The 121896-nt window shown below is 42.1% G+C and overlaps 2 protein-coding genes and 1 pseudogene across 2 annotated transcripts; 1 reads left to right on the top strand and 2 right to left on the bottom strand.

Annotated features, from left to right (window-relative positions):
• Positions 1-206: 206 nt before the first annotated feature.
• LOC124595204 (eukaryotic translation initiation factor 4E-binding protein) lies at positions 207-28468 on the bottom strand. The gene is made up of 3 exons (XM_047133842.1): positions 27998-28468; positions 9665-9805; positions 207-899 (listed from the first exon to the last, which is right to left on the bottom strand). Exons 1-3 carry the CDS (start codon positions 28137-28139, stop codon positions 847-849), a joined length of 336 nt encoding a protein of 111 aa, XP_046989798.1. The 5' UTR covers positions 28140-28468; the 3' UTR covers positions 207-846.
• On the top strand, positions 24018-50810 carry LOC124595203. Its single transcript, XM_047133841.1, has 2 exons — positions 24018-24346; positions 50225-50810. The coding sequence occupies exons 1-2, from the start codon at positions 24182-24184 to the stop codon at positions 50642-50644; spliced, it is 585 nt and encodes a 194-aa protein (XP_046989797.1). The 5' UTR covers positions 24018-24181; the 3' UTR covers positions 50645-50810.
• Positions 50811-112892: 62082 nt separating this feature from the next.
• On the bottom strand, positions 112893-113010 carry LOC124597486 (annotated as a pseudogene).
• Positions 113011-121896: the final 8886 nt, after the last annotated feature.

Genomic DNA, 121896 nt, shown 5'->3' with positions numbered 1-121896 from the left:
GAAATAGTATACAGGAATGTTCCTCATGCAATGTTGATAACATTTCTTGTTCTCTTTTCTTTGTTTTTTGCATCTTACATCACCTGAACAATTTGCACACATTTTGGGATATAAAATGAAATGAGGGTCTAGATGGGCAGGGCAAGAAGAACATGTACAATTCTAATGAGATTTAGGTAATAATAATTCAATAAGGCATTTACATGTTCTGTTAAAAATTGCTTTATTGAGATCTGGCTGAGCCTACAATCTCAATTATCACACAATTTGTATTTAAATGCACCCAGTGCACCAAATATTTTACAACCTCCAAATTTGAAGGGCAAGATGGAACATGTGCACACACTTAGGGACTAGTTCCCAGGATGGAGAAAGATTGCAGTCTTACAATAGTGACATTCTCCAACTGGCAGTTCATATCATAACATGGCACTCACATATAACTGCAATACAAACATCCATTATCCAGATAATTCCTGCTACCAAACAAGCTTCACAATTAATATACCTATTTTGCACTTATATCATTTTTATGTTTTTTCTTGGTGCTTTCTTTAAAGTAGACGTAAAAGTAAGTAAACAGATTAAACAGTAAGGTATTACAAAATTCTGTAATAAAAAGCCACACACTGTAACCCAACTATAAACTGACTTAAGCAGGGCACTCCACATGAACAATACTTTCCATCAGAATACCAGTACCAATCCCTGATCGTGAAAGTTGATTGCAAAGTAGCAAGTTGACAGTGCTATAGACAGACAGGGAGAAAACTGTTTCAGTGCAAATAGCATATGGCACTTGGCAGGATGTTGCCTGTCATGTTCTTCCACTATGTCCACAGAGCACTACAACTCAATGGCAAACTGGTCCTGGGGTTCCTCCAGAATGGGTTCCACCTCTGAAACAATATAACAAAAATTCCAAGTTCACATATTTGTAATTACGCTCATTGTTAATACTGAAAGCACTTGTGAGGAATATTATAAACATGAGAATGACCAAATATGGAATGAATAAATTTACATTTAAGTATTATTTCAATTAGTAGTGACAGGAAAATATTGCAAAAATAATAAAGCAAAAAATACAGGTTTTTTAGTGAAATAACATGAAACTGGCAAATTTTTTAATATAATTTTTCAAAAATCTGTTACTTTCCCAATAAAAATCTTATACTGAGGATGGCAGTTGTTTAATATTTGTAAACAGTAGTTAATGAATGCTGAAATGGTTTCTAATCGCAAGGATGATGTTCATCTTAAAAAAATAGTTCTTTTCATATGTAAAGAACTTTGACATGATGATGAAAATATCACCAAATTTGGCCAAAAATTCAGCACCAAATTTAGCCAAAAAACAACACATATTTTGGCAAGACACCAATACCAAATTCAGAAAAAAAACTAACAACAAATTAGACACCAACCATGGAATGTGGGGGGAGGGAGGGGCTCAAACGCAATTTTGGGGGGGGGGGGGGGGGGGGCAATCCAGCACAAAATCTGACAAAAGCCAACATCTGATTACATGCTTTTGTGCAATGAATAAGCTTTCTCTTAATGATAAATTACTCCAAAATAATATTTAATATGAAAGCAGTGAACAAAAATAGGCATAGTAGGCTAATTTACTGATATATGTTTACCACCAAAATTTGCAATAACCCTAATAGCATATGTAGCCGAAGTCAAATGTTTCAGCAGGTCATCAATATGTTTCTTCCAGTTCGGTTACTCATCAAAGCACACACCCAGATATCTTGAATATTCTGCCTTAGTAACAGACTTCTGTTCAAAGGCTATATTTATCAAAGGTGTTATGCCATATACTCTTGTTTTCTCAAAAGTTAGTGAGAAACCATTTGCAGAGAACCTCTTGAAATTTACTGAAAGACTTTATTTACAATTTCCTCAGCTAATTCTTGATTGTTGGATGTGATTACTATACTTATATCATCATCAGAAAAAACAACTAGCTTTGTATCTTCATGAAGATAAGAGTGGCAAGTCATTAACATACAGGGTGATTCAAAAAGGATACCACAACTTCGAAAATCTGTATTTAATCAAAGAAACATGATGGAACCATGGACAATTAATCGTTGTGCAGACATTCGAGTGACATCAACCTGATACTCAATCTCGTTACACACTCTCTGGTAGCATTTCCGGAGTAACAGCTCGGATAGCTGCAGTTACTCTTTCATTTAAGTGGGTATTACACGACGGTCTGCTGTGAACAGCACTGGTCTAGCGCGACGGCCATCTAGTGGTAGAACAGGTGAAACTACGAAAATTAGCAAACACATTATCTGTGCACCAGAACAGACAGCAGTTCTAAACTGCCATCAATCCGCGTATGCACACCAGGTAGTGATAACTCGCACATGCACAGAAGGGAGTATGGTAGTGCTTTCTGCTTGTTGTTGGCTTATTTTTAGGTGGCTAGTGGCTAATTTCAGATTTTCGGGTTGGGGATTTTCCGCATTTTTTCAGTAATTAGATTTTCATAAATGCAGAATTTTTTTTTCTTTTTTTTTTTATTTTTTTTCAACAGCAGACTTTTTTTATACTGGCTGTTTATAATGATAAATGGTGATTTTTGATTTGTATTGTACTGCCTTAGCTTATGAAGGTTCATGTTTGATTTGATTTCATCTGTTGCTTTATTTTAGCATGCTGGAAAGAGAAACTGGCAGTGATACGTGAGAAAGTCTGTGCAGTTACGCCCAGTGCGGCTGATAAGAACTGCAAAATTCTGAGTAGCACATACACAATTTCCAAACCCTGAAAAATAACACAAGTGCACCTTTAAGTACTGAGCATTTAAAGTTTTGCAAATTGCATGGCATACATCAACAACAACTTTTGAACTGGTGGACTGTGCTATTCTGTGGCTAAAAGCCAAACACTTAAAAGATTCCCCAGTCACCAGGAAACATAATGTTATAACCAGTCTGCAACATAACAGGGTGTGTACCGGTATTTTATTGGTGTGGTCACAAAACATATAAACATATGATTTAATTCCCACTTTCGAGAAGGTGAGAGAGCCTCCCTCATGAATGTGCCACACTTGCTAATTCCATCTTCTATTATAGACAGCAGATTCCCGAAACAGGCCATGTCCATCCTCACAGAATTCCAAAATTCTTGCGGATCTTCGGGCTTCAGTTCTTTTACAAGCAGTGAATACATTCTCCTGTCTTCATTCCTTCTTTCCAGCCAGGGTCGAACCCAGCAATGTCTGGCTTTTCGTTTTTGTCGTCGTCCTGCCCTAATCCGAAGATTTACTGTCACTGTCTGGGTAAAATCTCCAAAAACAAGTGGGTCCTCCATGTGCAAAATGTTGTATAAATGAAAATTTAGATACACATATACCTGTGTAACCAAGTACCGTAATATAAAATTAACTGCTGAGTCTGTAATTCAGAATAGTAATAACTCAAATAAGAGAATAACAATTACTTAATAAATGATGATAAAAGACAATTTCTTATTAAATAGGAACATTGAGCTCACAGAAATAATTTGAAGGAATGATGTTCCAATACATCATACGGTCCCCCTAGATTTTCGCATGGTAGAACGAACAACTTTATAAGAGATCAGACAGTTCTGTTTGCATTTCGCATGTTATTACTGTCTACTGCGCATGTGCGCCAGGTATATCCCAAGTGGATGGTGTGATGGGTCTAAGTGAGCCAGTATGTAGTTACAGATATGCCCACTTGGGGCGCTGGTGCAGAAGTGTGCGGTTTTGGCGCATCGTGTAACACGGGCATTAGTTCTTCCATGTTAGCTGGTAGAGGTGGTCGAAACACCATATCTTTAACATGGGGGGGGGGGAAGAAACACCACACAGGACACAGGTCAGGGCTTCTTGGAGATCAGTAGTGAAGTATTCTGTCATGAGCTGCCTGGTGGCAAAGCCACTGCTGTGGGTACCTTTCATTCAGATAGGCACGGACAGATAAGTGCCAATGGGTTGGTGCCTCATCCTGTCGCAATATGAATTGGCATGCTTCTTCAAGTTGAGGGAAAAGCCAATTCTGCAACATTCCCAAACAGGTACCTTCAAAGGAAAAGGGACCAAAAACTTTACTGGCTGAAATGGTGCAGAAAACATTCACCTTAGGTGAATGACATTCATGCTGGCTTCTTTCCCATGGGCTGTCAGTGCCTCATGTACAGACACTGTGCCAACTGACTTTCCCTGACGTGTGAAATGTTGTTTCACCATTAAGCACAAGCTTTGAAATGAACTGGTCATCTGTTTCCATTTGCTCAAGGACAAACTCACAGAACTCTATTCTTTCCACCTTATCAGCTTTGGAAAAGGCTTGAACCAATTGTAGACAATAAGGTTTCATTAATAATCTTTTCCTTAGGACCCTCCGAATGGTTGGTTGCAGAATTTTCAGTTCTCTGCTAGCTCAGTGGGTTGATTTTCCTGGACTGCAAGCAAATGCTTTCTGAATACAGCCAACATTTTCTTCACTCATGCATGGCTGTCCAGAACTTTTCCCTTTGCACAAACACCCTTTCTTTGTGAATTGTTTAGACCAACATACAATGCAGTACCTATCAGGAGGTTGAACACCATACTTGGTTCACTATGCATGCTGAACAAATGTAATTGATTCACTTCTGCCATACTGAATAACACAAAAAGCTTTTTGTTGAGCAGTTGCCATCCTTGCACTAACGACATAAATGAAGGTTATGTGGCTAACAGTGCTCCTAGTGAGCAAATGAGCAACCAAATGAAACTTCAGAGCCTCCCTCAATTGACAACAGAAAGCGTGCAGCTCCCCTTTTCTTCTTCGCAGAGTTTTCGATTTTCAAAGTTGCGGTGTTCCTTTTGAATCACCCTGTGTATTAAGAATACAGGACACCATTCTTGATACCTTCCCAGTTAGAGGACTCTGCCCATTTTTACATGTTACATGTACTGTTAATTTCAACCTTCTGCATTCTTTCAGTTAAATATGATCGGAACATTTATGCACGGTCCCACTCATACAATATTTAAGCTTATCCAAAAGAATTTCATGATCCACACAGACAAAAACCTCTGAGAGATCACTAAAAATCCCAATGGGTGATGTTCAGTTATTAACAACATTTAATATTTGATCAGTGAAACCATATATAGCATTTTCTGTTGAAAAGCCTATCTGAAAACCAAATTGACATTTTGTTAGTAATTAATTTTTACAAATATGGAAGCTACTCTTGAATATGTTACTATTTCAAGAATTTTGAATAAAGCTGTCAGAAGTAAGATTGGGGAAGTAGTTTTTAGCATCAGACTTACCTCGCTTTCTGTGCAATGGTTGAACAGTCTATCCGGAAAAGTGTCCTGTTTCAGTGAACTGCTACATACAGGGTCCCAATTACTGAACTATATGAAATAAAATTGTCGTAAGTTGTGAACGGTTTGCGTTAGGACATTCCAAAATGGGCAGTTGGTCATGGGGCACAATGGGAATTAGTATGCTTACAGTTGTTTGGTTTTGTGATCAAGCCCACTTTCATTTGGATGGGTTCGTCAATAAGCAAAATTGGTGCATTTGGGGGATTAAGAAACCGCATTTCGCAATCGAGAAGTCTCCTCACCCTCAACTGGCGACTGTGTGGTGTGCAATATCCAGTCAAGGAATAAAATGATTTCATTCCCACTTTCCAAAATGACTCTTGATTTCGACAACATGTGGTTCACGCAAAACGGAGCTCTACCCCATGAAAGCAGCTGAATGTTTGGTATTCTGGAGGAGCACTTTAGGGACCGCATTCTGGCTCTGGGGTACCCATAGGCCACTGGCATGGGCCTCAATTGACCACCATATTCTCCAGATCTGAACACATGCGACTCCTTTTTGTGGGCTACATTAAATACAAGGTATACAGCAATAACCCCAAAAGAGCTGAAAACAGCCATTCAGATGGTTATCGACAGCATCAATGTTCAGACACTTCAGCAGGTCATGCAGAATTTCACTATTCGTCTGCGCCACATCATCGCCAATGATGCCAGGCATATCGAACATGTCATAACCTGAATCAGAATATCTGTAGTCACATTTACATATTGAATGAAGGGTAAGCGCAGTGTAGTTTGTAACTAATTTATGTTTTTTTTTTTTTTTTTTTCATATAGTTCAATAATTGTCACCCTGTATGTGGCTGAGAATCGTACTTATCTGTTGGGAACAAACTTTTAGTACTCTGTTGGAAATGCAATCAATTCCACACGAGCTGAAACAACTACTCCACCCAAAGCAGAATGTAGGTCACAAAGCAAAAAGGTGAAAAACTGACATGCTCTACATCATTACAAAATGTCATAGTCATGAACTATGGAACAAGTATTAATGTAATGTAATGTACTCTATCTGAATGTGGCTTCTTATCAAAACAGATTTCGCATGAACAATATTTGTGAAGAGAAGAGACTATCGCCATTCTGAAATGTTCTGGCCAGCCGACTAGCCGATTCTTACCCGCAGCTGTAGGGGCGAGTTCAAATGGCTCTGACACGCGCGCGCGCGCACACACACACACTATCAATATATGCATACATGGAAACAGAGGTGGAATAGGTTCAAGAAAGACAAATTTAAACATACGATTGATCTTTCAGTTTCCACGAAAAGAAAAATGTAAAAGGCTATGTCGTGCATAATATGGAATGGGAAAAGACATTTAAACACTGTATCAGGAAACAGAGAAACGTGTAGTTCCAAATTTTTGTGGAGTGGTAGGAGAGAATGTCATAAGCAACATACTAAAAATCCTGTCCAGTGGGATGTGAGCATGCATGTGGGAGGTTGTTTGAAGGTAATTTTTTATCATTTTCTTTAATATTTCAAAAACCACTGATTGTAACAAAAATGTTTCCCAATAGAAAATTTAACTGCATTAACTATCTTAGAAAAAAAGGTCCTCTTTATTTTTTCTCAAGTAGGAACTACAGGGTGTTTCACAAAGTTATACTGATCCTCCGCAGCGAACCTTGATCCTCTGCAGCGGGCCTTAGGAATTACTGGCAACATATTGTGCAGACATGCCCTGGGGGTATTTATTTTACACAAAATGCATTAACACTAAATGGAACACAGATACTAATGCATAAGGACAGACTCTTTGTATATTTATGCACACTGTTGTACACTGCTGTAGAGGAAACTGATTCTTAGTTATCCAGTGCGGCAGCTGTAGCAACTTCCCCCAACACAAGTGCTGCTGACCGTTTGTTTTGCACACAGACTATACCTCTCCAAAATTTACTGTGCAGATCTTTCAGCTGATTGGATAAAAATAACTTCACTAAGCTTGTGTTTGTATAGTGGAGTTACTTTCAGTTTATTAGTACTTATTTGCCGTTGTTAAATGAGCTGTTATGTAAAAAAGGACAATAGCTGGAGCTGTCAACTGTCTACCATACTGAAGAGCCTGTCACAAGTGTAACGTGCTGTTGGTTTCATTGTCTCCAGTAACACTGGCTGGAATACTTTCACAGCACTCCCTGACATCTGAAGAGGCCCAGAGGCTTAAATTGTCTCCCTCTTCAGCAGATATAGGTCACCTAGATGTTATCGAACTTCAGCTATATCATTGTAAGTCATGGCAATGCTTTACAGCAGTTTATTGTTCTAGACGCGAACATAATCAGTCCCATTCCACCAGACATACTCACACCCATCTTGGAAGATATACTGTGGATGTGTAATAAGTGACTCCACTCATTGCAGCCATATTTAAAGTGCAAACAACTACTGAATGGAAGAGATTTATACAGTCTACCAGTAACACAATTAATGGTGAGAGAAGTGCAGTATCTTCCTGATCAAACATTAATTCACTATCAAGCAACAAAAACATTAGATGACTTCACAAAATGCTCTCAATGATAGACAGCAGTGAGGTGCTACAATTACCAATCCAATCCTTTCCCACCAACACAACATGATCCTCACAAATTACACACACCTCTCAGCCATTGTTTACAGGAACACATTTTGCATAAAAGCTGACTTACCAGCTGCAAATAAGTATTTATTTAATAGACTGAAAATAACTCCACTAGATTAACAGTAGCTCAGTGGTGTTATTTTATCTACTCACATAATAGAACTGGACAGGAAATGCTTGATAGTTAAGAGTGTCTGCAAAATGAAAAGCAAGCAGCACTTACGGCAAGAGAAGTTGCTTTCCTGAAAGAAAGCTACAGTTGTTGTATGGGATGACTATGAATCGATTTCCCCTCTAGCAGTGTAGAACAGTGTTTATTGATTCTGTCCATCATATGTGTGTTTTGTGTTAGTATCTGTATACCATGTAGTCCTAATGCATTTTTTTGGAAAGTAAACATCCCCAGGTATGTCTGCGTACTGCATTGCCAGTGATTTGTAAGGCACACAATGGAGGATCGGTATAACTCTGTTAAGCAGCCTGTAGTTGCTTCTTGTGACATAGTGGGGTACATAAGAGTAGGAAATCATGTGCTTGCTCTTCCAGTTGCACACCTATGAGGAGGCAAGTACACCAAATGACCACAATCAAGTGGCCTATCTTCCTCCACACTTCTATCCTCCAAAAAATTATGAAACTGACCTATAAAACACCCCCCCCCCCCCCCCCCCCCGGAAGAAACGTTCACATCCCACTGGCCAGGATTTCTCCCTACACCTATTCAAAAACCTGCGACTACGCCAATTTTTCACTAATTTTCTTTCATTGACTGGACTACTACACTAACAGCTCCAGAGTGGAAGAAGCATGAAAATAAATAAGAAAGAGGAAAAACAGGAGTTGTCATTATGAAGGCTTTCCCAGCATAATAATTGATAATATTCTTCTATGGTGTGCAGTCAGATCATAACGTCACCTTGACACAATATTTCAACGGTCCACCTGGCCGCCATCTTTAGGTGAGAGTGCTGGTACACGATCTCACCGGAGGATTCATACAGTTCGGGCGAGATTGTGTACCAGCACTCTCACCTGAAGATGGCAGCCAGGTGGACCGCTGAAATATTGTGTCAAGGTGATGTTATGATCTGGCTGCACACCCTAGAAGAATATTATCAAAAACAAGAGTTGTTTATAAGACATTACCTTGGAATAATACTCAGAGTGGGTAGTGGGGGCAAAGGAAGGGAATTTATAGCAGTTAGCATTAACAATGGATCTCAAATGTGCCTGGGTCAAGGTATCTCACACAATGATATGTTTAACTCCTGTGAATTTACTAGGAAAATTCCGAAAATCTGAAAAGACAATCACTGACAAAGAACTACTGTAATATTAATTTCATTAGAAAAAAATATTTACAGGCTTACAAGAAATCGTTTGCAGTGAGAAATCTTGTGCTATACTGAAGTGTCCTTCATACAGTTCATGCACAATTCATTGGGATAAAACTATGAGTTACAGCCCACAGAGGGCTATATAAGTGGAAATTGTGACCATACTGTAGATGTGATATGAACTGAAAGAACCGTTGGCAGTATACTTCAGTATAGTTTTCCATGCGTTCCACAACACTATGCAACTTAAATCTATAGATGAAAATGTTTAAACACTTCTTACATGAAAGCATAATTCAACCATTCATGCTACACACTCATACGCACATAAATCTGAGATTATCACGAACCTGATTTGATGTCATCCTTAGGGACATTAGCTCCCTTGATGAGGTCACTTGGAATACTTGAGAGGTTCTTTGGTGGTGTGCGTGCCAATGGGGAGTTCCTCAGCTGCATCAGGAATGCCCTGTCATACACAATTCTTGTGCCTGAAACAAACAGCAGATATAATAGATATGATTTTCTTTTACTCTGCACTTTCAAACTATATGAAGGGCATCATGAACTACGCGATTATCAGATGCTTTAAGAGTATTATGGCTAAAATGTGATTTAAAGGTAGGTTGGCTATTCTGGGTGAAGTAGTTTCATGTATGTGCAAAGGTGACTAAATGTATCACACAGCATGTCTCCAAAGACTTTCCCTAGATTACAAACACAATACACTTCTAAAACTTTACTGAATCTAGAATTTCTGAAAGTAGGAACATTCAGAAGTAATCTAGTTTTAGTAAGCGACTTACTTTCCAAAATTAACGTTCTTTGAAAATTGTTGTATTGCCTGTTGGCTTCTGTCTCTGTTTCTTCAGCTGACATCTGTTTAACAATTTTTGTGGGGTTTCATCAGCAAAAGTGACTGGCATTGTTAAAGGTTAATCCTCCATTGCTGGTGGCAGACTTTGGCACACACGTAGTGGTGAAATATGAGGAAAATAGTTGAACAAACCTTGGTCTCAGAACCTAAGACAGAAACCTACAGGCAATATGTCAGCAACTATGCATGACATCTTCAATTCGTAAAGTGTTATTTTAAGATCCGGACAATTCAACATTACGTTAGCCAAATTAAGATGGTGTGGTACATCTTTGATGGAATTTACCATTTTAGCAGTTTTGAGAACAATTCAATCTGCATCCTACAAAACAATATTTCATTAAAATCAAATGACACTGCAAGTGTAATGGTGAGTACATCGATGGAAGTGAACTCAAACGTGTATTACCATTTGCATTTAATATTTAAGTATTGAAGAATGCTCAGGGCTTTGTTCACTGCTGTCCTGGTTGTGAGGAAATTGTGTACAATGTTCATCCATGATTAAAATGCAAGCACAAAAAAATGGTGCAAATGGCTCTGAGCACTATTGGACTTAGCTTCTAAGGTCATCAGTCCCCTATAACTTAGAACTACTTAAACCTAACTAACCTAAGGACATCACACACATCCATGTCCGAGGCAGGATTCGAACCTGCGACCGTAGCGGTCGCGCGGTTCCAGACTGTAGCGCCTAGAACCGCTCGGCCACTCCGGCCGGCAAAATGCAAGCACATACTGCCCACATATACATATTCATCATCAGATTGTGTCACAGAGCACAAATAACCCATGAAAATCATCTGGGTTCACTGGCTATGTGTCAAAATGAATCTGTGGTGTAGTGACATTTTTTACAACCAACATGAATGTTTGATGTGATACAATGTTCGGAATTTTCTGCTGTGGGTATTTGCTCCGCTATTAAGCCAGAATCACTTCAGGTAAAGAAATTGATGTTGATGACTGTCCTCGACCTAGTTTCTAAAAACCTGTGGCAAAATAAATGCAAATCACTTTGGTTATGAGGAATGTACTCTATTGTTTCACAAAAAATGTTGTGTACAAGTACAGTCCACATGGACTACAGAAGCTGTTATGATTCTTGAGCCAAGTGATTCTATTGGTTTTGTTAAGATAATTGCTTTAACACCAAAATGTGCAAACGTAGCATCCTTCCCATGAGTTCACACATCTATTCTGTAAAAATCAAATCCACTTTTCAAAAGCATGATGGAAACAGGACATATGTTGCAAGATGGCGGCGTATATGAATGTAGTGGCAAATCGCTCCGTGAATATCGGTAGATTACCGTCAGTGAATTGTATGCTATGTGCAAAAAAGTGATAAAAGGTGTTAAAATATGTGTAGTGGCGCATAAATGGTATCATTCTTGTTGTTTCGTGGAAGCAAATCTCGGTCAACATAGGCCTACATGTGACTGTGGAACTGAGTGCAACGGTCTTGAAACTGCATTTGAAATGTGCAACGCTGGACTCGAAATAATGTGAGGGAAGAACTGCAAAGTGACTTAAGTAAAGCTAGACAATATGCAGAAATGCTGAAAAGTTTGATCGACTATATGGACCTTCCCACAGATACGCAAACAGGCAAACGAGAGTGTGTATATATTAGGCCTAAGAAAATCTCTCGACCTGTCTTAAATACCAATGTTTTTCGTGTTCCACTAATGAACAAATACGATGTTCTAAGTGCAGACAGCTCAGAATCACGGACAAATAATCTCAGTGTAACAGGTAACTGCTCGGAAAGATCTGTTGAACAAAAAAGTGCCAGCAGAAACACGTTACCATCAAATACTATTAAACGAAAAAATCGCGTGAGAGCAACTTGTAATAAAACTGAACACGAGACAAAAAAGGAAACAGAGAAGAAGAAGGAAGAAATATACATATTATCGACGAGTCATGGCAAGGGACTGGCTACAATCATGTCTGATATGCAGTCCGAATATAAAGTGATTGGAATTTCGAAACCTGGTGCTCCTCTACGAGAAGTGCTGAAAAACTGTGAAAGTTCCGTGAAAAGCGACGTCAACTGTGTCATAATCGGAGGGGGAAACGATGTCTATAAAAATGAAAGCAGCCTTGCTGTAAGAACACTGAAAGAATCGCTAGGAAAAATTTCACAGGCGAAGGTATTTGTTGTACACATTCCCTACAGACACGACTTAAGGGAAGACTCGTGTGTAAACAAAGAAATCATCGCGACAAATCGGAAATTCAGGAAGATTTGTAGCGGTTTTGTGCACACAACTTTCATTGAAGCAACGAGTTCAGTAAGAGAGCATTTTACAAGACATGGACTGCACAGAAACAACCTAGGCAAGAAAGTGCTGGCGAAAGAAATTCTCCAGGTGATAAAGACAGCAGGAGTGGGTGCCTATGTAAAAATAGCACTACCTGCAACAGGTTTTCTGCCAATGACAACAGAAAAGAAAAGTGCACCAACAGCATATGAGGAAGAAACATCTGCAGATACACCCTATGATGAAAAAATTACAACTGTGCAAACATATAAAGCGTCACAGTCACCAGTGGCATTATCAGTAGCAGCAGTGGAAAAGGAAGTAACAGTAGCATCAACAGCAGAAGTTTCACCAGCAACAGTAACTATAGTGCCTCTAAAAGGAGAAATGAGAATTGCAGCAGGAGAAGCAGCATCAAGTGTTACGTGTAGACGGAAAACAGCACCTCCTGTCCGTCTAAATGATTTTTTAGTGGAAGGCAGCAGGATGAAGCAGCCCAGGAGATAAGTAGTGTAACAAATTTCACAACACCTCACCAAAACGTTCAATCTAAAATAAACAACAATTATGATCTTAAAATTTGCTATCTGAGTGAACATTGGGTTACTGAGAGTGTACTTACAGTTGTCAAACTTGATAACTATAATGTAGCAAATAGTTACTGTAGAAAACTGCATATAAGAGGTGGTGTGGCAATATATATTAATCAGTCATTCAGCTGCTCCATTGTTAAGTTGGACCTAGATTATTTATGTGAGGAACAGAACTTTGAAGCCACTGGTATAGTTATGGACAGTCTTAAGTTAGTAATAGTATCCCTTTACAGGTCACCTAAGGGTATCATCAATGTATTTCTAGAAAAATTGGACATGCTGTTAGATGTACTAAGAGGGACCAGATGGTTGCATTATGACATAGTAATTGGTGGAGATCTGAATGCAGATTTTGATATAACAACACATAAACGTACTGTGACTGAATTGAAAAACCTTTTAAGACAGTGCAATTTGCACTCAATCAATAACAGGCCCACAAGAGATAAAGCATGTCTTGACAATATTTTTGTCAACTTTAAAACTACAGAAGAATCATGTGCTGTTACAGCGTTTCCATTTTCAGATCATGACTCTGTATCTTTAAACTATACAAGTAGGTTCTGTATTGATAATAGTAATATTCCTAACCCTGTCCCAAAAGTTATAATCACCAGGCCTGTCACAGATGACAAAATTGTTCAGCTCTGTAAGTCCCTTGCTGAGAGAGACTGGTTCAACCAATGTCGCGGTGACACAAGTTATAGTCTTAGTGCTGATTTGTCAGGGAAACTATTATTTGAGAGATTTTTTAAAACATTTCTGACACAATTTAATGACAATATCCCCATAAAGAAATGCAAATTAACTGACAAAGGCTTTACAAACAGGGCTACAAACAGACAAAATTCATGGTTAACTAAACAATTATCAAGTATGAAAAACCAAGTTATGGTGTTGCACAATATATGTAGCAATCAGAAAACAGAACATGCCAGATTAGCCTATATAAAATGCAGGAATGAGTATAAAAAAGCCATCGTGGAAGCCAAAAAAGCACATAATTTCAATACCATTGATAATTCTACAAATAAGTGCAAAGCTGCATGGAAATTAATAAATGGTGTTGCTAAAGATGTAAGAAGCAAAAAAATTAATATAAGTCCCCAAAAATTCAATGATTTCTTTATTAAATCTGTTGAAAATGTAGGAAATACTATAATCAAACCTGATATCAATTCATCAGAGTTACTTTCTAAAAATGTTTGCAGAACACCAACAGACACAGGTACGTTTATGTTCTCCGAGGTCTCACCTAGTCATGTCCTAAGCATTGTAAAACGGATGAAATCTTCAGACAGTGTAGATATATACGACATATCCTGTAATTTACTAAAGAAAGTAATAGACTATATTGTGTACCCCTTAACATTCTGTATAAATAAATGCATATCTGAAGGATATTTTCCCGAAGAACTCAAAGTGGCTAGGGTAATTCCAATATATAAAAAGGGAGATATGAACTCACCTTGCAGTTACAGACCAATCTCCATAGTCCCAGCTTTTTCTAAAATACTGGAATGTGTAATTTACCAACAGCTATCTGTTTATTTTGAAAAATTAGGAATAATTAGTGAATCTCAGTATGGTTTTAGGAAAAAGTTGTCTACTGTGGATGCTATAGACTTTGTAGTCAAATACTTATATCAAGTGTTTGAGGATAAGGGCTATGCTCAACTCACATTTTGTGATCTAAGCAAAGCTTTTGACTGTGTAAAGCATAAGCCACTCCTAGAAAAACTGGAATTCTATGGCATTAGACATAACAGCCTTAAATTAATAAAATCATATCTTCAGAATCGTAAGCAAGTTGTTTGTGTAGGGAGGGAATTGTCGAGTATAGAGCAAGTCAAGGTAGGTGTTCCGCAGGGATCTGTGCTGGGCCCCTTTTTGTTCCTGATAATGATAAATGATCTGCCGTCATTTATCAAGTCCACCACTGTGTTGTATGCAGATGATACAACATTTCTTCATGCTAGTGAGGATTTCAATAGCCTTAAAACTTGTGCAGCAAAGACAATTGACCAAGCATCCTATTGGTTCAAGGCAAATGGATTCCTGCTGAATGAAAACAAAACACAGCAGATGGTCTGTAGTCTTAGAGACAAGCTTCTGTCAGACGATCCAAGTTATGTCAAATTTTTGGGGGTATACATTGATAAATTATCTTGGGGTCAACATGTACAATATATTAGTGGTAAATTGTCTAGAGTTATTTACCTGTTAAGGCGACTTATGGATTGTGTTCCTGAAAAATATGTTAGAACATCCTATTTTTCATTCTTTCAGAGTATAATAACATATGGAATTATTTTGTGGGGGAACTCTAGCTGTGTACATGACATATTAATACTGCAGAAAAAAAGCTATTAGGATAATTACTGGTTCTGCATATAAGGCACACTGTAAACCATTGTTCTGTGAACAGAAAATCATGACTGTTATAAACTTGTACATATACTATGTTCTAATTTATACGAAGAAGAAATTACCAGAAACAAAAACCAGAGAAAATGTACACAGCCACAATACAAGAAGGAATAGGTGCCTCTATATTCCTTACCACAGGTTGTCAAAGTCACTCAACAGCTACGAAATCATGGGGTACAAATTATTTAATAAACTTCCTCAATCTGTTCAAGAATTACCTGAACAATTATTCAAACAAACAATTCATGACTGGCTAGTCCTCCACCCATTCTATGACATAAGAGAATTTATCAACTGTAATATAATACTATAATGTTAACAAGAAACCTGTGGTTTCTTTCAAACTATTAATTGTATTTTAGTATGTATATGACATTGTCTATTGCTGTAATGGCAGAATGACAATAAAATTATTATTATTATTATTATTATTATTATCATAGGAAAGAGAAAAAAATTACAATGGAAAAGGGCTTCTAAACAGCTAGAGCACTCATTACACTGCTATTGTGCCATGGATATGAAAGGTCCGCAGCTGTGTTGAATGTCACACACCAACTGTAGAATGTGATTTCCTATTCTATCCTGCTTATATACGTCGTTATAACCACAGGGAAGCATTACTGTGAGAGCTGAATATTTTATTTAAAAATTAATAATACCGTAGGTGTTGTTAATTTGTATTTATAAACAAGTGACTGATTTTGCTAATCTACACAGCTTAAGTTTTTCCACAGCGTTTATTACCTGCTGTTATAATTTAGCGCAAGTGTGAAAACTTTATTGCACATATGCGGGATAATTTAGCGCAAGTGTGAAAATTTTATTGCACCTATGTGGGTAAATGAGTTAAAGTAATACGAAGTCAAATAAATGCAGTGAAAATTTACACATGGTTTACCTCCGGCAAAGACCTCCCCAAACTCTCTGTAGCCTAAAGTATGAGAAATTTTCTCCTACAGTTACATCATCAGTTTTCTACCACTTCAGTCTGCACATTCGAAAACAGCCTCCACGTGTATAATGCACTGCCTTACGAAAGGAAAGAAGTCGAAAACATATTTCGCATACAATAAGGTGAAGTGTACTTACGCTACTACAAGTTACGCAGAATAATTTCCAAACTATTTTTTTCTATTTAGAGTCCCAGAATGACAAAAAGCACATTAAATTATTATTGTCGTAAAGCAACATAAGGCAACGATCAATACGAATTTATATTCTAGCTTGAGCGCTTCGGTTCGGGCCACGTGGTCGAAGCTACACCTCGAATCGCGCCATGTTTGCTCCGTTTCGTTTATCTCTCTCTCTCTCTCTCTCTGCAAGTTTTATTTCTGTCTCCGCGTTTGTTTACCGCTCCTACCAAAAAAGAACATTCGAGTAATCCCAAGGTCGTTGTTTGTGTTGGTTTGCTAACTGTTCGCAGTTTACTGCTCGCCACTACGCGAAGGTCAAAGGCAGAAAGCAGGAGCAAACGTACTTAAGAGTATCCTGTTTATCAAGGATTTTGCAGTCGTCCACTTAACTGAGTACCGTTTAGCACGGTATAATGTTCGCTGCATTCAGAGTATTACTACAAAGGTTTCGGTTCACAAGAAAGTACTGTAGGCTTATAGAGGAGACCGAACGATAGCTTGAGCCGCGAAATATTAATTTTGATTACGGTACTGAAGACTTTCGTGACTTGGAATACTAATGTGCAATAGCGTTCACTTCGCAAAAGTTTTTCCAATATCTTACGCCCTGTGACGAGGTAACTATTCTAGTCGCTACAAATAAGGATTCTGAGATTGATCTTATATTTACTTAGATATTATATTTCACGCGGTCGGTACAGTGTATGTAACTCAACATAAATAAACTATACCGAAGAATTCCATCAATCGTATGCGATCGACAGCATTGACATACGGGTTCGGCATTTAGCATCAGGTTTGTTTTTCTCCTGCTGTAGTAATACAGAATGTTCCAATCAGTGAATAGTTTTTAATGTGCGATGTTTTTGCTTTAGTTTGTATCATATGTAGTGACGAATAACTCAACAAGGCAAACTTAAAAAGCAAAAATAACCCTTTCTTTGTTTTTAAACGAAGGAAGGTAAAAGATATAACATCTTTTGGTAGCCTTTAACTAAGATGATCTATGAAGAAATTTCCTCTTTTACGTTTAAGTTTCAGTAAGCTCACCTACGTTTGCGCCGTCAAACTTCCTTTAGCGAAGTGTATATGATGCTCTTAAAATTTCTTAAAATCAGTATAAATATACTTACTGACTGATGAGCAAAAGCTGAAATTTTCACCACAGTCTAGTACATCCCATCCGAAAAGGGAAAACACGTGCTGCCTGTGAGATCTCAACGTCTCGTGCGTGCCGTTACTCTTGCTGAAACAGCAGCACTTCAGCGACATTTACCCAAGGTCGAGTGTAGCCTCGATTGGGCACGATTCCGTAGAATCGCACCGTATCCGCACTGTCACACGTGTCTACGGTTTTACTACTGTCCCGTCGCTGACGGTAATAATGGAAACATGGATTACCAATTAGTATTTGCGTTATCGTAAGCACAACAGTGACATAAATGAAATTTTCCTCCATGTCGAGTGGAAAATTCATGGCGTGTTATATGAGGAACGTATTCAATTACACCCTTCGAATAAGCACTTAGACGGTTGACAAAAGTGTCGACGCGAAACAAGTACACGACACATTGTGACTATCGATGAGCAAAACGCCGCTACCACGTAATGCAACGATTGTTTCAAACGTTGTACGAACTGATTTTATTAGAAACAGTATATATCTGTAATTTTATTTTGGAAAACTTGTAACTGAATCAGTGATGATTCAAATACAGTAATAAGTTACTGCACAAGTTATATGTTTCGAGCTTAGCACGATGTGTTTCAGAAATTATTCCCATTTTCGAGTGCTGCGCGAGTTGTAATTTTCTGGTGTTAATATCAGCGAGCACGTTCTTTGCGCGAAAAAGGAGACAAGTATCTGTATATCTAGACACACATGAACTTCTCAAACGCGTTGTAGCCTACTACCCAGGAAGCTAAGTATCTGGTGCTGTAATTTACTATTTAAGGCATAACATTTCCATAATTCTATTTCTTCATATTTTACTTGCAGCTGGTTAAAGATGGCATACCGAATAAATTTTTTCAATTCAGTTTTATTTAGTACTACCAGTGAGACAGATTCTTGACGATTTCTTGACCATAATAATGCTGTCATTGTTTTAAGCTGATTAGGAACAAGAGCGCTGGTCTTCTGTTTGTGTGCTTTCAGGCTGTTTATGGATAACAGTGGCATGGTAAACACCAGTCTTCATGTAAAACTACCGCCCACCAGTGGGCGTTCTAGCTTTTATGATGGATGATGGGCAGTTAAAGATATTTTCATTAGGGTTTCATTACATACTGACGAAGTACTTGGTACGGTAAGTAATAATAATAATAATAATAATAATAATTATTATTATTATTATTTGCTTTACTTGCTGCAACTATACTTTATAAATTTTGTAACACAAAGTTACTTTCTTACTTTATAAGTCATCATTGCTGTAGAACTGATGGGCAGTTAAAAATTTTACTGCTAACAAAGATACAAAAGTGGGCGGTAGGCAAAAAAGGGTGACTACACCCGATGTACACGTTTAGGTGCGTGCACATTGCTCGTGTGCTTGTGAGACTCGCGAGTAGAGCCGTGCATCGCGCCACATTTAAGGTGGATTTCCACTTGTCGGAACGTCACCGTCACGTAATGGTCAAGGCTCAGAGGAATTCCTGAGCATTCATACTTCACGGCACGTCAACGTCGTAGTTCATGGTAGCCCGTAATAAAATGTCGAAATTTAGTTTAAAGCAGCTCGCAATGATTGCTATTGCACTCTATGATGAGGAACAGGAGCAACGAGCAATAAGAGTGTGATTAAAAAAAATGTTAAAAAATCGAGACTGTGAAGGGGAATTCCACACTTTTCACAAGGGGCTGGACGATTAGGAGTCATCGTTCTATAAATATTTCAGAACGTATAAACAACGGTTTTTTACCTATTAAGCAAGATACAAAAAAAAAAAAAATTACGAAGAGAAGTGGAAGATTTAGGTGTTCAATATCATCATGGCAGAAGCTGATGATATGCCTAAGGTATGTCTACATGGACCGTTTTGCTGAACTAAACAAAACAAATATGGGAGTGTCACTTCCCGGCAGCAACTGAGAAATATATCACGTGACTCCGTGAATGGCTCGTCGAAACATTCTTCCCGAGAAACGTTGACGTTACGTGTGGTGGTGGTGGTGGTGGTGGTTAGTGTTTAACGTCCCGTCGACAACGAGGTCATTAGAGACGGAGCGCAAGCTCGGGTTAGGGAAGGATTGGGAAGGAAATCGGCCGTGCCCTTTCAAAGGAACCATCCCGGCATTTGCCTGAAACGATTTAGGGAAATCACGGAAAACCTAAATCTGGATGGCCGGAGACGGGATTGAACCGTCGTCCTCCCGAATGCGAGTCCAGTGTGCTAACCACTGCGCCACCTCGCTCGGTGACGTTACGTGTCAATGACGTTCCGTTGACGGCGTGTGTGAATGCCGTAATTTGAATTACATATGAGAATCTTGCGAAGTGACGGTGACGTTCCATCAAGTGTGAATCCACCTTTACTCGCCAGAGACCTCCTGGGGCCCACCGCTCCATTCTGCTGCCCGCACCGGGGGGGGAGTCGAGCTCAGTTGTACCGGGAGCAGACAGCTGGAGCGAGCCCCAATGAGCTTTCGAGACCCACGGCTCTTTCGGGTACCCGGCCAAGGTCGAGTGTCGAAGGGGTCGGTGCAACAAGGAAACGAACAGCAGAAACAAAGCGGGAATGACAGGCCACACTCGAGCGTTAACAGCTTTGTGAATCGCCTGCACTCCTCTGGGAATCGTGAAGGTTCGATATGCTAGAAAGAGGCTGTTCTTGAGCCTCTGTAAAGAAAAGATAACGCGTAATGTAAAATAAGAGGTGTATCACCGTAATAAGTAATACAATAATGAACTTAGTACATGGAACTCTTCATTGGTTTATACAATTCGTCCTTTTTTCTGCTCCTTTCTAAAGCCTTTACCTTTCTGAGCTCTTTTATGAAACTTGATCTCAAATTTTGTAGTTAAGTTTTCATTACACTTTGCTCAACAGTTTTATATCGTCTAGGAATGTTTCAACACCCTCTTCGTACACCCTAATTTTTATATTCTTCGTCGTGTACAGTTCCTGGGTGATTTTTCACAAAAAGATCTTTTGTGGTACAATTTTATAAGTTTTCGGTGTGGTCTACTCCTTCACGATACTGAAAGCAACTAGACCTTGTTGTGATGTGCAGGAAAACTCGTGGACTGTTGCGACACTTGAATAACTGCAAAGCTTCTCCTAGTTAGTCAGAATAATAGTAGTGGCAACCTTCCGGCGTCTTGGAGAAGGGTGTAAAATGAGCACAAAAGATCTGTGGCCATTCATCTAAGGGGCAGGAGAATGCTTTCTAGATCTTGCACACACTGCCACAAATAGAAGCGCAGTAACCCACTCCAAGTGCAAGAGATGTGCTTCTTCACCTCACCAACAATTTCTCGCTATGAAAAAGAAACAGCAGACGAACACCGTGTGGCCGTGGTACCCCACATGCTGCAGGATATGGAGGATGGTGCGAGCGTATGTACAACTTGAACATAAGCGTAAGATAAAGGGCGTTATTTTACTCTTATAAAGCACTGAATACCATCAGAGTTGCTGTGCTAAAATCGGGTCCTGCTTGATGTCGAGTCCCTGTTGTTGGAGAAAAGTGCTACAAATGTACGGGACGAAAGTAACTAACATGAGCAGGTTAGGGATATTTACAAGCCACCTCTTGAACGTTACGTTCGTTACCGATATGGTGGCAAATGTGAAAAAGTCCGAATAGAACTGTTGTCTCCATACAACAACCACTCCTTCAACACTGTTCTATGCCACACCCTCGAGGAAAAATGGTTGCAGGAATATTGTCGTAATGTTCACCCATCGTTGGAATCAACGAAACTTATTTGAAAAGGAATGAACACGTGCAGGACTCACGGTTGCTGTCTACCGCGAAGCAGCACGTTGAGACTCGCTGGAATGCTTCGTGTTTCACGCAAAAATCCGTCTTTATGCATCATGAACAAACTGCTGAAGTTTTACGTGAATTCGGAAAATGGGAATTGACGATTTATTTTCTCGAAGCATTTCAAGGGGATACCAAGGTTGTGGAAGCTGACAGTTCCTTGTGCCATGGGTGTACCAGCTACAGGACTACTGTGTTGAGAACAGTAAGGTAAGCACTCGCAAATATGCAAAACGACGCGTCTATAAATGAAATTTATATTTTGGTTACATATTTTAAACACTGGATAAAGATCGTGTTTAAAGATGACGATGTGCCTCAATATGTCAAACATATGCCGCGAAGCAGCAGTACTGAAAGCAGGAGCCTGAAACCTCCTAAGCGAAAAAATGGAAATAAGGTGAATGAATTTGTTTGCATTATTTCTGGTACTACAGGTGCGTCATCTAAAGCAACTATTGTTAACTGAGAGAGGGGAAGTTTATGCCTCTGCACGTTCCACATGAGCTGACCTACGAGGTAACTGCGATGGTAAGTAAATATTTTATCAGTACTGACGCCCTGATCATGTATTTGTGAAAAGACGGAAATTTATGTGAACAATGCACCAAATTTATTAACCCTAAGCGATATAACATATTTGTCCTCCATGCTGATATGATGTAATATGTGCAAAACATCGTACAGAGAACGAAGCCTCACCATCGGCGCCTTCAAATCGTGTTAAGTGTGTGCAATGTGAGAACAGTACTGCCGTTAATATATCCTTTTAACTTCAGTGTGTGCCTACAAAAACTTTGAAATACTTGCCATTTCCTCATACAGTATTCCACAAATTCAGTAACTGGTAGGGGGACCTTTAACCCTTAACTACTATAGATTGTCTCTCAGACCGCTAGTTTTTTGTCTTGTGATACTTCACGCACCGCCGGCAAGCTACACGTGCCAGAAATCTGGCAGCGTTGTTGCAATTTGTTTTCTTATTTTTGGGCCTTGAGAGGTCTCATAGACGTACCATAGTGTTTGTGCACCGTGTTTTTGTTGAACGTTATCGTTTCTTCGTGGTGAGGAAAGCTAGAGCTTCTATGCAACGTTTTCCATGCGAGACTGATGTGGGTGTCCAAGAAAGCCTTAGTGAATTCTCATAGTAAGACTTTGACGACAGTGATAATGAACCTGATTTCGATTATTTAGTGATCACGATGCTAATTAGTAGAAGGAAACGGATAGTGATGAAGATGTGACATCTGATGACGATAGAGAAGCGTACTTCTTCTGTAAGAACATAAGTATGTTTTCCATGGAGAAAACAGAAGCAGGTAACTAACGTAAGAATAAAGCAACCCAGTATCGTCTTTACCTGCCTGGGCTGCTGCACATTCCGAAAGGTCTCTGACAAAACTTGCTGTTCTGCAGATAAGAGTCTCAAATACAGAAACAAGTTTTTGAAAAACGAAAAACATGAGCCTTTTGTTGTCCTTGTACGAAGTGGAAAACAAGATATCCGTGTCAACAGTGTGGTGTTTCGATTTGGCTGGAGAGTTGTAAGAGAGTCTCCGAGAAATGCATGCAGACTGAAAGCAATTAAAATTTTATTCAGGGCCTCAGAAGTAAACATAAGGCAATTACATTCGTCTTCATTTTCGAAATAAATTTTTGACAAAATTTCTTCCTTGATGGAATAATCGCCCGAGGCTGAAACGATGAGTAGTAAACTCAAAGCAGATTCCAAATACAATTTGCCACAACTGAAATTTGTTCTTCCATACAGTTACGTTGCGAATATGCAGTAACATCTTCCTGACGGTAATCTAAGAGCGACTAGAGAGGTAACTATGTCCTGTCTTTTAGTAGTGCATAAAATAAACTGCAAATTTCGCTGTGTTTTAGTTTTAAAAGTGTTTTAAATTCTGCATTGTTTAAAAAATGCAAATCTCCATAAAGTCTGTTTCCAAGAAGTGTAACGAACAACAGGAAATCATGGTAACGTATATACAGCAAAACAGTGGTTTTATACATAAAAAAATTAAAAAGCGGTCAGAGAGAAAACGCTCCGTAGTAATTGTGTTCCTGTCAACATCCATAGTAGCCAAGGGTTAATAAAATTCACTGCATCGTAAAGGTGCGTCCAACTACTACTGTGGCTCGTGTACTTGAGAGGCTTGCGAGCCTTACGAGTAATATGGACGGAGGTAGGCTCTTAGGGCTCGCCGCGAAACAGGCTTACGATCCGCCCGAGCATATGGCTTGCCTGTTGTCGGTACATCAAAGGGATGCGCGAAGAGCTGCGCGAGTGGTGTGGACGACAACTTGCATTGACCAGTTGGCTCTCTGCACTCGTGCAGCTTGGTCTTGGAATTATTCATTTTCTATGTTGTGGACATTGGTTTTTCTTTTAAAATGGATTGGACCGACGATTTCACTATTAAATTTATAAATATTTATTAACAACATCCTGTGTTGTGGGATGCCACAAACTCCCATTACAAAATAAAATCCAAAAAATGTGAAGCGTGGGATTCCATCGCGACAGAACTTTGCGTAGATGTGGCCGAATTAAAACGGAAAATGACCAGCTTATTAGCCACTTACAGGAAAGTCCGTCAGAAGAAAAATGAGCCTGGGAAGTCTGGCGCTGTGGTCGAAGAAGCGAGCGCTCCAAATTGGTTCGCTTTCAAAGCGTTCGAATTTCTGCACTGCAAATATCAGCCGCGGAAGACAATCAACACAGACGTAAGTAAAAAATAGTTGTTTTGGGAAAAGAATAAAAAAAATTATTCACAAACTTAATGGGGTTCGGTACCTATTAGTTTGTCTTCCACAGCTACGTTACTTTTTTGTCTTCCTCAGCTTACATTTTGGACCCTAATCATTTGTTATTTTTAATTTTTTTGTTTTATTCCCTGATATATTATTAACTTACATTTAGAAACTCCGAGCTGCCAGGAAGAGATACACAAACTTCCGGAACAAAATTTCATTATTACTTGCTTGGAGACTAAATAAAATGCTGAGGCTAGAGTAGAATCGCCAGTTCCTAAATATCTGAGCGCTAAGTGCCAACCGCTCAGTAATCGGTATAGGTTTCCAAAATTTGCTGTCAGCCTTCGCTATCTTCGTTCCAGCCAAATTTATCAAATATTGAATATCATAATAAATGAAAAGCACCAGTTTGCTTTTGTTCTACAATGTTGTTCTACCAAGAACCGACAGAAGATTCTGTTAATATTGAATATCAGATGCGGACAAGCGGCAAAATGTCTTGAAATGTATGTTTCCAACAAGCAAGTCATCCGTCAAATCCACTCCCACTTTATCTTTTTCTGCTTCCGAAAACTGTGGTCATCCACCACCTGCGTTTTCTTTGGGCAAGGTTACGTCTTCTTATATCTTCTTCCTGAGCTAACAGGCGTATCACCACTTGCTATAACCACTTCGTCCATTATTAAATTAGGAAGCTGGCACTGGATGGCTACGAGTACGGAGCGGATACTCACGAGAAAAACAGTGGCAAGCAGCGAGGGTAGTGTGTGTGGACGCAGGCGAGTCCCCTGCCACACGAATCTAACAAGCACAAGTGTGCTGAGAACGTCTAGTGTGGACACACCTTTTATCCAACCATGGTCGTCCACAGAAATTTTTCCACGACGGGTGGCAAGACTGTGATACAGCCATTTTTTATATAAGTAACTGAGCTCAAAGGTTTCGAGATGTGTCATACCACATGAACAAAATTTTATAGATGACACAAAGAACTTATTAAAGCCGAGAGAATTTATGGTTATCCACGGTGTCTAGGGATTCTGTAATGAATATTAGCTCTTTACACCAAGGGGGGAGGGGGGGGGGGGCAGAGGGCAAGTGGCTCCTCCCCCTGGCGGAGGCCTATGGCTGTAACATACAGTCGATCTACAAAAAATTTGCTGCTCCCATCAGTAAGAGCCAAAGAAGCCGGTACAAGAGAAAAGGCAATGAATTAGCCGTAACTCCTGCCTTCAGTCAAATCTTGTTTGTGGGATGTTTACTGACTGATGATAAAAGAATACTGCAAATTGAATAATACGCTGTACACGTTCTTCGCTACAGTCCAACCATGTGAAACTAACCGTCTGAACAGTTAATATTTGGTGCTTACGTACTATATTATTTTTCTTCATAACGATCGCAAACATTCCAACGTCGCACATTACTGATGTCGAGTCAATCATTACAGTACACAGCTTCCACTCTACTATGGAATTTAATTGCAGGCTCGTTTTCTGCGTTTAGAAACTCCGTTACAGCACGCTGTTTAAGCACCGACATAATACACATCGCCACGTCACACGCCAAGGTTATTTTACACGCTACAATTCGGAGCGCTCTAGCGGCAGGGGCTGAACTTGCGTCGGCGAAGCGGGGAAGTAAAATAGACTGCGTAAAATGCATGACAAGTAACACCTCAACCGACCGATATTGGAAAAGAATAAAAAAAATTCTGAGGCGTTACTTTTCAGCACTCCCTTTTAATTTACACTGGCACATATATAGGCTATAAGACCAGTATTCGATTTCCATGAGGAGCAATGTCTGCAGCCGCTGAAGTGCCTGGCACGGATAGAAACAGAAAAAATTCTATACAAAAAGGATTTACATAAATATATATATATATATATATATATATATATATATATATATATATATATTTTCAAAATTCATCTGCAAATACGCGCATGATCAAATCCAACGGTAGTGGTAATAATAAATATGTAACCTCCATGAGGCGCCTCACAGTGTCCCAGTAGTACAGGCACACCTGTAACCTCCTAAGTATTAATGCAATAGCAGAAGTAAATACTCTTCCTCCACACGATGCAACAGCAGGGGACAGAATTAAACTGCCAGGTGAATAAGTATCCACAGGTCGGGTCACGCAGTCACGTGACGCTGCTATAAATCGACAAAGCTACCTTCCACTTCTCTCGCACTCCCACAGCTGTTTGCAGTCACGCAACACAATAGCAACAACGCCGTGAGAAATGATACAATCATGTGGGCGAGATATATGTCGCTTCACAACTTCAGTCGCCACACGACATGTTTCGAGAACCTGACCCACTGTCTTCAGATGGGAAATTATAGCGTTTCATATCGCTTGTAGCGCATATGTACTAATGGCAGCTACGCACCTTTAGTCCAAATAGAATTGTAAATAAGTGTTATCAGTACAGAAATTTTATTGTTTACACTTCAGATTTTTTACCATAAACCTTGACAAAAACTGCGAAAAGAACAAAAACATACGTAATATCTTGCCGCTTGAGATACTGGGTTACTACTGATGTAATACACTAATACTTTCATCTCCAGGCGACAGTGTAGCCCGTAAGGAAAATGTGTGTAAACATATAAAAGACTGACCGATTCTGTTTCCTTTATAATTATTGTGAACAGACACCAAGAACTAATGAAAACAACGATACATAAATATTATCGCCAAGCAAGTGATGTCCCTCCTTAATTCTTGGCCATGTATTTACTCTTTTATCATAGGAACGAAATGCAGAGCAAACTATAGATAGATACACATTAATCCGCCAGCCAAGCGTTGCATCGACGCTAAATCATGTGCTAAATCGCCAAGCAATTGGTTTCCCTCCTTAATTACACTTTTATTACAAGAACTAAATTCAGAACTAAGTACAGATACTGGCACATACACATTAATCCGCCGGCCACGTGTTGCGCCGAGGCTATTTTGTGTACAGCGAGCGCTGTTCACAGTTACCGGTAATGCGAAAAATCAGAAAATCGCATGTAATTTCCTCCATCAATGCAACTGTACAGTCTTCATAACACGTTAGAACAAAAAAGTACATTTCCATTGTCTACCATAAACTGGAGTATATGTTTCGAATACGATATCTCTTTTGAGAGTGAGTAACAATACTAGAACGAATTGAAGAACCCGAACGCGAGAAGTAGGCTATTGGTCAACAACATTAAATCGCAGAGAGGAAAATAACCAGGGCATCGTAGTAATTATACTCTGTCCTACCGGTAAAGAATGATTTCGGTGCCCATCACGTTTGGACAAAGCTTTTAAGATGTATACACACAAATCTCTGAGTACTAACTTAGCTGTCTTTGCCTGGCGATAGATTAGCGAGATGCAAGTAAACCGTGCAAGCTATGAAATGCTGGCTTTTGTTCTGCTGTTCAGAGTTTCACCGACGCTTAAACCGGCTGATGTAGTACTTACGAAACTGGAGGCACTATTATCACCGAAGATTTCCAGCAAAACAGTTCGTGGAGGGTGAGGTGAGGGGAAGGAGGTGTCAGCAGAAGCAATGATTGTGCGAGCTAGTGACTACTAGTCTGATGACCGGTTATGAAATATCTTACCACCAGGTGTAGTCGAGTACAGCGTTCCTCCTGGAGTGGACGAGTAGTCTGCGGGCAGCTGAGATGCGTCGTTTATAACGACCCTCCTCGAAGGGATGCTCTGGCACTGCGTCGCTTGTCTGGCCACGGGGGACGCGGACATCTTATGAGGGGGAAGGGCTAAGGCGCAGGGTGGCTACAGCGCGTCTTGCGATCTCTGCTGCTTGCTCTCGTCGGCGTACACAACTCCACTGACTGTTGGGGCCTCGATCTTTTTAGCAGCGTCTCCCGCCGAGGACGCACCACTGGCAACACCGCAAAGGCTCCGCGGGCCGAGAGGGGGGACAGGAGGCTGTTACCGCCGTGATCTCCACTGAGGCTGCTGCGAAAACAGATCGGTCTGTATCGACTGTAGGCTGGGCTCTCGCGACACGGATCAACCCCACAGCTCGGCGTGTAACTGTCTAGCTGTGCGCACGCTCGGCAGCCGTTTTATCAATAAACGAGGAGCTAGCCAGTTTGTAACTGCGTAGTTTGCGCGCCAGTCGCCAAGGTCGCCACGAGCGTCCGTTCCTCGGCGGCGCTCGGCTTCCCTCGGAACCTGTCGTTGCCACGCCTGCCTTTTCTTTACGTGGCGCGCTGGAGTGTTGTTAACAGCAGATGGAGTAGGGGAAGTGGCATTGGGCACCTTTCTGCTCTGATCCACCTCCACCCACACCGCCTTCCCCTCCTGTTTAGCTCGACAGGCAAGCCACCACTTCCGCCCTCCCTAGCTCCTCTTCGTAAATGTACTGAACGAGGTTCAATAATTACAGAGGCCGTGCGAAATTTCGCTAGTAGTCAATGATGGAGACAGTTTCTACATTTTTGGAGTCGTCCTCTCTGTACTCGACTCTAGCGCTTCTCTGTTCTGACCTCTCTCACTTCCTACATTCAGTTTTCCTGCCGTCACCTCTCTTCGATTTATGATGTAGCTGAGAACTTGAAACAAATCTTTTAGAGACAGAATATTAGATCGAAGAATGTAAGGGAGAAGATTTTGACACTGACGAAACGTTAAGGCTTAGAAGTTCGATATCTTGACTCTTGTGTTTAATAAGCTTTAGTAGAACAGACCAAACAGCGAGGTCATCGGTCTCATCGGACTAGGGAAGGAAGTCGGCCGTGCCCTTTCAAAGGAACCATCCCGGCATTTACCTGAACCGATTTAGGGAAATTACAGAAAACCTAAGTCGGGATGGCCGGACGCGGGATTGAACCGTCGTCCTCCCGAATGGGAGTCCAGTGTGCTAACCACTGCGCCACCTCCTCGAAGCATTCAGATTTAGAAAATGATATAGGACGTCGAATGAATTAAGCAAGGAATTTGTACAACAACTTAATGATGTTTGGTTAAGCAAATCCGTAAGAAATGGCGTTGAATAATGAATGATAACTGCTCAAAAAATGTTTTGCAGAACATGCAATGTATGCGGGCGTGTTTGGGCTTAGATTAAAGGGCATAAGGAATGGAACAATAAGCATTACGAAACTAAAACAAAGAAAGCTTAAATGTGAAATACAAGCAAAACAGTACCCATAATAAACGCAGTCTGTTTGAAAGTGTGCGTGTTTGCACATGTATGAAACCAAGAACTACTGCTGACGTGGAAACTCCCTATCGCTCCCCTTCACATTTAGTGGTAATTTGGCCCACTGGATAGCCTGTCGAAAACTGAACACAGCCGGCCGAAGTGGCCGCGCGGTTCTGGCGCTGCAGTCTGGAACCGCGAGACCGCTACGGTCGCAGATTCGAATCCTGCCTCGGGCATGGATGTGTGTGATGTCCTTAGGTTAGTTAGGTTTAACTAGTTCTAAGTTCTGGGGGACTAATGACCTCAGCAGTTGAGTCCCATAGTGCTCAGAGCCATTTGAACCATTTTTGAACTGAACACAGATCAAGCATGAAAACAGGAAGAAGGTGTACTGAGCTGTGGAAAAAAGAAGCAAGATAGAAACAGTGAACGGTTCACATTAATATGTGCAATACCGAGCGGCATTAATGAACGTCGTGTTGTGGTTGTGTAGTCACGGTATGGGGGGGGGGGGGGGGGGGGGGGTCAGAGCTCAGATCTCCCTCGTGTCCATTATCTTTTTTGCACAAAATTACGAACTGTCCGTCCGGTCTTTGACGTGTCTGTTCGCTGTATTCAAATTTGTGCACATGTCGTGGTTTAATGTCACTTTGTAACAGCGACGTGTAACGAAGGGGCCTCCAGACGTACGTACCTCCTATTTGTTCCACATAGGTATCAAATATTATGCCTCTTGCGTTCCGTTTTGGACGTTTTGAGTCTTGAATTCCTTCGTTGTAACATAGTTCACACCAGTTTATTTGTTGTTTTCATTTGTGAGAGAAGTGTATGCAGCATCTCGCCTGCTCTCTCTGTTCATCAAATTTACTTGCGAGGCTAATATATTCTTCTTACCACATGACTTATATTCTGTGATGGATAATGAGAGCAGGCGAGATGCCGCATAGACTTGTCACAGAAATGAAAACAAGGAGTAAACGGGTGTGAACTATGTTACAGCGAAGGAATTCAAGAGTTGAAACTTCCAAAACGGAACGCAAAAGCATAACATGTGGTACCTGTGTGGAACTAATAGGAGATACGTACGTCTGGAGGTCCTTTCGTTACACGTCGCTGTTGTTAATGGACATTATACCACGACACATACACAAATTTGAATACAGCGGACAAGCACGTCAACGATCGCACGGACAGTTCGTAATTTTGTGGAAAAAAAAAATTGGGTAGGAGGGAGATTTGAACCCACCTTCCTCTACACAGTCCAACAACATAACCACACTTAACGTCTCTCGACATTGTACATATTAAATATGGACCGTTCACTGTTTCTATTTTGCTTCTTTCTTCCACAGTTCAGTATATCTTCTTCCTGTTTTCGTGTTTGATATGTGTTCAGTTTCTGACGGGCTACCCAATGGGCCAACTTAACACTAAATCTGAGGGGGTGTGATAGGAAGTTTTTGCCAGCCGGAGTGGTCGAGCGGTTCTAGGCGCTACAGTCAGGAACCGCGTGACCGCTACGGTCGCAGGTTCGAATCCTGCCTCGGGCATGGATGTTTGTGATGTCCTTAGGTTAGTTAGGTTTAAGTAGTTCTAAGTTCTAGGGGACTGGTAACCTCAAAAGTTAAGTCCCATAGTGCTCAGAGCCATTTGAACCATTTTGATGGGGAGTTTCCCTTGTGAGTAACATTCAGTTCAGTGGTCACTGACTGCAACACGCTTTGATCCTCCTTGGCACGATGTCCACAACGTTGCTGGCTAAGTCCGTCCCAATCTTCCGCGACCCTTCTGAGGCCGCCCAGTACCATGACAGAAGAGAAGGCGGCCGTTGAAACGATGCGAAACTGAAAACATTTTTGTGTAATTTAGCAGCACCTGGTGTCCATACTGGTGTAGGAGAAGACTTACGTATTCATCAGACAACTGTGTCGCTGAAATTTTCAGTTGTTCATCTCCATGTTTTCTCACTGCATACATCTAATGTTTTGTTATGTTAGAAACAAGCATGTGTAGACTTAGAGAAAAGCTTTTGACAATGTTGACTGGCTGGCCAGAGTGGCCGAGTGGTTCTAGGCGCCACAGTCTGGAACCGCGCGACCGCTACGGTCGCAGGTTCGAATCCTGCCTCGGGGATGGATTTGTGTGATGTCCTTAGGTTAGTTAGTTCTAAGTTCTAGGGGACTGATGACCTCAGAAGTTAAGTCCCATAGTGCTCAGAGCCATTTGAACCATTTGAATGTTGACTGGAATACTCTCAAATTCTGAAGGTGGCAGGGGTAAAATAAAGGGAGCGAAAGGCTATTTACAATTTGTACAGAAACCAGATGGAAGTTATAAGAGTCGAGGGACATGAAAGGGTTGCAGTGGTTGTAAAGGGAGTGAGACAGGGTTGTAGCAAATCCCCGATGTTATTCAATCTGTATATTGAGCAAGCAGTAAAGGAAACAAAAGAAAAATTCGGAGTAGGTATTAAAATACATGGAGAAGAAATAATAGCTTTGAGGTTCGCCAATGACATTGTAATTCTGTCAGAGACAGCAAAGGACTTGGAAGAGGAGTTGAACGGAATGGACAGTGTCTTGAAAGGAGGGTATAAGATAAACATCAACAAAAGCAAAACGAGGATAATGGAATGTAGTCGAGTTAAATCGGCTGATGCTGGGGGAATTAGATTTGGAAATGAGACACTTAAAGTAGTAAAGGAGTTTTGCTATTTGGGGAGCAAAATAGCTGATGATGGTCGAAGTAGAGAAGATATAAAATGTAGACTTGCAATGGCAAGGAAAGCGTTTCTGAAGAAGAGAAATTTGTTAACATCGAGTATAGATTTAAGTGTCAGGAAGCCGTTTCTGAAAGTATTTGTATGGAGTGTAGCCATGTATGGAAGTGAAACATGGACGATAAATAGTTTGGACAAGAAGACAATAGAAGCTTTCGAGATGTGGTGCTACAGAAGAATGCTGAAGATTAGATGGGTAGATCACATAACTAATGAGGAGGTATTGAATAGAATTGGGGAGAAGAGGAGTTTGTGGCACAACTTGACTAGAAGAAGGTATCGGTTGGTAGGACATGTTCTGAGGCATCAAGGGATCACCAATTTAGTACTGGAGGGCAGCGTGGAGGATAAAAATCGTAGAGGGAGACCAAGAGATGAATACACTAAGCAAATTCAGAAGGATGTAGGCTGCAGTAGGTACTGGGAGATGAAGAAGCTTGCACAGGATAGAGTAGCATGGAGAGCTGCATCAAACCAGTCTCAGGACTGAAGACCACAACAACAACATAGAAACAAGTAGGCGAATCTGAAAGATTAGTAACTGGCTCATTACAAAACTAGCGATCTTCTCTTCGTAACGAAACAGCACGGGCGATCGCTTGTACTTGACGCGGACCGTTACGCTAACCATATTATCCCGTGTCAGAAAACCCTTGACAGAGTTCCGGTTTGGGCAAGATGAAAATGTGATGTATTCTTAAGATTTCGTTCGCATGATCTGTTCACCTAAGTTAAATAATAAGAAAGTTCCCCGCGTGTCGAATATTCTGTAACACTAGGGGCTCTTGCTCGGACACTCCTAACCGCGCGATTTCGGACGAGGCACGCAGATCCGCGCGCAAGAACCTGCGTGTGAACACAGTGTCTCACTTGGGCAGTTCCATTTGGTTCGGTTCGTTGTCGATTCTTTTCCGTCGCTGCCGACAAGTGTGAAACGGTGCTTCGGTTTCTGTGCGCTACCTAACAGAAACGGTAGAGCACCGAGACACGAACAGATATCATTAGGTTTCTATAAGATGCGAACTCGAGTCCAGGGAACAGAAAGCAATTAAGGCATTCACATACACACATGATTCAGTTTCTGTTTTAACCTGATAGCGAATGTATCTCACTAAAAATTTTCTTCTATTGTTATTGTTATTATTATGGTGAGTGGTTTGCCAGATGTTGACGTGGATCGGCCGTTTTATGCAGTGCAATCTAAACCAGTGCTGTGGGACAAGAGTTGTTAAAAATATAACCTTTTTTGCGTTGTTCTCTCGGGTGCATCAGTTGTGTCGTATAATTTGCGAGCGATTCGTATTCAACTGCGTGTTCTGTGTGTGACTTAGAGCGCTATCTACATGCAATCGTTAACAGCACACATATCCGTACCATGTCCATCGATGGAAAACCTTTTTCAGCACCCTCCTTTGGACGAACGAAAATATATATGAAGCACTCCATTTCTCTGCCACATATTGGACATAAATCGAGTCTACACTTTCATAACTGCGGTGATTCTAAGTTAGTACAGGTGTGTATGAGGTACTGCAAATCCTATGTATACATTTTCTTGACAGTTGTCCTGTTTACAGAGTTAGTGCAGCATGGCGTGTATTTTCATATTTCAGACACTGTGTTTTTCTGTTACCTTCTAAGAGGTATTTTCAATTGCTGACGATCATTCCATAGGACTGATGTGGGCACAGTATAATTTCCGTACTGTAATCCGATGTGAACAAGCTACACTCCTGGAAATGGAAAAAAGAACACATTGACACCGGTGTGTCAGATCCACCATACTTGCTCCGGACACTGCTAGAGGGCTGTACAAGCAATGATCACACGCACGGCACAGCGGACACACCAGGAACCGCGGTGTTGGCCGTCGAATGGCGCTAGATGCGCAGCATTTGTGCACCGCCGCCGTCAGTGTCAGCCAGTTTGCCGTGGCATACGGAGCTCCGTCGCAGTCTTTAACACTGGTAGCATGCCGCGATAGCGTGGACGTGAACCGTATGTGCAGTTGACGGACTTTGAGCGAGGGCGTATAGTGGGCATGCGGGAGGCCGGGTGGACGTACCGCCGAATTGCTCAACACGTGGGGCGTGAGGTCTCCACAGTACATCGATGTTGTCGCCAGTGGTCGGCGGAAGGTGCACGTGCCCGTCGACCTGGGACCGGACCGCAGCGACGCACGGATGCACGCCAAGACCGTAGGATCCTACGCAGTGCCGTAAGGGACCCCACCGCCACTTCCCAGCAAATTAGGGACACTGTTGCTCCTGGGGTATCGGCGAGGACCATTCGCAACCGTCTCCATGAAGCTGGGCTACGGTCCCGCACACCGTTAGGCCGTCTTCCGCTCACGCCCCAACATCGTGCAGCGGGCCTCCAGTGGTGTCGCGACAGGCGTGAATGGAGGGACGAATGGAGACGTGTCGTCTTCAGCGATGAGAGTCGCTTCTGCCTTGGTGCCAATGATGGTCGTATGCGTGTTTGGCGCCGTGCAGGTGAGCGCCACAATCAGGACTGCATACGACCGAGGCACACAGGGCCAACACCCGGTATCATGGTGTGGGGAGCGATCTCCTACACTGGCCGTACACCACTGGTGATCGTCGAGGGGACACTGAATAGTGCACGGTACATCCAAACCGTCATCGAACCCATCGTTCTACCATTCCTAGACCGGCAAGGGAACTTGCTGTTTCAACAGGACAATGCACGTCCGCATGTATCCCGTGCCACCCAACGTGCTCTAGAAGGTGTAAGTCAACTACCCTGGCCAGCAAGATCTCCGTATCTGTCCCCCATTGAGCATGTTTGGGACTGGATGAAGCGTCGTCTCACGCGGTCTGCACGTCCAGCACGAACGCTGGTCCAACTGAGGCGCCAGGTGGAAATGGCATGGCAAGCCGTTCCACAGGACTACATCCAGCATCTCTACGATCGTCTCCATGGGAGAATAGCAACCTGCATTGCTGCGAAAGGTGGATATACACTCTACTAGTGCTGACATTGTGCATGCTCTGTTGCCTGTGTCTATGTGCCTGTGTTTCTGTCAGTGTGATCATGTGATGTATCTGACCCCAGGAATGTGTCAATAAAGTTTCCCCTTCCTGGGACAATGAATTCACGGTGTTCTTATTTCAATTTCCAGGAGTGTATATGGTGCATGTGTCACTAGAAATCAGTCCGCCCCCGGTAGCTGAGAGCTACCCTTTGTAATAAAAAAACTGAGTGAACGGATAAACCAACAACCTGAACGGGTGTCATCGGACGTCTGACACGAACAAATTCAACGAACAATATAGAACAAAATGAGATAAAAGAGTGGTCAGCGTGACAGAATGTCATTCCTAAAGGCCCGGGTTCGATTCTCGACTGGGTCGGAGGTTTTCTCCGCTCAGGAACTGGGTGTTGTGTTCTCCTAATCATCATCATGTCATCCCCATCGACGCGCAAGTCGCCGAAGTGGCGTCAAATCGAAAGACTTGCACCCGGCGAACGGTCTACCCGACGGCAGGCCCTAGTCACACGACATTTACATTTACTAGGAATCTATGTTTTTTTTTTCTTTGGTGTAGAAGGAAGTAGTTTTGTCATCTTAAAGTTCGTCACCGTAGCGAGTGCGATAGAAAACTTGCAGGGTGAATGTATGTCAGATGTTGGACGTACATGTCCTGCATTAGAGTATTAAGAGCATTGCACTATGCATAACTAATATTTCGGAAACCACATGGCTTTAACATTATAGTATGTTTAAGTGTAGAACCGTGTAGCCTTAGGAGTGTGTGTTGATGTTCTACGGTCATTTCTATCTTGCCGATGCCTTCTTGGTACGGACCCTGACACTAGAACATAACTTTAGAATCGAAAGCACAGTTGATTTACGTAAAATGGCTCATCTCCATACATCTGGAACTCTATCGTGCATAAACCATACGTTTCGTCTTAACCATCTGTTATATCATCGTAACACTCTTATATCTACTTTACTCCTCCTCAGCAAGTGCGCAGCTGGAGAGTCTTGTGGACTTGGATGGGTGCAAAACTAAGACTGATGCAGAACTGTCTTCGCTGAACAGCAGTTACGGATTCAGTTTACTTTGTTCATGAGATGTGGAATGTACTGGTTATAGTACTCTCCTAATTCTGGTCAGCTGTAACTTAAATCGGCGATATTGCTGTAGGGAGGGTTGGTCAAAGACAATGTCGGGAGATCTTCCAATCTCCAACTTTGTCCTAAGAATGTGAGAATACTCTGTGGCTCCCTTCCACATAGGGAAGGACAGGCAACTATAATCGTAAATTACACACTGTGATCAAAGTGCTGGAAATATATAGATAACCTAACTGCATCGATACAGGACGCTGCCTGGTACATTTGGTGTATATGTTCGAGAATTAACAATGAATGGACCTACTGAGCAGTCATCTAACTGCATTAGCAGTCTAGTATATGTTACATGCAAAGTAGTGTAGGGGTGTTTAGTGATGATACAAAATTTGGCAAGCATGCTGCCGTGTCATTTGTCGGGGTTTAAATTATGGAAAAGTTCGTAAATTGATTAAATTGATCGCACTATCAACTGTGGTGCTTATTACAGTACATTGTTCCATATCGACGGTGTCTTTTCCATCCTATCCATCTACTGGTATGCTGTTGATTACAACATAATGATTGAGAGATACCAATCGTTTGAAAGGGAGCAACAGGTTGGGCTTGACCGGCACCGAAACAGTGACCGCATACATGGTTGCAATATAAGGAATCAATGCTCTTCGTTTCTTCAGAATAGAACACCTAGACATCTGCTACCCTGTCACTGTGAAAGATGAGGTTAAATGTAGAGATCATCACCTTCGGCAAGCTGGTTGGAAACACTCCACAATGTCGCAAACTCTTCCAGTTTCCATATGTTGCAGTGGATTCCATGTTGTTGTTGTTGTGGTCTTCAGTCCTGAGACTGGTTTGATGCAGCTCTCCATGCTACTCTATCCTGTGCAAGCTTTTTCATCTCCCAGTACCTACTGCAACCTACATCCTTCTGAATCTGCTTAGTGTATTCATCTCTTGGTCTCCCCCTACGATTTTTACCCTCCACGCTGCCCTCCAATACTAAATTGGTGATCCCTTGATGCCTCAGAACATGTCCTACCAACCGATCCCTTCTTCTGGTCAAGTTGTGCCACAAACTTCTCTTCTCCCCAATCCTATTCAATACTTCCTCATTAGTTATGTGATCTACCCATCTAATCTTCAGCATTCTTCTGTAGCACCACATTTCGAAAGCTTCTATTCTCTTCTTGTCCAAACTATTTATCGTCCATGTTTCACTTCCATACATGGCTACACTCCATACGAATACTTTCAGAAATGACTTCCTGACACTTAAATCAATACTGGATGTTAACAAATTTCTCTTCTTCAGAAACGCTTTCCTTGCCATTGCCAGTCTACATTTTATATCCTCTCTACTTCTACCATCATCAGTTATTTTGCTCCCCAAATAGCAAAACTCCTTTACTACTTTAAGTGCCTCATTTCCTAATCTACTTCCCTCAGCATCACCCGACTTAATTAGACTACATTCCATTATCCTTGTTTTGCTTTTGTTGATGTTCATCTTGTATCCTCCTTTCAAGACACTGTCCATTCCATTCAACTGCTCTTCCAAGTCCTTTGCTGTCTCTGACAGAATTACAATGTCATCGGCGAACCTCAAAGTTTTTATTTCTTCTCCATGAATTTTAATACCTACTCCGAATTTTTCTTTTGTTTCCTTTACTGCTTGCTCAATATACAGATTGAACAACATCGGGGACAGGCTACAACCCTGTCTTACTCCCTTCCCAACCACTGCTTCCTTTTCATGTCCCTCGACTCTTATAACTGCCATCTGGTTTCTGTACAAATTGTAAATAGCCTTTCGCTCCCTGTATTTTACCCCTGCCACCTTTAGAATTTGAAAGAGAGTATTCCAGTCAACTTTGTCAAAAGCTTTCTCTAAGTCTACAAATGCTAGGAACGTAGGTTTGCCTTTCCTTAATCTTTCTTCTAAGATAAGTCGTAAGGTCAGTATTGCCTCACGTGTTCCAGTGTTTCTACGGAATCCAAACTGATCTTCCCCGAGGTTGGCTTCTACTAGTTTTTCCATTCGTCTGTAAAGAATTCGTGTTAGTATTTTGCAGCTGTGACTTATTAAGCTGATAGTTCGGTAATTTTCACATCTGTCAACACCTGCTTTCTTTGGGATTGAAATTATTATATTCTTCTTGAAGTCTGAGGGTAGTTCGCCTGTCTCATACATCTTGCTCACCAGATGGTAGAGTTTTGTCATGACTGGCTCTCCCAAGGCCATCAGTAGTTCTAATGGAATGTTGTCTACTCCGGGGGCCTTGTTTCGACTCAGGTCTTTCAGTGCCTTGTCAAACTCTTCACGCAGTATCGTATCTCCCATTTCATCTTCATCTACATCCTCTTCCATTTCCATAATATTGTCCTCAAGTACATCGCCCTTGTATAGACCCTCTATATACTCCTTCCACCTTTCTACTTTCCCTTCTTTGCTTGGAACTGGGTTTCCATCTGAGCTCTTAATATTCATACAAGTCGTTCTCTTTTCTCCAAAGGTCTCTTTAATTTTCCTGTAGGCGGTATCTATCTTACCCCTAGTGAGATAGGCCTCTACATCCTTACATTTGTCCTCTAGCCATCCTTGCTTAGCCATTTTGCACTTCCTGTCGATCTCATTTTTGAGACGTTTGTATTCCTTTTTGCCTGTTTCACTTACTGCATTTTTATATTTTCTCCTTTCATCAATTAAATTCAATATTTCTTCTGTTACCCAAGGATTTCTATTAGCCCTCGTCTTTTTACCTACTTGATCCTCTGCTGCCTTCACTACTTCATCCCTCAAAGCTACCCATTCTTCTTCTACTGTATTTATTTCCCCCATTCCTGTCAATTGCTCCCTTATGCTCTCCCTGAATCTCTGTACAACCTCTGGTTCTTTTAGTTTATCCAGGTCCCATCTCCTTAAATTTCCACCTTTTTGCAGTTTCTTCAGTTTTAATCTACAGGTCATAACCAATAGATTGTGGTCAGAGTCCACATCTGCCCCTGGAAATGTCTTACAATTTAAAACCTGGTTCCTAAATCTCTGTCTTACCATTATATAATCTATCTGATACCTTTTAGTATCTCCAGGGTTCTTCCATGTATATAATCTTCTTTCATGATTCTTAAACCAAGTGTTAGTTATGATTATGTTGTGCTCTGTGCAAAATTCTACCAGGCGGCTTCCTCTTTCATTTCTGTCCCCCAATCCATATTCACCTACTATGTTTCCTTCTCTCCCTTTTCCTACACTCGAATTCCAGTCACCCATGACTATTAAATTTTCGTCTCCCTTCACAATCTGAATAATTTCTTTTATTTCATCATACATTTCTTCAATTTCTTCGTCATCTGCAGAGCTAGTTGGCATATAAACTTGAACTACTGTAGTAGGTGTGGGCTTCGTATCTATCTTGGCCACAATAATGCGTTCACTATGCTGTTTGTAGTAGCTTACCCGCATTCCTACTTTCCTATTCATTATTAAACCTACTCCTGCATTACCCCTATTTGATTTTGTGTTTATAACCCTGTAGTCACCTGACCAGAAGTCTTGTTCCTCCTGCCACCGAACTTCACTAATTCCCACTATATCTAACTTCAACCTATCCATTTCCCTTTTTAAATTTTCTGACCTACCTGCCCGATTAAGGGATTTGACATTCCACGCTCCGATCCGTAGAACGCCAGTTTTCTTTCTCCTGATAACGACATTCTCTTGAGTAGTCCCCACCCGGAGATCCGAATGGGGGACTATTTTACCTCCGGAATATTTTACCCAAGAGGACGCCATCATCATGTAATCATACAGTAAAGCTGCATGCCCTCGGGAAAAATTACGGCTGTAGTTTCCCCTTGCTTTCAGCCGTTCGCAGTACCAGCACAGCAAGGCCGTTTTGATTATTGTTACAAGGCCAGATCAGTCAATCATCCAGACTGTTGCCCTTGCAACTACTGAAAAGGCTGCTGCCCCTCTTCAGGAACCACACGTTTGTCTGGCCTCTCAACAGATACCCCTCCGTTGTGGTTGCACCTACGGTACGGCTATCTGTATCGCTGAGGCACGCAAGCCTCCCCACCAACGGCAAGGTCCATGGTTCATGGGGGGGTGGGGGGGGGGGAGGGTGGATTCCATATTTTTGTTAATAAGAAACACTGTCTCTGTCTGTTATCTCAATCATCCTGTGTGTTGTGGGAGCAGCATAGTTCACACTGTGCAATGTCCATCTTTCTTTGAGAGCCAGTGGATCAAAATGCGTTAATGTCAGTTTAGCACCTACACAGACCAAGTCGTAGTGAGAAACAAAGGGTATGGCAGTGTACAAAGCTGTAGTCATACACTGAGTGGATGTTTTACAACATAAAAAACAATGTATCAAATTGCTTATGGAAGAACAACACAGATATGCTCTCTTGCAATTGACAATGTGTGGGATATGGTCCTCCTGGTCTGTGCAAGCGACTTCGATCACTGGCCACCTGTTTGAATAGGACAATACCAGTATATTTAATAGGGTCGTCACGTGTGCTCGATGTCAGCATGCAGACAGTATTTGTTTTCGATATATCAGAAGAGAGGGATGCGGCACTATCGAGTTCTCTACTGGGTGACATCAACGGACTTTTTATAGTTCTTAATTTTCCTCTGATGGATGGTACAAAATGAGGATACAGAGAATGTTTGGGTGAGGGGAGAAGATCTCATTCGTGCTGCAATACCTGTACGTAGTTTGGAGAAGCACCACAATGCAGTAGTAAAATCCTCGTCCTTCTTCAAATTCCCATATGATGTGGAGTCTTCCTAATTTTCCCAATGAGAAACACCGCCATAACTGCTCGCACTTTCTTTTCTGTTACCTCATGTTGCAGGAGAAAGCTTCGTTTGACACTACCCTTAGACATTGTACATGGTTGGGGGAGCTATGACAACATGTTTTCAGTTCGACCAAGTGGTCAAAGCATGGTCCTGTCGCATTAACTCAGCCCACACACTTTCTCCATGGGATACAGAAGGTGGCAGATATAGTGCCCTCCAACTTCCACTCAGTTCCAACTTAAATTGGGATGATCCCATGGACAAAGCTGCAAGGACGGCGGGGCAGAGATTGAGGAGCAATTACAAGATGCAGAGGGACTGTCTAAAACCAAACTGGAGTTTTGCAGTATGGGGTCCTTAGCAGATAGGTTCGAAAAAGATGACTCTTTTGAGATATGAGAGTGCTACAAATATGATTCACTGGTGGCTGTAATCATTAGAAGACATCTCCATAGCTTCCAATGCAAGTATGTGTTTGAACAGAAATACTTGATTCCAAATCACTGGCAGCACATCTATTAGAAAACGTAACGCTACAAATCTGAAAAGCCAGTGTATTGGTTGTAGGATTTTGTACATTCCTTACGACTTCACTCTAGTGTTGCATTTTTAAGTGATTCTTCACATAGCACACCATCTACTGCATGTGATCATTCTGTCAACCATCATCCCTCCCTCACCTACAACCCTGTGGATACATAACAGAACACTGTACACTGTCTACATCGTATCATTATAGAGTGTGTTACAAATACTCTTTGTTAGCGTGGGAAATATCTAGGTGCGGAAACATGGAGTTGCAAGTATCAGGTTTATACTACATATCACTTTCTAAATTCGGTGATAAGGGCGATTTTATTACGAGTTTACACTGCTGGCAATGTACATCTGCCCTTCTGGTCTGTTAATACACATCCCCTGATCACTGACTATGTTCAATGTCGTGGTATTTGTGTGGAAGACCACTTCATTGAGAAGCAATACCATATCTCAATTTGTAAAGCATGTTTTTTTTACAAATTGAGATATACTAAAACACCAACACTTCCCCGCCTTTTGGAAGACGGCCAAGGTCCTGATGTTCAGGAAGCCGGGGAAGGACCACAGCCTCCCACAAAATTACCGACCCATCAGCCTTCTGAGCTCGCTCAGTAAGATTGTTGAGAAGGTGATTCTCAAACGCATCACTAGGCACTGCATAACAAATGACATCCTGAGACCGGAGCAATTCGGCTTCAGGAATCACCACTCCACAACACAACAACTCCTACGGGTTGTTGAACATATAACACATGGCTTCAACATAAACAAAGCTACAGGGGCAGTGTTCATGGACATCGAAAAGGCTTTCGACCGTCTATGGCACAACGGCCTCATCCGCAAACTCAGCGACGCGGGATTCCCCAACGGGCTGCTGCGTCTAATACAGTCATACCTCACAGACAGGAGTTTCAACACTGACGTGCAGGGAAAACAATCAACACGACACGGTATACACGCGGGAGTACCCCAGGGAAGCATCCTAGGGCCCCTACTGTTTAACCTCTACATAAACGATCTCCCAACCACACACAACACAATGATGGCAGTCTACGCGGATGACACTGCCATCCTTGCGCAAAACTGGAAACCATCAAACATTACGTCACGCCTACAGACTGCACTCAGAGTGGCTGAGCCTTGGTTGGAGAAATGGCGTGTTAGAGTAAACGTCGACAAGTGCGGAGCCGTTCTGTTCACTAGAAGACCGAAGCAACTGCGCAAACACCGCTACTGCAGACCAATAACTCTACATGCACGTCCAATACGTTTCCGCGAGAAAGTCAAATACCTCGGTGTCTGGCTGGACCGAAAATTACTCTGGGGGGACCACATACAACACATGACCAACAGAGCTAGCGCGAGGCTCAAACAGCTCTATCCTATGCTCAACAGGCGTAGCACACTGAACAGAAGGGTGTCGAGGTCCATGTACATGACACTTATCCGACCCCTGATGACGTACGCAGCTCCTGTCTGGAGATACGCTGCGCCTACACGCCTGCGCCGTCTGCAGCTCATACAAAACAAAGTACTCAAAATCATAAGCAATGCTCCACGATACAGACGCATCGCGGACCTTCACCGGGAATACCGACTTGAGACTCTCACGGAGGTAATCCACAAACTCACCACAAGACTATACAGAAACTCCAGACATTCGCAGAACCCGTTTATTCTGAATCTGGGGAACTACGACCACAACCATAGATGGAAACATAAAAGATCAAAAGACATACTTGTAAGGACATAACATCTATGGCCAAGCATACGCAAACATAACGGCACAGGCGAGCCCCTGTTAATCAGACGCCATTACTGGATATCCAGCTGAAATACACTGTCGAATAACTGGCACCACACAGGGAAGCCGTACCGTACACTGCATGCAAACAAACTCCATACATCCCCCACACAGTGAGATGATCTATGGCCGATCTCCCACTACTGTATAACGATCTTGATTGTTCCAGGAATGTAGCAGCTGCAGCAACTGGGACACATCGCCATCGCTTGTCACGGTAATGATGCGTGATACCTATACTAACAAATCCAACCTTGCATGAGCTATCGCAGCTAGTAAGCCACTACTGCTCTTACTACCCATCCCACTGTCGCAGAGGTTTTTTCCCCACGGCACGAGCCATGGCACTTTTTTCCCTCTGCTCTTCAAATCGCTACCCTCACTCGCGTTTCGTCCACTATCTATCACCTGATGGACCGTGTTAATGCGTAGCCTTATCCAGACGCACGGACAACATCACAGCCCAGCATCCTGTGATCCACTTACTAGATAACTAACATGTTTACGGAGGTGACAGTAGAACTTTTGGTTTGGTCACCACGTTGGTGCGGGCGTGGAGGGGCCCCATCTCTATTTATTAAATGTAAAGCATGTATAGTTTTTGTCAACAACTCTTGCGTGTACCTGTAGAACCAAGACCGCTTTTATGCAGGGTGACAGTAACATAGTTATTTCGATCGTGTTTTTCATAGCGTGGTTATTACGCGAAATGTATGTTTCTGGCGGTGGAATCCTTCAGCTTCCTCATAAAGAACATCGTCTTTCCTTGAGGGATTCCCATTTATACTACCTGGTGAGTGTAATCCAACTGCTGAAAAAAATTAGTCGCCATGCACAGTGACTCTCATGATCAATTTAATTAATTAGTGTATCATTTTGATATCAATGATGTGCCGCCTGGTGCATGGAAGCGGTGGCTAGGGTACCATGGATATGATTTGAGGGTGGGAGCGGTAATCAGACGTTTTTACATTGTGGCAATATATTTTAATGAAATTTCACCGAGCGAGGTGGCGCAGTGGTTAGCACACTGGACTCGCATTCGGGAGGACGACGGTTCAATCCCGCGTCCGGCCATTCTGATTTAGGTTTTCCGTGATTTCCCTAAATCGATCCAGGCAAATGCCGGGATGGTACCTTTGAAAGGGCACGGCCGACTCCCTTCCCCATCCTTCCCTCATCTGATGAGACCGATGACCTCGCTGTTTGGTCTCTTCACCCCAAACAAAACAACAACAAAAATGAAATTTCAATCTCACCTACACAGGGAGCAATGACCATAATAATAAAATCAGATGTGTTACGGAATTTATAATGTGATATGTAGTGTAAACTTGATATTTACAACTCCTCTGAGTGGTTACCTTAAGAAACTTGGAATGTGGTGAAGGATTTGGTCACTTTAATGGAAGTCGAAAGTGAGGAGGCATCTCATGACTGAGCTAAATCTTAGCATCCTATCATGAGCCAAATATGAATTTAGTATTCTAGTCCTGTGATGCAGGACATAACAGATCCTAAGCTGATTAGAACAGATATTTTTACCTGATGAGAGAATACTTAGAGGAAATATAGCCTATGCCATAGTGTTGTACAGGGTTTTCACAACAAGAAACGATAATTTGGCGATGTGAAAACGCGTATATGCCCTGATTTCTTCTGTCTTCGAAAATAACTCATAAAAGAGAGAAGTCGACATTTCACATAAGAAAATTAGGTGATTGGTCAACAACATCACTGCCTCGGATTGGGCAAAGTGGATTTTTTAAACCGGGGACTGGGGGATGTCCATGTCAGGGATGGGACTGCAGTTAGCCTGAGTTGGGCCGCATTTTAACATGGCTGGCGGCGGGAGTGGTCACGAGACCTCGGCGACCAGAAATTGTGGATTAGCTCAGACTGTGATAGGCTGTTAGGTACAAAGAATACGCTGACCTATCTGATCTTGCCCACGGTAGTGAGGGCTGGCAAAGTGGTCAGTTTGCTGGGTGAGCGGCGACAGAAGTGGATGTGTGTATTGGCTGAGAAGATTCCCTATGACGGGTGTTTGCATTGGATGAATATTCCGCCCATGTAAAATGATCTGTTGACTGCTTGGTGACAGTCACTCTGAGCTCTGAGCGTTCGGTACAGTGGCCGTGTGGACGCTGGGGATGTGTGTTCAGATGCTGGTATGGCTGACTTGGATGTGAGTCTCTGCCGCTTGGCGTGGGTGGGGCTACCCTGCAGTCGGCGGATTGCGCGCGCTTCGCGATCGCTTGTTTGGTTGATCGGTAGCATTTTTTTCACCAGATATTTTTAGTGGAAACATTCTGGTGAAGGGGGGTGTTTGCGCTCTCATACATCGGTGCGTACAATTCCTCGGATATATTTAGCATTACGACCTATTTTTGGCAGATGTTTCATTACTTGATCTGCATAATGTTTGCATGTGATACTCAAACGTCGAAAATAGATGAAAGGAGGCTGATATCTGGTTTGTGGTCGGTGGTATTTAGTAACGTGTTCTGTGATTAGGACATAGGACAGTTTTGACATTTATGGCGGCGCCTGGCGATAGATACACATGCGGGAGACCCCATGTGCTGACTACTATATGGCACTTCATTCCATTCATGATCTGTAGACCACTTTAGCAGGGCTTAACTGTCAGTGCAATATGACTGCTGCAAGTTTCTCGATATGTAAAAAATAGTTTTCCACTGAAATTCTCGTAACTTGTCCATATGCAGAAAGTGGTGTACAGTGCTCGCGCGCCAGCAGCAGCAATTTGGTGGGAAAATTCAGTAAGACCGAATCATAATGCTCCGTTACCAGGAAATTCCATGACGTCAGAGAGCCTCAAGCTATCCTTTGTGGGTGGCCATAGGAGTCTCGACAGACTGGTTCGAGCAGGACAGGGGTAGAAAGAGGTATCTACAGAAAGTCCTGTGACGTCAGAGAGTCATGTGATCTCTTCTTTGTTAGAGTATTCAGAGACAAGTCCAGCCATATCAGCCTCCTCTGGTTCAGACAGGTGGGATGCTGTCCCCTGCCCACCATTGTGTTCAAAAGTGTGTGAATTCCTAATGGACCAAACTGCTGAGGTCATCGGTCCCTAGACTTACATACTACTTTAACTTATGCTAAGAACAACACACCCACCCATGTCAGAGGAAGGACTCGAACCTCCGGCGGGAGGAGCCGCGCAGTCCGTGACAGAACGCCTCAAACCGCGCGGCCTCACCATTATGGCTTTAGAAGATCTGCAGACCAGCATTTGTATAATATCGAAAATTCTCGTCTGTAGGACAGTGTTTCGAATTCTAGGACAATCTTTTAGACATCCAGTCTGCTGTGTGTCTGTGAATTTCTCAGTCGGTTGTGGTTTCCACTATGTGTCATCAAATTTTAGACATGTGATTGTTCTGATTTTTCCATTTGTGCTTAGAAACCAGTGTACTTCGAAAAGGGAGGAAAACAAAAAATTACTGCCTTAACATCCCTGACTAGAGCAGCAAATACAAGTAAGCCCACTCAGCATTTCCTTGCATGATCGGAATAAAAAAATGCTACAATTGTTAAAATATTCCCTACAGCCTCGTCACCCACAAATAGTTTAAATAAACAGTATTCCATATGCTGCAGTCAATTTCCCAACAAATTCTTTAACTAAATAAATAAACTGTATTCCAAACACTGCTTTTTATCCTAAAATTGTTTAAATAAACAATATTACACACATTGCCTTGTCTACCAGAAATTGCTTAAACAATATTCCATACACCGCAATCGATTCCCTGTCAAATACCCAATAAACTGAGTCTTTTTTCGGACAATTTCCAAGCGGGACAGGGGATGGGGAAGGCTGGGGGTTTCCCAGAGGGGAGGGGTTAATTACTTGATTGATTTAATTAATTATTTAATTAACTTTGTATCAAAAGTGTGCAAGTATCAGTGAGAGGGTTCCCTGGGGCGCGGGGGAGAAGGAGGGTGTGGGAGGAGGGGGAGGGCTGGGGGGAGGGTTTCGTGGAAGGATGGATTATCTCCAGGGGATCATAATCCGCTAAGCAAACAATATATTAAGGATCTTTCAATCAAAAGAGAGTAACAGGTTTGCCCCTGAATGCATGCTTTCCCCTGATGTAGGCAATTCGCAGTAACAAAACGTGCCACAAGGAACTTTTCCGTACGACTTAACGAGTTGCTGTTACGAGGGTGATCCCAAAAGTAACGTCTCCATTTTTTATAGAATATAAAGGAACGGTTATTTACAGTAAATTGTACATAGTTTCGAAGCTTGAAAATTTTTTTATTTTTTGTGTAATCGCCATTTCAGTCAACGCATTTTTGTAAACTCCGTAGCAATTTTTGTATGAACATATTACACCAACACGCCGCCATGCTATTGAAGAAGCATCGGACCGCACACTTTCACCTCGTTGTCGTCACTGAAGCTCCTTCCAGCGAAGTGTTATTTCAGCTTTAAAAACAAGTGGTAATCACTGGATGCTATGTCCGAATTATGGGATTGATGGATAATTATGTCCCATCCAAACTGTTGCAGAAGATCCACAGTTTGATGGGCGATGTAAGGGCAAGCATTGTCGTGGAGAAGACTTACGCCCTTGCTCAACATTCCTCTTCTTCAGTTCTGAATCGCTCGTCAGAGATTTTTAATGTCTGACAGTACCTGTCGGCATTTATTGTTGTCCCAGAAAACCTGGCGTCGAACAGCAATATCCCCTTTCGATTCCAAAACATGACTTTGCCATGACTTTACCAGCAAGACTGTGTTCGTTAGAATCTTCGCTGCTTGGGTGAATGAGAATGCCGCCACTCAGAGGATTGTTGTTTGGTCTCAGGTGTGAAGTGGAAAGCCCAGGTTTCATTACCTGTGACTATTGTTTCCAAAAGGTTGTCCTTTTTATTTGCATAGCGTTGAAGAAATTGGCGGGAAGTTTCAACGCATTGCCATTTCTGATGTTCTGTCAGCATTCTTGGGACCCGTCTTGCGCACACCTTCCGAAATTTCAATATTTCAAAGTCCGTTGAAAGGTGCTTCGAGAAACCTCGGGAACAACGTTGCAGAGCTCATCGAGAATGATCCGATGATCTTGAAGTACGATTTGTTCAACCTTTGCGATTGCCTCTTCGGGAATTGGCGGTCTCCACTTCTTTCCTCGATGTGAACTTCAGCGCGATCATCTGCAAACTCTCTACACCACTTGTGGACATTTTCGACATCCGTACACGACCCTCCATGAACTTCTGTCAACTATCGATTGGTTTAACGCCTTTTGCAATCGGCGAACTTCGCACCTGGCGGTAGTGGCTAACAGGAGCTTCGTGACAATTGGCTACCAAGTCAAGAGTGAAATCTCCAGCGGATGTGCAGTGGTTTCTGTAGAGATTGGAGGGATCAGGGGCGGTTCTAGAAGAAGGTCAATGAGGTGGGAGGCTAATGGCGGGGGAGGGGGGGAGGGGGGGGGGAGGGGGTTTGCGGAAATGGGATATCGCTTAACAAAAGGGGAGTTGGGGGTCCTCCACCGACAAAATGATAAAATTTGGTGTTGCTGAAATTAGTTTTTGGTAACTGTTTTGGAGTTTAGGGTAAAAACGTATCTACAGAATGTGTGTGCCCGGGAAAATAATACGATTTGACCCAGATATCCGGCGATTTCGAAGTTTTTGTCAGGGGTGAGCAATTTAAGTGTTGGTAGGCATACCCAGCATATTTAGCTTTCTTGATTATTGTAAGTGGTACTCGTACATTATTATACATCCAGTGTATATTAATAAATAATAAGACGCCCATTTTAAGTTAAGTGATATTTATTGGTTTAGATAGCAAGCTATTTGCCGCTCTTATTCTTTTGTTAAAATGTGTTTGAAATACATTGCAACCTATATTGCTACATAATTATAAAAAAAAAAGATTGAATCTGTTGAAGTAATATATTCGCTGATTTTTTTAGTCATTTTATCCAGTGTAATATAATACTCCATTGGGGGGAGGGGGGCTACAGCCCCCATAGCCCCCCCCTTACCACCGCCCCTGGGAGGGAGCAAGGAAAACAACAGTATGGCCAACAGCTACGCAGTTTCCCTGCGGCCTCAACGCTTGTACCAAAAACATTTTCCACTACGTTCCGAGCACGTGATAATCTATAGTTAAGTATTCTACTGTCGTGATCTAAGTCTCATGCGAACAAGGTTGTAAAATGTTTTCTTTCAATGACAAAGCTTTACCACCCAAAAAACAACAAAATTTAAATTATTTATTGTTTCATTGTTACTTAGCAAATTTAATCGTTCCTTCTTCAGTGCTTGAAAGAATTCTATGTACTAAAGGATTCCTCCATCAGATATTCTTCCATTTTTCCCTACATCAGCAAATATGAAATCGTGAAGTGCATTTAACAAACCGAGTAAAACCCGCTGCATAAATTCTTGCAATTGAAATAATGATCTCCAGAGTGAGATGATAGTACAATGCATATACGTTTTCCATCTAATGCTCCTCCGCTGTTTATAAATCGCCACTTGTCTGCGAATCATTTGGAAATGTCCATCCATTCCTCTTTTGTTGTAGGGAACTGATGCAAAAAGAAAACAAAAGTAATGTAATATTTCACCTTTTTACAGGGATATCAAGAAACAGAACCTATACATGTGTCTTCGTCAGAACCTCCAAAAAAGAAGAAACGGAAGCGTAACATGATATCAGCTACATTTGACATGATGAAAACATGCACCAGTGCTCTGCAGCAGCTCAGAAGGGATGATTTGAACGAATTTGAAGCTACTGGAATTAATGTGGCTAAGAAATTACAACGGATGGACCCTATACAGGCAATACATGCTGAATCTTTAATTAATACAGTGCTGAAGCGAGGTTTACTGAAAACATTGACTGCGCAGACTGATTTGTGTGATAATAATGCATGTAATGTGAGATTGTTGTCAGCGCGCTGCCATGCTTCAGCACCTTTTTCCCCATCTCCTTCTGCATCTACAGAGTCTCACACTTCTGCTCCTGAAGTTACTTCCCTCACTACAGTATAACGCCAATACGATAATTATGTGACCACAGAGTAATAATAGTGACAAGTATTTTTTTAGTTTTTGAGCAATGAAATCGCTAAAATTTTGATGCTTTTTTAGTTTTTTCAGCGTAATTATAATCAATTTATTAAATAATAATTATTAATAAAATAACCAGTACTTTTAATTGTTTGTCCTCATTATCTCTGGCTGTAGCGCACCATTAAGTGGTTTGCATGGCTCTGGAACGATGTTAGACAGCGACAATGCAGAAATCCCTTTGACAAATTTTAAATCTTCCATGGAGCGACGTGTTGCTAAAAATCTGAGGGTAGCCGTAACACGGTCTTCTGCAAAAATGCTCTTCCTCATCATAGTGTCCCTCCGGATTATTCTGTCCTTGATGACGTCCAGTAATACATCGAATGTTTCATTGTCCATTCTTAAATAGTTCCGATAGTCATCTTGGTAATTCTCTCTCTGCTATTTAATGAAAGAAGCGTGATTGTGACGATACCTGTACTCTTCAACCCAAGTGCCATGTTTTCCTTTTTTTTTCATATTCATAGGTACAATAACTACTCCTGTAGTAGCGATAATAATACGTGCTTGATTGGTTTCGGCACGAAATAATGCTGCAACTAATGCGCACGCCGCCCACACGCCACGCAATATATTAGAACTGACCAAACTCCAAACGCCGCACCTGCTCGCGTTTTTCACAATTTACACGCAGGCAGTGGCACGAGACACTCCTGAAAGCCGACTAGCGCGCGGTAGGACCGTGGCCCGGACTTCTCTCCACCTCTCCACACATCTGAGCGCCTCTGTTTCGCACGCAGATCTGCCCCGCCCAGTCGCGCGGTTATAACAGTACGTGTGAGGAGGACCCCTATTACTAGAAAATGCATTTTCGTAAACCGTCCGTAATCGTTTTAATAATTTGTTGCCGCACGTAGTTTTACTATTGGTGTTTGCAATAGATACGACCAACTGTCAGAGTCTAGTGGAGAGGAATCTCTAGTAGCTGTAGATGTAGGAAGTATGCAGCAGACCTCAGCAGTTACGGTGGCTAGGACAGTTGCAAAGTCTAAGAGAAAGAAGAAGGTTCTGCCGTTAGGTAGTTCTCATGGTAGAGGTAGAGGTGTAGGCCAGCAGTTGCAGGAAGTGTCGGGGAGTGAGTACCAGGTCACCAGCATTGTGAAGCCTAATGCAGGATTGGCTCACGTGACTGTTAACATAGGGGGTTATGTAGGGATTTTACTAAAGAGGGTCAGGTAGTGATTGTGGGTGGGGCTGGTAATAGTATTGATAGGGATGGGGAGTATGACATAGATGGTGACCTGGAAAAGATAGCCACTCAGACTGGCAACACGAATGTGCATTTCGTGGAACTGTTTCAGCGTCACGATCGGCCTCATCTTAATACAGCCGTCAAGCGTAATAACATGAGACTTGGGGGTGCGCTGATGACAGAAGGCATGAGTCACATTTCAGTGGTGTCGGTGGAGTCTATCAGCAGGACGGGTTTCACTAGACATGGCCTGCACCTCAACAGGTATGGAAAGGGGAGGTTGGCAAAGCTTATAGGTGACAGCATAGGTGGGGGTGGTGGGATCACTCATGGGAAAATTCCTGTACTAGTGGGTGTTAGAGCTGCACCTTTTTTAGATTGAAGTCAGCTGATAGGTTTTCCTGCTTAAAGGAAGCCTCTCTAACAAAGAAACCACTTTTGACAAAGCTTAGGTATCCGAGTAATGAGGGAATTAGTATATTTCATCAAAATATACAAGGTATTAGAGATAAAGTTAGTGAACTGCTTATAGATGTTGACTCTGAAATTACTGGTATATCTGAACACTTCTTAAATAAGGAGATAATTCAGAGGCTTCCTGGCAGCTTTTCTAGGAGCTCTTTGCGGTGTGGGGGAGTAACCATGTATGTGAAAAACGGCATCCCATTTGAGTCAATTGATGTTTCAAACTACTGCACTGAAAAGGTGTTTGAATGTTGTGCAGGTGTGGTTAAATTTAGTGGAGTTAAACTTCTAACTGTTGTTATTTATAGATCCCCAGACTCCAATTTCACAACATTTTTGCTAAAGCTAGAGGAGGTTCTTGGTTCACTTTATAGGAAAAACAAAAAGTTTGTTATATGTGGTGACTTCAATATTAATTGTATAAGTGATTGTGCAAGGAAAAGGATGCTGGTAGACCTCCTTAATTCATGTAATCTTATGCAAACCGTATTCTTTCCAACGAGAGTGTAAGGGAACAGTAGAACAACCATAGACAACATTTTTGTTCATACCTCATTACTAGAAGGGCATTCTCTTAGCAAAAAAGTGAATGGCCTTTCAGATCATGATGCACAAGTTTTAACTCTAAAAGGTTTTTCTGCTGCAACTCATGTTAAATATAGTTATCAACTTTTTAGGAAAGCTGATCCAGTTGCTGTAGAGACCTTTGTAAACCATATCAAGGAACAAGAGTGGCAAGATGTTTATAGTACTGATACAGTAGACGATAAATATAATGCTTTCCTCAAGACTTTTCTCGTGCTCTTTGAAAGTTGCTTTCCGTTAGAACGTTCAAAACAGGGTACTAGCACAAACAGGCAGCCTGGGTGGCTGACCAAAGGGATAAGACTATCTTATAGAACAAAGTGACAATTATATCAAAACGTTAGAAACAGTCACAATCTAAATGCAGCAGCCCATTACAAACAGTATTGTAAGGTACTTAAAAAAAGTTATTAGGAAGGCAAAAAGTATGTGGTATGCAGATAGAATAGCTAAGTCTCAGGATAAAATTAAAACCATATGGTCAGTCGTAAGGGAAGTGGCTGGTCTGCAGAGACAGGTCGAGGATATAGAATCAGTGCGTAGTGGGAATGTCCGTGTTACTGATAAGTCGCATATATGTACAGTATTTAATAATCACTTTCTGAATATAGCAGGTGAACTAAATAGATACCTAGTCCAAACAGGGAATCATATAGCGCTCGTAGAAAAAAGTGTTCCGAGAGTGTTACCTGAAATGCTCCTCCATGATACTGACAAGAAGGAGATTGAGTTAATAATTAAATCACTAAAGACCAAGAACTCTCATGGATATGACGGGGTATCTAGCAGAATACTGAAGTATTGTTCTATGTATGTTAGCCCAGTACTTAGCCATATCTGTAACTTTTCCTTTAGGAGTGGTCGGTTTCCTGACCGATTAAAGTACTCGCTAGTGAAGCCACTTTATAAAAAGGGAGACAGGGATAATGGTGACAATTATAGACCTATTTCTATGCCATCGGTGTTTGCTAAAGTTATCGAGAAAGTTGTATATACAAGGTTACTGGAGCATTTAAATTCACATAATTTGCTGTCAAATGTACCGTTTGGTTTTAGAAATGGTTTAACAACTGAAACTGCTATATTCTCTTTTCTCTGTGAGGTTTTGGATGGATTAAATAAAAGGTTGCGAACGCTAGGTGTTTTCTTTGATTTAACGAAGGCTTTTGACTGTGTTGACCACAAAATATTACTGCAGAAGTTGGACCATTATGGAGTAAGGGGAGTAGCTTACAATTGGTTCGCCTCTTACTTTAAGAACAGAAAGCAGAAGGTAATTCTCCGCAATATTAAGAGTGTTAGTGATGTTCAGTCTCAATGGGGCACTGTTAAGTGGGGCGTTCCCCAAGGGTCGGTGCTGGGGCCGCTGCTGTTTCTTATTTATATAAATGATATGCCTTCTAGTATTACAGGTGATTCAAAAATATTTCTGTTTGCTGATGACACTAGCTTGGTAGTGAAGGATCTTGTGTGTAATATTGAAACATTATCAAACAATGTAGTTCATGAAATAAGTTCGTGGCTTGTGGAAAATAATTTGATGCTAGATCACAGTAAGACTCAGTTTTTACAGTTTCTAACTCACAATTCAACAAGAACTGATATTTTGATCAGACAGAATGGGCATATTATAAGCGAGACGGAACAGTTCAAGTTCCTAGGCATTCGGATAGATAGTAAGCTGTTGTGGAAAGCCCATGTTCAGGATCTTGTTCAGAAACTAAATGCTGCTTTATTTACCATAAGAACAGTATCTGAAATAAGTGACAGTGCAACACGAAAAGTAGTCTACTTTGCATATTTTCATACGCTTATGTCATATAGTATTATTTTTTGGGGTAATTCTTCTGATTCAAAAAGGGTATTTTTGGCTCAAAAACGGGCTGTTCGAGCTATATGTGGTGTAAGTTCGAGAACCTCTTGTCGACCCCTATTCAATAGTCTGGGAATTCTGACATGCCCTCACAGTATATATTTTCTTTAATGTCGTTTGTTGTTAGCAATATTAGCTTATTCCCAAGAGGTAGCAGCTTTCACTCAGTTAATACTAGGCAGAAATCAAATCTGCATGTGGAATGCACTTCCTTGACTCTTGTGCAGAAAGGAGTGCACTATTCTGCAGCATCCATTTTTAATAAGCTACCACAAGAACTCAAAAATCTTAGCAATAGTCCAAACGCTTTTAAGTCCAAACTGAAGAGTTTCCTCATGGCTCACTCCTTCTATTCTGTCGAGGAGCTCCTGGAAGAGCTGAAAAATTAAGCAAATTCCAGTGTTACATTGTTGATTTTCTTTATTTACGAATTGTCGCCTGAATACGTTTCTTGTATTTCATTTTATCTATTTCTACTATCGTGTTATAATTTCATGTATTGACTCGTTCCATGACCATGGAGACTTCTCCTTAATTTGGTACCACGGAACAATAAATAAATAAAAATAAATAAATAAACTAAAATCGAAATGTGGTGGGTCTCCTCCAGGACACACTGATCCCAGTTCCATATTTTTACACTGAATAGTTTGCCTGTTTGAGCGAGTTGAGTGGGATGTAAGATTAAGTATGTGTTCTGTGGCGGACGCCGCAGACGACACACTCCGAGAACCTGCTCAATGAGAGACATGAACATTATTGAGCATATCTCATCCTCTCGTACTCTTACGGATTTATGGACAGCCCTGCAGCATTCATGGTGTCAGTTCCCTCCAGCATTACTTCAGGCATTAGTCGAGTCCATGCCACGTCCTGTTGCGGCACTCCTGCGTGCTCGTGGGGACCCTACACGATATTAGGCAGGTGTACCAGTTTCTTTGGCTCTTCAGTGTACTTATATATAGCTTATATATAGCAATAGGGCTCCTACGAATCTTAGGAGAAAGGTTTATTGAAAAAGGAAGAGACCTATATATGTGCTTCATCGATTTAGAAAAGGCATTTGACAATGTGGTTTGGGACAAGCTGGCGACTATTATGAGGGAAAAGAGAGTGGACTGGAAAACCAGAAGACTTATAAACTCATTGTACCTTAATCAAAAAGTTTCAGTTAAAGTGAGAGGAGAAAGTACAAACTGGATCAGACTAGGGAAAGGAGTAAGACAAGGATGCTGTTTATCACCTACTCTTTTCAACCTGTACTTGGAAAATATGATTGACCAATGCTCATTAGATGACAAAGGAGTAGAAATTGGAGGAAGAAGAGTAGGGTGCTTGAGATTTGCTGATGACATGGTCCTTCTAGCCACAGGGGAAAAAGAATTACAGGATTTGGTGGACACCATTGCAACTAACGGAAAAAATATGGAATGAAAATTAACACAAATAAAACAAAAGTATTGGCAATAGGAGGAAATAAGGAACTAAAAATTGTGCTGAATGGAGAAAAACTAGAACAGGTGCAAAATTTTAAGTATCTTGGAAGCAGGATAGACACCGACTGGAAGTGCACCACAGAAATTAAAACAAGGATAGCAATGGCAAAAGAGGCGTTTTATAAGAAAAGGAGAATCTTCTGCAGCGATATGGACAGAGAACTCAGAAAGAGACTCATAAAATGTCTTGTATGGAGTGTTCTTCTATATGGCGCTGAAACATGGACTATGAGGAAAAAAGACAGAGAAAGGCTGGAGGCTTTTGAGATCTGGACATGGCGGAAGATGGAAGGAATACGTTGGACGGACAGAGTAAAAAATGAAGAGGTACTGAGAAGAGTGGGGGAGAAAAGGCAGTTACTAGATGTAATAAAGAGAAGAAAAAGAAATTGGATTGGGCATATATTAAGAAAGAATGACGGACTGATAAAAACAGTTTTAGAAGGTTATGTAGAAGGGAAAAGGAAGCGAGGAAGGAAGAGATTCCAGATACTGGATGACATGATGGACGGTACAACATACAGCAGCCTTAAGAAGGAAGCAATGGATCGCAGAAAATGGAGAGGCAAAGGACCTGCTAATATAGCAGATAACTGATGATGATGATGATGATATAGCTTTGCGACGTTACACTCGAATATTTAAACCGCGTGACCGTGTCAAGCAATACTGTATTGGAACATAAAGGCTTTGTTTTACCTACCCATCTGCATTAACTTCCGTTTTTCTACATTTATATCTAGCTACCATTCATCACACCAACAACAAATTTTGTATAACTCATCTTGTATCACCCTACACTTTGAAGTGTAGTGTAGCACTATATTAAATTTACTTGGCTTGCTATAATAGTATGTGTATTACTTTTTGAAGTCCCTTCGTGTAATGCCATCCTCAGACGTCAAAGTTTTTCTTTCTTCTCCGTGAAGTTTAGTCACTGTCTCAGTTTCTTCTCGGTTTCCATTACTACTTGCTCAATGTACAGACTGAATGATATCGGGAATAGGCCGTAACGCTGTCTCACTTGCTTCTCAATCGCCTCTTCTCTTTCATGTCATTCTGCTCTTTTAACTGCAATCCGGTTTCTGTAGATGTTGCAGATAACCTTTTGTTCCCTGTGTTTTATCCCAGCTACCTTCAGAATTTCAAAGAGTGTACTCCAGCCAACAATGACAAAACGTTTCTCTAAGACTGCAAATGCTATAAATGTTGCTTTGTCTTCCTTTAAGTTATCTTCTAAAATAAGACGTAGGATTGGTATGGCATGTCGCGTTCGTACATTTCTCTAGAACTCAAACGGATGTGTCCGGAGGTCGGCTTATACCTGCATAAATACATCAGCACACTCTGGATTCGACACGGCGCCCGCAGCTCGTGGTCGTGCGGTAGCGTTCTCGCTTCCCACGCCCGGGTTCCCGGGTTCGATTCGCGGCGGGGTCAGGGATTTTCTCTGCCTCGTGATGGCTGGGTGTTGTGTGATGTCCTTAGGTTAGTTAGGTTTAAGTAGTTCTAAGTTCTAGGGGACTGATGACCATAGATGTTAAGTCCCATAGTGCTCAGAGCCATTTGAACCATTTGATTCAACACGGCGGCGTGATACATGTATAAATGCTAACCGAACATTTCAAGTGAGTAACTTTCATGTGGCACTCTAGAGTGTTCTGTTTCTGTGTGTGCCGCATGACAAGAAGGCTATAAAGTTTTGTGGGCAGTGAGTCCTAATATGGCAATACGTTCTTCTTCTGTGTGTGATGAAGTTTGGCCTGATGGCTTGTTACACCCTGTATAATTATTGAGGAAATTACTCCCTATAACCCAAAGGCACGGGACGTTAGTAACAAACAAAAGAGGAAATAGGAAATAATAAGGCCTGGAGATGAATATAATGAAAATAAACTGCAGAATATCGCAGCAAGAGCACGTGCCAAATACAACCAAAGAGGGAGAATGAGCACGGCAGAAGATACGAAGCACATTCAGAAAGTAAGTATACTAGATTTTTATTTTCTATTCTTTAGATAAAGTGTATTTGAAAAAAAAATTACGAGATACTATTCACACACTTGTTGACTAATTTTCCACATAATCGCGATCCCGTTCAATGCACGTGGTGAGCCGTGGTATAAGCTTTTTTCTGCCCTTGTGAAAGAACTCTCCTGCCATTTCCTCCTCCCACTTTGGAACCTCTTTCTGCACTTACTTGTCCGTTGAAAATTTAATTCCGCTCTTGTATGCCTTCAAGAAGGCTAAAACTGATAATCTGAAGGCGGCCAATCAGGGGAATACGGGAGGTGGTTCAAAACATCCCAACCAAATGAGTCCAAGAGCGCCTTGTTGGCTAAGGCTATTTGAGGACGGGCGTCATCGCGAAACAAGCACACTCCAGTCGTCAACATACCCCGCCTACCGTTTTGAACGCTCCTTTTAAGTTTTTTTCGGGTGTCTCAACATCGTTGTGCATTGATAGTCTCCCCCTGAGGCATAAATTCGAACAAAATGATGCCTTTACGGTACTAAAACACTCAGGCCGCTATTTTTTGCCCGAAACTGTGGTTTTGAATTTTTTTGGCAGATGGAGCATTGGTGTGACCCCACTGTGACAACTGTCTCTTTGCGTCAAGCGTGTAATGAGCCATCCACGTTCATCTCCAGTCACAACAGAGCTCAGAATGTCCTCACCTTCCAGTTCAAGTGGATCAAGAAACTCGCGGACGCTATTGACCCGATTTCTCTTGTGCTGCTCTGTCAGCCGTTTTAGGACCCATCTTGCGCAAGTCTCCGGCATCTCTACGTTTCTGTGAGTGTCTCGTATAAGAGAGTTCTGGAGAGTTGTGGAGTCCGCAGCTCGTGGTCGTGCGGCAGCGTTCTCGCTTCTCGCGCCCGGGTTCCCGGGTTCGATTCCCGGCGGGGTCAGGGATTTTCTCTGCCTCGTGGTAACTGGGTGTTGTGAGATGTCCTTAGGTTGCCCGCATCTCGTGGTCGTGCGGTAGCGTTCTCGCTTCCCACGCCCGGGTTCCCGGGTTCGATTCCCGGCGGGGTCAGGGATTTTCTCTGCCTCGTGATGGCTGGGTGTTGTGTGCTGTCCTTAGGTTAGTTAGGTTTAAGTAGTTCTAAGTTCTAGGGGACTTATGACCACAGCAGTTGAGTCCCATAGTGCTCAGAGCCATTTGAACCATTTTTTTTGTCCTTAGGTTGGTTTGGTTTAAGTAGTTCTAAGTTCTATGGGACTGATGACCATAGATGTTAAGTCCCATAGTGCTCAGAGCCAGCCAGAGCTGTGGAAACAGCGCAGAAATTTCTTCACTAACAGTGTCCTCAATTTTTTGCATCAACTCATCTGTCATAACGGAAGGTCTTCTACTCCTCTATATGTCATAAATATTTTTTCTGCCTCCTGTAAACTCCCAGCACTACTTAAACACGCTCGTTCTGTTCTTAACACCGGCATCATAAACCTTTTTGATTCGGGGAAAGATTGCGGTAGGAGTTCTTCCTTCCGCGAGTTGGTAGCGAATCACAGCACGTGGCTCGCCCTTGGCGAGATTTCTTACAGACATCTTTCACGCAACTGAACACTACAACGTGTTTACGTACTATCGTGTTCCTGCGATACTCACTCTGGTTAGGCGTTTCATCTCTAACACTCAATGTTGCCAACCCTCAAAAAACCACAGTCCGTTATGGGCATCGTACGCTTATTTTCTGAACATGTCTCGTGTTATAAACAAGACGAACAAATAGAATGCTGTGGTGTGGGCGTCTTAGAGGGGTTGAGGAGGAGACGCGGCAAGTAGAAGTATCGAATTAAATTCGTTCTGAAAGACGAAGACGAGAAAGACTGTCGATAATATCGAAAGAGAAGTGAAAGAAGCCATAGACAATAGATACCTGAGGGAATATAGTGGTACACAGTAGTCTTTTGGCAGCAAAACATGAGAGCAGTAAACACTTGTAAAAAAATCAATTTTTTTTGGCCATCATATTACGACAAAAAACCATCGCATTCAGCTTAGTGAGACTGTTGAAATTTCAAGTGTCTCTTGATATTCTGAACGATTTCAGTTTATGTAAAACGATACGTGCACTACGGGTGCACCGTTTGTTTACCCCGTGGAGATCCAGCGGGTTGCCGAAGGTCAAATTGAAAATTGCTCCATCAGCAGTAAAAGTGATGCCTGCCAGTTTTTGGGACTGCCTGTTTTTCGCCATGACTGACCATTTCTGAATGGTTTTTATGGAGACTAGTTCCTATTACACAACGTTATTACACTGTGTCCTTAATGAACTGAAGCAAAGCCTTTGCACGAGGACTACGCGCCTGGTCACACAACAGCCGTTACGACCATAAACGTAGGCTGGGCTTCATTACATAATACAAAGGCGAGCTAAACCATTATGACCACTGTCTACGCCGGCACTCAATGTCACCTGGTGACACTGTGGACGCTTGAGACGGTAGGGAAAGAATATCAGTGCAATCTATTGGCGATACGGGGCGCTAATGGGGGAATCCACTGTCATAAGCAACTTTAACAAATGAAGTGTTGTTATGGTCCGGATCCTGGGAACGGACGTCTTGGAAACGGTACAGCAGGTCCTCTGTCCGCGTGCTCTTGTCGTGAAAACCGAGCGAGTTGGCGCAGTTTTTAGCACACTGGACTCGCATTCAGGAGGACGACGGTTCAATCCCGCGCCCGGCTATCCTAATTTAGGTTTTCCGTGATTTCCCTAAATCGCTTCAGGCAAATACTTGGATGGTTCCTTTGAAAGGGCACGGCAGACTTCCTTCCCCATCCTTCACTAATCCGATGAAACTGATGACCTTGCAGTTTGGTCTCCTCCCCAAATCAGTCCAACCCCAACCCATGGAAAGTGCTTGACGGTGCAACAGCGAGTAAGTGACAAGGTGTCGGACGTCCACGTATCCTTATAGAACGTGGAGGTCGGAGGCTTGTCCGCTCTGCAAAGTAGGATGTCTCTGGGAGATGTGATGACACAGAGTTCAACGATGGTGTAGGCGAAAGTGTTTCAGAGCACACCACTCGGCACACATTGTTGAACATGGGGTCCCGCTTCTGACGACCCCTACCTCGGTATCGTCGAGATTGGACCGTGGATGAATGGATACCTGTCGCGTAGTCAAGTATATCATGTTCTTGTTAAACCAGGTCGATAGTCGTGTCCAGGTATGTCTCATCCAGAACGGTTGCTCGAAACATGCAATGTGCTACCGATACATGCCGGAGGACAGTTTTAAGTCATTGGGGGCAGTCACCTGTGTTTCCATGGGACTTGTAGTAATCAAAGGCATCATTACAGTAGTGGACTTGGTGAACATTATTTTTGAACCACCTGCACCCCTTTATGGTTGATACTTCCCTCGAAACTGATGGAATCTTCCAGCGTGATACCTTAAAGCACTGTGGGCTGCTATTATATTACTACTATGCCGATAATGCTACACCTGTGAAAGAATTTTTGTGACTGTGACTGTGTGTAACGGAAACGTATCGGACTATTTTTCGATTTTGGGAAGATCGTTATCGAGAGGGTAGAATAGCAAAACAAACGAGAATCGAACCGACGTTCTATTAGTAATCAAGCAAACTGTAATTACGTGGCAAGAAACGGTTGCAATCCTAGTTAGACAAAGTTGTATTCAGTACTGGTGTGATTCATAAAGAAAGATAACTATGTTGGGTGACTTTACTTGATACTAAACTTGCATTCTGTTGATAAGATACAGGACAGTAACACCTTTTAGCAAGTAGTGTTCCAGTGAATTGATTTGAAGTACACTGGAGAAGTATTAATGTGTTTAGGCAACAACTGGGTCCCAATAACACCTACTATCTGTACATTAAGTAGGAAGATGATGGTAATTACAGGTAAATGATCGCCAATGGAGGAGGTAATTATAGGTAAGTGATTACTAAGGGAGGAGCACTATTGACATGGACAAGAGGTTCTTTTGTCTGTTTAATAACAGGAAATTATTACTATTGAAACAGTTTGTAAATTAATAGTATCTTTTGTACTGATTATTATTTGCATTGTTTAATGAACATTCACTACCCTACAGTATTTAGCTCAAAAGGAATATGTGGCACTTGAATCTAGTGTAGTTTGAATAATTGTAATATGACATTCAAATTTGGCTCGACAACTAGCATGGGGACCCAGAAATTAATTTATTGGTAGACTCGGATCGTGGCCGAACACATTAGTCAAAACACAAAGCGGGAAACACTGTTAACCATATTACACACGAAATCGTAAACACTATTATTTCAGTTAAAAGAATCTTTGAATTAAGTGCTTTAACTGCCCATTCATGAAAACTACGTGGAGTATTTCAAAACTTAAGCTCGCTAGATAATTATGTACTTTACAGCTGCACAAAGTCTGTTAAGTTTTATTAAGGAAAATAATTACATTTCAGTTCAGTAAAACAGGATACTCTGATTTATTGTAGCATTTGGGATAGGACAATGTCTAGGTAAATGACTAAACACAGAGTTTACAGAACACAAAATTATTATTGAAAACAAAACCATATAATTGGTCCATGCAATTATACAGTTCTCAACTGCTAAGGTGAGATGAAGGTGGTGGCAGCGTCGATCTCCTGTGCTATTCAAAATAGTGCGACAGAAGTATCCATGGCTCTTCCTGTGTGAGGAGCCCAGGGCGCATTCTCTTAGGATTTCTTTTGTTTCAACATTAACGTTTCAGTGATACAGGACGGCTCTCTCGCAGCGACTGTCACTGGGATTTGTGTAGCATCTCACACCGACCAAATGCCACTCTGCATTGGATCTGGTCTACCTCTTATATTAATCCAACCTTCTAAGGGCCTGGGGCTGATGAGCAATACTTAAAAATCAGTTGAACAAGTGTGTTGTAAGCCATTTCTTTTGTGAATGGGTTACATTTTCTAAGATTCTCCCAATGAACCACAGCATGTCATCTGATTTTCCTGCTACTTGTAATATGTGATCATTCTACTTTAGGTTGGTCTGGTCGTTTACTCCTAGGTATTACATTGTTGGTACTGTTTCCAGTCATTTGTCATCGGTATTGTAACCGTACAGTACTGGATTTCTTGGTCTATTTATGGGCCGTATGTTACATTTACCTGCATCCAGTTGCAACTCTCAATCCCTGTAACAATAATCGTTCCTGTGCAGGAGTTCCAGTAATTCAGTAGTCTACATTTTCTGAGATTCTCCCAATGAACCACAGCATGTCATCTGATTTTCCTGCTACTTGTAATATGTGATCATTCTACTTTAGGTTGGTCTGGTCGTTTACTCCTAGGTATTACATTGTTGGTACTGTTTCCAGTCATTTGTCATCGGTATTGTAACCGTACAGTACTGGATTTCTTGGTCTATTTATGGGCCGTATGTTACATTTACCTGCATCCAGTTGCAACTCTCAATCCCTGTAACAATAATCGTTCCTGTGCAGGAGTTCCAGTAATTCAGTAGTCTTCTAGCATTTCTGTCTTCTTCTTATACATAACCGCATCAACTGCGATCAATATGTAATCTATGTGTAATTTTTTCTACTGCTATAGAACAAATATATCATGACAGTAGCGGGCTGTGTGTCCTGCAGACAAAATGTATTTATTTTGTTAAGTAATATTACAGGAAATTTTATTTTGACGCAACATCGAATTTTTTCATGATGGGAGATCTGTAATCATACTTGTGTATTAGAATGATCAACCTGTGTGTGTTTTCTACAAATACCATTAGTCTACACCCCAAAACATGTAATTAGGGAGGAAATTTAACGATGTGTTTATATTAAAGTGACTAATATTGTAGCTTGACAGATGTATTTCATCGTTGCACATTAAAGTGATAGGTACCGTTAGGCCTCAATTTATTTACAAAGCTTTTGATGATTGTGATACCATAGTGGAAACACTGCCTGATGAAGTGCCCTTATTACAAAACAGAAGCTGTGTGGAGCTCTAGGTTTCTAGAGTTCTAGAACTGGGATTGGTTCCCACAAATAATGTTATCCCACAGATTTTAAGAAGAAGCAGCAATGTGTCAAACAGACTTAAACCATTACCTATCTAATAAACTACTCCTTTAAGTACAATTAATGTGTTATGTGTACGAAAAACGAAAGTAGAAATGAAAGAAATCGAAGTCAAAAAACTAAAACAAGAGTATATGGCGAAAACAATTGCCACAAAGCAGAAATAAAAACTGCTACTGGAGAAAGTGCAGGTTATAGCAGACGGGCGAGCAAGGCTTACAAATTACTTTAAATATAGTGTAGGGAAATCTGGGTACACCAGGGCAATACAAGGTTTCTGCATTTACTGTAAAAGTAAATGATGGATTCAAGGACATTTATTACGTTGATGAATACACAAAAATCTGTGTATAAACGTCCATTCCCATATGGATCTGCTTAAATTGGGTAGTTACATTGTATGTATATGTGGTGGACTGGATGTTGTGCATCTGGCTGCAGAAAAGTCATTCGGGAAGTTCAAAACTGAGGAATAACTACATTTAATGGTAATTAGTTTCAAAAAGTTGTAAACTTAAAGTTCTATATGGAAAGTCCACAAGAACGTGATGGCAAAGAGTGTCCAACATACACCGTAAAGGATGTGAAATGCTTTAGCTATAGTGTAATGCAGGAAACAAAAGGCAAAATTAAAATCCGCAAATGTTCTCGGCTAGATAAATTAAAAGCAGGAACAGATATAACTGGTAATGGCATAAGGCAGAAAATTTAAAGAGAAAAAGAATTAGATACATATTACTACTTGAAAAGAGAATTAGATGATCTGGATACAGAATTAAATTATAAGTGTAAAATTAAGCTGGATACTTTCAAAACAACACCAAACAAATATAAAGAAAGAATTGTTTTCGAGTAACGATTTTGCACAAAAATATTTGTGGAGCTTGTTTACAAAAGGTATCAGATCCAAAAAATGCAAAAAAATGACTTAGAGATGGTAGTTCCTAACTAATAGCTTACTGTATCTAGCAAGCAAATATTTTCTTGCAGAATGTACCAACTCTTCTATATAGAGGTCGTCAGATCCAGCATTTTACACTAAAGCAGTGCAGATCCATTTGAACATTAGTAGCAAGAAGTACCGAATCCTTTTGCACTGACCTGGCTGAGTTCTGTGACGTCACAAACGTAGTTACTCAATATCGAGTGTCTGTGCGATCACGTGATTATAGTTTCAGTAATGACTGCCTTCAGTTTGTCAGTTATTTCATGTAATATTCTTGTGTTTTGTATTGTGTTTGTTTATGGTGAATACTTCAAATGAAGTCTGATGCGTCCAATGAATATGCCGATGTACCTGCGTTTGCAGAAAAGCCAAGGAAACGTAAAAAAATCTGCAAATACGTGGAAGCAGAGTGTTTTGAAACACGAAAAACGTTATGCTGGTGCAAGTGCAAAACTTCAGATCATGTGTAAACGTAATTATAGTTTTTGAAAAGCATTATGCTTTTCAGAAGATGACGTGAAAATAACAGACACTGGAACAATACAGATGCTGTGAGTCAGAGAAATTTTTTAATTGAGCATATTAATGTGAATTATCTTAAAAGAAAGAATTATCCTAAAAGCAAGAATGTTCTAGCAAAAAGAAAACTGCTAGCTACAGCATAAAAACTGCTCTACAGGGAAAGGTCCCTGTTTATAGATCTACGTGTGTAAGTCTTTTTAATGTTGGGAGAAGGAAGGTTGAGCAAGCAGCTGAGAGAAAATGAATAGAGGCGCAGCGGTTTCTAAAATAAATGGTGGTGCAATGCTTGGTGATGATATGAAGAAACTACATGCTGCAATTATAGCTCACAAAACAAGATTTAAATGAAGAGAGCAACAGTGAGGAAGAAAAGAAACCACCATTAAGAAAATACTTGCCTCCAGAAATAAGCATATGTAAGATGTAGAATTTATTTTTCGAGGAGAGAGGAGCCGGCAACACAACTTCAACATAATTTATTTATCCAGTGCATTACAAGATGAGCAATGACTTAATTATCGAGTAGATATGATACAATGAGTTGTAAAATTTGTAAATTAGTGGCAAGGTCTTATGGGACCAAACTGCTTAGGTCATCGGTCCCTAAGCTTACACACCACTTAACCTAACTTAAACTAACTTAGAATAAGGACAACACACATACCCATGCCCGAGGGAGGACTCGAACCTCCGACGGGGGGAGGGAGCCTCGCGGACCGTGACAAGACGCTCAAGACCGCGCGGCTACCCCGCGCGGCTGCCCAGCGCGGCTACAATGAGTTGACAGTGAAGAGTTAGATACATACTACGTCTAAAATTTCCGTTAATATAACTGAGTACTAAAAGGAGATTCCTAATTGTTTTTTATTTTCTTCATATATTTGTCACCTAATTCAATCTAGGCTTTTGCAACATAAAACAGGACACCAGCAATAACTACCTAGCATTAAAAGTTCGTTTTAAAGCTGCTACTGATGAGGACATCAAGAAACAGCTTGTTGTGGAAAGACTTGTACATAAACTAAAAGCAAAGCCTTTTTTTCCAGAACTTTAACAAGTTTCCAGATTGTAGTATAACAGTGAATTTTCATTTGATGCCGATCAGCTTATGCAAATACACAAATTAATACACCATACTATCACGCCTTTAATGGTATCATGTGTTGGTATTGGTTATTCATGTGGAGAGCAAAATTATTTCCCCAGACATGACGTATTTTTATTGGTGGCTCGACAGTGAAGGCGTTAGGGGCCCAAAGAAAGTTTGTTCATGTCTGTGGTATTTTTTCAAGTCAGTCTTAAAGCCATGCTGTGATGAAAATAATACAAAGTGCATTCGATTGGTCTGTGACAGTTGCACATTTCAAAACAAAGATTATTGTGTTTTATTTTTGTCCTGTGGGATTACATCACTTTATGGATTTCAGATAGAGTGGTTCTTCCCTGTACATAGTCATTCATACATGCCTTTTGATATTGTAGAAAGGAACTGCAAAAACTTCAAACTGTAATGCTCCAGCGGAACATGACAATGCGTCTGAGAGCGTAGGAACACTTCACGCTCTGAATTCTGATTTTCACTGGGTCAGTTGGCAAGAAATCAGTCAAATATCAGTTCAACAGTCAAAAACTTTGGAAATTAGTGAAGCTAAACGTCTCACTATTCATCATATATCAGCGCTGGCGTTTCGGCATTTTGTCATTTTCAAATGATCCTGACCAATTTTCAAAGGAGATACAAAGAATATCGAGGAAGAAATGTAAATTTACACCAACGCACACGCGTACCCAAACGACATTCTAAACGAACACATGAAACTAAAGCATTAAAAAATCTAGAACACTTTATTGACAGCCTAAAACAAAACGGATAAATTTTCAAGTCTTCCCGACGTGTAAAAGACAATAGAATACTTGACACAAATATATTTGTAGGAGCAACGAAATATTATAATTATGCTGTATTTGTAACATACCTATTATTGTTGATTTTCAGCGAATAAAATGCATTGTAAACATATGAGCATCACTGGAGAAAACTGTCACACATACGTAAGTGCTGTACATATAAATGCTATTACGAACGTCACCGGCAGCACTGAGAGATAACCAAAAAGGTGCTCCAGTATGCAATAAGCAATACGCGTCATAACATCTGGGACGTAAAACAAGTAACTACAAAACGTAAGCCATATAATTCTATGTTATATTACTAAGGTAAGTAACATACTTTTATCGTACATTTATATGAAGAATTGTACCATCACTGCAGGATCATTTCAAAATGCCAATACTGTGGAAACAGGCTTGTCTTGATAGACATACAGGGTGAGCACAAAGTCTTGCCCTGATTATAAATATTTATAACAGAATAACCGTTTGACATAATAAGTTACATTTGATGCCGTTACATAGGTCAATGTTACTAGTTGTTGTGACCAATAGATGGCGCTAGTGCTCCACAACACCAATGCGGTCTGTTAAGTGACGTTAGTTGCTGGCGAAATGGCGACGAAGCAGGAGAAAGCGCAATGTGTGCTTTGGTTTCACGAAACGACATCGCCCATCAGGCTTCTTATGGACGCAGCCCTGCTGACGTTAAATCAGTAAAGCGATGGTACGCAAAGTTTAGCGAAACAGGCAGCGTTGAAGATCGTCCTCGAAGTGGCAGGCTCGTGTGACTGATGCAACTGTTGATCGTGTTCGGCAATCTGTTCAACGGAGTCCGCCTAAATCAACTCGTCAAGCATCACGTGAACTTCAAATACCGCAAGCTAGTGTAGTGAAGATTCTTCATGAAAGGCTTAGGTTGCATGCTTACAAAAGACAAATCGTGCAGGCCTTGCAACCAAATGATTTGCTGAACCGTGTTGAATTTCAACTGAGATTCTCAACAGGATTGATGGCGCTAACGATTACTTAAGTCGCATATGCTTTACCGATGAATCCACCTTTCATGTCAGTGGAATGGTAAATAGGCATAATGTCCGTACATGGGGTTTAGAGTCTCCACATGCTAAACAGCGAGACAACGAAAAAGTGAATGTTTGGTGCGGCCTCATGCATAACAAGGTTTTTGGATCGTTTTTCTTAGAAAAATCGATTACCGCTAACATTTACTTAGATGTTTTGCAGCAGTTCATTGCCCCACAGATAGAAGAATATCAACCATGGATAATTTTGCAGCAAGATGGAGCAGCCCCCAACTGGGCTTTGAAAGTGCGTGATTTCCTTGATGAAACATTTCCGGATCGTTGGATTGGAAGGAACGCTCCAACACCCTGGCCATCCCACTCTCCAGACATTACGCCCCTTGACTTTTTTTTCTGGGGCTATGTATCAAGGACAGAGTCTTCGTCACACCAGTTGCTGACGTCGACGAACTGAAGGCTGTGATACAAGCTGCTGTGGGTACTGTGACAGAACACATGTTACGAAACACCTGGCGGGAACTGGAATACCGCCTCGACATTCTCCGAGCTACCAAGGGAGCACACGTTGAGGTTTACTAATGTAAGTGGTCTTAAAAAAAAAACTAGTAACACTAACCTACGTAACGGCATCAAACGTAAATTATTATGTCAAACGGTTATTCTGTAATAAATTGTTATAATCAGGGCAAGACTTTGTGCTCACCATGTATAAAGAATTAATGAAGTGTCAATAAAGAAAGCAGAAAACGTTGGAAGAATTTATGTAATAAGTTTTTCAGCAGTTCACGTCGATACGGTGCACACATTACTTTAATGTTTTATACGTGTCTTTATGCGTCAAAACCAAAACATCAATGTTCTTCTGGTCACGGCCGATAGTCGAATGCATCTTTCTTACAGGAAAGGTATGTACGAATACTTTGAAAAACTGACGCTCTGAAAGACGTTTTATTTGAGTGTATTGACATTTACAGGTACTAAATAAGTAATTCCTCCGAATTTTTTTATTCTGTTCTCGATGCCGGTTGAGGCATTATATTCTCACACATATTACTCGGTCGACTTTCCCGCTTTTATGACGCCAAGTTGCAACCCCCTTCCGCTAGAAGACTCGGAACTGTTGTGTGCTACATGACTGTATGTGACGTAACTACACTACTGGCCATTAAAATTGCTACACAAAGAAGAACTGCAGATGATAAATGGGTATTCATTGGACAAATATATTATACTAGAACTGACATGTGATTACATTTTTACGCAATTTGCGTGCATACATCCTGAGAAATCAGTACCCAGAACAACCACCTCTGGCTGTAATAACGGCCTTGATAGGCCTGGGCATTGAGTCAAACAGAGCTTGGATGGCGTGTACAGGTACAGCTGCCCATGCGGCTTCAACACGATACCACAGTTCATCAAGAGTAGTGACTGGCGTATTGTGACGAGCCAGTTGCTCGGCCACCATTGACCAGACGTTTTCAATTGGTGAGAGATCTGGAGAATGTGTTGGCCAGGGCTGCAATCGAACATTTTCTGTATCCAGAAAGGCCCGTACAGGACCTGCAACACGCAGTCGTGCATTATCCTGCTGAAATGTAGGTTTCGCAGGGATCGAATGAAGGGTTGAGCCACGGGTCGTAACACATCTGAAATGTAACGTCCACTGTTCAAAGTGCCGTCAGTGCGAACAAGAGGTAACCGAGACGTGTAACCAATGGCACACCATACCATCACGCCGGGTAATACGCCAGTATGGCGATGACGAATACATGCTTCCAATGTGCGTTCACCGCGATGTCGCCAAACACGGATGCGAAAATCATGACGCTGTAAACAGAACCTGGATTCATCCGAAAAAAATGACGTTTTGCCATTCGTGCACCCAGGTTCGTCGTTGAGTACACCATCGCAGGCGCTCTTGTCTGTGATGCAGCCTCAAGGGTAATCGCAGCCATGGTCTCCGAGCTGATAGTCCATGCTGCTGCAAACGTCGTCGAACTGTTCGTGCAGACGGTTGTTGTCTTGCAAATGTCCCAATCTGTCGACTCAGGGATCGAGACGTGGCCGCACGATCCGTTACAGCCATGCGGATAAGATGCCTGTCATTTCGACTGCTAGTGATATGAGGCCGTTGGGATCCAGCTCGGCGTTCCGTTTTACCCTCCTGAACCCACCGATTCCATATTCTGCTAACAGTCATTGGATCTCGACCCACGCGAGCAGCAATGTCGCGAAACGATAAACCGCAATCGCGATAGGCTACAATCCGAACTTTATCAAAGTCGGTAACGTGATGGTACGCATTTCTCCTCCTTACACGAGGCATCACAATTACGTTTCACAAGGCAACACCGGTCAACTGCTGTTTGTGCATGAGAAATCGGTTGGAAACATTCCTCATGTCAGCACGTTGTAGGTGTCGCCACCGGCGCCAACCTTGTGTGAATGCTCTGAAAAACTAATAATTTGCATATCACTGCATCTGCTTCCTGTCGGTTAAATTTCGCGTCTGTAGCACGTCATCTTCGTGGTGTAGCAATTTTAATGGCCAGTAGTGTATGTCGGAATGTGAAAAACGCCATGCAGTACTCGAGTTTCTAATCGCAGAAGAGTTCGCTCATACATGGAGCAGCCTCTCCTTCAGCATGACAATGCCAGACCACACACAAATGTTGCGGCATCTGCAAGAATCCGACGCCACGGCTTCATCGATCATCCCCCATACAGTTCCCACTCGGCTCCATCCGATTTTCACCTGTTTCCAAGACTTAAAGAACACCTTTGAGGATTTTACTTTGATAGTGATGAAGCAGTGTAAACAGAGGTGAACCTGTGGCTCCGTCAACAAATCCAAACATTCTACAGTGACGGTATCAACAAACTGGTCTCTCGAGGAGTGAAATATGTTCGTCGCAGGGTAACTATGTTAAGAAATAAACATGAACACATGAAGAATAATAAGTAAAATGTTAAAGAAGTTTGTTTATTTAAAAAGCTTTAAGAATTTTCACATAAAAAATCTGAGGCATTATTTTTCATCACGCCCTCTTTTAACGAATGAAACAATTAATGAAGGGCAAAAAATTATACAGGCTTTCTAGAGGTGTACCTCTATAGTATTCCACTACAATCCCTACTCCCCCACTCTCCCTACACATTACCCTATTAACTATCTTTCCTGTTTTCATAGGTTTTTGCTATCGAGTAATCCCAACTTTTAGTCATAATGTGCCATAACATTCTTTTCTCTATAACTCGATTCATTATCTCTTCATTAATTACTCGATCTACATTTTATCTTCACCATTCTTCCGTAGCATCAAATTTCAAGAGAGTCATTCCTCTTTTTGTCTGTACTGTGTATTGTCCACGTTTTACTTCTACACAAAGCAAAATTCTAGAGATCTACTGTCACGAAATGCCTCGCAACATCTAAGTTGACTTCCATTGTTAACGTATTTCTCTTTCTCAGGGAGATTTACCTTGCCATTGTCAGTCTACATTTTAATACCCACTTTATTTTTGCTGCTGTCAGTTATTTTTCTGTCAAAACAGCAGAACTCGTATGCTGATTTGACAGTCTTGTTTTCCTAATCTATTTGCCTCAGCCCCATATAATTTCTTTCGACTACACTCCATTATTCTGGTTTCACTTCTGTTCATACTCGTTTAGCAAGTTTTTTTTTTCAAGATATTATCCATTCCGTTTAATTGATCTTCCAAGTGCATTGCTGTCTCTGAGAGAATTACAATAGCATCGGCAAACCTAAACGATTTTTTTTCTTCTTACTAAACTTAAATTTCCTTTCGGAATTCCTCATTATTTTCTTTTGCTGCTTATTTTCTTTACAGACTGGATAACACGGGTTAGGCTGAAATCGTGCCTCACCCGCTTCTCAGTTACTTCCACGCTTTTGTGTCCTCGACTCTTAGATGTACAGTTTGGTTTCTGTACAAGTTGTAGATAACGTTTTGCTCCACATACTTTATCCGCGTTAACTTAAGAAATCGAAAGAGTGTATTCCACTGAACATTACCACATAAATGTGCTCGTGTAAGCTGGTATTCTTCTTACTAAATGTCCGCGTATGAAATAGGAGGGAACTGTTAGTACATGACCCAATAAAAATAACTTTCTGCCCAGACTTTTAATAATTCAGATGGAGCTGAAAACGCTGAGTTCTCCGCACGACTGTACGGGCACGTTCACGATTCGCCTTGGCATACTGTCGAAGGACTCTAACAGGTGCACAAACGATTGGCCTCTGCTTCACGTATGTAGCTGATAGTTTCACCTTGTAACAGAATAGAACCTAGTCTTACTGCATTACGGCCCGTGAAAGTGGTAATGAATGCTTGTGCAGTTCAAGCACTCTAATGTTTTTAATTTGACGTGTCAGATAACCTTAGCACTCGATAATAAGATTCGCAAGCCAATTTCAGTGCGGTCTGCCTTGGGGTATACAGGCCTGCACAACGCAGCCACACATCTCTGCAGCGCGGTCCATTGAGTGTAGACGTGGAGGGGTAGGAGACGTACTTATGGCAGGACTATAAGTGGGGCCGGGGCAGTTGGTGTATTTATAACACATAAATACAGCACAGTACATATCCTTACAGTATTACTCGGCCGTATCCACAACTATTTCATTTCATATTCATATACTCAGCCACGTCAAATTTTTGGGAGAATACTGGTGCCCTTACAATCGTCGCGTCCGTAATTTAGATCTTCGAGGTATGCAGCAGAAGAGTGTGATGGTGACAATATGAGGACCGAACTGTGAATGATTAAATCAAAACACTTGACGCACATCTACAAACATACTCTGCAAACAGCTGTCAAGTTCACCGCAGAAGGGTTTCTTTCCATTCAAGAGCGTGGGAAGAATGGCCGTTTCAATGCCTGTGTGCGCCCTTTAACTAGTGCAATCTTGTTTTCGTGGTCCCTATGTAATAATAAATTCCTAGATTCTTAATTTAATACAGATTCTTGAAATATTGTAAGTTGGCTTTCGAGAAATAATTGGCGTTGTCTTCAAGCGTCTACCAACTCAAGTTTTTCAACTTTTTCATGACGCATTCCCGTGTGTCAGACTTTGATCATTCGTGCTGCCCTTCTTTGTACGCCTGATTATCCCATTTAGTTTTATTTGGTATAGATCCCACACAACTGATCAACATTCTAGGATAGGTCACACGAATATTTTGTAGGTAGACTCCTTTTGTAGACTGATTGCATTTCTATACTATTGTGCCAATGAACCGAAATACGCCACATTTATTGCCTGAGTTTACTGATTCCAATTATGACTGATTTTTTAGTCACGGTCCAGTCACATTAATGTGACCGCCGCTTGTGTTCGACGTCAACGTGCAATAACCACTCACAGACGTCAGGTGGCAGCACCAGCAGTGGAGGGTATGTAAAGCGTGTTGTCGTGCAGTCGTTGTCGTAATGAGAAAAAGGAGCGATGTGTATGACGTCCGAAAGGGCATGATCATTGGCTTTCGGGCCAAAGGTGGAGGATTTTCGAAACGGCTAAGTCCTTAAACTGTTGACGTACCGCCTTGATTTAAGTATACCGTGCACGGCAAAATGGAGCTATCCAATACCGGTGCCGAGGCAACTGCGGCGCACCACCGACAAGAGATGACAGGAGTGAACTACGGCTATGGAAATGAGTATGGGCGAATAGACGTACAACCTTTAAGCAGCTGGTTACCCAGATGAACCAAGGGGCTACCAATAGTGTCTCCTCAACAACGGTTCAGCAAATGTTGCTGCGTATTGACCTCCGCAGCGGGCCCTGGTTCATGAACCCATGCTGACTGCTATTTATCGGCAACGAAGGCTGGAACCTGTATGCCAGTACCATAACTGGACTTCCACTGAACAGAGACGGTGGCCTTTTTAGATGAATCACGTTTTATGCTCTATCGGACAGACGGGCTTTGGCGAGTATGGCTGTGCAACAATCGTCAGAAGGGTCCAGGCTGGAGGTGGGAGCATTATGGTGTGGGGAATGTTTTCGTGGATTTTCTTGGATGATCTCGTCATTCTGAAAGACACAATGAACCAACACAGGTATGCATCTGTCCTTGGGGACCACGTCACCACTACATGCAGTTGGTTTTTCTTTGGCGCGATGGCATCTTCCAGCAGGACAGTGCAACCTGTCGCACAGCTCGCAGTATGGATGCGTTGTTGGAAGAGCACCAGGATGAGTTCACCGTACTCCCCTGGCCCCAGATTTAAACCCAGTCGTGAATCTACGAGACCATCTCGATGGGGCTGTTCGCACGATAGATCCCTAACTGAGGAACCCAGCTTAGCTGGTCACGTCAGTGTAGTTGGCATGACTCCATAACCATGTAGGTACCTTCCAGAACCTCAAAGACTCTCTTCCTGTACTTTTCACAGAGGCCTGTGCTGCAAAAGGCGATAATTTAGGCTTTTGATAGGTGGTCACATTAATGTGACCAGACAATATTTTCCTGCGTTTTTTCAAATGCGAAATTTTAAATTTCTATGTATTTAACGGAGGTCACCAATCTTAGCACAATTTTGAAATCTTATAAAGATCTGACTGGATCCACATGAAGGATTTTTGTAGATAGTATAATCTACAAAAAATTACTATTAATATTAGCTACTAGGTCATTATGTAGAACATAAACAACAAGTTACGCGATTTGCAAACGTTTACGAAAATAGAAGTTTTCAATCTTTCTCATGCATAAGGCTGCACGCAAGCCCTTGATGTACACATTTTCCCTACCAGGGGTATGACGGAGGGGATAAGGAGGTGGCGGCACTAAGGGTATCAGGCCACCCGTTAAGTTAATCATGCCACATCCATAGTAACCATACCAACCTGTGTAGATATGGGACAAAGGCAAGAACAGCAAGGCTTCCAAAAGGTTCTCTGGGATATGCATGATGTTACTTCCGCTTCAGTCTGGTGGCTCTGCATCATACACAGCATACTGCCTCCGCTCTACCAAGAAATCCTCTTAGTTCTACACTCCATATAATCCTGCTTTTGTTAACAATCGTTGATGTTGCACCCTTATGACCGCCTTGATCCAATTGATTTCAGCATGTTATGTGAGAAAAGCGCTAGTTGAGTTTCGCCTGATCAGTATTTTCGGAACCCATGGTGGTTGGCATAGAGAGATGATTCTGCTTGAGATACGCCATTATGTTTGAGAGCAGAATATATTCGAATTAACTGGTGAAATGGGAATTGTTCCAGGCAGTGGCCGACTGCCAAATGCGCCACAAATTGTTAATAGTGTTGTCACTGCTCTGAATGCTGGACGCAATGCGTAATCTTCAAGCTGTGTCAAGACAGCTGAAGATTCATTCAATGGTCTACCGTTGTTTCGGACAACAGTAGAGCAATCTCTAGTGCGGTTCCAGGCTATCGCGGATGCAAATACTCGTCACATTGAACAACGTTTGTAACCTGGAAAGTAAGCACGGTATGCAGTTAACAAATGTCACCCACCCATGCTGAAATTAAAATGTGTTTCTTTCAATGCTTTATTCGATATTCCTCTTCAGCATGTCCTTACAAATGTTTCCACATAGTTTCAATGTCCTGCCATCACTCTCTTGTCATGGGGGCCATCTGAAGTATCGACAGTTTAATTATAACCACCCTGTACATTCCCCAGCATTAAATAACGTCATGAGACTTTTAGCATGATGAAACTAAAGTGTCCTGCCTATTGACAGTCGTGACAAGAGGCAGATGACTTTAGCATATAAATCAAAGGAGGCAAGCAAAATGGCTTGTAACCTTTCAGTGTCATTTCCTCAGACGAACAGTAATAAACACTCGCGCTTCCATCACGTTATTACGTTTCAGTACAAAGGCTACGAGGACGAACTAGTAATCCACTGCTACTGTTCGTCAAGATGACTTGGGCCTTCGAAACTGCTACCTCTCCGGTCGCTGTGATCTGCCGACCTCTCAACCACTTGCGAGAAGACTTGGAGACGCAAGTTGGTGATGAAGAGGTTTGGTGAGCCGAACTGATTGCGTTTCGCACACTGTCAGCCTGTCGCAATATTCTGGAGGTGTGCAAACCCATGCTGCACCCCATCCACCAATATTACCTGTAAGCAGTCACCGACTGGGCGTTCTTGGTGGAAGGGCTATACTACTGTTCATCTCCACACTGCAGAGCTGCTGAGATATTACCCGAGTACACTCCTTCGCTGGCCACGAGACTGCTCTGGTAACACACAGTCGCTGTCCCGGGCAGCAACGCTTGCTGTATGGGCTACGCTGGCCGCCAGCGAGACGTGCCGTTCGCCTGACACGGTGTTTATGGGAACGGACGCCGACGGAGCGATGTCATCTGAGATTGCCGAGACAGTGTCAGCATGCTCCGAAGCCGTGCACTACCCCACCGCTGGCCTGGGAATCGCCGTGCAGAAGAATACACGGCTGTAAACTTTAACATAAGCTCTACATATAAAAGGCGATATCCTGACTGAATGACACGTCATCGCCCTGCCCAAATCCTTAAGGATAGGGACTTGAAATTTGGAGAAGGTGTGGATGTTATAGTGTAGGCGTTGTTTAAGTAGGGATTTTTCGAAATTCCAACCCTAAGGGGGGAGGGGTGAAGAAGAGGATGAAGGTTTCTTTTGAAAAATGTCGCTATTAAGGCAATTTTGAAGCAAGACCTACGAAAATTGGTATTTGGTTTCTCGGTCAGAAATAAGGAAATACGCGTTTCAGGATTTTTGGAAACTTAACCCCTAAGGAATGAAAGAGGAATGAGATATTTTGTGAAAATTTTTTATTGTGAAAGCAATTTTAAACAGAATCAATGAGAATTTAAATTCGTCTTCTCAGTTAGAAATGAAATAATACGTGTTTCACCGTTGTTGGAAATTCAACCGCTATGGGGGCGAAATGGGGGATGAAAGTTTTTATGGATATATTTCATTGTGTAAGCATTTTTGAAGCTAAATCTATGAAAATTTGTATTTCGCTTCTCTGTTAGGAATAAAACATACGCATGTCACTCTTTTAGAAAGTTGAGCTCTTAAGGGGCTCCGGAAAGGCTCAAAATCATGAAAAGTTCAATTTTTACTTTTTTGCGTTTTCTGAATCTGCAGACTATTACCTTTTAATAGATATATAATTTATTCAATTTTTAAATTTTTTTTGAAATGTGTTCTACATGGGCGTGACCCACTGTGGCGCTGTTAAACTGCTGTCAAATGGTGTTATTATTAACGTCCGTGTTCATCAGGTACATTTTAGTGATGTGAGATAAAGTATGTGTTGTGGCTAACCTGTGATGGTTCAATATATATCGCTGGTGTGATTGTCGATTGTTTCATGTTTATTTACTCTGTGGTTATCTCGAAAATATTCGTAATTAATTCTGTTTCTTGAGTCTCTGTTTTGTTGAAGTATAATAATGAGTAAAAGTAAAGTTATTAGAAATCCTCTGAAGGCTTTTAAGAAAAGGAGAAATGTTGGAAAGCCAAAGGTATGTGTTATTACTGTAAACAATAAAGACGATAACCAAGTGAGTGAACTTAACCTCTCAAGTACACCTGCCCATAGCAGTCAAAGTGAGAAAGAAAATACTTCACAGAAGGAGCTTGGTTCAATGAGTGAAAACTATGAATGTTTTATGGGCGAATCGGATGTGAATGAAATATTTGATATGTCGGTTCTCAAAGGAATTTTTTCAAACTGTGTAAGATGTATTCATTGTAGTGAAGTTGGTCTGGAACTCTCTATAATAAAGCACGTAGGACTTGCTAGTGAAATACAACTGAAATGTGATAAGTGTTCATACATGACCACCTTTTGGAACAGTGTTGCAGTAACTGCAACTGAAGAAAATGGTAGCAAAATCTACGAACACAACAACGAGCGATGCTTGCTTTAGACAAGGAACGCCTTCGGGCTGCAGACAGGGCTGTAAAGAGTCTAGAAATACAAGCAAGAGTAAACAGGAGGAGGAACAAGAGGAAGCTGGAGGAGGAGTTTTCAGAGGATGAAGATAATCCATCCTATGGACCTGGAATGCACTAAAAAGTTAATCCAATCTTTGTCGCTCGATTCCCAAAACTTTTATTTTCTCATTCTAATTACATGTTTTCTAAGGATTTTCCAAACATATTTGTTTCAAACTTTCAGTAAATGTTACACAGTACCTTCTGCATAATTTAACACAGCCTTTTTCCAAAAAACTGTATATTTTTGAATATATAAATAAAAAATTGCAAAAAAATGTTGTGAATTTTCATTACAATTGAAAAAAAAATCATCTTTAATAACTGAACTAAAATTTTGTAAAATCCCTGTGTTAAGTTGTAGCCCATATTCCAATAAATAATCTGTAAAAAGTTCAACTTCCTACCTCAAATAGTCTGTGAGGAAAGATGTAATTTATAAGCGTTATTTTAACATTGCAAGTATAGGGCGTTCCGGAGCCCCTTAAGGGGGTGAACACGGGATTAAACGTTTTATGAAAATATTTCATTGTGAAAGGATTTATAAAGCTAAATCTTTGAAAATTGGTGTTCGGCTTGTCGGTGAGACATGAAAAAAATACGCGTTTCACTGTTTCTGGAAATGGGGTCAGACTGATTCACTGACTCATCATCGCCCAGTCCAAACCACTAAGGATAGAAACTTGATGTTAGGGGAGGGTGTGGATCTTACATTGTAGGCATCGTTTAAGAAAGGGATTGTCCGAAATTCCACTCCTAAGGGGGTGAAATATGGGATGAAAGGCTTTCTGAAAGTATGTCGCTAGTAACGAAATTTTGAAGCTATAAACTAAGAAAACTGGTATCTGGTTTCTCAGTCTAAAAATAAAAAAATACGTGTTTCAGCATTTTTGGAAATTTAACCGATAAGGGGGTAAAACAGTGGGTGAAAGCTTTTTTTTTATAATAAACAATTACTAAAGAACTACTAACGGATTTTTAAGGCTACATCTATGGCAAATGGTATTTGACTTCTCGGTTAGAAATAAAAAAAATACGTTCTGAAAATTCAACTCCTAAGGGGGTGTAACAGGGGATGAAAATTTTTAAGACAGTATTTCGATACATTAAAAAAAATTGAAGCTAAATTTGGTATTTTAGTTCTGGGTTAGAAATAAAAAAATATTTGTTGGGGGATGGAAGTTGCTATGGAAATATCTCCATAAGAACCCAAAGGGAATTATTAATAAAAATTTTGGACTCCAGCTACCAAAATCGCTTTTTGGTCAGAAGTACATTCGGAAAAGGCCTTAATTAGCGTGAAGAGCCTAGAAGGTGTTGCAATTTGTGGGCAACATAAAAATTCGATTAAATAAAAACAAAAACAAAAAAATTTCTCTGGAGGCAATACAGTCTTCGAGAGCGAAGCAGCTGGCATTAAGGTAGTAAATTATAGTTCTCCTAATGTTGTATTATTAACACCCAGCACACCAACCGGCCTGCTCCATCGCATTCCACGCTCCGTTAGCCCGACAACGGTAGGGGTCTCAACCCGGGCACCTATAGTATCATACACTTCGCTCTCTGATACATAACAAGAACAGGCCACGGAAAGGGGCAATCAGTCAGTCAGCTTCCACACAGCCGAGGCAGCAGACTAATTCTGAAGGTGTGCAAGTCCATCATGAGAAAAAAAAAAACCTTAAAGTGAAGTGCTTCAATTCGGACGACGAGCTGAAGGTCGCAGTGGAGGACTGGCTCCTGTCACAGCCACAGGAATTCTGGAAACGTGGAATTCTTCGGCTCTTGAAACAGCGGAACAGTACTGTTCACGCCGCTGGTGATTCCTTTTGAATAAAAACCTCTATTATATCCAGAGTGCTGTTTCGTACCTTTTCTTTTGCACACTCCTCATAGAAATCTTAAGCCCCAATACCGAGAACTGCTTGATCAGCACAGACAGGCGCATTAGAAAAGCTACCAGAGAAACCAGCTAAAGACCGATGTGTGGGGTAAATTGTGCAAAATCTTGACAGAGAAAATCAAAACTCCAATCGTTCTAACACGATGAAAATTGAAGATGGATTGATGATCCGTCGATGGAGACAGACAACAGAATACCTGCTGGACAAACTCCTCTCGGACGGTGATCAAGGTGATAATCACAGGCAACAAAGTGTGCCCTAGACAATGAAGACATGTGAGTGAAATCAGGCGTTGCAAAGAGGCGTAGACGTTTTAAATGGAAATGAGTCAAAACTCGTTAGGTAATGTACCATATCCTATTGGAGTTTATATGGCCAAGGGCTAGGCATTTGTGAATGCACGGGAACAGTTGGTGGACTCCTTGGCCCACTTAACTTTTGTCCCAGTAGGTCTGCCACGTACTCACTGCCCACTTCGGGAGATGGGTCTCGGTTGTTATCGTCTGCTCTAAGATTTACGAGACTTCTCTGAAATCCCCTTTACGTAAATAGTATGACGGTGCACAACGTCTTACACTGATGGATACCAGGAAGATTAGAGTCCAAGAACTACTAGTCAATAGCTGCTTCATACAAGCTGCGCCAGTGGGGTAGTTCGTTTGTGCGTTCACTTTACGATCTTCTAAGCAGAAGCGAGCTACTTTTTCGCTTTGTCTATGTGCTTCTGTAGTTTACACGTAAATTTCTCTCGTGTTTGTGTAGTGAAATTTTCCAACGTCCTTAGTATGGGCACGGAATACGAATGCTGTTTTCGGATGCGAACTATGTTTGTGACCCTTTGTTCACAGCTCTACGTGGTGGTGGCTGCGGTCAAGCAGCTTGAGACTATTCCCAACGGGCATCAGTATGAGGGGCCAATTGTAGGAAAATTGGAAATTTGTGGTATGTTCTATGGGACCAAACTGCTGAGGTCATCGGTCCCTAGGCTTACACACTACTTAAGCTAACTTAAACTAACTTACGCTAATGACTACACACACACACACACACCTGCCCAAGGGAGGACTCGAACCTCCGACGGGGTCAGCCGCGCGAACCTTGGCAAGGCGCCTAGACCGCACGGCTACCCCGCGCGGCCCCAGTTGTAGGGATCGAAGGGATGTCCAACATGTCTCACATGTCCCTCAACTGGTTCATTACTGTAGCTGGCACAGTTACTGTTAGGTATACAATGCGAACTCGACGTATTGCTCCCTTGGGTAACACGAAGACTAGATTACAAAATGGTTCAAATGGCTCTGAGCACTATGGGACTTAACATCTGTGGTCATCAGTCCCCTAGAACTTAGAACTACTTAAACCTAACTAACCTAAGGACATCACACACATCCATGCCCGAGGCAGGATTCGAACCTGCGACCAGAGCGGTCACGCGGTTCCAGACTGAAGCGCTTAGACCGCACGGCCACACCGGCCGGACGATTAGATTACAGAATACAGGGGCACTTATTCTTCCTTTGCCCCACAGGAGAGTGGAATGGAAAGAAGTCCTAATCAGTGACACAACAGGAAGGAGCCTCCACCAGACACGTCACTGTGGTTTTAGCCCTTTTTCTATAATCCAATGTGTTTGTGTTTAACAGTGGCTTCTGTGAGAAGACTAAGCGCCCAATGTCCCAAACAGCTTAACAGCAACGAATTTTAAACATAAAATAATATGTCATCTAAAATATTCTCTGGAACTGACGATACTTCAGTTTACTTTTCCTTATTGTTCAGGGAATGTCAGCAGAAATATTTTGGAATAAAAGAGAAGAAAGGTTATGGTCTTACATCCCGTAGACCACGAAGTTATGAGAAACTGATTGGGGGAAGAGGGGAAGGAAATCTGCGTTGCCTTTTCGAAGAGTCTAATCCGACATTTGCCTTAGGAGCCCTACGAAAATCGCGGATAACCTAAATCTGTGCCGTGAGGTGGGGATTCGAACTGTGGTCAGTATGAATGAGAGTGAGTACGTTAACCCCTGTGTCACCTCAGTCGTTCACTTTTTCGAATTTTGTAAGCTACAGAATAGTAAGAAAGTCAGAGATCGGTGATTGCTTCAACATAAGGAGGTCCTCTGCCACAAAAACATATAAAGGTTCCTATCAGCAGTGCAAAAGATAACACTTGCTTGTAGCCTTGATTTTGCCCGAAATGGATGAGCTAATCATTGCGAATTTATCGCGCGATAAGCAGAAAACAATAAGCACGAGAGGAATGTGACGAGCTTGAATATGATAACCAAACCAACAGCTGTGGTAGAATACGACGTCGTTTATTCTTTTTACACATGCTACCAGTTTCGACACCAAGTGGTGTCATCTTCAGGAACCAAGTATAACTTGCCATCCACAACTGCAATGACAAAGACAAATGAAATCTTCGAATGGGAACAGTTATGAAGCATGTACGCCAGCATGTGCAATGAACAGAGTCGTACGCAGCGGGGCCAAAATTAATTGGATTCCGTACCTTCGTAGCAGTAACACGCCCAGCTGGACTTGTTACTGCTACGAAGGTACGGACTCTGTTCGTTGCACATGCTTGATAACTGTTCCCATTTGAAGACTTCGTTTGTCTTTGTCATTGCGGTTGTGAATGGCAAGTTACGCTTTGAGCCTGAAGATAACACCACTTGGTGTCGAAACTGGTAGCATGTGTTAAATAGAATGAACGACGTTTGATTCCAATACGTATGTTGGTTTTGTTATCATTATTCAAAGACTTTATGTCCGGCTGCGGTCCAACATTCCTTGGTGGATTAAGAGGGAATGTGAAGAGGTTCGCAGTGGGAGATGAACATGTAGGCACATCACGCACGCACGCGCGATTCTCAGAAGCCAACACGTGGGCAGACAGCCAACGCTCTCAGCACTCAAGCGACAAAGCGACAAATCTGTCCATCGATGCTCTCCACAGGGTTGTCCGTTTCTGTAAGTAAAAAAAGACAAGAAAGAACTGCATTACCTTCATTATTGTTAACTGGAGCGATTCTAAACCCTAGTCTGTCATTTCTGTTGCCTACAGCGGCGCGTCAATGCCTCGTTATTGTTTACGACCTGAAAATGAAGTGTATCGCCTATATGAAACATTTTTTACCGGTGGCAAATACTGGAGCGAATGGAGCAAGCTGACTGGAATAGGGGCGTGCACGAATCACACCTTCATTTACGTCCGTACTCAGCAAACCACTGTGAACTACTGGGCGAAGGATACTTTTTATCGCCCTACATATTAGGGTTTATTTGTGTTCCATTCAACTACGAGCGAGGAAAGAACGCTTGCTAGAAGGTCTTTGCGCGTGTTGTGATTGGTCTAATTGAAATGGTACGGAGCATAGAGGAGTGGTAGGGTGCTGAACCAAAAATAAAAATAGTTTGAGCAACATTTACTTGCCTCAGTGACATTTTAACACTGGCAAATGAACCATAAAAGTCAGCATAAAGCATTTTACACATACCACATTGAGAATGGTAGTTCAAGTAATTTGCATTTAAAGAAATTTTTAACTTTTAGCACACATAAATGATTAAATACGGTAAATAATAAGGGAACTACTTTTAACGAAATTTAAACAAAATAAAAAGATTTACAATATTAATTACAACCCAAGGACCTGAAAGAAATCATTTGATTATTACTTACAAGGGAACCACCCCATCGCACCCCTCTCAGATTTTGTTATAAGTTGCCACAGCGGATAGGCCTTGAAAAACTGAGCACAGATCAAACGAGAAAACAGGAAGAAGTTGTGTGAAACTGTGAAAAAAATAGCAATATATACAAACTGAGTAGTCCATGCGCAAGATAGGCAACTTCAAGGATAATGTAAGCTCAGGAGGCCGTGGTCCCGTGGTTAGCGTGAGCAGTTGCGGAACGAGAGGTCCTTGGTTCAAGTTCTCCCTCGAGTGAAAAGTTTAATTTTTTATTTTCAGACAATTATCAAAGTTCAGGCACTCACACATAATCAACTTCGCTCTCCAAAATTCCAGGACATGTTCAGATATGCTTGGACATATGCAGGAGTTGACGGTCTACACACGGAAAAATTTGAAAACGTTAAAAACATATGTTATGACAGAGCACAGGGAAAACTGTGAAACTGTTGCATTCATTTGTTGCAGTTTATGTGACAAACTCTTATGTTTTCATCACTTTTTTGGGAGTGATTATCACATCCACAAGAAAACCTAAATCGGGCAAGGTAGAAGAATCTTTTTACCCATTCGCCACAAGTGTACAAGTTAGGTGGGTCGACAACATATTCCTGTCACGTGACGCACATGCCGTCGCCAGTGCCGTATAGAATACATCAGACGTGTTTTCCTGTGGAGGAATCGGTTGACCTATGACCTTGCGATCAAATGTTTTCGGTTCCCATTGGAGAGGCACGTCCTTTCGTCTACTAATCGCACGGTTTTGCGGTGCGGTCGCAAAACACAGACACTAAACTTACTACAGTGAACAGAGACGTCAATGAACGAACGGACAGATCATAACTTCGGAAAATAAACTCTTCACTCGAGGGAAGACTTGAACCAAGGACCTCTCGTTCCGTAGCTGCTCACGCTAACCACGGGACCACGGCACTCCTGAGCTCAGATTGTCCTTGATGTTGCCTATCTTGCGCATGGACTACTCAGTTTGTATATTTTACTTATTTTTTTCATAGTTCCACACAGCTTTTTCCTGTTTTCTCGATTGATCTGTGTTCAGTTTTTCAAGGCCTATCCACTGTGCCAACTTATAACTAAATCTGAGGGTGGTGCGATGGGGAGGTTCCCTTGTTAGCCGTTAACATAAGGTGACCAGTTTGAGCTTAGCCCAGACATCGCCCAGTCCATTCATTCAGCTCATCACCTGAGCACAAATGACAGCTCCGCCAACGCAGTGCCGTTTTGTACTTGTGTACGTGACACCATAGCCATCTGTATAAGTGCGTATCGCTATCTCATGCTTTTGTCACCTCGGTGTACAGTGTCGTTTTCGCCTATCGTGACGTTCATATGGCTCTGAGCACTATGGACTTAACTTCTTAGGTCATCAGTCCCCTAGAACTTAGAACTACTTAAACCTAACTAACCTAAGGTCATCTCACACATCCATGCCCGAGGCAGGATTCGAACCTGCGACAGTAGCGGTCACGCGGTTCCAGACTGAAGCGCCTAGAACCGCACGGCCACACCGGTCGGCTCTATCGTGACGTCTAGTGGTCATTTCGACATTACATAGGGGTAACTAGATACCGTTTTTTTAAGCAAGTGTAGCTTTTCTTGGCCACGAAATTTCAAAACATCACAATACTGCAGTAGTTCATCAGACGTCCCTCACATAACAAGAAAACGTTCTCCCCTTGTGGTTTTGTTTCTGCAAATTGTAATAGAAAATTCTTATTTACTTATGTAATTAAAATCACGAAAGCACGTGTACTGTGTAGGCCTATAGCGTGCAGGAAATTGGCAAGCGTTTGCAATGCCGTTCCCGAAATCCCTTACCTGTTACACTGCAGACGCTTGTGTGTTGTCAAAAAAAATGGTTCAAATGGCTCTGAGCACTATGGGACTCAACTGCTGAGGTCATTAGTCCCCTAGAACTTAGAACTAGTTAAACCTAACTAACCTAAGGACATCACAAACATCCATGCCCGAGGCAGGATTCGAACCTGCGACCGTAGCGGTCTTGCGGTTCCAGACTGCAGCGCCTTTAACCGCACGGCCACTTCGGCCGGCTGTGTGTTGTCAAAGCAGATCACATTCGGACCCCAGCCGTGCAGATTTCCATTTGCAAACTCAAAATTTAATTTACTGTTGCGAGAAATACGTTATCACATATGCCGAGCTTGTAGCTATGGAGCTAATTGACAACTTACACGCTAGGAGGCAATGCTCATTAGATACCAAGTATGTAAATAGGTATTTGCTTTAGACTGAGTAAGATTGCACGTGTTGATATTAGATTGTAATTTAGGTTTTTGCGTAGTTCGTTTGTACTTTTTATCATCGGTGGCGGCTTGCTGGGCAAGCGATGTCAACGTCTTAAACTTACAAGAAAAACTTACCAGTAAACATGGGTCTGCAAACGTGCCGTTTACGAGACAATGCCCAATGTGAAGGTGGCTACGAATCGCCACTGACTCAGTACGAAATATTTTTGAGTCAGCACAAAAGTACATAAAACATAAATTTTTCGACTAAGTGCCCTTCCAGTTGGGGCTCAAATTTCACCCATGGTATACCACAACAAGAGGTACAACACTGCTTCAGAACTTCCCATGTTACTATTTAACGTACACTAGTACCTTCTGAAACACGTCTCGTCTTCGCGTTTCGATGCAGCGCTGCATTTGTCTCAGCAGTGAGTAACGAATTCTTTCAAACACCGCCATCTCATCTCGTGCCAATTGAAGAGACTGTACAATTTGCTGCTACAGTTCTTCGACCGCATCTACATCTACATCTACATCTACATGGGTACTCTGCAAATGACATTTAACTGCCTGGCAGAGGGTTCATCGAACCACCTTCACAAGAACTCTCTATTATTCCGATCTCGTACAGCGCGCGGAAAAAACGAACACCTATATCTTTCCGTGCGGGCTCTGATTTCCCTTATTTTATTATGATGATCGTTTCTCCCTACGTAGGTCAGCGTTAATAAAATATTATCGTATTCGGAGGAGAAGGTTGGTGTTTGAAAAACGCCTTTGATTAAATGACATCCACCCCAAATCCTGTTTCATTTCAGTGACACTCTCTCCCTGTTCCGCGATAATACAAAACGCGCTGCCTTTCTTTAAACTTTCTCGATTTAGTCCGTCAGTCCTATCTGGTAAGGATCCCAGACCGCGCAGCAGTATGCTAAAAGAGGACGGGCAAGCGTTGTGTAGGCAGTCATCTGCGTGAGTACTGTACATTTCAGTTTTGAGGTAATCCCTGACGGAAAAATGAGGATGCTGTCCATGTTGGACCGTAATCACGCCTCGTATGTCGCCTGACTCCAGTAGCAATATGTGCCTGTGCCCCATCGTGTATTTACCCCGTTCCCGAACTACGAGACATGGGTGCTGTCGGAACCCAGTTATAAGGCGGTTCGTCGGAAACTAAATTCCAACTACAACTGTGGTGATTTGGAGGCTATTTCATTCGGAAGTCAATGACGACTCGTAATCATACATTTACAACTACCTCGAAAACGGCACATATCGAGTTATCGTTATTAATTATGATACTCACTGTACTATTTAATTTAAAGATGTCTTCTGCTTTTCATGGGATTATATTACACAGATGAATGAGTAAAGCATAAGTGAAAAAAAAGCAAAGTCAGTTTTCTCATCAGTTTGTGAATATCCATATTTCATTGGGGTTTTGAAATGATAGTGCAAAACCTATGACTTTTTTTGCACAAACGTGCAAACAATTCATATTGTTATTTTCTAGCAATCTGTAACATCTGATGTAGTAGATTAATGAAGGCACAGAATCAGAAAGTAGATGGTGTCTAAAAAGATACGCTACAAGTTAAATGTGTTACAGCACCAAAATTCATTAAGACATTCAGATCATTTTTGGTTTATGTGACAGACGAACTCACAAAGTTTTGTTCGTGTGTGTTCCATGTTGTTGTGAGTGAAGCATAAAGACAGAGATTCAAGAAAAGGCTCAGTGTGTGGAATGGATTATTCACACGAATTCGGACACGCAGGTTCAAAGGAACTCTCAAACACGGTATAAGAAGCGCCCACCCTCTCGGACATTCATGCGCTGGTGGTACAGGAATTTTATGCAGACAGGAAGCGTTGATGTGAAGCATCATACTAGACGAGCTGGAATGGGTGGCGTCGACACAGAAGGGGCACGGCTGTCTTTTCCACGTTCACCACAGGACTGTGTTCGGAGAGCGTCGCAGGGGACGCAAGTCCCTCGGGCGACCGTGCACCACGTTCTTCGGAAATATTTACAGATCTATCCATATCAACTGCAACTGTTGCACGTATTGAAACCAGACGAAAAGTCACAACGTATGTAATTCACTGTGCGCGTGCTTCGCCGTTTAGAAGAGAATGGAAATTTTGTAAACAGCCTAGTATTTTCCCAAGAAGCAACATTCCACGTGGTTGGTAGGGTAAACAAACACAATCTTCGCACTGGTTCAAATGGCTCTGAGCACTATGGGACTTAACATCTGAGGTCATCAGTCCCCTAGAACTTAGAACTACTTAAACCTAACTAACCTAAGGACATCACACACATCCATGCCCGAGGCAGGATTCGAACCTGCGACCGTAGCGGTCGCACGGTTCCAGACTGTAGCGCCTAGAACCGCTCGACCACCCCGGCCGGCTCTTCGCACTGGGTCACAACCAATCCGCATACTGTGACGGAAGAGGTACGTGAAAGCCCGAAATTCATCGCATTATGGGACATTTCTTTTTCTCACAAAAGCAGTTAATTCTGACAGTTACCTTGATACGCTGGGCTGTTTACTTTACCACAACCGGTTGACCAACAAAACACAGTAGTCTTCGAGCAAGACGTTGCACCGTCACATTGGACTCAGACTGTACGAACTGTTGTAGACCAGGTGTTGCCAGGTCGCCGGATTGGCAGGGGTGGTCCAGTTCCTTGGCCTCCTAGGTTGCCTGACAATAAGCCGATGGAATTCTTGCGATGGGGGTATGTCAAGGGCAGAGTCTACAAAACGCCTGTCAACTACATCAGTGATTAAAAAAAAAAACAATCGTTGCTGCCTTTGCCGCAATTGATGCGGAAATGTGCCGAGTGTGGATAGAGATTGAATACATATTGGATTTTGTATGTACCAGCAAAGGCGCACGTGTTGAAACTGATCGAATGGCATAAAAACTTTATGAGATAATGCGTCACATAAGTCAAACCTAGTGTGAGTGCCGTAATTAGTCTGGCTGCTGTAAAACGTTAAATTTGTACCGTTCCTTTTGTTACATCCTGTATTTCCTTTTGCATTCTTGTGACACTGCGTAGCTGACATGTTGCAGTTGGATGAGAAACGAAATACGAGAGTATTTGACCGGCACACTCAAACAGCGGCGTTCGATATCCAGTTTAGGTAGACATTAATGGGTAGAAGAGAAGGATAGGAAATCAGTGAAGACGGAACAGGCCTCAGGCCTAAGACGTCTTCACGCGGGGCGAGGCAGCTATGGTTGACGTGGATGCGGAAGGGAAATCCAGCCTCACGAGACACACAGCCATCGTCACATGGTACTTGATAGCCTGATTTGTGACTTTAGCGCTCTCCAGCGGCAGCTGTAGACTGCATATGGCTCTCAGGCCACACAGCTTCTTTACGGAGTGGACGAGCGTAAAATTTCTATGTTATCTCTATTAAAACATGCATTTCCTCCCTTGCCCACACGCTAGTCAAGTTGTTCTGTCTGTAGGGTACATGAGCAAACACTCCAGCATCCATGAACATGTTATGGGCTGTCAGCAAGGACAACCGCTCATACAACTTCATAGAATCGGACAAAGTCAAATACTACAGAAAATACAGGTGGTTATAATTACAGTGCAACCATTCACGGAGATCCAGTGTGGGCTGTAATTACCATACGACAGGGAAACTTGGCGGATATGCTAAGGCGTTAATGCAGAACTGATTTACACTGCAAAAAAGTTAGTTCCAATTTTGGCCACCAGGTGTAAAACTGGCGCTTTACACTGTTGGTATGTAGAAAGCCTATGTAATAGGCTGTCATTTGACAAGCGATAACGGTTTATCATAAAATCAACATTATGTCCTTCTCACTTGTTTTAACTTTTGTGCCCATGTCACATATCTAATCCGTTACATATGGAAACATTTCTAGACGTCTTTGCTGCATCCACGACACCAGAATTGCACCTGGTAGCCGAAATTGGAACTAATTTGTTTCAGCAAAAATCGGTTCCGCATTAACACATTAGCAAGTCCATCAAGTCTCGTTTCCAGATGGTAATTACAGCTCACAGTGAACCTCTGTGAGTAGCTGCACTTTAATTATAACCATCCAGTATCTCTATTAATTTATTAAGAAAATCTGATAGCCTCTTAGGAAACACGAAGATGAAAACAAAAATTTGGGTACAGCAAGACGTAAACACAATACACAGTGTGTCATAACTTTGCACCTCCACCAGCTGCACTACACTTAAATTCTACAACAATCAATCTTGTAATTTGTCTTACGATATTCCGAAGGCTTTAGTCACCGATATATTATTAACTGTTATTTAATTGTAACAAATACTACCAGGAGCGATGTCCTTTTGATGAATCTTCTATGTGCCATTGCCTTGAAACGGCGTACTTTCACGACACTTGAGTTGTTGTTGTGGTCTTCAGTCCTGAGAGTGGTTTGATGCAGCTCTCCATGCTACTCTATCATGTGCAAGCTTCTTCATCTCCCAGTACCTACTGCAACCTACATCCTTCTGAATCTGCTTAGTGTATTCATCTCTTGGTCTCCCTCTACGATTTTTACCCTCCACGCTGCCCTCCAACGCTAAATTTGTGATCCCTTGATGCCTCAAAACATGTCCTACCAACCGATCCCTTCTTCTAGTCAAGTTGTGCCACAAACTTCTCTCCTCCCCAATCCTATTCAGTACCTCCTCATTAGGTACGTGATCTACCCACCTTATCTTCAGCATTAATCATACAGTAAAGCTGCATGTCCTCGGGAAAAATTACGGCTGTAGTTTCCCCTTGCTTTCAGCCGTTCGCAGTACCAGCACAGCAAGGCCGTTTTGGTTAATGTTACAAGGCCAGATCAGTCAATCATCCAGACTGTTGCCCCTGCAACTACTGAAAAGGCTGCTGCCCCTCTTCAGGAACCACATGTTTGTCTGGCCTCTCAACAGATACCCCTCCGTTGTGGTTGCACCTACGGTACGGCCATCTGTATCGCTGAGGCACGCAAGCCTCCCCACCAACGGCAAGGTCCATGGTTCATGGGGGGACACTTGAGTTATAACACGAAAATTCTTTCACGACCAATATATTTCCTGTCATGTTGTTAGAACAAATCATACCAATAACGACCCGTTTTATAGAGGTCTTTAATGAGCTGGTGCTTAGGGTGTGAGTCATAATGTAAAACCCAACAAGTATAGACTTAAGCTGAAAAAAAATTCAGTATGGCGTCTCACAACTTCAGCTTGTGATCTAGAGAGCGTTCTTGCTTCTTATTGGTTGCACTTTACGTGGCACGTTGCCGAAATATCGCAGAAGTTAGAATGTGTTTCAAGTGACGAAATGCCTCCTCAACGTGAAATAGCAAGAAGTGACGTCCGAAAACTGTCATAGCTCCACATTAACGTTAGCTGGGACGTCCCCAGTGAGCAGTGGCGGACTATGAGGTGGCGGTCCGCCCTGGGCCTCTGATCATAGGGTAGGGATGGGGGGAGGGGGTTCCAAATCTCGAGGGTTTCGACAGTTGGAAGCTGTCAGTATAGGACCATTTCTGATAAAATCCCAATGAAGTCCAAAATATGTGAAGTTAAGAGGCAGTTTGGAGTTCGAGACCCCATGTGTACGCAAAATGTACGCATCTCTCCCTACGCGCTCAGGCATATTGTAAGTAGGCTATTTAGGTTTTCTTATTGGTAACGCCACGTAGTGCTCTGTATAAAAATCACTGGCTGTGCTGTGTGCAGTTTGTGGCTAGTTTGCATTGTTGTCTGCCATTGTAGTGTTGGGCAGCTGGATGTGAACAGCGTGTAGCGTTGCGCAGTTGGAGGAGGAGGAGATTAGTGTTTAACGTCCCGTCGACAACGAGGTCATTAGAGACGGAGCGCAAGCTCGGGTGAGGGAAGGATGGGGAAGGAAATCGGCCGTGCCCTTTCAAAGGAACCATCCCTGCATTTGCCTGTAGCGATTTAGGGAAATCACGGAAAACCTAAATCAGGATGACCGGAGACGGGATTATACCGTCGTCCTCCCGAATGCGAGTCCAGTGTGCAAACCACTGCGCCACCTCGCTCGGTGCGCAGTTGGAGGTGAGCCGCCAGCAGTGGTGGATGTGGGGAGAGAAATGGCGGAGTTTTGAGAGCGGATGATCTGGACGTGTGTCCATCAGAGACAGTACATTTGTAAGAGTGGATGTCATGAACTGCTATATATATTATGACTTTTGAACACTATTAAGGTAAATACATTGTTTGTTCTCTATCAAAATCTTTCATTTGATAACTACGCCTATCAGTAGTTAGTGCCTTCAGTAGTTTGAATCTTTCATTTAGCTGGCAGTAGTGGCGCTCGCTGTATTGCAGTAGCTTGAGTAACGAAGATTTTTGTGAGGTAAGTGATTTGTGAAACGTATAGGTTAATTTAGTCAGGGCCATTCTCCTGTAGGGATTATTGAAAGTCAGATTGCGTTGCGCTAAAAAATATTGTGTGTCAGTTTAAGCACAGTCATGTATAATTTTTCTAAGGGGACGGTTCAATGTGCTTGTGGGTGAGTGTGCATGTTTCGCATACAAGCTTGAAAAAGGAAGTTCATTCCGAAAGCTAGCAAGCTCTGCACCTTCTGTTTGTGTACCTATCGACGACGCAGCGCTTCTGCCTTTCGGTGAGACGTCTCCTTTATTCCTAAATAATTAGAAACTTATGATCGGTACGATAAGGAGCGGACGGTGCAAAAAACAAGAAGGTATCTTAGGCACCTACGTACAACCGATACGATTGTGGACGTTGCCCGAGAAATCCTTCAAGCCCAAGAAATAATTAAATTATTCTTGGGTGAATGATTAACCAGTTTTCACTTATAATCCAGTACCTCTTCATCATTTGTGTCTGTCACGTCATGCGAGAGAAGTTTTTCTAAACTGAAACAGATAAGAAATTATCTTCGTTCTACGATCAATAAAGAACGACTAGCGAATCTGTCTTTCAAAAGAAACAGATTTCAACGATGTTATTGATAATTTCAGCAAAATAAAAGACACGAAACATATACTATAATGGTACCAATAATAATTACTATTTCGTCCTAAGCTTAGGAAACGCGCAGATACTACAATTATACGTTTTGTTTCTAGTCGTATAAAATAAAAGGTAATTTTCTTATTCAGTTGTTTAGTATTTCTTTGCACTCCACCTGATCGTTGGAGTACTAGACGGTGATTCCTATTCGAAATTTGTCACCTGTATCTTTAAGTAGGTGTATTACAATTATTAGAGCGTAAAGTATAGACATAATTAATACTTTAATTTTTTCTCTTTATTATTCATTTCCTTACAAAAAGTACACTACAAATACATACTTTCTAAGAAGAACGGGGACCTCATTGAGACTACTGACCATCAAAATTGCTACACCACGAAGATGACGTGCTACAGACGCGAAATTTGACCGACAAGAAGAAGATGCTGTGATATGCAAATGATTAGCTTTTCAGAGCATTCACACAAGGTTGGCGCCGGTGGGGACACCTACAACGTGCTGAGACGAGGAAAGTTTCCAACCGATTTCTCATACACAAACAGCAGTTGCCTGGTGAAACGTTGTTATGACAGGCATCTTATCGGCATGGCTGTAACGGATCGTGCAGCCACGTCTCAATCCCTCAGTCAACAGATGGGGACGTTTGCAAGACAACAACCATCTGCACGAACAGTTCGACGACGTTTGCAACAGCATGGACTATCAGCTCGGAGACCATGGCTGCGGTTACCCTTGACGCTGCATCACAGACAGGAGCGCCTGCGATGGTGTAGGGGAGAGTGGGGGAAATACACGCACCTAAGGAAAAATCGATGTGAACCATTTGTTACGTCATTAAAACCTACGAAAATAAGTACGTACCATACAATGGACATTCCTCAACATATTCCAATCGTCTGTAAATAGTTATAAACAGTACCTTAATTTGAACATTAAAATAAAAAAAGTGCAAATGCGTGGTTTTCCCGATCCCTGAGGGTAGTGACACGCAAGGTACTGGGTAGTAGGCCTACTCAACGACGAATGTGGGTGCACGAATGGCAAAACGTCATTTTTTCGGATGAATCCAGTCCTGTTTACAGCATCATGATAGTCGCATCCGTATTTGGCGACATCGCGGTGAACGCACATTGGAAGCGTGTATTCGTCATCGCCATACTGGCGTATCGCCCGGCGTGGTGGTATGTGGTGCCATCGGTTACACGTCTCGGTCACCTCTTGTTCGCATTGACGGCACTTTGAACAGTGGACGTTACACTTCAGATGTGTTACGACCCGTGGCTCTACCCTTCATTCGATCCCTGCGAAACCCTACATTTCAGCAGGATAATGCACGACCGCATGTTGCAGGCCCCGTAGGACCTTTCTGGATACAGAAAATGTTCGACTGCTGCCCTGGCCAGCACATTCTCCAGATCTCTCCCCAATTGAAAACGTCTGGTCAATGGTGGCCGAGGAAGCGTGCATTCGTCATCGCCATACTGGCGTATCACCCGTCGTGATGGTATGGGGTGCCACTGGTTACACGTCTCGCCCACCTCTTGTTCGCATTGACGGCACTTTGAACAGTGGATGTTACGTTTCAGATGTGTTACGAGCCGTGACTCTACCCTTCATTCGATCCCTGCGAAACCCTACATTTCAGCAGGATAATGCACGACCGCATGTTGCAGGTCCTGTACGGGCCTTTCTGGATACAGAAAATGTTCGACTGCTGCCCTGGCCAGCACATTCTCCAGATCTCTCACCAATTGAAAACGTCTGGTCAATGGTGGCCGAGCAACTGGCTCGTCACAATACGCCAGTCACTACTCTTGATGAACTGTGGTATCGTGTTGAAGCCGCATCGGCAGCTGTACCTGCACACGCCGTCCAAGCTCTGTTTGACTCAATGCCGAGGCGTATAAAGGTCGTCATTACGGCTAGAGGTGGTTGTTGTGGGTACTGATTTCTCACGATTTATGCACCCAAATTGTGTGAAAATGTAATCACATGTCAGTTGTAGTATATTTGTCCAATAAATACCCGTTTGTCATCTGCATTTCTTCTTGGTGTAGCAATTTTAATGGCCAGTAGCGTACATAATTTCTAAGAAGACTGGGGACCTCATTTAGTTTCGGTATCTCGGGCATGCAAAAAGCTTAGACAGCCGCTGTGTGTGAGGACGAGCTAATCCCCGAAGAGCGGCTGGCTCGTGTTCTTCTCCAGCAAACCCGGCGGCCGGCTCTCCGCCGGCGCACCGCCTGGCGACACGGGGCGCTGCTCGTGTTACCATGCAGCATGCATGCCACCGCGCCACGCCGCCGTCAAGGCCATCTCACGCCGGGCGGAGCGACGGCCAGGGTCGCGGGGGGGACCTGCCGCCATCGTCCGTTTGGGCAAGTCGGCTTTCACCGACGTGTGTCTCAAGGTCTGGCGCTAATCTCTGCAGCCATTCCCGGTCTGAAAAAATCGCAAGAAACAGGTCCGATCACTCCTCTTTACAGTGCGGGCGAAACAACGGACACACAGACCGATATATCGCCGTCAGTATAAATGTACACTGAATCGCCAAGGAAACTGGTACAGGCATGCGTATTCAAATACAGAGATATGTAAACAGGCAGAATACGGCGCTGCCGTGTGCAACGCCTAATAAGACAACAACTTTCTGGCGCAGTTGTTAGATCGGTTACTGCTGCTACAATGGCAGCTTATCAAGATTTATGTGAGTTTGAACCTGGTGTTATAGTCGGCATACAAGTAGTGAGACACAGCATCTCCGAGGTAGCGATGGAGTGGAGATTTTCCTGTACAACCGTTTCACGACCGTATCGTGAATCTCAGGAATCCAGTAAAACATCTATTTTTCGGCATCGCTTCGGCCGTAAAAAGAACGGGACCGACGACGACTGAATAGAATCGTTCAACGTGACGGAAGTGCAAGCCTTGAGCATATTGCTGCAGATTTCAATGGTGGGCCATCAAAAAGTGCCAGCGTGCGAACCATTCAACGAAACATCATCGACATGGGCTTTCGGAGCCGATGGCCCACTCGTGTACCCTTGATGACTGCACGACCCAAAGTTTTACGCGTCGCCTGCGCCCGTCAACACCGATATTAGACTGTTGATGACTGGAAACATGTTGCCTGGTCGGATGAGTCTCGTGTCAAATTGTATCGAGCGGATGGACGTGTACGGGTATGGACATAACCTCATTAATCCACGGACTGTGCATGTCAGTAGGGGACTGTTCAACCTGGTGGAGGCTCTACGAGTATAATGGTGTGGGGCGTGTGCAGTTGGAGTGCTACGGGACTCCTGATACGTCTAGGTACGACTCGGACAGGTGACACGTACACAGCCATCCTGTCTGATCACTTGCATCCATTCATGTCCATTCTGCATTCCGACGGACTTGGGCAATTCCAGCGGGACAATACGACACCTCACATGTCCAGAATTGCTACCGAGGGGCTCCAGGAACACTCTTCTGAGTCGAAACACTTCCGCTGGCCACCAAACTCCACAGACACGAACATTATTGAACATAACTGGGATTCCTTGCAACGTGCTGTTCAGAAGAGATCTCCACCCCCTCGTACTCTTACGGATATATGGACAGCCCTGCAGGATTTATGATATCAGTTCCCTCTAGCACTATTTCAGAAATTAGTAGAGTCCATGCCACGTCGTGTTGTGGCATTTCTACGTGCTCGCGCGTCCCCTACAAGATATTAGTCGGGTGTACCAGTTTTTTTGGCTTTTCAGTACAGTTTCCCGCCGGCCGGGGTGGCCGAGCGGTTCTAGGCACTACAGTCTGGAACCGCGCGACCGTTACGGTCGCAAGTTCGAATCCTGCCTCGGGCATGGATGTGTGTGATGTCCATAGGTTAGTTAGGTTTAAGTAGTTCTAAGTTCTAGGGGACTGATGACCTCAGAAGTTAAGTCCCATAGTGCTCAGAGCCATTTGAACCATTTGTAGTTTTCCGGCACATAAGAATGATGAAAAGCTGTCTGGTTTCCAGCCAGGTGGCAGTGTTGACATAATGTGACGTTTCGACTAGAGTCATACTCATCATCTTCAAGCAAAGATGATCAGTGAGACAGTCGTCGAACTGTCGCGGTATTTCAAAACTGCTATCCGGCTGACAACCAGAGAGTTTCCGTCTGTATCGATGTTATCCATTTTTTGCAGGATCCTAGAGCTTATTTCACACGAATGTTATGATGTTTCTGAAAGAGGAGCATCTCCTGAATAATCTGGACAGCTGCAGAAGAAAAACATTTGTATTAAAAACAGCTCACTTTATTCACACGCGATATCTTTCAAAGCCATCTCCCATGAACTATGGATCTTGCTGTTGGTGGTGGGAGGGGGGGGGGGTGGAGGGGGGGCTAGCGTGCCTCAACGATACCGATAGCCGTACCGTAGGTGCAGCCACAACGGAGGGGTATCTGTTGAGAGGCCAGACAAACGTGTAGTTCCTGAAGAGGGGCAGCAACCTCTTCAGCAGTTGCAGGGGCAATAGTCAGAATATTGACTGATCTGGCCTTGTAACATTCACCAAAACGGCCTTGGTTCAAATGGCTCCAAGAACTATGCGACTTAACATCTGACGTCTGCGTCACGTCAGCTGTGCAGCGAGCTACGTTAATTTAAGTATTAACTGTATTTTTCTTACTTGTCACTTCTTCTTCCGTGTGTTTTTGCTTTTAGGAAGCTTTAATTATCGAGTGCTAGTAATAGTGTTCCATAGATTTCGTGTTTGTTTTGAATACAGTCAGAGAGAGTCCCTTTAGTCAGCCATAGTGCCAGTAGTGCTAGTGTTTGTTCTGAATACAGTCCAGAGACAGGTGGTGCTTTTTTCATTGTTTTCTACAAGAAGTGTCTAGTAACCACAGTTTAGTCAACTATCAGCCGCCTTTAGTGAATTAGCAGTCTAGTTAAAAGTTGATTAACTCTGTACAGTAAATTGATTTCTTAGGACGGATATGATGTGTGACTGCTTGTGTACGGACGCAGGAGGAGCTGGCCACTGTTCGCGAACAGCTGAGCGTGTTGATGGCCGCGGTCAGCCGTCTTCAGGCTGCTGCCTCGGAGTGTAGCGGCAGTGGGGAGTCTGGTGCGTCGCATGGTACACCACAGGTGTTACATGCTTCACCCACTGTCCCTGCTGCTGAGACATCTTCGCGGGTACTGGGCGCGGTTGGGCCACCCTCTCCCCAAGGGGAGTGGCGGGTTCAGCGGCGGATGTAGATGTACATGAAGTAATCAGCCCCCTAGACTAGAACTACTTAAACCTAACTAACCTAAGGACATCACACACACCCATACCCTAGGCAGGATTCGAACCAGCGACCGTAGCAGCAGCGCGGTTCCGGACTGAAGCGCCTAGGACCGCTCGGCCACAGCGGCCGGCAAAAAACGGCCTTGCTGTCCTGGTACTGCGAACGGCTGAAAACAAGGGGAAACTACAGCCGTAATTTTTCCCGAAGGCATGCAGCTTTACTCTATGAGGAAGTGATGACGGCGTCCTCTTGGGTAAAATATTCCGAAGGTAAAATAGTCCCCTATTCGGATCTCCGGGCGGGGACTACTCAAGAGGACGTCGTTATCAGGAGAAAGAAAACTGGCATTCTACGGATCGGAGCGTGGAATGTCAGATCCATTAATCGGGCAGGTAGGATAGAAAATTTAAAAAGGGAAATGGATAGGTTAAAGTTAGATATAGTGGGAATTAATGAAGTTCGGTGGCAGGAGGAACAAGACTTCTGGTCAGTTGAATACAGGGTTATAAATACAAAATCAATAGGGATAATGCAGGAGTAGGTTTAATAATGAATAAAAAATAGGAGCGAGGGTAAGGCTTAAATGGCTCTGAGCACTATGGGACTTCTACAGTCTGGAACCGAGCGACCGCTACGGTCGCAGGTTCGAATCCTGCCTCGGGCATGGATGTGTGTGATGTCCTTAGGTTAGGTAGGTTTAATTAGTTCTAAGTTCTAGGCGGCTGATGACCTCAGAAGTTGAGTCGCATAGTGCTCAGAGCCATTTGAACCATTTGAGCCAAGTGAAGGGAGACGAAAATTTAATAGTCATGGGTGACCGGAATTCGACAGTAGGAAAAGGAAGTGCAGGAAAAGTAGTAGGTGAATATGGAATGGGGGTAAGGAATGAAAGAGGAAGCCGCCTGGTAGAACTTTGCACAGAGCATAACTTAATCAAAGCTAACACTTGGTTCAAGGATCATGAGAAAAGGTTGTATTTGTGGAAGAGGCCTGGAGACACTGTAAGGTTTCAGACAGTTTATATAATGGTAAGACAGATATTTAGGAACTAGGTTTTTAATTGTAAGACATTTTCAGGGGCAGATGTGGACTCTGACCACAATCTATTGGTTATGAACTGTAGATTAAAACTGAAGAAACTGCAAAAAGGTGGGATTTTAAGGAGATGGGACCTGGATAAACTGAAAGAACCAGAGATTGTAGAGAGTTTCAGAGGGAGCATTAGGAAACGATTGACAAGAACAGAGGAAAGAAATACGGAAGAAGAAGAATGGGTAACTTTGAGAGATGAAATAGTGAAGGCAGCAGAGGATCACGTGGGTAAAAAGACGAAGTTAGTAGAAATCCTTGGGTAACAGAAGAAATATTGAATTTAAGCGATGAAAGGATAAAATATAAAAATGCAGTAAACGAAGCAAGCAAAAAGGAATAAAAACATATCAAAAATGAGATCGACATGAAGTGCAAAATTGCTAAACAGGGATGGCTAGAGGACAAATGTAAGGATGTAGAGGCATATACCACTAGGGATAAGATAGATACTGCCTACAGGAAAATTAAAGAGACCTTTGGAGAAAAGAGAACCAGTTGTTTGAATATCAAGAACTCAGATGGAAACCCAGTTCTAAGCAATGAAGGGAAGGCAGAAATGTGGAAGGAGTATATACTCGTAGAGGGTCTGTATAAGGACGATGTACTTGAGGACAATATTATGGAAATGGAAGACGTAGATGAAATGAAATGGGAAATATGATACTGCGTGAAGAGTTTGACAGAGCATTGAAAGACCTAGATCGAAACAAGGCTTCGGGAGTAGACATCATTCCATTAGAACTACTGATAGCCTTGGGAGAACCAGCCCTGATAAAACTCTGGTGAGCAAGATGTATGAGACAGGCGAAATACCCTCAGACTTCAAGTTGTTGTGGTCTTCAGTCCTGAGACTGGTTTGATGCAGCTCTCCATGCTACTCTATCTTGTGCAGGCTGCCTCATCTCCCAGTATGTACTGCAGCCTACATCCTTCTGAATCTGCTTAGTGTATTCATCTCTTGGTCTCCCTCTACGATTTTTACCCCCCACGCTGCCCTCCAATACTAAATTGGTGATCCCTTGATGCCTCAGAACATGTCCTACCAACCGATCCCTTCTTCTAGTCAAGTTGTGCCACAAACTCCTCTTCCCCCCAATCTAATTCAATACCTCTTCATTAGTTATGTGATCTACCCATCCAATCTTCAGCAGACTTCAAGAAGAATATAATAATTCCAATCCCAAAAAGGTTCAAATGTGTGTGAAATCTTATGGGACTTACCTGCTAAGGTCATCAGTCCCTAAGCCTACACACTGCTTAACCTAAATTATCCTAAGGGCAAACACGCACACCCATGCCCAAGGGAGGACTCGAACCTCCGCCGGGATCATCCGCACAGTCCATGACTGCAGCGCCTGAGACCGCTCGGCTAATCCCGCGCGGCCCAATCCCAAAGAAAGCAGGTGTTGACAGATGTGAAAATTACCGAACTAACAGTTTAATAAGTCACGGCTACAAAATACTAACAAGAATTCTTTACAGACTATTGGGAAAACAGGTAGAAGCCGACCTCGGGGAATCAGTTTCGATTCCGTAGAAATGTTAGAACACGTGAGGCAATACTGACCATACGACTTATTTTAGAAGATAGAGTAAGGAATGTGCAAACCTACGTTTCTGGCATTTGTCGATTTAGAGAAAGCTTTTGACAATGTTGACTGGAATACTCTCTTTCAAATTCTGAAGAAGACAGGGGTAAAATACAGGGAGCGAAAGGCTATTTACAATTCATACAGAAACCAGATGGCAGTTATAAGAGTCGAGGGGCCCGAAAAGGAAGCCGTGGTTGAGAAGGGAGTGAGACACGGTTGTAGCCTATCTCCTATGTTATTCAATCTGTATACTGAGCAAGCAGTAAAGGAAACAAAAGAAAAGTTCGGAGTAGGCATTAAAATCCATGGAGAAGAAATTAAAACTTTGAGGTTTGGCGACGATGTTGCAATTCTGTCAGAGACAGCATAGGACCTGAAAGAGCAGTTGAACGGAATGCACAGTGTCTTGAAAGGAGGATATAAGATGACCATCAACAAAAGCAAAACTAGGATAATGGAATGAGGTCGAATTTAATCATATGATTCTGAGGCAATTGGATAAGGAAATGAGACACTTAAAATAGTAGATGAGTTTTGCTATTTGGGGAATAAAATAACTGATGATGGTCGAAGTAGAGAGGATATAAAATGTAGTCTGGTAATGGCAAGGAAAGCTTTTCTGAAGGAGAGAAATTTGTAAACATCAAGTATAGATTTAAGTCTCAGGAAGTCTTTTCTGAAAGTATTTATATGGAGTGTAGCCGTGTATGGAAGTGAAACATGGATGATAAACGGTTTAGACAAGAAGAGAATAGAGGCTTTCCAAATGTGGTGCTACAGAAGAATGCTGAAGATTAGATGGATAGGTAACGTAACTAATAAGGACGTACTGAATAGAACTGGGGAGAAGAGGAATTTGTGGCACAACTTGACTAGAAGAAGGGATTGGTATGTAGGACACGTTCTGAGGCCTCAATGGATAATCAATTTAGTATTGGAGGGAAGTGCAGAGGGTAAAAATCGTAGAGGGAGGCCAAGGCACGAATACACTAAACAGATTCAGAAGGAAGTAGGTTGCAGTAGTTACTCGGAGATGAAGAAGCTTGCACAAGATAGTGAAGCATGGAGAGCTGCATCAACCAGTCTCTGGATTGAAGAGACAACAACAATCTTTCAAAGGCGGTACTGGTGAACAGGTAGGTTCCGTCGAGGTAAATTTCAGAAAAGTGTTCTCGACTGATAACCAACATCCGATCATACGAAGTGTCTTCGCAGATGCGTGGTTGTGACAAAGGAGTTTCCAGTAGCAGAATCCAATATGTTAGGCTAAAAGTGAATGTAACTTAGCGTTGCAGCAAGGAAGCGCAAATGGACCACTAATGTAGTCAACAAACATAAACAATTTATCGGGTAGGATCGGCAATACTATCAGATTGTTCCCTGGTAATGTCGTCCACAATCTTTAAAAAAAATGTAGAAAGATACGAAAAAATTTTATTTAGGTCCATCAAAATCTTAAGAAAATGCAGGAGGACTTGGACTTAATTTTCGCTCTTATAATGGATGTCAGATCTCCACAGATGGTCAAAAACAGCTTGAAAAGCTCGTAAGGGTGTTCCAGGGTACGTTTTTATTGAGAAATAATTGCTAAGAAAGAAGTTCGATACGTTGCGCCGTTTCCGATTGATTAACTTTGAAGTTAGCAAATCAGATCGTCGCGTGTGCAATTTCAAGCACGTGCACGCTGTAAAATGCGATAATGTACATACATTTGTGAGTCCCTCAGTTACCGCTTGTTGCAATACTCACTACATTAAACTGTACCTTTTCCGGAAGTGATAAATTCAAACTATGTGAGAAAAAGCTATGTTTGTTTGGTTTGAGAAAATGAAGCGGAGAAAGCGTTTAGCTATATAGTCTCTGGCAGGCTGCTTGAATTTTCAGCACAACCTGCCCTTCAACACTCTTACAAGCTTTTCATACTGTTTCTGACCATCCTGTATATGAGGGTAAGTGTAACAAAAGGCCTATTGTACAGAGGAAGAGATCTGTAAAATCCAATTACAAGATTAGAGGTGAACTTCTATACATCGTAACGTCGTATAAATACAGGGCGTAACGTAAGCAATGGCGAAAACTGACACGGCTGAAAGTATACAACAGTAATAGCGAAAACAAAAACGGGTCAAAAATATAGAATAGTAGAAGCAAAAACGGTCCAGTAAAGATAGCTCCACAAACGAGTATACAAATATATTAGAAATTGACGAACCAATCATTTTAGCAGAGACAGGTTATCTATAAAAAGCAGTATTAACTCGGTACATTTCATCAGTCAAAAATCAGAATGGACTGTTGAAAGAAATTGCAGAAAAATTAAGTCTCCGAATATCTCTTACAAACACCTTCAAGATTTAAGAGCCAAAATTCATGGACACGAACTACCGCAAAAATCTTAATTTTTCTCTCAAACCATTCAGGAAAATGGAATCAAAACTAGTGGAATTCAAAATATATGCCAATAAATGGAAAGTGCACAAAGACTTGACCAAAATATATACAACAAGAAATGTATCTGTAAGCACACGAAACTAAGACGTTCCAATACAGTAATTAAACCAGAAAGCCTCTATTGTTCAGAAACACGTACTTTGAACAGCAAAACAGACATTGAAAACATTGAGAAAGAGGAACTCAAAATTGTAAGAAAAATTCTCGGCTCTAAACTTGTAGACGAGCAGCAGCAACTCAGTAGTCATGAAATCAAAAACTGCATTAATATTCACAGTGACATTAGAAACCACAGGTTAAAATATGTTCGGATATATTCAAACAATGAGCCCAGACAGACATACAAAACAAATAATAAGTTTTTGTGGCAATGAGAGAAAAGCAAAACGGACACTATAAAATGGGTTCACGAGATTTTAAACTGTTAGAAATTGACGAGAATATTCCAAAAGATGTCCAAACCCGTGAAATCTTCTGGGTCAAAATTCGCAGATGGCAAGTTGACAAAGAGGAGAAACCAAAGAAGAAGACTGGAACAACGTGGTCTGAAGAGAGAAAGGAAGCCGACAGGAAGAGAAAGAAATAAGGGCACAAAGATGGAAGTTTACCTCTGCGAAGTCTTAATGGGCTTATTCGCAAGTAATAGTAAAAAATTCAAATTGCTCTCAGCACTATGGGACTTAACATCTGTGGTCATCAGTCCCCTAGAACTTAGAACTACTTAAACCTAACTAACCTAAGGACATCACACACATCCATGCCCGAGGCAGGATTCGAACCTGCGACCGTAGCAGTTGCGCGGCTCCGGACTGAGCGCCTAGAACCGCGAGACTACCGCGGCCGGCTAGTAATAATAATAGTAATAATAATAATAATAATAGTATTCGAATTAAAAACTTTCGATTAAGTCACCATCTAATTGGGCTCTATTTTCACCGACGGCCCATAGTTGGGGAATGTGGGACGTGGATGATGGGACGCCCGCACATTTTGCTCCGACGCAAGGCGACATGCAATGCGCCAGTAGGGGCCAAGACGGTTAGATCGAGCTGCATCTCCACCTTGGTCCCCTGTATCCCTTGACCTTGCAAGACAGCAGTGGGGTTATGGCAATACACGTACGTTTTAAGATCAGTGATGACATGTGTGCATATCCGAAGGAACACTGCATCGTTCTTCTCAACACAGACACTGCAGTATCGTATTTGTCCGCCGATATCAGGCAGCGACTTTCAGTTAAAATGTCCCCTCCTGTATAGGAATTACATAATGCGTGTACGAGTATAGATTGTGGGTAGGAACGACGGCACATAGAAGTTTGGATCTGGCGTAAGTCGTGCACGGATAGCCAAAACTGTTACGCCGGTATTACACTATCAAATTTCTTTGTCCAAAATCTTTGTCCAATATCTTTGTCAAAGATATTTGATAGTGTAATAGGGACTTTGTCAAATGTCGTCCAATATTTGATCAAATCTAGGGCCTCGCTGTATATTTGATCAAAGAAACCGCTTGTCTTCTGTTCACTGCAATGTGACATGTTACCACATGGAGCGCTAGCATCGCTGCAGGGTTCTGTCGTCTGTAGTGTTTTTATAACCATTGCCGGTAAATACAATTGGTGTGTGCCGACAACTACAAAATTAATAGAGATGTCTGAAGCTGTTGAGGCGCTTTACGACGTGAGGCACCCTGAATACAAAAATAGATTAAGAAGATTGGAGACCTAACCTGACCTAACCTAACCTAACCTAACATAACCCTCTCCTGTAGCAAGGAATCGGAGTGTTAATAGTGAGCCTGTCTTCTGAAGATGTAGCAGTTCTTAAGTGAATATTGTGCTTTGTGATATGAGGATACACTTCATTGAGCACATACAGAAATGTATGCTCATCCATTCTTAAGTAATTGATGTACGACTTGACGTCTTCCACTGTAAGCTCACGTAACAAGTTTTGTTGAATGCTTTTATCGTGTCGTCGTAAAACCCACGGCTTCACCCAGATTAGATTAGTTTTTCGTTCCATAGATCCGTGCTGAGGAGATCCTCGTGGATGTGGAACATGTCGATTTTTTTAAAGCTGAAATAACAATACTAATAGTATGAATAAATACATCATTTGTTTCTACTAAAAATTTCGCCAATGGAGTAGAAGGAGCTGGCCAGTAGTAAGCCTTTCAGGCTCCTTTTAAACTGATCTTTATTTCTAACTAAATTTTTTATGTTTCCTGGCAAATTATTGAAGATGAGTGTTCCTGAGCAGTGGACCCCTTTTTGAACTAAAGTAAGTGCTTTTAAGTCCTTGTGCAGATCATTTTTTTTCCTGGTATTGTATGTATGAACTGAATTGTTTGTTGGAAAAAGAGATATATTATTTACGACAAATTTCATTAAGAAGTAAATATACTGAGAGGCAGTAGTTAGCATACCCAGTTCTTTGAAGAGGTTTCTGCAGGAGGTCCGTGAATTTACTCCACAAATAATACGTATTACACGCTTTTGGACCTTGAAAACTTTTGTTTGACTTCAAGATTTACCCCAAAATATTATCCCATATGACATTATGGAATGAAAGTATGCAAGCTTTTTCATTTTTATGTTGCCTATGTCTGCTAACACTCGAATTGCAAATACAGATTTGTTAAGGCCTTTCTGCAGTTCTGTGGTGTGCTCCTCCCAACTGAATTTATTATCAAGTTGTAATCTCAGGAATTTAAGACTGTCAACCTCGTATGTATGGTTCCATTCCCCCCCCCCCCCCCCCACTTCTTTTCCGCATGTGCACACAATGCAATTGGAATACGTAGAACTGCTGCGGTTAATAACAAGTTGTTGTCAGCCATCTTGAACTTTGACGAAAAATTTGATGACAGTGTAATACCCCTTGCAGCGCTACGTCAAATATCTTTGTCAAATATATTGGACGGAATATTGGATCACATCTTTGATCAAATCTTTGACAAAGAAATTTGATAGTGTAATACCGGCCTTAAGGCGGCCGCACGCGTAAAGCGGGAAATCCGGTTTCGACTCCTGGTCCGGCACAAATTTTCGCTGTCCTCATTCCCTTGTACAGCTGATGGCAATCCTTACATACTGCAAATACGAGTTCATTTCATATAAATGAAACGTAGCTGAGCGTCCTGTATTGAATTACTGATTGTGGGTGCAGGGGAGGGTACATTCATCTAGCGAAATTAAAGTGGAATTCTTTGTAATCATGATTTATTGACAAAGTTTGACAGTTTGCAAAACGACAAAGGACATGAAATTACAAACCTGATTATCTGACAAAGTGGAGCTGAGAGCAGGACATAATCTGAATCCGTGAAAATTAGTCTCTTATGATACTGGATTGGGAAAGATGCCCTCAGGGAAGAATGGAAGAAACTCTACTAATAAACTTGCGATAACTGATGATGGTCGAAGTAGAGAGGATATAAAATGTAGGCTGGCAATGGCAAGGAAAGCGTTTCTGAAGAAGAGAAATTTGTTAACATCCAGTATTGATTTAAGTGTCAGGAAGTCATTTCTGAAAGTATTCGCATGGAGTGTAGCCATGTATGGAAGTGAAACATGGACGATAAATAGTTTGAACAAGAAGAGAATAGAAGCTTTCGAAATGTGGTGCTACAGAAGAATGCTGAAGATTAGATGGGTAGATCACATAACTAATGAGGAAGTATTGAATAGGATTGGGGAGAAGAGAAGTTTGTGGCACAACTTGACCAGAAGAAGGGATCGGTTGGTAGGACATGTTCTGAGGCATCAAGGGATCACCAATTTAGTATTGGAGGGCAGCGTGGAGGGTAAAAATCGTAGAGGGAGACCAAGAGATGAATACACTAAGCAGATTCAGAAGGATGTAGGTTGCAGTAGGTACTGGGAGATGAAAAAGCTTGCACAGGATAGAGTAGCATGGAGAGCTGCATCAAACCAGTCTCAGGACTGAAGACCACAACAACAACAACAATACCTAATTGAACAATAAATGCGGCCTCGCCTGCGTGGGCGATGTCGCTAACGCAAGCTTGTGCGGTGGCGCTCGACCCGTATGTAAACACGTTCGAATCCTGGTGTTGGAAAACATTTTCACTGTGAGTATTTGGCCAGCATGGGGAGGAAGGTGGTGGCCAGTGTTCTGGTTTAAATACCAAACCTCTCCGCAGTATTTCATTAAGTGATGGCTTGGCCGGCCGCTGTGGCCGAGCGGTTCTAGGCGCTTCAGTCCCGAACCGCGCTGCTGCTACAGTCTCAGGTTCGAATCCTGCCTCGGGCATGGATGTGTGTGATGTCCTTAGGTTACTTAGGTTTAAGTAGTTCTAAGTTGTAGGGGACTGATGACCTCAGATGTTAAGTCCCATAGTGCTCAGAGCCATTTGATTGATGGCTTGTGACACTGCTGATGGTGATCCGCCCGTCGGATGGGAGCGTTAAGCTCGGCCGCCACCTGGTGCTATTCGAGAGGTGCAGCTATGTGCCGGCACTCAAGTTTCATCTCCTCCCTTCCCTTGGCAACACGAACATGACACTACACTGTACACACACCTATTACAGTCACCTGCACTTATAGGTACGCCTACGCATACAGTTCTCATGCTTCGTGAGGGAAAGGTGCCTGTGGGCGCGAAGGATGGAGAAAACCTTTCCAATTTGGCGGCTGAACCTGCCCTCGGGGTCTCCAAGCCATTCATGCCATACGACTTTATTTATTTAGTAAATGCGATGTCGCGTTGGTCACGATGATTGCATCGATTCCGAAAAGTGAGGGGCCCAAACATGCAAGAAGACCACAGCAGGACCATGGCCAGGGTGATCACGATGCGTGATCGACCTAAGTCCCTAGATACGAGAAGCGAAAAAACGCTACTGACTCACCTCATTGCTGCATAAACGTACATTTAATATGTGGAGCTGGACGGTGAACCAACGCTGCTGCAGGTGGTGGACTCCTGAAGGCCGTCGCGCATCTATCAAATGCCGGACGTGGAAGCCGTACCAATAGCCGCGCCCGAAGCTCTGAATTGGAAGACGAAGCTCGTATCAAGCATGTGGATTCAGAACCATGAGTCAGTTGTGAATGCCGAATCTTGAACGAAGCTAAAACTTGCGCTTCGTCGCGTCTTCGCTCGCAACGCCGCAAAAATTAGATGTTAACCAATCTGAAATCTCCTGCCAATGAGAGTCTATGTCTATGACACATCTTTCCCTTATGCAAAATTTTCGTTAAGGCATTAACCAATGGTATCACTTCATTAGGTAAAGCAAATGGTGGGAGACAGCTGTTCCAGAATCTTGTGAGTTCCAACGAAAGGCAGAACTCTGTTTCTAAAGTTTACGACCACCAGACAAACAGAACGCGGCCTGATTTCTGTGTCTAGAACTTGCAAGATTCCCTCGCTTCTAAACTGATACTGTTATTACTCAGCTTAGTCGCGAGTTCGTAGAGGGTGGTATATGTGACGTACAGTATAACTGGTCAGCATTTCCACCCGGAATTTGCGTGTGTAAGTCGGACCTTCCTTGATCCGCCTTGGTGGGTCGTGTCGTCGGATTTCCTCCTACCTGTGCGCGGTGCAGCTCTCGTAAATGTCGCCCCGTGCAGAGTCTTCATTGGCGCATTGGATGTCTCTTGTCAGTGGAAGCTAATTATCTGAAATTGCTGTCGATCAACTTTGGGGTATCTATCTACTCGAAATTAACATTCAGAATGCCTAATATCACTTTTATTCCTATTAGATCAATAATGAAACACTCATGTCACAAACTACTCGTAACCGAGAGCATGGCTACCATCGAACAAGACAGGAAGAGCTCTTAACGCCGACTGCCGACTTTGGCGCGCAGTCCATAACTCTTACTAGTTTCGTCACAGTTCGTGGATTTCCGATCAAGTTCGTACTTACTAAGATGTGCATTTGTTACTGAACGGGTGTGAATTTTAATGAGGCAAAATTATGATAAATAGTTTTAAACGTCCAGAGGCTATTCATGTTGTCATAAATGACTTTAATTACTAAATATAAATAAACAAAATCGGTGACTTTGGCGCCAAGATGGCGGTACTTCCCGTCATGTATATTTCCCAGGCTGACGCTTGTTGCTACGGTCCAGTGCCGAGCCCCACCCCACTACGCGCGACATATGGTCGCTGCGTCACCTAGCCAGCCAGCGTGGAAAATGCTCTCCGACTCATGGCCGGCTACGGACTACAGCACTTCCTAACTATCGTGAATACATCAATGAGAAACAATAATTTATTAAAACTGGTAAAAATGTCTTCCTCACGTAAGAGGCACCTTACAAACTCCTCGTGGACTGTTCGTAAATAGTGGCGCTATCGAGGCGTCGACAGCTATGCATTTCTCACTTTATGAATCGGTCTTATGATGCTGTGCAGGCCAGAGGCGCTAGCTATTCACAGCTCGACGTCCAGTCGCCCCCACCCATCTTGCGTGAGGTCGCTTGCAGTCGTGAGATATACGCTACTGGTAACTGCCGTAGCCTCGCGGATTTTCTTTTGGCTGTAAGAGGAGTGCACTAGTTTGGCGCCCCCGATTCGCCGAAAGGTTAATCCCACGTGCACCAGAGCGGATGGAATTACACGGCGGTCGGCCACTTGCACAATAGCCCAGGTCCCCGACCTGTTTCGGGCCCCTAGCCTTAACTGCCCCTCTTGCTGTCCTAACAGAACCGCCATTGCCACGGCTCGGTTGCTCAGACTCACCACAGAAGGAAACATTACAAAATAAGATAGAGTGACCTCCGCAATCATCATTCATGCCCCATATACGAATGAAACCACATTACACTAACATTACTTTATCAACAGAATATCTGCATATCACATGATGGGATTAATTCAAGTGCTTAATAAAAATAAAACGTCAGGCTGGCTACAAACGGTTGCGTTTCATCCTCAGTCCTCTGGATTTTATTGTATGAGGTCAAGTCAGAAGTGAAGTATACACTACTCTTGTTGATGCGGTTGAAGAACGAGATCGGCCAATGTACAGTCTTGTGTCAAGCTTGAGGAGATGATTCAGGGGTGTTTGAAAAAATCGTAACTCACTCCAAAGGCGAGTGCAGTATTGCATCCAAATGTTAGGACGACACATTTAACATCCTGTTAAACAGATATGAGTGTACAGCTATTTGTAACATGAATGTGCTGAGGCAATGGGTGAATTTTTAGCCCAAATAGTTGAGGTTTAATCGGTAAATATGCACTCACTAGAACAATATCTCACACTAAAAGCAGTGGCGGCTCCTTGCCACGCATTCGAAACTGTCTCGCAAATTGCTCGTTTGCCAACCCCTGTTTACTTGAAAGTTTGTGCATCTATTATCGTATATTTTCACCCTTGTCGGTTTCCACTATTAACTGTGCCGGTCGCCAAGCCGGTATACGATGTGTCGCCAATTTTTCCATTGTAGCAGTATCATCACCTCAGCAGAGACTGTTGTCCACGGCCAACCAAGAGTCCCCTATGCACCACTTTCTGAGCAACCAATAAGGGGCGTGTGTGAGAAATCACGTGTGGGCTGCAACACGCTGCATTAACGTTGGATCAAGTTAGGACGCCATCTCTGGTTCAGCTACGCATGGCGTGCATGTTCTCTTTCTCCCCTCTTCTTGTTATCGCCAGTTTCACAGACTAGCGGTCTGTGTTTCTGCCCAGGGGGTACTCAGTTGTGTTCCGTTATGAGAGAATATACAGTCGCGATATTAAATCTTTCTTTTTTTTTCAAAGATACTGCCTGAAAATACCGGCACGACCTCCTCACGCTTGCACATAATTATGAGGAACCCTGCATTTAGTCATAATACTAAGGATTGCGAAATTACGTGATCACGTAAAATCAGCAGTAAAGAAGAGGAATGGAAGATTTAGATTTGTTGGAAGCGTTGTGGCAAGTCCACTGTAGCTAGTTGGAGGCCCCATACGAAATGCTTGTACGACCAGTTGGAGAGTACCGCTTCAGTCTTTTATTTTTGTTCTTGTCAAGCAGATAAGGAACGATTTCAGTGACGCGTTGGTTGGATCGTAACAGGACTGTATAGCCCAGATGAGAAAGTAACGGTAACAGAGAGCTCCTGGAAAAAAGGTGATAATGTCCTCGCGAAACGTTTGGGTAAATTTAAGAGACACAACATTCGAGAAAAATTGTGTCGCAGTTTCGCTGCTCCATCGTATATTTCACGTAGGGGTCATGAGAAGAAGATGAGAGAGATTAGGTCATGTATCGACGCAATTCTCTGTCTTTCCCTCGCGCAATACGCGAATCGAACAGGACTGAGAATCCTTCGTATCGGTATCGACTATCTTCCATCATACATTGTGCCGTGGCTTGCAGACTGTAAGAAAATTTTATTCGTTAACACAGTAAATTTTTAGGGCTGATGTGCGAACGAATGATCCTGAGTGTTTAAGAACTGTAAGAGCAATGCACAAATTACGATAATATATGTAGACCTTTTGATGTGCAGAATTTAGAGAGTCTTTGGCATTATTTTTGCGTGGATCGAAAGTCTAGGTATCAAGCCTCGGACAAAGAAACAGGGTGTTAGCACTCCGGCGTCATCTCACGAGTGGCCTACCGGAACCATCCGACCGCCGTATCATCCTCAGTTGAGGATGCGGATAGGAGGGCTGTGGGGTCAGCACACCGCTCTCCGGTCGTTATGATGGTATTCTTGACCGAAGCCGCTACTATTCGGTCGAGTAGCTCCTCAATTGGCATCACGAGGCTGAGTGCACCCCGAAAAATGGCAACAGCGCATGGCGGCCCGGATGGTCACCCATCCAAGTGCTGACCACGCCCGACAGCGCTTAACTTCGGTGATCTCACGGGAACCGCTGTATCCACTGCGGCAAGGCCGTTGCCGAAACAAGGTGTTAAACAAACGAAATAACGTCGACTGTATTCAGAAACACTATCTTTAAGAATTACGTGAAGTATCCATGGCTAAATAAGATACTGCGGCAAAGAACTCATAGTCACCATCACCTGATACTGATTGTCACAGGCGATTATATCCCAGGTGTAACTTTTTTACACGGAGACTATGTGTGATTAAAAGAAACATCAACAATAACAAAGCAAGTTAATATGTTGGATTTGTAGTTTTGAAAAGTATTATAATGTATTTTATGTACCCGCCATTGCTTATTGAAGTCGCCGACAGAATTTCAACGATGAGAGGCACACTGACAAAAACGATAACTTTGGAACCATAGCATTCAAGTGAAGCATACCTAGAAAAATGCCAAATTTTCAATGATGTTGCCATTTTTAATATAGAATTTAATGCTTGTTTGTATCCAATCTTTTTCTAAGTACTCTTTGGCATAGCACGTATTATCAAGTTTTTGGAGGTTAGAACTATTCTGCCACTTTTTGCTGTTAAAAATTTTAAACAGAGGAAAGTGACAAAATGGTGTTCACTCTCAAAAACTTTTCTGCGGCTATGGAAGCATGCACAAGCAAATTAATCTGACACTGAAAATGGAAAAATGGAAATGTCAAACGTTCTAAGTGTTAAAGTGATATCTCTATTAATTATAAACAAATAATATTGTTGTGATGCGAATCATGTTTGAAATCTGAAATCCAAGTACATTGCTCTGAGTTCTGTAGTACAAGTGAATTTCACTTTATCCTCGAGTATCAATATGATCAAATCCTATCAAAAAGTGCTGAAACTTAAACAACGTAGGTTTAACTTTTCAATGAATTCATTATGTGCTATTCGTAATGATTTTAATACAACAGCAGCAAGCGGTCTTTCATCGTTTGAGCGAGTCTGAAATGAGCTAGTAATGGTGCATAGGTTTGGGGTACTTGCAATTAATTCAAGTCTCTTTGCTAGTCTGTAAGCAGAGGGTTGGTTCAAATGGCTCTGAGCACTATGGGACTTAACTTCTGAGGTCATCAGTCCCCTAGAACTTAGAACAACTTAAACCTAACTAACCTAAGGACATCATACACATCCGCGCCCAAGGCAGGATTCGAACCTGCGACCGTAGCGATAGCGCGGTTCCAGACTGTAGCGCCTAGAACCTCTCTAAGCAGAGGGGACTCTCCAGGTGTGTTAGTGCGACTCACTATGTGGAAGTTGAAAGGGTAGCTGTCGGTTATACTTATGATTGTAATTCAAGTATTTAACCAAGAGAGTAAAGACTGTGCAGCAGGTTACATCTACCCAGTCATCCTGCAAAAGGGGTACATCACGTGTTCAGCAGAGTGCTCGTATGGGCAGTAACATAGCCAGAATAATACAGAAATGGTACATTCTCGGGTCGCGCGGACTTCCGATGACTGTGAAGACTCGATTTTAAGTACAGCTCATTGGAAGATATCGGTACCACTGCTTTTCAAGGAAGCAACCCACGTGATCATTTCGAGTAGGCAGTACTTCAGCAACATTGTGGATAAAGTTATTAAACTACCCGCAACTGGCATATTCACAATTACTGATACTGTGTTATCAGTCCAGTATTCTCGATTTCACAATGTCTGTTAACCGCTTAAGTGATTAGTAACTGACTAACGAAAAATAGCAGCCATGGCAGGAAGAGTACGATGCATATAATCGCACAATACGTGGATTCACTGAAAATTCGTATACCTCACTTGTAGTCTTGATAAGATCAATGAAATTTTACTACACAAGTTCAAATAGTTCAAATGGCTCTGAGCATCATGGGACTTAACTTCTGAGGTCAACAGTCTCCTTTGGCGTTAGACGAACTTTTTTCAGGAAACCAGAGAGTCGGCCCGCTTTTCTTTGAATCAGTAATCACTCCTGAGATTTGTTCGTACATTACTGAGCAGTTTCGTTTGTCACCAGCGAAGGAAACTACACTATTTTTCCAAGATAATGCTAATTGTCTCCTTTTCACTAGTTCGTTACGTTGCGAGTTGTTTATTATAGAGAGAACAATGAGCATGGGCCTTCGGTTAGCGCATTGTCGGAGCTTGCGTTGTTGCAATTTGTTTCTGTGTTTAAACAGGAAACAAGACGAGAGTGCAAATAATCCACACGTCTCAGATGAGATGAACGTCACTAATCCTATATTCAATATCACTGTGGAACAACTCCATGTGGTGGCTGGCTTATTGCCGCTGGGAAATATCTCGTAGTGTTATTTCGTTCAAGGGAGTGATATTCAGCATAATTTGTAGCATTAGGTCATGGGCTAAAGCAAAGCGGTGGCTATTTAATAAATTGCAATAGTCTAAGGAAACACTACCCGTAGAGTGTCTCGTTGATCGCATTAATGCAGGCGGTATCACCTGAAGTGCACCTCTACGAACTCGCCAGTCAGAACGATTCTCCTGCATGCTGAACAGGTGCTGCTTGATACGTTTCACGTTGAAATAACTCAGGTAACTGTAGGAAATGGAAGCCTACACAGTAGCAACACGTTTCAGTAATCAAGAAAATAAAGTTGCCAAGAAAACAAAAGTAAATTAAACAGTCTGTGTACATGTATCACTTTCTGTGTGCAGACCTACTTTCATTTAAGGCACTGGAAGTTGAATACTGTGAGATGTGCTGACATATGACAGCTTCTTAAAACTCCCACGACAGCAGCCATAGGGTTAATGTGCTAAGTCAGATGGTTCAAATGGCTCTGAGCACTATGGGACTTAACTTCTGAGGTCATCAGTCCCCTAGAACTTACAACTACTTAAACCTAACTAAGCTAAGGACATCACACACATCCATGCCCGAGGCAGGATTCGAACCTGCGACCGTAGCGGTCGCGCGATTCCAGACTGTAGCGCCTAGAACCGCTCGGCCACCCAGGCCGGCAATGTGCTAAGTTCTCCATGATTTTGTGAACCTAGAAGGTGTTGTCCTGCATTCACGCAGGGCTGGTTGGAGAACATTTTTCCGCACAAGCAACCATATATATTGGCGGGCCCCGCCCTACTTGCTCCCTCCCCCCCCCCCCCCTGTTCTCCCAACATTTTTCTACATAGGTGACGTAACATTAGACATTCCTCCTCTTCCGTTCCGCATTCATTAGCTGTCCTTCCGTTATCTCTTAATAAGACTTTTACAGATCAACCTAAATATAGTGATCGGAAGATGAGTTGTTTTCGCTGCTAATTGCGATACATCTTGCGTACGAGTTTTGCCCTAGGAGCACCCTTGGTGCCCTAACCTCATAGCACCCTTGGCGCCCTACCATCATGGCACCCCCCACAGCTTGGCACCCCAAGCTGCTGCTTGTGTCATTTGGACCTTAAAAACCAGCCCGTTAGTCACTGTAGATGTTACCAATAAATGTGGCACGTCAGATGCAGATTGCGTGGTTATTTTCTCAAGGTAGTGTATAAAAGAAGCTTCCGATTTTACGAGCTAATGAGGATACTGCTGAGATAAGCGAATTGCGCTGGTAATCCACTTTTTGCCGGAAAGTGGTATTTAATGTATTTTCAAAACATGTTATATGTCACATGTGAAATCCCACTGTGTAAGTTACCCATTACTTGCCGGAAACAAACAACTTATTTACAAAATTACACGTATATCACCAGGATCTGCTCTATCATATATATTCTTAAGGGGTGGCAATTATCTTTCTGGGGTGACTGATAGAGCAGATCCTGGTGATATATACATGGTACATATTTACTATTTTCAATAAAAATCAAATCATTTTATTTCAATTTTAATAAAGGTGCATACTTAGAAAAAAACGTTTACAATTACAATGATAATCAGTACAAAATAGTAGAAATTAATGAAGAAATATCTGTACACAAATTGTTAACTATACAACTTTTTATATTTTTAAATGTCATTATTTTGAAGAAAAGGACACATCAACTATGTTAAAATCACAAAAAAATTTTCTTCTTTCCTGTTCTACAAATTTTTATTACATGTTTTAAATTTACTTCATCAAAAATTTCATGCTCAGTAGCAGGTGACCACAAAATGCTTTTCACTAATTTAAACATACAGTTGCACCATTTGCCACTTGCTACAGTCTTTAGCAAAATTCTTAAAGCAATGGTAGGATTCGTGGTAAAATTTAACTTTGTGGATTAGTGCAGTATATTGCTTAGGCTTTCTTTTTTGCTCAAAAGCTCAGATGTTGTTGAAATTTCCTCTACAAGTTCTACCTTATTTATGTCAACGGAATCACCATCAGTTAAAATAGATTCTAAATTCTTAAGGTGTTTTAGTAGCAGTTCTTTGGATATGGTATTTAAATCGTATATTTTATACAAGAATTGTAAACAGTTACTATGATTACTCAGTTGTTCAAATCTAGCATATAATGCATTTACTGCTTGATCGATTGTAATTTTTTAAATGTATTTTATATTGTTCTTTAGGATCTCTTGGTTCGTATGAGAAGTTTATATTTGTTCTTCTAATGTGGTGTCATGTTATTTTTGATCCAAAATTAGCCTCCACATCCATTTCAGTAGCAAGTTCTTTTGCATCAATAATAATTCCATCGAAGAACAAATCCGATCGAAAACTCATAAACAATGTTTTGCAGTTTTGTAAAAAATCACATAGAAAGACTAGATAAAATATTTTGTTTGCATCAACTTGTTTATTGGATTAATAGCATTTAATATTTTATGCCACATAACTAATGAACATAAGAACTTATACTGTTCAGTACGATTTAATAAACCCATGGCCTCATCTCTTATTAAATTATAAATTTCTTGATTTCCATAGATCCTTAGCATGACGTCGTGTACATCTCCCTTTGGTATCTCAAAGGCTTTACAGCTTCTGTCCTACTCTCCAATCTTCTGCTACTCAATGGTTTCAAAGTTAAATGTTGAACATGTTATGAAAGTGTTGCCCACCGAAAAGTAAATGCCAAAAAATATATTTTTTTTGTACAATGTTGAAGAAATTAGCGGCTTCCAAGGATACTCTTGTCATATCATTACCAACAAGGTTGAGCCAGTGGCCACAACACGAAGCATAGAATGATCGAGAATTATGTTCTTTAATTCTGCATTGGACCCCTGCTTTTTCACCCCTCATATTGGACCTGTTCTCATATCTGCCCTCTGATATCCCGCTAATTGAAACACAAGTCATTAAGTTCTCCAATTACACTGTTAGACATTTGTTTATCTGTGAATCTTTTGACTGGTAAGAAGCCCAAAAAGCTTTCATTAATTTTAATTTCAACATGATCATCAAATTTATCGATTGAAACATATCTGATAACAAGAGTCTACATCTACATCTACATCTACATTTATACTCCGCAAGCCACCCAACGGTGTGTGGCGGAGGGCACTTTACGTGCCACTGTCATTACCTCCCTTTCCTGTTCCAGTCACGTATGGTTCGCGGGAAGAACGACTGTCTGATAGCCACCGTGCGCGCTCTAATCTCTCTAATTTTACATTCGTGATCTCCTCGGGAGGTATAAGTAGGGGGAAGCAATATATTCGATACCTCATCCAGAAACGCACCCTCTCGAAACCTGGCGAGCAAGCTACACCGCGATGCAGAGCGCCTCTCTTGCAGAGTCTGCCACTTGAGTTTATTAAACATCTCCGTAACGCTATCACGGTTACCAAATAACCCTGTGACGAAACGCGCCGCTCTTCTTTGGATCTTCTCTATCTCCTCCGTCAGACCGATCTGGTACGGATCCCACACTGATGAGCAATACTCAAGTATAGGTCAAACGAGAGTTTTGTAAGCCACCTCCTTTGTTGATGGACTACATTTTCTAAGCACTCTCCCAATGAATCTCAACCTGGTACCCGCCTTACCAACAATTAATTTTATATGATCATTCCACTTCAAATCGTTCCGCACGCATACTCCCAGATATTTTACAGAAGTAACTGCTACCAGAGTTTGTTCCGCTATCATATAATCATACAATAAAGGATCCTTCTTTCTATGTATTCGCAATACATTACATTTGTCTATGTTAAGGGTCAGTTGCCACTCCCTGCACCAAGTGCCTATCCGCTGCAGATATTCCTGCATTTCGCTACAATTTTCTAATGCTGCAACTTCTCTGTATACTACAGCATCATCCGCGAAAAGCCGCATGGAACTTCCGACACTATCTACTATGTCGTTTATATATATTGTGAAAAGCAATGGTCCCATAACACTCCCCTGTGGCACGCCAGAGGTTACTTTAACGCCTGTAGACGTCTCTCCATTGATAACAACATGCTGTGTTCTGTTTGCTAAAAACTCTTCAATCCAGCCACACAGCTGGTCTGATATTCCGTAGGCTCTTACTTTGTTTATCAGGCAACAGTGCGGAACTGTATCGAACGCCTTCCGGAAGTCAAGAAAAATAGCATCTACCTGGGAGCCTGTATCTAATATTTTCTGGGTCTCATGAACAAATAAAGCGAGTTGGGTCTCACACGATCGCTGTTTCCGGAATCCATGTTGATTCCTACATAGTAGATTCTGGGTTTCCAAAAACGACATGATACTCGAGCAAAAAACATGCTCTAAAATTCTACAACAGATTGACGTCAGAGATATAGGTCTATAGTTTTGCGCATCTGCTCGACGACCCTTCTTGAAGACTGGGACTATCTGTGCTCTTTTCCAATCATTTGGAACCCTCCGTTCCTCTAGAGACTTGCGGTACCCGGCTGTTAGAAGGGGGGCAAGTTCTTTCGCGTACTCTGTGTAGAATCGAATTGGTATCCCGTCAGGTCCAGTGGACTTTCCTCTATTGAGTGATTCCAGTTGCTTTTCTATTCCTTGGACACTTATTTCGATGTCAGCCATTTTTTCGTTTGTGCGAGGATTTAGAGAAGGAACTGCAGTGCGGTCTTCCTCTGTGAAACAGCTTTGGAAAAAGGTGTTTAGTATTTCAGCTTTACGCGTGTCATCCTCTGTTTCAATGCCATCATCATCCCGGAGTGTCTGGATATGCTGTTTCGAGCCACTTACTGATTTAACGTAAGACCAGAACTTCCTAAGATTTTCTGTCAAGTCGGTACATAGAATTTTAGTTTCGAATTCACTGAACGCTTCACGCATAGCCCTCCTTATGCTGACTTTGAGATCGTTTAGCTTCTGTTTGTCTGAGAGGTTTTGGCTGCGTTTAAACTTGGAGTGGAGCTCTCTTTGCTTTCGCAGTAGTTTCCTAACTTTGTTGTTGTACCACGGTGGGTTTTTCCCATCCCTCACAGTTTTACTCGGCACGTACCTGTCTAAAACGCATTTTACGATTGCCTTGAACTTTTTCCATAAACACTCAACATTGTCAGTGTCGGAACAGAAATTTTCGTTTTGATCTGTTAGGTAGTCTGAAATCTGCCTTCTATTACTCTTGCTAAACAGATAAACCTTCCTCCCTCTTTTTATATTCCTATTAACTTCCATATTCAGGGATGCTGCAACGGCCTTATGATCACTGATTCCCTGTTCTGTACATACAGAGTCGAAAAGTTCGGGTCTGTTTGTTATCAGTAGGTCCAAGATGTTATCTCCACGAGTCGGTTCTCTGTTTAATTGCTCGAGGTAATTTTCGGATAGTGCACTCAGTATAATGTCACTCGATGCTCTGTCCCTACCACCCGTCCTAAACGTCTGAGTGTCCCAGTCTATATCTGGTAAATTGAAATCTCCACCTAAGACTATAACATGCTGAGAAAATTTATGTGAAATGTATTCCAAATTTTCTCTCAGTTGTTCTGCCACTAATGCTGCTGAGTCGGGAGGTCGGTAAAAGGAGCCAATTATTAACCTAGTTCGGTTGTTGAGTGTAACCTCCACCCATAATAATTCACAGGAATTATCCATTTCTACTTCACTACAGGATAAACTACTACTAATGTAAGTAGGCTGTTTATGTTTTCTCTATGTAAGTAGGCTGTTTAGGTTTTTTTATTGGTAACGCCACCTCTGTATGAAAATCACTGGCTGTGCTGTGCGCAGTCTGTGGCTAGTTTGCATTGTTGTCTGCCATTGTAGTGTTAGGCAGCTGGATGTTAACAGCGCGTAGCGTTGCGCAGTTGGAGGTGAGCCGCCAGCAGTGGTGGATGTGGGGAGAGAGATGGCGGAGTTTTGAAATTTGTCATGAACTGCTATATTTATATATGATGATATCAAGGTAAATACATTGTTTGTTCTCTATTAATATCTTTCATTTGCTAACTATCCCTATCAGTAGTTAGTGCCTTCCATAGTTTGAATCTTTTATTTAGCTGGCAGTAGTGGCGCTCGCTGTATTGCAGTAGCTTGAGCAGCGAAGATTTTTGTGAGGTAAGTGATTTGTGAAAGGTATAGTTTAATGTTAGTCAGGGCCATTCTTTTGTAGGGAATTTTGAAAGTCAGATTGCGTTGCGCTAACAAAATATTGTGTGTCAGTTTAAGGTCAGTCGTGTATAAATTGTTCTAAGGGGAAGTTTCATATGGCGACCCTGCCAGGATACCTCACTGGAATCTTCTGATTTTTTCTTGTAGTTTGTGTATTTAGTGTAGCTCTTGTTTATTGCTAGCGCATAATTGTAGAGAGAATCTCCTTTGTAGTTGTAGCCTTTCATTGTTGTACAGTAAAACAGTTGTGGCATGCATGTAGATTTGCACCAAGTATTTTGCAGCTATGCTTGCAATTAACTACATATTATTTTCAGTGCTATGTTAATGTGTTCTCCTATTTTTGCACTTCAAATTGTGCTTTTCTGTGTTATCGTGTGAAATATTGTGACAATTATGGCGTGTGAAAAACGTAACACTAGGCTCCAAACTAAACTGAGAAATAATAGTGACGACGAGCG

Source organism: Schistocerca americana, chromosome 2 (genome assembly GCF_021461395.2).
Source record: "Schistocerca americana isolate TAMUIC-IGC-003095 chromosome 2, iqSchAmer2.1, whole genome shotgun sequence".
Classification (NCBI taxonomy): domain Eukaryota; kingdom Metazoa; phylum Arthropoda; class Insecta; order Orthoptera; family Acrididae; genus Schistocerca; species Schistocerca americana.
Note: the sequence above shows the minus strand (reverse complement) of the source record. Positions and strands in the feature narration are given on the sequence as shown.

What these genes read in the sequence shown, in the direction of transcription:
- LOC124595203 (XM_047133841.1), top strand. Translation starts at nt 24,182, where the DNA reads ATGACCAGCTTATTAGCCACTTACAGGAAAGTCCGTCAGAAGAAAAAT. An exon ending in GGAAGACAATCAACACAGAC is followed by an intron (nt 24,347 to 50,224) that starts GTAAGTAAAAAA and finishes ACCTTTTTACAG; the next exon opens with GGATATCAAGAAACAGAACC.
- LOC124595204 (XM_047133842.1), bottom strand. Translation starts at nt 28,139, where the DNA reads ATGTCCGCGTCCCCCGTGGCCAGACAAGCGACGCAGTGCCAGAGCATC. An exon ending in GTACTCGACTACACCTGGTG is followed by an intron (nt 9,806 to 27,997) that starts GTAAGATATTTC and finishes TGTTTGTTTCAG; the next exon opens with GCACAAGAATTGTGTATGAC. An exon ending in TAAGGATGACATCAAATCAG is followed by an intron (nt 900 to 9,664) that starts GTTCGTGATAAT and finishes ATATTGTTTCAG; the next exon opens with AGGTGGAACCCATTCTGGAG.